Consider the following 144,179-nt stretch of genomic DNA (forward strand, 5'->3'; position numbering starts at 1 on the left):
GAGCCTCAGGCAATGCCCGGGAAGTTCTGTTTCACAGATGTGAGATTTTGGTACTGTCTGGAGTCCGGGGACCACAACATGATCTGTCCCAGAGACAAGCAGCTGCTTGCTCATCCTCAGCATTTCCCCTCATGGTCCCAGAAGGTCCCTCTCTGCCAGTGGTGCAGATGATCTCAGTGACCACTCTTCACATGGGATGTGTCTGGCCCTGGCCATGGCCCCAGCCCTGGGTCTGGTCATCCTAGCTCAGAGCAGGGATCACACAACCCCACAGATCCTTCAGAAACAGGTCTGGGTGCACACCTCACCAAGATGGGTTTGATTCTAGAGGTGCTGATGACCATGAGTTGGTCCTTGATGGTTATGACCATCAAACTTTACTACCTCTCTGAAGGAGAAGTAGTGTTGGTTTGTGCTCAGAGACAAGCACAGTAGGAAGAGCCCCCCTAAACCACCAGTTTCTTGTCATGAGTGCCTGGAGATGTGGAGAAACTCCAGCCTGTGCCAGGCATCTCCAGCAAACCCCTTCAATCCCTTCCTAGATTTTACAGTCTCTTGGCCTTTGGTCTTACTAGAATTAACTAAACTTAGCTGGGCTTTTATTTCTCGTTTTGTTTTCCACATGACAGCTTACCACACTAAAAGTGATTTGTTTGTTGCTTTCTTTTTTTCCTGTTGGCCTTGGCAATAACACCTGGTTGGTTTCTTTTCAGGTTCAGCCCTCATGAAGGAAAACATAGGCTTTCATCTACAGAAGAATAACTCAGACCAGTGCTGGCACTTTCCTATGGCTGCTACTTCTCAGCAGCCCTAGCAGGCAGGGAAAGCTGGTGGCAATGGCCAGGAGGACTCCCAGTGATGCTTTTCCTAGTGAACACCACCCAGGCCCCCACCTCTGAAGAACCAGGTGATGGGGCAGACAGTCATGATGAAGCTGGAGCTCCTGGAGGTAGAGAATTTTCTCAGCCATGCTCAGGAGAAGTCATACACTTGCATGATTTGTGGGGACAGTTTTAAGCACAAGGGCATCCTGGTGACCCACCAGAAATCCCATAAGGAGGAGACAGAGGCTGAAGGCTGTGAGGAGGGTGATGCTGACCAGGCTGGAAAGCTACATGACCAAGAAGCCACCCAAGCTGGAGGGGAGGTCAAGGAGGAAGGCTGTAGCAAGCACAGCACAAAGAGTGATCCTGAGAGAAGGAAGGAGCCCCATGCCTGCACCACGCATGGGAAGAGCTTCAAGATGAAGATGGACGTCACCAAGCACCTCTGGACTCACATGGGTGAGAGACCATTCCCCTGCCCTGACTGCAGCAAGAGGTTCATCACCAAATCACAACTCAAGGAGCACCAGAAGATCCACACAGGTGAGCAGCTGTACAAGTGCCTGGACCATGGGAAGAACTTCACCTAGAAGTTGCAGCTCATTGTGCACCGCCAGATCCACAAAGGTGACAAGCCTGTTTATCTGCTCCAACTGTGGGTGAAGTTACACCACCATTGGTCATTTGAAGAGGCACCAGAGGAACCGCCTCAAGAAGCAAAACCCTCCTGGTGAAGGAGAGGAGCCCTCTGAAGACCTGGTGACTGGTTGTGTGCCACCAGAGCCAGTGGGTGGCCACAGCAGCTCCATCATCGTGGTGAAGACAGAGGATGATGATGATGACTGTGAGGTCCTACGATCCATGATGGCAAGGATCAAGCACTCAGGGAGGAAAGGGCTGATGCCTGCTCACTTTGGGATGGCGATGCTGTGTCCATCACCAAGGTCCACAGTCCCGTGGGAACTGGCCCTCTGGGAACATCTCACAGTATTTGGTGGGGGCTGGCCAGGAGTGGGAAACCTGGGAGGAACTGGACTTCAGTGCACAGCAATCCCTGAGTCAAACCTCAGTCAGAACTGGCTGACACAATGTGAAATCTGGGGGCGAGGGAGGGATATAAATACTTTTTTTTTTTTGCTTATTTTTTTATATCTTATATAAGAGTCCTCATTTCAAAAGCGTTGGGTTTGGGGTTGTTGGTTTTTTTAATTTTTTTTTTTTTTGCTAACAGGAGGGCTAACAACCTTGGTTTTTTTAAAGCAAGTAAATGAAATCTGTGATTTTGGATATATTCACACGACTCCAAGAGCTGGAGCTTTAAGGACCAAAAATCTCACCAAACATTCTGAGGCTTGCCATCACCAAATTCCTGGCAGGAGTCAGAGCAGACCACTGTTGGTCACTAGCCTTCCAGCAGCTGACACCAACACCAGCCGTCCCTGCAGACACGTGGAGCAGCGTGGGGTCTGCTACTGTGCAAAAACTGCAGCCAGAAATAAGGGAGGATGTCATGGCCAAAGGACTTGGGGACGGGCACCTGGGGAGGGGCCACCAAGGTCAGCAATGCTCCTCGTGGAGGGCAAACACCCACCCACACATCACAGGGTTGCAAAGCCAGAGTAAGAGCCCTGGCTGGGAGCTAACACGGGGTTTACATGAAGATATCATTTCTCCTAGTTTAAAATACCATCATGCATGGGTTGATTGTGCAGGATAATCCCTGGGCAACGTTATTACGGAGCTGAGGGTTGCACAGCCACAGTTTCAGAGCAGCATTTCGGAGGCTGCCAGACCTGTCTCTTGCACCACATGCTCAGTTGCAATGTCAAGATGCGGCTCCCAAACCTGAAGCCCATCGGTCTGTGCCACGCTGAGGTACAGAGACTACAACTGTCCTCTGTGTCACACATCTGCAGTCATGACCACAATGTGGCACCAGGAAAAGGTGCGTTTAATTGCTTTGCCAAGAAAAGGAGGTGTTAGGTTGTTCCCAGCACCCCACCAACCTGGGCGGAGTGGAGGGTCAGCAGAGGCTGTTCCCACCACAGGTGGGGATGAGCATCCCCACATCTGGTATGGAGACTGTGGCTCTGTGAGCTGTGCTATCCCATAGGACCCCTCTGACACAGCTTAGTGACGTGGAGGCCACCTCCAAGGCCACCTGGCCAAGGCAACTTGCTGTTCAGAGTGGTTTTGGGGGAGAAGAAGGAAAGGCTTTGCTGGGCAATCACTTAAAGTGCCACTTCTGACTTGACCAGGGGGTTCAGTTGCTTTTGCATCCCTCACTTCAGCGACAGGAAGAAGGGGGTTCACCACCCACTCCCCAGGGCCAGGTTCTCCCCATGCCCAGAGCAGCACCCTCCACCCTCCTGCTCCCTCTTTAGCCACCATATTTTGCCTTCAAGGTTGCACAAAGGTGGCAAGGCACAACACCATGTCCATACACTGCCAGCTTCCAGTACCTGCACATGCCTTTGGAGCTCAAGCAGCCCCTCCACCATTAAAATTGCCTGGGATGAAGTGATCCCCTCTGTGCTCCCAGCAGCACTCCCCGTCGCTGGATTTGGTGTGCGCCCTGCGCTCCATCCCCCGGTGCAGCCCTGCTGCTCCACGTCCTCTGCATTAAATTAACATCCTGCCATTAACTACAGCAAAGAGCTGCGATGCTACAAAGCAATGGCAGGAGCCGAAGGAAGGATTGATACACCACTATCAGCTTGCAAAAGCTGGGCCAGCTTATCTTCAAACCCCGCATTGTCACCAGCCAAGCCAAATGGATAGTTACACAAAATTAAGGACTGTTTTCATTTTATTCTTTTTTTCCCCCCAGTAGATCTGTTTGATTTTGAAGATTCCCTCCAGTGTTTCTGTTCTTTTAATCGTGGGTTTTTTTTTTCCTTTATTTGTTTTGCTGGCAGTAAATTCATCAGCCCTAAATAGGTAGACTGCTAACAGACTGTGACTATAGCACACTAAACTATTACATGAAAAGCAGGGAATTAAATCATTCTGTGGAAAACAGGCCATGGTGGAAGACTGCTGCTTCCTGAAAGCTTTGTATTCTTTTTAGTTTGCTTTTTTGTGCAAGATGTTCTTGCTCCTGTAATCTTTGCACAGCTCTGCCCTATTTCTGCAAGCTAAAGACACAGCAAGCTGACGTGCAGGCTCAGCCCTTGCTGACTTGTTGCCCCCTTCTTGTCCCTTGTTTGGGCATCTTCTCTCAGGAATTAAATGACAGCAAGGAATAAATTATCCAGTCAGCCTTTTCTAACTCATCCTGATTTCTTTAACTCACATTATGTCTGGGTAATAATCCTGCTGCACAAACAAACTGGAGCTGGGGATGATCGGAAAGTGGCCACACACAGCTTCTGCCCTGATGAGGTGACTGCTTTCCCAGCCAGGGGGATTACGAGTGCTGAGTAACAAATCACATCGCTGGAGCATGGATACACGAAGAAAAAGCTTTGCCTAAGCATCTTGCAAACAAGACCCATGAGGACAGATAGCAGAGCACAAGCATGGCCCAGTTGGACCCTCCTTTGGGGAAGAGGAGCAGCTCTGTGTTTATGAGTTGTGGTTGGGCAGTTTTCCATCAGCTTTCTAGAAAAGTTTGACTACCATGGGGTGAATGAGGATGAATTTTCAGTCTAACAAAGTCTGCCACCTGCAGATCTTCCCAATGTCAAGTAGGAAAATAAAACTAATTAGGAATATATGTAGTTTTCCCTATCTCAGTGGTTGTGGGTCCACCATGCTTTCTGGGGCTGGCTTTATCTTACCTGAATCCATGTCTCTACAACACAGATGTAAACATCTGAGCTGGTCATCCCCTGTTTAAAAGCAAAGGAAAGAGGAAGATGGAGAAAGTGATCTTTCTGCCCTGTTTAGATGTCCACCCTGGGGTGAGACGCTGGGACTTCTACTGGCTACATCTCCACAGGCTGCAATGGGGAGCTGGGCTCAGGGCAAGACATCCCCATCAGTTCATGGTGGTTTTAGCCCACAGCAGCCAGTCTATTTGGGAAAAGAGCAGAGGCCATAGGGACACAGGCTGCAATGGCCAGGAGTTACTAGACATAACTCCGTGTAGCACATGGAGTCAGCACTACAGATGCCTCTGATGCGAAAGCATCCCAGCCCTTAACGATGCGCTGTGCTGGTGGAGCTCCGCCTGCAAACGGTCCCGGCTGCGTGTGGCTTCCCGAGGGAGCGAGCTGGTACAAAGGGTGTGGAAAGGTTGGTATAATCCACACAGAGGGAGATAATTATTTCCCAGGTATCTTTTTTCATAGAATCATTTAGGTTGGAGAAGACCTGTAAGATCATCGAGTCCAACCGTTAACCCAGCACTGCCATTTTTTATGACTTTCTTTTTATTTACTGGCTGTGCAGGCGGTGGAGGAACTAGCAGGAGTTGTGAACACCCACTGAAATATTAACATACAAGCCAATGCTATGTGCTTGTCTTCCCTATGTTTCTTTTTACAAAGAAAAAAGTAATTACATTTTGCAATTGTCCTTCTTTCTAATAGTATCACATCTGAGCACACTTTTACTGGATAGGAACCTCCAGCTATGAGATTCACCTCTTTCCCCTAGATTTTGTCTGTATTTCCTGATTTGCAGATAGTTTGCCTCTATTTTTCTAATAAAAAGCTGCAAAAAAAAAAAAAAAAAAAGTTTGCTTCAGTGCTGTTGGCTTCAAGTCATCCAAAGTGGGATGGAGGTGGTGGGGGAATGGAGAGCTTGGGATGGAAGCATCCACCTGGCACCAGGACACCAGCACCCTCATCTCGATTCAAGCCTTCATCCCATGGCAGGTCTGAAGGGGATTGTGTGAGACTGAGGTTTTGCTATCGGAACCACTGAGAAGGAACTTATCTTTCCAAGTGTCTCTATAAACAGTTGGAAAATCACATGCACAGTCCTTACTCATTTTTGGTGTAAATCATTCCTCAAAAATCAGTCCTAAACACAGCAAAATACAGATGAAGACAGTGACAGATGAGACATTTTGTCTCCAAGGGTCTGCTGCGTCCTGGCTGTCTCCTGCTCACGTCATTGCCTTTTGCTGGTGATCACAGCTTTGCAAACGGGAGCTCCTCAGGGGGAACGAGCAGCAGGGCAGGACATGAGAACGAAACCTCTCTTGTTCGCGTTCACACCTGGCATCACAAGCACCCTAAAACCCCTTCTCATGCCAGCCCAGTGCCGTGCTTCCTGGGACAAGAGAAAACCCATTTTTAAGAAGCGGGAGGTAGACAAGATACAAACCACCGTCATGTAACAAACCCCTGGCTGGGGTGCCCAGCTAAGGTGCTGCTCTGCAGGCACCCCCCTTCCCGGGTTTGCCCCAGACCCGAACTTTGCTTTGGGATTTGTGATGGCACCTGGGGACCTCTCTGAACCAAAAGTGTCACAGGCCATTCAGTGACATAATGGGATATTTCTTTCCAGCGTCCCTTAGCTATTTTCCCGGTAACCAACTGGGTGAATTGCTGCATCCTCCAGCCTCCATCAATCCCCATTTCTGTTTGTGCCAAACAGCCGATTGACAGAGCAGACTTGCTCCTTCCCTCCCACAGAGGGACATTTGTTATTCAGAACAAAATATTATGTTGCCATGTTATTTAATCAAGTCAAAATTCATAGGCAGCATCTGTGCAGAAGATAAAATGTTTCGGGACAGTTTAGTCCTTTTCTTATCTGAGTGATTACGGTTATGTAAAGACTTTTCTTTCAAACACAGAGATGGAGTTTCATAAGCAAGGGACCAAAATAGTGCCAAGTAGCCAACCACCTCCCCTTGATCACACCAGATTAGTACAATTAATCTGTAGGTATTAGTGACCAGCAGGGTTTTGCCTGGAGGATATAATATATATTTATTATTTCATATCTGATTTCCCCCAAGAGGCAGAAAATTCAATCGTGGGCTTTTCTTTTCATCATTATATTTTTGCAAATGGCGTTATGGGATTTGGAAAATTACTGAAGGGCCCCTAATCAGAGAGGGAACAGTTAGCAAAGGGAGGAATGAGACCTCTGCTCATCTTTTATGTCTTCTGAGAACAATGCAATTGGGAACTGCCTGCTGGATGGGCACAGACTGGCATGGGATCTCAGCCAGGACGTGCTGGGGTTAGTGGGAGGGTGTCAAATACCCACCAGCATAACCAGCCCTAAAGGCGATTATAAAGGTGAGATTTCCACCACCTAACACTGGTGGAAACCAAAGCTCAGAAACATGGAATCATTTACCTGGGAGAGGATTAGGAATTCTGATTCTCGGGCTCCTGTTCAGTTGCTGTAACAACACATCTCATATACATGCCCCTTCCACTAACGTGAAGCCTTTGAAGAAAGAGCAGAGCTTTGCTCTGACCGCAATGTGAAAACTGGAAAGGACAGTCGCTGACAAGCTTTCTTTCCTTTGGCTTTTTGGGAATAGGTGCGGTCTCTCACTTTTCTTGCTGCAAAGCAGCTGCATTTCACATCAATTTTTAAAGGAAGAGGCCGTGTCCTGCTCTCAAGCAGTGCCTGATTAACCCAATTACAGATCAATCGGCCCTTAGCACCGTACCAGCTAAGGGCTGGCAGAGATGGATTTAGCCTGTGGGGGCTGATTTGTGTGCTGCCCCTTGGGAAAACAACTGATTCCAACTCTGGTTCTGCCCACACCTCCGAGCCTTCACAGACCAGCCAGCAGCCACCAGGCGATGTAAACCAAGGAGAGGAAGAACAGCACAAATACACGGTGACCTTTCCTCCAAGGACCTATTTCAAATTTTTGCTAATTTGCTAATTTTATTGCTTATTCACCACTTCTTGTATTAGAAGAGAAATGAACCTTTCTTCTTATACTTCCTAAAAGTGGGGGTGACCCTAAATACTGTCCGAATCCACAGCTAGAGCCCCGATGATGTGAGCTGAGGTATTACTTAGGAAAGACCGATGGGCTTTGCCAGTCCTTTTCATTTTTCGTAGCTTTATGAAATGAAGGAGCAATGTTCTCCCATCCTCTTGCAGGGGAGATAGCTGCATATTACAGCAGAAAGCGGAGTGTTACGTGATACGAACTCAGATAGGAACATGGAAATGAGTGTGGCAGAGTGATGCAGAGTTAGATTGAGGTTCAGCAGCTCCCACTTATAAATACTAAACTCTGCCTATCCAGCACAGGAGGTGAATTGCAGGTCACGGCAAAGATAGGAATCAAGGTTTAAGCTGAATTTCCAAAGTACGTCTGTTGGAGCCATCTTTGTTAGGACAAGCCTGTCACCTTCAGCATTATTTTTTTTTTTAGCAGGGGGATTTTTGCAACACGTGGGCTAGGTGAGGGCCATACCACTGGCTGTGCTCCCCTCCCCCGTGTCCCCCTCCATCCCTGGAGCAAAACCAGCAGTTTCACAATGCTTCTTCCCAATGCCCACTTAAGACTGAAAAAAATCAGGCCCCAGATTCTGCTGACAGCTGAGGCTGCCCCAGAGGTACAGCCACCCACACAGTAAATAATTGCATTTAATCAGATGGATCCCCCCACCACCCCCTCCCGCCCCAGCTCCATAAGCTCTTGGCAGGGGGATCCAAACAGCACTTAAGCTATGTGCTCCCCTGAAGAGGAACTACTATGAGCTACGCTTATAAGACTTTCTACTGATTGTTGTCTCGCTTGCATTAAAATCCAGGCTGCAACAACATTTTCAGCCATTGAAGTAACAAAGAGCATCAGAGCAACACAGACCTGGAGGTCCAGGGCTGCAGCACAACCGACACACGAGGAAGAGTTAAAAATAAAACCTACGGCGTCAACGTCTAAATTCCTTCCTTGCTATTCTCTGCCTGACAGCACCCTCTTCTGGGAAGCAGGAGCCGGTCGCTGAAGGGCGCATCCTGCTCAGCTCCTCGGTGCCTGAGCACCAGCAGCAAAGGGCAGAGTCCTCCTGGCGGCCAATTTAAGCAGAGTGGCATGAAACAGCCTCTTCTGAGCTACTTTTTGCAGCTCCCTTTGAAGGATTTTGAAGATCGCTACCCGATCGAGTGCCAGTCAAAGTCACAGCACCCAGTTTTTCAGTACCCACCAGCTGATGGGTGCAGCACCCAGGAGCCAGCGATCAGCACACCACTAAAGCCTGGCAAATTGCTGTTTTACGCTGCTGGAGCAGCAGGTAACACCTGCACTGTCCTGCTGAGGACTGCCCTAAAATTGTTAATTATGTCCTCAGCCATGTCCCCACCTTTTTATTTGTTTGCTAAATACACAGGTGAGCACGCACCTTTTTGCAGACCATGTGCATATTGGTCAGGACAAGAACACACGTGTTCAGCCAGCCACGTTTCCCAGTGACACAGGCTGGGAGCTAAGAAGAGGATGAGCAGCTCAGCTTGCCCAGGCAGGGCTGGGCAGCCACCATCAGCACCCAGCTGGCAGGGCTCCAGATTCCACCTCCTCCAAAATCATCCCCATCCCTTGCCCTCTGCAATGGCAGGAGCACCTCGCTTGTGGCTAGCGTTGGTCGGTCTCTGCTTGAAGGGCTTTAACGCAGGGCAGCTGGTTCCGGGGCTTGTTTGTATTCTAAAATAACAAGGTTTTTAACTACAAACCACACGTGGGGCTTACCTGCATCCTGGGCTAACACTCCTCCTTGAAGGCCAAGCAGTGATGCCAAGACACAATTTGCTGTCTAATTAGTTCCCTGGTGGCTTGTCCACTCATAGCTGCAAACTTGTACCTGTTCTTAAATTAAGGATATAGTGCTGCTGCATTTGTTGGCAGCCTGGCGGTGCTTAATTACCTTTTTCAAGCACACCCAGCAGCAGGGGCTGGAGGAGATGGATGAAGAGATGACCTGACTTTCCAGCCACTACTCAGAGGGCAACAATGGGCAGCGGGAGCAGCTGGAGTGACCGGGTCCGACGGGTCCGACACCTGCTGGGCTGCAGGAAGGTCCTTCGAGCCAGCTCAAAACCCAAGTCATTGCAAGGTCCACTCAGATCCTTGGAAGTGGGGACACCCCAAAGCACCGATGGCTTTGGAAAGCCCCGCCTACTCATCTGTACTCCTCTCCCTGCCTGTGGGCCACTGGCTGGGCTTGCGGAGCACCCGGCATGCAGGCATCTCGACTTTAGGCCGTGTTTCAAATTAATAACCAGGCTTAATTTATTATATTAGCTCTGTGCATCTTGAAGCATTTGCCAAAGGTGATGACCCTCCCTCACCCCAGCACAGGGGAAACTGAGGCTAGGAAAGCCTCCTAGCAGGGTCCCACAGGCACACAGCTCACCCGTTGCAGGTACTTGGAGCAGCCCCATGCTAAAGAAACACCCCGGTGCATTTGCCTTACTCCAGGTCTTGTTCCTCTTTCAAGTGCAAGACAGATCCATAAAACCGCAGTTTCACTCAAGGATGCAGTCTGAAGAGGAAAAACACGATCAAAAGTGGTGACTACAGTCTGCTGTCACCACCAGGACAAATTCATGCAGCCAAGCCCAGCAAAACAAAATGAAATCAGCAGCACAATGATTTATGGGCATGGTGAAACCCTCACCCTCCGCGCCTGCATCTCCAATGCCCCTGGGTCCATCTGCTTCTGCAGAAGTTAAGCTAAAACTAAAGGAAATTACTCAAAGTATTCACTAATTAGTTTGTCAGTCTGGAGAAACTATCAGCTGCTAGCACAGAGAAAGGAGCTTGCAGTCACACAAATCTATTGACATTTTCAAGCATCCTCTTCTGCATCCCTGTTTTTTAAAGCCTTTTCTTGCTGAGCATCAGACCTGCTTATGCCAGGCTCTAACACAGCTAAAGCCTCCTGGAGCAGGTTTATGCACCTGCGGTGGACGGAGCCAGCGGCAGCAGATGCCTCATTTCCACCAGGGCTGAAGAAAGGTTGTGTCCACCCTCAGATTTAGTTATCAGGGACAGATGGGTAAGGGCAGGCAGGTAAATCGCACCTCCAGCTGCACTGCTCAGGGTCTTCCCATTGAAACACCAGCTTTGCTTCTCCCCACTGGGAATTCGAGGAATTTTTTAGGGCATCAGATCAGAGCCTCCCTAGAACTTCCGATGTATTTCGTATCTAAGGCTCTGTGATTCAGAGGAATTTAGTATTAACTATAACTTTGGCTAAAGCTCTCGTGTTATCATTTGATTTCACTGCACAGCATTGTCTGCGGTCACATTTAAAGAGAGCTCTTGCAAACCTGCAAAAGACCCAGCCACTGCAACAATTTCCAGCCTGGCTTCCCCTGCAGCCATGTGACAATGGCAGGAACAATAACACAGCCCTGGAAGAGTCACACCGGGAAACCAGCCACAGGCACACGGCAGGGAGAGCCCACAGCCCAAAGCCTTAACTGCTGCCAGGGCTCCTGGAAGCTGCCCAGCGCCTGCCCTCCCAGCCCAACACACCGCCTCTCCTCACAGATCTCCAGCCAGCTACACCCAGTAGTGCCAGGGATCACGTTTTCTAACCTGTCTTTAAATGAGTGTTTTCAACCCCAAATAAAAGCTTGGAGAACGCTTCCCTACCCTCTGAAGGAGAGGTTTCTAGCCCAGGGATAGAAATCCCTGTGACGGTGGTACCAGAGCCCCCTCCAAGGGCTGGAGGACAGCTGAGAAATGCCATGGGAGGAGACAAGACAATTGCACCTCTGCTTCCCAGTGGGACAACAGCCTGAAACACAAGGAGAGGTGAGGCCCCTCCAAACTGGTCCGGGTCAGACTGGGCCAAGGTGCCATTCCCACCTCCAGCTGCAGCAAGGCACTGACAGCGCATGGGCTTGGATTTCTCCAGCACCTGGGGAAGTCAGAGGGTGCCTGGCTCTTTTCCCACCTGTTTAGGGCAGCCTGTGGTTGCTGTCCTTGCTGCCAGAAGACATTTAATGAAAGAGCATCCCTGCCAGTGCTCCTACTCTCCACGCTCCTAGCTGCTCGCTCCCTCAGCCACACAAACCAGCCATGCCCCACAAGAGCAGGAACTGGAACAGGATTTTCCATGCCCCCACTCTGTTCCCCTGCATTCAAATGGTCCCAGTTCCGCAGAAACTGGTATTAAACACCTGCAGCCAAACAAAATCACTGCACCCATCTCTTAAGGCAGCTGCTCACAGCGCTGCAATGGTGAAAGGAAGACCGACACCTTGATCGTCCCTCCATAAACACGAGGCCAAGCCACTCGTACTGTCTTTGTACAAGAGTCCAAGGTGACCTGAATTCAGATGAAAGGGTGTATGGTCCCTGCCCTCTTTAGGGGCTGAAATAAACCTGTAAGCAGGAGTGGAAAAAAAGAGAGAGACACATTTCTGAAGAAAGTACAAGGCTGCATGAACACAGAGCAGCAGGCATACATAATAGCGTTTTTATTCGTAACACCTTTAACTTTGACTGCAATTATTTCATTTTTGAAGTTAAATTCAGGCAGCAATTGAGGAAAAAACCCAAAAACAAATAGTCCCTGTGTGCACAAACAATGCAGCTTTGAATAATACATGATAAGTTTATTTCATATTAACATGAACAGTAAAAAGTGGACATTTGACATATTTTACTTCAGGTCCTTTTCTTTATTCCTCTATTGTGTCCTTTTTGCCAGTCTCTTGTCCCTCAAATTGTGGATACTTAGCCTCAACATCGGCCCAGGTTAGATAACCATTTGCCAGGTCACGAAGGATAGCAGGAAGTTCAGAGATCTGCAGGCAAAGTCACAAAGACATATGAGAGACAAAGTCATCAGAACCAAGCTGCTCTGTTGGATACTTGGTCAAAAGGGGTAATTTTTAGATCAACAACAGAACAGATGCAAGATGCCTTCCTGCAAAATCATTTTTTGGGAGAAAAAACATTAACTAGGAGGATATCTTAAAACACAGTCTGTGGCATCTCAGCAAAGACTGCTCAGTTATTCAGGGTGACCCATGAGGGGAATGCAATTGTCACTGTGGTGGACCACAGCAAGGTTCATCCCTGGTAGTGTTACGCTACAGTTTTAGAAGGGAAACAAAACAACACACACATCCAAAAGATGCTGTAAGCCAGGCTTTAGCCAGGCCCGATTTACTGTAAGACCAGCCCAAAAGAAGCCGCCGGTTGCCTTTTCTTTGCTTCCCATAGCACACTGTTATGGTACAAAGGATCAGCCAGAGAAACCAGCAAATCTGCAGAAATTTAAGGATAACAAAGTCTCATCTCTGCTGCTCGGCAGCGAGAGGTCATCCAGGTGATACAGAGACAGACGGGTGCTCTGAGGAACTGGCACTACTTGTTACACTGCACCAAACCCACAGCCAGCTTGGCAGCCCCAAGCAGTACAGGTGCTTTTGTGCAGCGCAGAGCAGAGCTGTAACAGCTCAGCCTTGCAGGTGAGCCCTAAGCCGCCCTCCTGCAGGAGCCAAACTGAGTTCCTGGTGGGGGCCAGGGAGGGAAGAGCATGACAGAGGCGCCGAGACTGCACGTCCACAGCTCTGAGCAGGTTTTGCTCGCAGGCAATGAGACCACCATAGGGAGGTTTGCTATTCCAGACTCTATCGTGGCCATACTAGCAGAGCATGCTTAGGGCAGGTGTGGCTTTTGGGCAACACTTCACCAGCTTCTCCAGTGCTGTGTAAGCAACAGCGGCAGGAAGCAAGCTTTAAGGCGTTATGCCTGAGCTGTGCTCCATCAGCCAGTCTGTATCAGGCAAAGATCTTCCGCCTTTTGGTGCCTCTGGATTCAGAGAAGCCCTGCTTTTGAAAGCCAGACAACCCAGCAAATGCATTTACTCAGCAGCCTTCACTTGGAAAGAGGCACTCTAAAGAACAGTGCAATCAGTGCAAGGCATGGCTTTCAAGTAAGATCAACACCCTCTGCATCTAAGAAAAAAAACCAAAACGTCTCATTTTAGCAGCAGGGCCAGCATCATCTGTTTAACCAGTATCTCTTCCCTAGGGATTTCTCAGAATAGCTGAATTGCCTACAAGAGCCGGAGGCAGCTCCCGCACAGACCAGAGTCAGCAGCTAACACTCTCCCCCAGCCCCTAAGTCAGCAGCCAAATGCGTCTGCCTGCCCTTTACCTCGGCTCGGATCTGGCGCATCGAGTCACGGTCTCTTAGGGTGGCGGTGTGAGGTGTCCGGTTAACAGTGTCAAAGTCGATCGTGATCCCAAAGGCCACGCCAATCTCATCAGTCCTGGCATAGCGCCGGCCGATGGATCCAGAGGAATCGTCCACCTTGTGAGAGATGCCGTTCCTGGTGAGTGCTTCAGCTGCAAGAAGCAGAGAAGGGGGGATCACCAGGACTAGTTACATACTCAGCAGGCACCGTGATCCTAGCAAAGGCCTCCCATATCCTCAGGCACCATGTGTCCTGCATCCTGGTTTCAAGCAGCATCACAGGCTGTCATTTTTATTTTGACAGAAGTTCCAATGTTTCAGTCCCTGCCAAGACTACAAGCTCAAACCCAAACCACAGGTACACTGCTACTCTCACAAGCCTCCACATCGCATCACTCAGCTCTCACCCACAAATCAAAGTCACCAACTTCTTCAACCTGTTATGACAGTCCCACAACTCTGCTTTAACTCAAAACCACACCAGCCTTACATGTGTGCAGGGGCATGTCCAGCACGGGGACCAAGGTCCTGAGCAGAACTGATGCTGACAGCAAAAGGCACTGTCTGACATGCAGCCTACATTCCTATCCTTCACGTATTCACTTTTAGATGGCACCAGTGCACATTTTGACAGAATGCCTGGAAGCTCAGCAGCTCTGGGACCGATTCAATAAATTAGCTGGCCAACAAGAGCGAAGAAAGAACATCATTCAGAAAAAAAAATATCAAAAAATGAAACAAAAAAAACCCATACAAATAAAACCCAAAACCAAAACCCCACTGCTCCTGACAGCTTCTCTAAACAGTGGGAAAGACATTTTTTTGACACATAAAAAATAAAAAAAATGTTTTTTTACACAGGAAACCAACACAAGGAAGGGCAGGGAGGTGGTTTTTTGAGGTTAGACTAAAGACTTTGGTGGATACCCAACACAGACTGATACCAGCCAACTCAGCTGTTTTAGTTCAATGGCTCTCCCTTTGCACACGCAAGCACCACACAATCCCAATGCTATTTTCTCCCTATAGCACGGAGGAAGAAACCTCTCTTCCCAGTGGACATCCCCATTGGACCCACAGTGTTCAATACACTTACATAATTCCTTGACAAAAGGCATGAATTCCTGATTCTGGCTTAGAGGAAGAACAGAGCACTTGAATGGTGCTACCACAGCTGGGAAGCTGAAGAACTAAGGAAAAAAGAAAAAACACAAATAAACACAAGCTTAATGGTTATGCCAGATTTTTAGGAGGTGAGAATAAGTTCTGACTGAGGCTGGAGGCAGTGGAGTCACTGGCCTTCTGTAAGACATTAGCATTCAGGGCCCCAGCAGTAACATCTCACACCACTGAAGCAAAATTTTCTCCAGCTGTTGTCCGCTCCCCCTTCCCTCCCCACAGCTAAACATTACTTCCCACCAAAAGAGATCTACCAGAGCCCTCCCTTTAGAAAGTGAACCTCATTGGAATGACAGAAAAACGAAGGTTAGAGGGGACTTTCCAGGAGATTTAGTCTTATGCACAGTCTAAACCAAACTCCATTTGCTTCCCACAGAGACTGCACAGGCACGGAGCATATGCAGCTCAAAGGTTTTCAGAACCCTCCACAGACCCTCAGCAAAATGTGCCAAAAGCGGGGGGGAGAAAAACCCAACACCTTCTTTCCTGGCAATCAGCAAAGCCTGCAGGGGTACAGAAGTAATGTAGGTGAGATGTACCACAATACAGAGCAGCCCAGGCCACAGAGAAAGTGAGTGGGTATGAGGAAGGTAAGTCCAATGTTTTAGACTTCACGAGCAGTTTGTGACTGAAAGTTGTGTCGTAACTCTGGGTTCCTGAACCCTGTCCCCCCACCCCCTCCCCATAACCGTACCATGTCCTGTGGCAACCAGAGACGCTAAGGAGTGCTGCTGTTTTACTTTTCTACAACCGCAGTCTAGCAGTCAGACACAACGAACAGGAACCAGCATCAAGTTTACAGCCAGCTTCCCATGGGCTACCAGCAATTGTGCAGAGCATCACGGTTTGGGCACTGGCTGGAACAGGCTGGTGCTCTGCATGTTACGTGCACTTCCCTCAGAAACAGTAAAGTTTCAAGCCAAGATTTTAGGGGTGCCCAAAATCAGAGAAGGTTGAATTTCCTGAGAGACTGAGGAAACAGTCTATTGTCCGTCTTGCTGCACAGACGTATGATTCCAGGAAAAGCAGCAGAGAGAAAGGAAATCATCACTGAAGAGATGCCATTCTCTGAGCAATGGGACATTGCCAAGCGTGAATCCAGAAGGAGGAATTTCTCACCCCCTTGCCAGGAATACAGTGAGCGCCTCACACACACACAGAGCCCAGAATGCTCTGTCTGCATGGATAAATGACACGTGCGCTGGCAAAACCAGCAATTCAACAGTCCACCGGGGTTTTCCCATCTCTACTCTGTATTGTGTAGTCGTCTTATTTTAGCCCTTCCCCTGGATGTCAGGGAAAGGCAAATGCTTGCAGCTGGTTTAAGCTGAGGCCCAGCCACAGGAAAGCTCACCGTTCTCTGCTCGTCTCCTTCCCGGATGTGGAATGTGTGTTCAAACACTGTGTACATGATCCTCCCAATACCAAATGAGGGTTCAATTACATTTGGAATGATTTCTTCCACTGGAACACAAAAGAACCCACATCACCATTAAAAAAGAACCTATACACAACATGTGTTTACTGAAGCTACATTTCTGCTCAGAAGTTCTGATTACTTGTAGCTGAGCACATGGAAATACAAGGTTAAACACTTCTGCTCTAAATACAAATACCTGAAGTAGAGATTTGGACTTAGTCCAGGTATAGGAAGTATTTAAGTTATAAAAAACAAGTCGGGGCCCCTGCTCTGGCCCTGAGAGCCAACAGCACTGCACAGCTTGCATCCATGCAGATAAACCCTCTTCCATTTAACAACAGCAAAGCCTCACCTGAACTGTTCACCAGGAACAGTACCAGTTCCACATCAAGCCACAAGCTATGTCCAGGCATTGTCTGGGAGAGTGCTATTTGGCACAGACCAAAACCATGCCAGGAAATATGCTAGCAATTAAAACAGCCCGAATGATGGCAGGGTAATGATCAGTCCCTGTCCCACACTGGTTTAATCTACAGACCCAGCTTCAGTATCTAGCAGCCTGAGCAGAGAGCTTCAGATCCAACTCAAATTCAGCAAAGACTCCCCATGTATTCTTGAGTCATTCAGCTGCTTCAATGCCGCTACCCTCCCTATTCTCCATCCCACTGCAACATATTATGACAGTAGGAAAGAATAAGGATCAACTAGCTAGTGTTCACAAAAATTCTCAGAGGACATGATGTGCTATGTTATTATATACTCGTCATTCTCTTCAATCCTTGCCACATGTCTGTCAAAGAGGCTTTTTCCTCCTTCCCCCCTCTGTGTATGAAAGGAGCTCAGTGGACAGCTGCCCTGCTCAGACAGTACAGCTTTTTAGAAAAAGCTCAGATTATCTACTGGAGAAGAAACACCACCAAACAGGCATCAGCTGCTTTTGAAAATCAAGGGTAGCATCCTGACTTGCCTCCTGCTCTATGTGCCTAGAGAGCCAATCCTCCTCAATTAAGCACCTAACCCAAGGTGGGACTTTACCTTCCAAAAGAATAATCACAGTATCATAAAATGGTTTGGGTTGGAAGGGACCTTAAAAATCATCTAGTTTCTACCCCCCTGCCACAGGCAGGGTCCCCTTCCCCCAGCCCCATCCAGCCTGGCCTTGGGCACTGCCAGGGCTGGGGCACCCACAGCTGCTCCGGGCAGCCTGTGCTGGTGCCTCGCTGCCCTCACAGGGAAGGATTTCTTCCTAATATCTCATCTAAATCTCCCCTCTTTCAGTTTAAAGCCATTCCCCCTTGTCCTGTTGCTACATGCCCTTGTAAAAAGCCCCTCTCCAGCTTTCCTGTCGGCCCCTTTAGGTACTGGGAGGCTGCACTAAGGTCTCCCCAGAGCCTTCCCTTCTCCGGGCTGAACAGCCCCAGCTCTCCCAGCCTGTCTGCACAGCAGAGGGGCTCCAGCCCTCTGAGCATCTTCGTGGCCTCCTCTGGACTCGCTCCAACATGTCCATGTCCTCCTTATATTGGTGGCCCCAAAGTTGAGCACTGTAAGAGGATGGTCTTGTTTTACTTGTGCATTGACAAACCAGTTTTCAAGACAATACAGAGGGAAACCATGAACTTTGCCATCTGCTTGCAGACAGTAGCCAAACTGCCAAACATAGAAGTTTAAAGGAAAATCAGCAACTGGGGTTCTGCTTGCTGGCCCCCAGCAATAGTACAGTCTCTAACAGTTAACAACTCTGATTCGTTCTTTGAAGTTGTACCAAAGTAAAGCCTGGCACAGCAGCAGCATGTGCTGGCTGAAAAGACACCTGGACATCTCAAAGGCTCAGCAGCTGCAAGAACCAGTATATTCTGCACCCGCTACAAGTTGCTCTACCCCTTCCCAGGAGCATTTATCACATCCTCAACCTAGGACAGGATGATCCACTAGCTACAGTATGAATTGGGGAAAAATCTGCCCCAGTCTCCAGCTCTGTCAAAGACTTCCCAAACGAAATTGGGTGAGGCACTTACAGAGCTGGCTGGAAAGACAAGACTTTGAGGAATTAATTCCATGCATTTTGGAAAGTTATCTTCTAGCCCCATCTTGCACATCAGGACAAAAGCTCTGTGGAGATGCAGTCCCTGATCAAAGCTGATGTGATTATCAACTACCAGAGGAACTGACTGGACTTGTCAGCTTACCGAGTCTGGTCAGGACAGCAGGCTGGCAAGCTGGCAGATGCTGGAAAACTTGGCTCCAGGCAGCGGAGTGACAACAGCAGCTCTGAGCACAGAGATCTGCCCATAGCCTTCTGAACACACTGCTGCAACCCACCTGCTGCACTGCAACGGACTTACAGATGAAAGCTCCCAAAGCTGGTGCACCTTCCCCAGCTCCTCTATCACTGAAGCAGATGGTTCTTAGCACCACATAGAACCTTACAAATCCTTGAATATGCAACTGAAGCAGCATGAACATAATATGCCAGCCAAAGTCTGTTAAACGGGTCACTGAATAGACCAGGCGAGAAGCAGGCAGACAGGCCTGCATCAATGGTCACTGAAATCCCACTGCTGTGTGAACACTTTCTCTTAAATTGTTGAATTTCAAGGAAATTAAATTTGGTATTTTTCCTGTGCTGTGGCACAATACTAACAGGACAATGCAATAAATAAAAGTTAATATTCAAAGTGTATCCTCATCTGCCTCTTAATTTTGAAGATCAAACAAGATACAAATTTACCATGTAATGTTTTCTGAAATCTCTTCACAGTAACCATGTCCTTTGTTAATTTAAAAGTTTTCCCTTCAGTTTCAACAGTAAATTCCCTGCAAAGGAAAAAGAAGTCACTTAAAAGCTCCAGCAATAAATAAACAAGTTATACTTGACTTTAAGAGTAGAATGATAGAAGCCAGTGCAAACCCCAGAGATCAAAGAAACATGTGGCATTCCCATTAAAAGGAATTTACATTAATAATAAAATTACTACATGTACATTAAAAACAACCCTTTTCATAATCACAGTGAACTTAGTTGTGGTTAACAGCCTGAAGCAAACTCAATTAGGAAATGGAAGAATCTCAGGATGAAGCATATACATCAAGAGAAAAAAAAAAAAAGGGAGGCACACAAAACAGGCACTTGCTGCAGACCGTACATCTCGTCAAGTACATGGACTTCTCATGGACACAGAGCTGTGTCAGAAGGTACCTTCATTTTCACAAATGCCAAAGGCAAGGACACAGCACAGTTATTTTTTTAGTTATTTCTAAAGCTTTTGATATTATGGCCTTCTAAATACTTTCTCTTGCTCCTTGCTAGCTTGCAACCAGCACACGCTCCTTGCTAACGAGAATTTAGGCTGTATTGACCCATCCCACTTACAGGAAGCAAACATCTGTTATTATGCATCCTAACAGAAAATTGCTGCTGCAAACCTGAGGGCTTCACACCATGGATTTATACAAACACAGTCACACAAAAGGTAGGTCTAGCACACCAATACTGTCAACACATGCAGTCAGCAATGGTACCCTTCTCACTGAAGCGTTCACATTAGTGTAACAAAAAACTAAAAAAAGTCTGTGCTAATCACCTGCATTTTGACACAGTATCAAATGGGATGAAGTTTATAAAGATTCTGCTCTGAATGCAGCTAAAACTGGATGCTGAACTGAAACAACAGTCATGATTTTCAGTCCACTATGTAATTCAAGCCTGGGATGTTTATAACTCATCTATTCAATCATTTCAGCGGCATTATGGATGAACTAACTTCACTCCCTTCTGGCTTTGACATGTGTACACATCACCATATTCTGCAATAGCGTCTCTTCCCATTTTGAGTCCTACTGTTTTTTTCTACACTTGCACATTCATAGAAATATAAATGAAATAAATTATAGCTCAGGGGAGAAAAAAAAAAACGCTACCGTTCTGGAATGTGTTCACTGACTTTACAACTTGCACCATTTCAAGCAGGAAATTAAGTTTATTTTTTATTATTGCACCATTAGCCTTCTCATAATGCATACAGCTGTTGGCTTGGCCTACTTCAGCCAAATTTGACAGCTGTAGAGACCTCCTACATTTTCACTTCCTGCATGTTAGGAACACAAGCCGACAGGTCGAGGAAAAACATACAGATTGCTGCCCCAATAAATCCAAGGCTGTAACAGGTCCTAAAGTACATCACTAGGCATCGGAGGATACTCACACAAGTTTTGGTTCTCATTAACTACTCTGTTCCATCACTCACGGAATTATTTGATTAATTTTAAAATTAAGTTCAAAACCATTTGCCAGTCCTGGCCAACTCTCAAAGCAGAGCAGGAAGCCAGTAAACACTGCCCATTTCACTGAAGTGTCTCTCTTACAGGATGATCCTACCAAAGCCAGAACCTCATTCCCACAAACATAAACACTTGAATACCGTGGTTACACATTTATGTGCATGCATCAAAAGATATGTTGATGGATGACCACAATGACTTGGTGGGAGAGCCCTAAAACATTTCAGATTATCTACTCAATCTACTCTCTCACAAGGAAGCTGGTTTCAGGTGGCTCAAATTAATCCAGCAGCACTTTGGGAACCTTCATCAGAGGTGTCAGAGAAGGCTACGATGCGCACACAGCCAGCTCACCCTTTTTCGTTGAGTAGCTGCTCCATCTCAGTGATGTAACACTCATCACACATGGAAAGGTATTCCATCACCACCTTTGCGTCCTTCTTATAAGCTTTGCCAATGGCTCCCTTATTTGCCTCAAACTGAACAATGTTAACTGTTCTGTACAAGGCAGTTAAGGAGTTTGAGACGACAGAAAGCAGGGCCTGGTTCTTTTGCTATGTCAAAGCTAACTGCTACTCAACACAAAGAAATCTCCTCCACTACTGGATTAAGGAATTCCTCTCCAAGAGAAGAAAGGAACAATAGAAAAATACTGAAAGGCAGAACATCACAAATTTTGAAAGAATACAAGAATACATTTTTTTAAAGTACAGCTAGCAGCAGAACCATGGAATGTCATTGAGTAACCTGGGATAGTAACCCCACATTCATATTTAAACCATGCTTCACAGCCAAAACAGAGCCTAGCATTAAGTTAGAAAAAACCCAAGCAAAATAGTAAAGCCCCTTTGCCAACCAGGGTAAAGTCACCTACGTGCTCAGTTCTTTGCAGGTTACTTCCCAAAGTCATGCTGGTCTGTAGCTCCAGGTTTCCCTGTTAACTTTACAGATGTAACTTAAAATAGAGCTGCACAGCTCTCAAAGACATCTCACTGTCAGATCACTTTTCACTTCAAGAGAATCTGGTTTATTCTGAAAGGATATAGGTTCTTTGAGAGGCTTCTCAGCTATAAGAGGAACTTTGGTGGCACGGGCATGGCAGGAGAGGTCATAGCAGGAACGATCAGCACAGCCAACAATCTCAATCCAACCCTGAAAAAACAAAAGCAGAAGCTTTCACCAACTCACTTTTTTTGTCCACTTAAGCATCAAATATGTTTACTCACCCTTAAGCCCTCCCTGCTCCCATGACTGTTTTTTCTACATAATTAGCTCTGTTACAATAAGCAGCCCTCACTCACTAGTTGCTCCGTCATTTGAATGATTCCATTTGTTTTCAGAGGAAATGATCAGTTATCTAACCAGTGCCTGTGTTCAGGGCCAGGTTTTCCACATGGCTTGGCAGAACACAGCCCTGTGACAATAGCTTAGGGTTGGGGCCAGAGCACACAGTCCTATCACCCACATGCTACAGGCACATGAGACATCATGCCTTCAGGGCTTCACTGCTCCGCAAGTATGGAACAGACAGCAGGCAACCAGCCCCATTAGAACAGTTGAAAGCCTGGCTTATGAGCTACCAAGACAGATCTCATGCAAGGAAAGCACTTCTTTCAACATTTCATTATGTACAGCAAGGAGGAATCTCAAAACATCATTCACGCACACGGAATAGATGAAGCCTCCTTACACTTGCAGCAAATACAACCACCATCTGGGTTTTCTAAAAGACAATCCTGTATAACAAAAGGCACATCAGCTGCTTTCCATTCACTGTCACATCAGCATGGACATATAAGCAGCCAGATGCTGCGTGGTTTTCCGGTTTGCAGTGATATAGCAGGGTGTCAGGAAAGGTATGTGAACAGAAGAAATCCCAGTGCTTGAAGAATCATGGTGTTCCAAAACATCTTGGGGAATTTTTCACAAATTAAACCATTAGGGTACTACAGCTACTTCTCAGAAAACACAAAATACAGGTTTATGTAATGATTTCATAGGATGGATTTTAAGCTATTCAGAGCAGTTAACTGCTTACTACAGAGTGCTGCAAGTTGGTATAAACAGTTTTGGTCAGAGTTAAGTGACAAACCAAAGTGTAAGCCTAGCTCACACGGTGGTTTTGTCATGCCCCTGGGATTGCTGTCCTCACTTCTGGGTTAGGCTGTTGGGACATACTGCTCTGAGTGTTGTCCCTATCCATGACAAGGCTTGCAAAGTTTATTAATCTTATTTACGTGGTATGACACACACATGTCCAGCCTGTTTTGGGCTGGCTGCAAAGAGAGGCTCTGAACTTAGGGAAGTCAGCTGTCTATATTCAAAGGAAGCCATTGGTTCAATCATTTCTACAGGTCTGTTCTATATGAAGACAAATCACACACCCAAGATGCAAGGAATTTTTTTGCTTAAGTTTGGCAGAACTTTACTGGCTTCTATTCCTCTAACTAGCTGTAATGGAACATCGCTCATGGTAAGTCTATCTCAGCTCCTTAAAATCAGACAGAGAGAGAAACCCCAAGCAAGCAAACAAAAAAGCCAAAAAAAACCACACAGAGAAAAACCACCAACCACACACAACCTCCTCACTCCTAGGTTGTACGAGGTTCTTCCTGCCCGTAAGTAAGGCTGTCCGCACCATCTGAAGCCTTGAACCATTCCATGAGTGGACACCTTTGGGCTGAGCATGCTACCAGTTTGGCTCTCAGCCCAGTCAGGTCTGCAGATGGGGTCATCCATCAGATAAGGGTCACTGCAATGTCACAGGCTAGCCCACAGACCTCAGCAAAATCCCGTCACATCTTTTGATCCCTTATAGGAACTAGAATACACAGAGTTGTCTAGGTATTTTCAGAAATCTGCATATATCCTAGAATCCTTGGAAAGGCTAACCAGGCAGAAGAACATATGCTTCACTACATGAAGGAAAAATAATGAAATAACTTTTTTTCTTTTTTACTCAGATTCAACCCCCAAAAGTAGATTCTACACCCTTGAAGAGGGGAATGACTTCATAATCAATACAGTCTAGTTACTACGCCTTCTACGACATTTCTTTTGAAACTATAATTCCAGCTGATATACTTGGCTGAGACTTACTGAAGAGGCTGAAAGCTCTCCAAGAAAATCTAAAATGAGTCTAAGAGCTTTGCCCCTATTACTGCTGGTTTACCTGAAAGAAAAAAGCAACACATTTTTCAAAATCCAACCAACAATGCAAAAGAAAGACAAAGCACTCAACAAGGCCTGAACTGAAAAGCTCTTAATGGCTCAGCAGGAAGACAAAAAATCCTTGGGAAATTTTTCTCACAGCACCAGGTGTCTGAACTGGCAGGAATTAACTCATTTCTCACAGCTTGGAAGTGGGAAAGGAAAAGCAAATATTCAAGCAGGATGGAATATGCCCTGGAATAATGCCTCCAGCAAAACAAATCATTCCCCACTGCTGTTACAGGGGTTATAGCCTTTGGAAAGCACCAGGACTTGGTTCCCTTTAATTCTATATGAAATTCAACCAGAGAAAAGTCCCCAGGCAACTTCAGGCTCCAGCAAAGAAGAGCCTGAAGCATGGACCTACAAGGAAACATCAACATTCATAAACTCTGTGCAAGCTCACTGCAGGGAGCTGACCTGTTCCCTTAATCCTGGATTCAGAATATTTTCACTGCAGTAAGTATGTTCATACCAACGTGGGACTGGACAGAAACATCAGACTCATAGCCCTTGTTTTAAAAAGCAAGAAATAAAAAAGAACCCCTTCGTGCACTACCAACAGATCTGACAGGGAGTGCCACTTGCTGTTTCACTTTGTCACTTACATACGATGTTTTGGACTCTGCATCCCAGCAGTCACAGGCATAATGAGCCATCTCATTCTCCATATGCTGTCGGAAGCGCAGCTTCTCTGGGGATACACCGACCTTTGTAAGGAAGAGGTAGATTCTGCCAATGAAGTAACCGAGAACGGAGTTATTGATCACACCCTGGAAAGGGAAAAAGCAGGAAGAAAAAAAAACAAACCACAGACATTAATTCCTAAGGAAGCAAAGTAACGATTTGCTGTACTTCTGCAGACAACCTGACATGTTAGAGATAGAAATTCTTGCAGCTGCCCATGATAAAGTACTGTTTCTCCTGAAACTATTAAATCTTTTCAAATTTACCCAGTGCCACCGGCAGTATCTCCATCTGAACAAAATAGTAAGTTATTATTACTCTAGAACTCATCACTGTCTCTGAAGATCACCTAGTTGAAAATACCTCGCAGTATTTTCTGCAACAGTACAGGCACAGGTATGACGACTGCACGGGAACTGCAGTTACGGCTCCAGACCCTGCAACAGCTGTACCTACAGTTCACAGTTGCAGTACAATGGCAGGGGGGCGTTCTTTTGTTGTTGGTGGTTTGGTTTTGGGGTTTTTCCGTTTAGGTTGGGGGGGGGGGGGCAGTGTTTTGGTGGGTGGGCTGAAGGAGGCTGGTCAATCTACTCATTCATAATTTGCATGGATGGAGAATCAGGTAGTGAAACCCCAATGTGCCAGCCACGTACTGATGGGGGTCAGCAGCCAAGTATTAGATTCCTAGTCACTGCCGAGCTTTTGGCAGATCCTAGTATTCCTTACTGCTGCTCTCCCACCAGCCAAGTGTGAAGCTTAGCCTCTAACCACTATCCCAACACAACCTGCAGCCTTTCATTACTGATAACAAGGGCCAGGCTTGGATTTCAGCCACACTGATTCACTGAAGAGAACCGACTCTTAAATCTGGGAGCAAACCCCAGCTGGCATCAAAATAACAGTTTGTAATTTAGCCTTGAAGGAAATATTCAAAAGAGCAAGCTCCATGTGCCTGCTAGAGGAACATTACCTGTTGGACAGCATCTCCCAGCCGCATTACATGGGCGGACTGCCCACTGACCTGGGCCTTGGCAGAGTACAGGAGAATGTTGAGATCTGCCACATTCTGAAACTTGGGGTGATTTTTCTCACTGGGATCCACAAAGTGCTCAATTTCTGCCATGGTGAATTCCCTAACAGAAACACAACCAACCACGTGTATTAAATATTTCATCTGTTAGACACAGCCCCTCTAATAAAAGTTTATGCTTTAGCCTCTCACAAGCAAGTCAGCAATTTAAAAACACATGTAAACCAAGAGCCGAGCCAATGTATAGACTGGAATATAAACCAGCCTCGACACTGGATTTAGTTTTATCTTTGAATTCCTAATAAAACTTTCCACAAATTCATCTATAGATCTCCAGGACATGGTTATCACCACTGTGATTCACAGCAGAGATTAGCACCTTTAGAAATACTTTCAGAAGTTCTCTGGAGTTTTTCCAGACTGCTGCCCATATTAGAATTATACATTTCCTACAGGGTCAATGAAGAATAAGCCACTGATTAATTCAGTAGCTTTAACTCATATGAGAGATACCTAAAATAACCAGGTGAGGTGACAATTTCTTGAAGATAACGATACTGCTACATTCAGCAACGGTGTACATTCTGTTTTAAGAGCTTGTCTTTAACACATCTATACTCAGACTGATTCTTAGCCTTCCTGCTTGAAACTGGTTTATATTGAATTAGCTTGTTATCAAGAACCTTTAAAAAGCTCTAGGTAATCATTAACTTTAAATCACAGGCATCAGGATATAATTTGCTATGATAGCATAACAGTCTCCAATAAATGTGTCACAAGCATATAATTTATATTTGACTGAAAATGCATTTCAATGAGAAAAGTTCGCATTCCCAGATGTGCAAGAGAGCATATGAGGACTAAGAAAATTCCAGAGTTCCCTTAGTGCTAACGATGCCACTGCCTCTCAGTGGCACCATTTACAGCACCATATTAATCAGTTCCCAAGTTTACGACACATTCTGCCTGTGTGCATGGCAGAACTACACTGACTGCGCATGGGAGCTCTTGTTCCAAATTAGACAGAAGAGACTTCTGTTCAAAATAGTTCGGTTAAAACACAGAGAGTATCCTTAAGGAAATACAATAATCACTTTCAACCTGAGACTCAGTAACTCTGAGCTTTCCTGATTGACTGCTCTTGGGACACAAACACATCTCCTGAGTCAGGTTATCTCACAACTTCCTTTCTGTATTAAGCTGCAGAACTGCAAAACCAAGGCAATGAAATACCGCTACAAGGTCAATCACGTTTCGATTCCAGATTTCAGTTTTAAAGTAAATCACATGAACATATATAAACAAGCAAAGCTGCATGTTCTGTAGAGAACACAGCTACTTTACGATTTGTTTAGATTATGATGGAAGCAAATTTTATTAGTAAAACTGAGTTTAAAGTAGGTGTTTCTATTACAGCAGCTATTTCAGAGCTCCTACTTCTAACCAGCCAGGCTTAGATAGAACTCTGTAGTTAAAATCTTAATATAAGAGTTTGTCCGTGAACACAGAGACTCACTAGGCACATAATCTGGAGGCCTCTGGAAGCAAGCATGAAAGTGACATAATCATGTACGAACACTGGAACAAAAATGGAGGCGCTACCTGCTCCCAGGTACCCTCCTGCTAAAAGAGGAAATTTGCAGTACCTCACTCTGATGAGGCCGGAGCGGGGTGAGATTTCATTTCTGAAGGAATTTCCAATCTGAGCAGCAGCAAAAGGTAGTTTGCCTTGGTTAAACTCCAGAAGACGTTTGAAGTTGAGGAATATTCCCTGGGCAGTTTCTGGCCTCAGATAGCTGAAAGGAGATGGGGGGAGAGGAAAAAATCAGGAAGATAAAATGGTGGGGAAATCAGTGAGAAAAGAAAAACACAGTTACTACAAAAATTAAAAAGGTGGTACTTTTTCTCCTGAGTCTTTTGAACTCTAGACACAAAATAATGAAGCAACAGACTGAGGGGAAAAGACTGAACAAACACCAGCCGCAGCCCAAACACAGCACTCCACAGTTACTCTCAAAAGCAAACTGGATGATTTGGCTGCTTTTGAAATGCAAGCACAGAATGGAAAAAGGTGTTTGAATGAAGTACAGTGGCCAGTGACATCAAGGAGGTCACAGGGAATGCACCCCCCTTGCCTTTCCTATGTAGTCCTGAGCTGTTCCAGCCTGCTTACAAAGGTGAGTTTTGCAGGTGATACGTAACTGCAGCTCTGCTGTCACACAAACTTTGAAGTGGCTTTAGTGTAACGTCCCTACAACCCCTACAGTGATCTGAGATTTCCACAGAGAATACCACCTACATAGATTATTTCATGTACTATACTGGAGAAGACATATGACGCGTACCTCTGATCCCATCCCAGAGCATATGCAAGAATTATATCCTCCACTCGTCAACAGAAGTTTCTGTTTTAGTTTTGGAGACCCCAACTCAAGACAAGAAAGCTTCTACATTGTCACATACTAACTACAAACACCTAGCAACTGATGCTACGATCACCCTGCTAAATAACTTCATCCTGAAACAGGTTCTCTATAGCCAAGCAGTTGCTGACAATCGCGGATTCAGCATTAACTGGCTTTATGGAAACTACTCCAACAAGCAAGGGCATAGCTGTGATCCACATAGTCTATCTGCTTCAAGTATTTTCACGACTCTGCAACAGCTCCTTGATTATCCTGCCCTTCACCAAGATACAAGGAATGCTGACCTGCCAGAGCAGGCTGGGACTGAAAGGCAAGGGAAGGTTACTCAAGAAAAAATTGTGTATTTCAATCCTGTTGAGACTGCATTTTTACTCCAAGTGATCTATGAAGAAGGGACAGTGTGAGCAGAATGAGATTAGTACCTACCCAGGCATGTTTCCTCCAGGCCCAATGGAGGTCTTGAACATCAGATTGAAAGAAACAGGAGGGGACAGGTCATTCCCAGTGATTGGTGATTTCACATTGTAGTTCACAAAGAGATCTGCAAGTTCTTGCTGGCCATAATTGTCCAACTAATATCAAAACACAGGAGAATTATTTTAATTACTAGACAAGATAACAGGAATTAATTATGTCCGCTTCATCTTTTGCTGAGCATGATCTACAGCTCTGAAATCTTGACATTTTCACACAAGCTAGGTTTGAACCAGTAACAGAAGAATACACTGCACATCTGCAAACCCATTTTAGTAACATAAGTCCACGACTCAGTCATATCACAGAAAGTCTGAAGTCTAGATAGAAATGCAAGCACTGAGCATAACAGTGGGTGTAAAGCAGAAGAAAAGTCATTGGGACTGCATCTCCACCCACCAGCAGCTTCTTTTGAACAGTTTCAGCTAAGGCATGGGAAGCACTGAGTTGGGAACAAAAAAAAATAATAAAGCAATGAGAGAGAAGAAAGCTAAAATTTCTGCAGGGCTTTGTCAGCATTCATTTCTTTTTCTTCTGGTGCATGAAACACAGCAGTCAAGCTATGCATTAGCTGCTCTCTTTTAGAGCTGTTCTGCATTTTAGTTAAATAGAACAGATCTGCAGCACAGGGTTTCCTGGTGAAAGATTCTCCATTTGCTCTGAAAACAATCTGGCAATGACTGGACACTTCCACAAGTAAGATAATCTCAGCCCCTTCCAGGACCCTACCTTCCCCTTTCTCTGGAAGATGGGAATCAAGCAGCAGCAGAACTATAGATCTAACTGCAATCTAACTGCACAAGACCCACAATTTCTGCAATTGTCTTGTGCATTAATGTACTAGCTTTCTGCATATGTACATTTAAATGTAGTTACTAGACCTAAGTACCATAAAGGGTCTATACTGAACAGTACAGCAATGATTTAACACTCAGTTTAAAATCTAATGAGCTGCCTCTAGCACTAATTGTCATGATTCTTCATGTATAAGAGAAAGGACAGGAGATAAGAGTTCATTAACAGATAAATTCCCCTAAAGAAGGGTCAAAGTTCAGCGTGGTAGTATGAAAAACCTAATGAGAGCTTCCCAGTGGTGCAATACACAGGATTAAAAAAAGTTGCTCTTTCTGGAAGGAAACATTCATTCTATGCATGGCTCTGGAAGTATTTATCCTAGAAGTCATAAGAACAAACATTAAAAACAAGGTAAGAAAAACAAATGAAAAAAAGGCAAACATCTGCACAGCTGCTCAGGAATGTCAGCCTGGAGCACCAGCTATTCTCATGGGAAACAGGAAAAATGTGCGCGGGGTGCTAGAGACAGAGGAATTAATCTCAAGTACTTCAAAGCCAAGACAACTTTAGAACATACCAATTCAGTGCTAAGCTGATTCAGAAAACTTCTCATCCGTCTCTGTTCCTTTGTATCACAATCCCAGTCAGGAATTTACAAAGGTACAGGGGGAGGACTCAGAAGAGACAGGCTTTTTGCCAGGGTGTGAAGCGGAACAGAGCACACCAGCTCCAAGAACAGAGCTTCAGCCCCACCAATCCAACATTCAAGGGACAAATATAACAGCAGTTACTCTCCAAAACAGCAGAAGGAAGGAGATGCGATTAACCAGCAAGTTTACAGTATTTGTTAACAACTAAGTTTTCAGTATTTAGGAGCATGTACAGCCGGACATATATCTCTGATGCAAAGACTTCTGAGCATCTTCAGAGACACAGAAGGGGCACTGCCTCTGGACTCGGTGTATCGCACTTCCTCAGTTACACCCATATCCCTGCAGCATCCACCTCCCCAGGCAGGCACCCACCTGCGTTAGAACATTTTCCATTTCTGCCTTTTTCTCTGCTGTGCACTTCTTGTCAGACATAAGCTTTTGCAGGTGAGCTGTAAGCAAAAGAAGTACTTAGTGAGTTTGTACTGCAACACCATCACAGACCCCAACCTAACGCTTGAAAAAATCAGGAGGATCCTCCAGTATGACTGTTAGTGTATACCCACCCATTGTCTTGCTAGTGTCTATCAGGGTAATTCCACTCCTGTCATCAGGGCAATGCTGATCTAGTTTGTTGATGTGGTGCACCACAGGGGAAACAACAGGTCCTTATCTAGTTTCTTTCCAATACTCGTTCCTCTAAACCCAAGCAATGGCTTTGTAGTCCCTTTCTCCTTATTTTCTTTCTATACAGACTGGAAATTAAAAGCAACATCTGATCCCAAGCCAGTATGGCTAATTTTATCCAAATGCACTCAGAGGCATGCACTGAGTTGGTACAGTAGGGTTAGACTGCATTCCACTTTAAAGCACAATATTCTCCATGAGATACAAAGGCAGACAGCGACGCCAACATTTCCCACTCATCTGAAAAAAGCAATCCAACTTTTTAGTGTCAGTAACAGCAGGTGGCTGTTAACCAGTGATAGGCTGCAGAAGAGACAGGGACACTCTTGTTTAAGATGCTGTTCAGTGTGCCAAGTAGGCAGAGCTCAGACGGGCTTCTTTTGTTTGTCTTTTTAATAAAACAAAAATTCTAACAGAATAGTATGAAAGCAGCTTTGATGCCAGTGCACATTGTTCTATATACTTAACTTCCAAGGAAAACGCTAGAAAACTAGAGAGCACAAGCAACTTAAACCTAGAGCAGAACAGTCCTTCCTTTCATAATGGAGCTGTACATAAAAAAGTTTTCCATTTTTTTTGGTTTTTTAAACAAATTTTAATCAGTAACCAGAAAGAAGAGTGAAGACTTTGCAAACCTAAGAAATGCATTAAGTCTATTTAGCATTCCCAAAAGTCAGCTGAGTTCTAAGGTATACGAAAGTCAGCAGCCACCACGTAATTGAACTTTGCATAGGGAAAGCATGCTCTGTCCCCTTGTATCATCATTAAGTCATTTCTCAGTTCCAAACAAAAAGCAACTGAAACTCAAGAAAACAAAAACCAGAACATGGTAGAGAACAGGAATGTTGTTATATAGGGATTCCTCAGCTTAGACAACACAGTGATCTTTTATGGCCTGATGACCCAGGATTTCATAAAAATGACCCAACCATGTAACACAGGACACTAACACAACATTTGGCTGAAACTGAGAACTTCAGGGATCTTTGGTATGGTAGGATTAACGAACGACAAACACAAGTACAAAAGACTGGCTACACCAATTGCCCTCCCCTGAGAAAGATAGTCTTTTCCCACATTTGTACCACTGCAAGAAATCCCCAAGGCCGCCTAGCCTTGGAATAAAAGCAAACCTTTTAAAAGATGATCAGCACGAAAACATTCCCCATTTTTCACATCTTTCACCATAAAGTCAGCAAACTTGTCTACGTGACCAGAAGTCCTAGAAAAGATGATAGAAAAAAGAACATGAAAACTACCACCAGACAGCCCTGGGTACTGTCGCAGTGGACAGACCATAATCAAAAAGAAACGCTTTAAACTATGCACCCAAACTGTAGGCTCACTCTTGCTTCAGGTTATAGATTGACATTAAGCAGTACCATCCCACAGAAAATCTGATCTGTGAGAAGTATCAATACAACTACATCTTAAAACGTGTCCCTTAAGATGACACTTAGTGCCTTTAGGAACTGCATCGTGATCAAAGCAAGACATAGACGCAGTTGTGAAGAGTAACCAGTAATTCAGGTGGACAGATTTCCACTATTTTGTACCAGTGATCCATGAAAGCTTCTGCCCGTTGTGCCATGACCCATACAAAGTAATGCAGTTCACTCCACTCAGGCTCCCAGTCCAAAAGCTCCTGACATATTTAGCAAACCTGTGGGTAGTCTTAGTGGAGACATGTGGAGGTGAAGTGTCCAGAGTCTGAACTATGCCCTCACCCTGGAAGATGGTCCTTCTACCTGGTGTGTGGATAAAAAGAGGGTTTCAATCCCCAGGGCTACAGAGGCACCATTTGCTTTCAGAGCTCAATTAACACACTGCAGATTGCCACCCCTCCACAGAGAAGGAAAGGATGGTCAAGCAACCTGGCCACTGTCCTAAACTATGACTCAGGTGTTCCAGGTTTAGGCAAGTCACCTAATTCTTTTTCTTCTCTTCTTGATCTTTTAGAAAAAAAGGGATAATGGAAATTTCTTTCTTAATGGGACTGCAAGGAGACATTAAGACATCAGACTCTCAGACATAAGTCCCACTGCTCTCCCTGATTTATGGAACAGCTTCTCACGTTGACCTGTGCACTGCCATCTAATTATTTTGCACTGCAACAAGGTATGAAATTGGGTGACCCAGTCTCAAGATTCCTGTGGGTAATTTTACAGAAGACTGTAAAATGCAACTACAACCAGAAATTATATGCTGCAGGAAAGAAAAAAGACCTATATTTACTTCAGAACCGGCTCTGGCGTAAGCATGGTACAGTCAATCTCCAGAATCTGCTCTTCCTGAATAAAGTGCTGTCTCCATGCTTGGATGATGTTGTTCTTCAAAGCACAGCCAACAGGCCCAAAGTCATACAGACCACTGACACCTGCAAAGAGAATAAGGTAAAAAAAAAATAAAATGCAGTAGGTCCTACATTGTATGAACCTGCATGGTTATGAAGAAACATCCTCCCTTCCCAGTGTTTCCATCAGTTGGCTTGAAGTCATTTTCCGAGCATGAAGCATCAGCTTCCCTGGGCTAAACAGAATACGGAATGTGGCTCACCATAGAGAGGCTTTTTACATAAAGACCCATAACATAAAGGCTGAAAGTAAACTCTATGAAGGACCTAGACAGACACTGCCCTACACACTAACCAATACAGTTCTGTTGCAGAGCCCACTGGGCCCTCAGATAGCGGTAGAAGCTGAAACTGATAAATACCAACAACTGTGAAAGTCACACTTCCTCCACCGACGGATTATAGTTTGTGGAGAGTTTTGTGCAAGCAATTTAGCTGAAGGAAGAATCTGAATACAGAAGAAGTGATAATGTACGGGCCAAAGCAGTACATTATTGTCAGTAATAACACGTATCTGCTGATCACTAGGTTAGGCACAACAATGAAAAAAAAGAAAAATCCAATAAAACAACCTAGAGTATTTATTTTAGTGTCTTAGGTGATAGAGCAGGAACAATACAGGCATCGTGCTGCCCTGCCCCCCCCCCCCCCCCCCCCCAATGCTCAAATCAGCTCTCTGAAGAGGTTTAACAGCCACATTTGTTCACCTGCACCTGTTCATTGACAAAGTTCACTAAAGTAACAGGTTCTAAGGTTCATGTTAATTTTGCGCACTATCTAGCCAAGAAAAGCTCTGATAGAGACAAACAGTCACAAGGAAATAAGCTGATCACCCCCTCAAACACCAAAACACCCTACCCCTCTGCAAAGAAATAATCTTCTACAATGAACTGCTCAGAACACGCAGCCTAAGGTCCACTCATTTACATTCAGAAAGCAAAAGACAAAATTTGAGCCCCCTCCCCACCCACAGACTTTAGGAAGGGGGAACTTTTGAAAGGCTTACAGACTCAAGAAGTAAAGTTTAAAGCCAACTTTAAAAATAATGCCTTTGTGTTGCATTAATGTAACGTTGCACGATGTCATTTCACACACCTAGAAAAACCACAACATTAGCCTAAATGGATTAAAATGTACATCTCTTCATATCCGTACCTCCATAAATAGAAAAGGCTTGATCGTAGAAAAACCTCCTTTTCAAAGTATCTTCCATTTTAACTCTGTCCACAACATCATCTTTGGGCTGTAAGGCCAGCTCCTGTTAATTCAAGCAAACCAAAACCAGTTAATTGCTCCCATTTCTGGCAGGAGGAGAAATCCTCTCCATTCACCACTATGAGTCAAAAGTCTGTAAACCCCATTTTGAAGCAAAGGTATCCTGCCAACATACTCATTTTCCAAAGAGCAATGGTCACACTGAAATTCAAGTGCTCAATTACAAGCATGATTGTCTGAATGCAGCATTTTAGACACTTGAGGCAGACTCATCTGTCCCGACTTTCAGACAACAAAGTCTAAGCTAGTCATCCTCAGCTTTCTTTACAATCACTGGAAAATGTCAATTTCCAAAGCAATTCTGCTGACCTATTTCCCTCTCCTGACTATAAAAAGAGCTTGGAGTGACTAGCTTGAACTACAAATATCTAACTCTTGGCATAGATGAAGCTTTCAATAAAGTGTACCTCACATGAAAGAATTCTGACTATGACAATTACAAACATCATCATCATCCCTGTGCTCTGCCAAAGGTGTATGTCTGCTACTTGCACAAAGATCTACTTGCAAAATGTAGGCTTTCACAAATACGGCCTGCTGCACTCAGAAAATTTATTTAAGAGTGCCTAAATGCCCTGCCTAGATTCTGTGAAAATGTTTTACAGCAGGCTCACCATTTTACCTGAAAACCTACGATTTTTTGCAATCAACTCCCATTAGTGAAGTCAACAGACCTGAAAGATTTTCTTCAAGCATGATGTTTTGATAATTAAAGCAGAGTGAAGCCAAGAAGCTCAATAAATTAATTCAGATCCTCCTCAGTGGCTAATGCTACCATTTTGAACAGCTTTTTGGTAACAGAAAGTACTGTACAACCAATAGTTTCAAACTTTTCTTCTTTTAGCATCTATAAAGACAAATAAACGTGGCCTAATTTTAAAAGCACTGTACATCTGTGGCTCCCATGAATTAGCATAAGCCAAGGAGTAATTGCATGAGAGATGGAAAGAGTCAAAGACAGAGAGAGCACACACATGACAGGAAGCACCAGAAAAGTACTTTTAAAGCATGGAAAGGGAATCCATTTGGCACTTTCTGCCTAAAACCATAGAATCACATTTCACAATGACCAGGGTTTCTTAAGAGAAAGGATGGCTTTTGCCCAGAGCTGGCAGAAGAAGAGCAAGTGACACAGCCCAATTCTGAGCTGGCAGGGAGAAATGGCTAGCAGAGGAACAACTGGAGTGGGCACAGAAAACTGTAGAGCCCTCTTCTATTACCTAAAGAGAATAGTTCATGAATTGCCGCAGAAGTCAAAGAAACAGTCTCTTCTATCTGGCATTCATAAACATAAATATATTCATAAATAGAAGGCAGAAAAGTACCTGTGTTAGTATTCAAGGGCAAGAAAGACTCCGTAGAGAAACAGAATCATCTCTGACTTATGATATAGTTTGAGGACATAAAGCCAAGGAATTTTAAACACTCAACTTCTCTGTCCTGTTCAAAGCCTCAAATTCAGAGCCACTCTGCTATCTTTAAGTAGGAGTCACAGGGCTTGAAAACTGTACCAGCACAAAACTTACCAGCTGCTAAAGCTAACAAGCACTCACACTGCTGCCTTCTGCAAAAGGTGCAAGTGACTGATGCATTGCTGGAAACACCACCAAGAAGGACCGTATTGGAGTGCTGCACTCACAAGGGCAGATGCTGCATTTGCAAGGTCATTCTTGCACTGACAGGGATACCACCCACACAAATTGTGTAACTGGTAAGCACGCCTCTACACTGCATCCTACAGGCACTCTTCCAACGGAAGGTGGGGCTCAAATGCATACCATGACCCCTAACTTGCCTTGCTGTGTCACTCTACGCCAAGCTTCCGAGGGCTGGGAAACAGAATTGGGAAGATATTTAGAAACTATTTACTCCAGGACAACACAGCTATCCATACGGGTTTCATGCTATGGTTTCAAGGCACAGTTCTATGCCAAATACTAAGTAAAAATGACATCTTTTTACTTGGGTTAAACGTATGCAAACAGGTAACCATCATGCCAGAGCTGGCAGGGAGTACTAACTGTTCACCTCATGTGACTATGCAGGATAAACAGAGTCGACTGGTTTAATTCCGCTATACTCACCTTCTCACAGTAAGTTAGTTGCAAGCAGTGGTGTATTTATTTATTCATTTATTTTTAAGACTACCACCAAAGCACAAAATCATTTTTATATGAAATACAAATCAGAAAGAACCTCACAGTTTTCCTGGCTGAATCTGCCTACCTGACTGTTTTTCCGTTCAGGAGTTTCTATTTATTGTTTCAGTTTGAGAAGGGGAGGGGAGCTTGCAGGATAAGGAAGCCTGTTTTTTCTTGTTTATGAATCTAGAGACAAAACTTGAGTTTCCATCATTTCCATTTGCAGAAAGACTTTCCAGAGCACATTCGCATTTTCAAAAAGGGGGCGCAACTTCAACATATCCCTCTCTATAAGGCTGAGGGAAATCATAGGCTACTTGAAGCGTCTCCAAAAACTTTGTTTAAACAGTAGCAAAGAAAATGGTTTCTAAAGAAACACCTTCTATGCCAGTCTGGGAATTTAAATCCGCACAAAGAAGCCGAAAATGAAACTTACTAGAGCAAGCAGCACATCCTCTCACTGCACACAAAAAAGATCTATACAGTCAACAAAGATTAGCAACATACACACTGAATTTCAGCTTTGACTTACAAACAACCTGAACACATATTTGTTTGCACACTGTTATTTAATGCTAACAAATATCGGCGTAACAGATAAAGAATGAAACTACCACTAGTTGGAAACTTGCAAACTATTTCAGAAGTCATTCAAACAGTCTAGCCCAAATCAATACTATAAAAAAGCATTAAGTAGAGATTTCAAGGCTTTTCAGACAAAACTGCGGAACTCAAATTTAATTTCCAGACTTACCTTTGCTTCTAGGACCCTCTTCCGAGCTTTGAGTTCTGCTACAGCTTTGTCTATATCCACCTGAGGAGCTTTCTCTTCCTTCAGTTTCCTTACCAGTTCTCCCTAGAAGAAGGAGACAAAACACAACACCGATTCTTTGAATGCCATAGAGAAGAGCTCTCCTCCTTTGAGCTCCCCTGTCACTCCAGAAGGAGGGCTTCATCCTGGCTCCCAGCTCTCCTCCACGCAGGTCTCAAGAGGCTGCTTAAATTGGTACAAGTGAGAAGGCATTTGAGAAGTGAGAAGGCATTTGAGAATTAGCAGAACTAGGCGTTATTAGAAAAATTCAATGCCCCCCCCGCTGTTAAATCCCAGACCTGTTATTAAACCTCAGTGTGCAACTATCTTCCTGTATGTACCTCTTCACAGCAGATTTCCACAAATCCTAGTTTTCTGTCTTTGAGGATGCACCAAGTGGATTCTCAGATGGTTAATAAAGGCTTTTGCCCTCCTCCTCAGTAATAAGGCTTCTCTTCCTTCTACCCTTTCCCTTTTCTTCAAAATTTATGACCATTTCAGACCTCTTTTCCTCTGTCACATCTATTCAAAACTGGCCAGTAAGTACACAAAATTTTAGAAGGTGGTCTCACAGAAGACAGGCATTGTTAGCCTAATGTCTAAGCAAACAAGGTACTGCATTATCTCTAAAAACTGTGACTGTTTTTAAAATTTATCCAGTAACTTCGGGAAGGAATGGAGTTAAAAAAATGAAATAAACTAAACCTCGAAGTATAAACATTTCAGAGCACCAAAACCATGCAGTGGGCTTACACTGAGGTCTTGACCCGAGTCAAACGACCATCACTTTGTTATGATTCCACAAAGGCCTCTTTGCCCTGTGGGGAAAATTCTTCCCTTTAACCCTAGGTAAGCATTCAATCCCTAAGTATCCAACAGCATGCTTTTCTGAACATGATCCTCAGCAGTCACGCCCAGCTTGCTCTTGGAGATAAATTAATTAGAAGTCTTCCTTTGAGTCCACCATTCTTCAGCCAAAACCAAGGTCAATCTTGAATTACTGAGAAGGACAAAGGAGCTGACCCAGAAGGAAAAAGCACAGAGATGTCAATGCCTTCTCAAGTGGAATGTTCTAAGAATGGGATGCTCCAAGTTCAGCATTTTTCTTGCACCTTGCACTTCCCCATTAAACAAAAAGAAGGGGGAAAAAAGGAAAAAAAAACTACTGCAAACAGAATACAACATTTCCATCACAACAGCTTTTTCATCAATTCTGAGCTTTTCTGACATTAATATTACAGGCGACTGAGAAACCAAAAAGAAGACAATACACAGATTGCCACTCAGTAATCACATTAGAAAAGCTAAAAGTGCTTCAGAGACTAAGGAGTTCAAAAGGCTAATTTTATTAATAAAGGAGGAAGCCTCAAAAGACTGCACTAAACCAAACACACAAAAAGAAAAGAGAAAAATAAGAATCCTGTCACGCTCCCTAACCCCGATGGCTACAAGAACAGAACAAATCTGCACTTTCCTTCCTGTTAACTAGTTATACCAAAACATGAAAGTTTCACTCTAGGGCTGAGGACTTCAACTGCCATTCCTGGGTAACGTGGCAGAGGGAGGGATCTGATCTCTTGTATTTTTTTTCTTTTAAAGTAGTAAGTCCAAATTGCCTTTGTTGAGCTAGGGGGTCGGCAGTGGAAAAGCATCAAGGAAGCTGCAAAGCTGCTACTGCTGACTCAACAGAGCTACCACCCTGCTCATTGCTGAGCATCTAAAAGCAGCATACAGCAACTCTTTGTCCTGATCTATAAGAGTACTCAGACATACGCAAGGAGGAGAAAAAAAACCAACAACACACAACTGAAGCAAATAATTATGTTTGCTGACAGGACTCAACCTAATTAAAGCTACGATCTTGAGCCCAACCCAGAGGAGGAGTACACAGCAGCACTCGATGTGGCAAATTTTGCTGCAGCTTTGTCCCACAGACCAGTAAAGCAGAGAGGGATCCACCCCTGGATCACGGCAGCTTATTGCATCAGGCACTGCTGCAGGAAGATAGGCTGCTCACTTTCCTCTCCATAGGTTAAGAGTCCCTTAGGTTTAATTAAACTGCTTCACCACAAGCTGATAGACAGGGTCCTCTGCATCATAAGGTACCAACCCCAGTCATCGTTACTCCCTCCCTTTCCTCTTGTGCAATCATCTCAGGGAATTACTACTGTCAGCTGTACAACACAATACCTGTGATCCCAGCTACACAAATTTACCCACGAACCTTTCCCTGGCACCCCACACTCCTGTTTCAATCCCACAGGCGGCCAGAAAGAAGGGGTGCATTGATACTTTAAAGGCAAATGTCAGCACCCAAGACGCAGGATTTTAAAGTAAATAAATTGGCTAGCTCTAGAGATCATCGTTTTATTTACAAGAAGCTCTCCTGCCAAGGCATTATGCCGTACAATGATTCATAATAAAAACTCATTGAAGCACTGGTATAATTAGAGGGTCATAAATCCAATTATTTAATGGGAAAACACATGCACAAATCTATGTGTAGATCTACACACACGTAGCTATGTGTGCAGCTAAGCAGAAGACTATGGATTCTGCCACTTAAAGGAGGCATATGGGGAACCCACACACATAGGTCTTGCTGCTGAAGGAAGGGGAACTCCCATGTGCTATAAACAAGCTCCACTGCCATTAACGTACACAGCAAGAGCACCAAGATCAAGATTCACTTAGGAAATAAGAAGACAAATAAATCACTCTCAGGTAAGAAGGAAGATAAAGATAACAGCTCCACCTGTGAGGGAGATGAAAGAGAACATGATGCAGTCCCAGCTAATAGAAGACATCTATGTATCTAGACAACTAAGAATGATGAAATGGAAAATGTGCAAAGGAGTTAATATCCCTTAGCACATCAGGCAAATATGCAATTCTAAAGAATATCGTTTACCTCCAAACCCCAGCACGAACTCTGCTCTTAAAGGGAAATCATCGTGTGACCCTATGGGATCAGGGAACCTATGCAGGCTGTTTCGGAAAGAAAACGCGAAGAGCCAGCTACGGGGCCCTAGCAGCATGACAAAGTCAGCCCCAGCTGGGGCAGAGGAGGCACGGAGCCCAGGAGAGGGACGCCAGGCAGCCTGACGCACTGATCCAGTTCTGCCAGACCCCAACGCACAGTACCGCTGCGGGGAGGGGAGCGGGCAGCCCCTGTCACCCACCCCCTGCCGGCCCCTGCTCCGGGGCAGCGCAACACCCACCCCAGGGGAGGCACCTGCAGCCCCCGCTCCCCCGGGGACCAAGGCCGGCTCCCGGACCCCCGCCTGCGGGCTGCCCGGCCGGAGCCCGCCGGGGCTGCGCGGCGCCCCCGAGCAGGGAGCGGGGAGGTGGCGAGCAGGCCCTGCGGGGCTGTGGGGAGACACTGCGTTCACTCCGCGAGGGGGGAACCCACCCGGAGCACGGCCCGCGCCAGCCGGCAGGGCTCAGGGGGGACACACGGGGGGACACCTCCCCACAGACCCGAGCCGAGGCACCCGCCGGCCGCCGCGGGCCCGGAGCTCCGAGCGGGTCTGTCACGCACCCGTCCCCCTCAGAGAGATCCGCGCCCCGCAGGCGGGAGACCCCTCTTCAGGCGGGTCCTCCCCGGCGGGTGTCCCCCCTCAGCCGCCACCCGCCTCAGCGGGGACGCCCCTCAGCCGGGCCGAGGCGGGTTACCTGGTGCCGCACCGCCTGCCTGAGGGGCGCAAGCAGCGCCTCGGCTTGCGGACCGTCCATGGGGGTCGCGGCCGGGGGGGGCCGGGAGCGGAGCGGGGCGGCGGGCGGGCGGACGAGGCGGCGCAGGCGGTGCAGGAGGGCGGGCAGGGCGCTACGGGGCGGCAGCGGCATGGAGAGGCGCGGCGCGCCGCCCTACCCCCCCCCGCATGATGAAATCCCGCCTGGCGTAAAGCCGGCCCGCGCCCCGCCGCCGCACTTTCCGCACGGGCAGCGCCCGCCGCAGCGCCGCCGGCGCCCGCCCCGCCGCAGATTCGGCACGGCGCGGGGCGGGGCGGCACGGGGCGGCGGGCCGGCAGGGGGCGCGCGGGAACGCCCCCGTCGCGCGCACATGGCCCCCGCTCCCACCCGGCCGCCGCGGGGCGAGGGGGGCGCTGCGCATGCGCGAGGTTAGGGCCCCGCCCCGCCCGTGGGGCGCGTGCGCGGGGTGGGGCACGGTGTTGCGCACACCCACGCGCGCGCACGCGCACACGTACAGAGGCACCCGGGGTGTCCGTGGGCCGCGCGTGTGTGTGTACGTGCGTGTGCGTGTGTCCCGGCTGTGCGTGGGCACTGGCTGTCCCACCGCACACGTCGGTAATACCTGCCGCCCCCCGGCTATGCGTGGGCAATTCCTGTGTCCCGGGCCGGCTGTGCGTGGGCAATTCCTGCAGCCCCCCCCTCCCCCCCCCCCCCCGGCTGTGCGTGGGCAATTCCTGTGTGTGTCCCCCGGCTGTGCGTGGGCAGTGCCTGCCTACGTGGGTGTGTCCCCGGGTGTGCGTGGGCAGTGCCTGGCCCACGGTGCCACCTGCCTCCGCAGTGCAGCCGCCACCCCCGCCCGCTGTGCCCCGCCCCCGGGCCGTTCCCCTCCCCCACCCCACCCCCGCACCGGGGACCGGCGGTGTTTTCGCACACCCCCCCCCCCCCGGCGGGGCACAGGGGGACTGGGGGAGTGGGGCATCTGCTCGTCCTGAATGCTCTTGTTTGTTCCCAATGCTTCACTGTTATGTTTATTTGGCTGCAAATTGCTCTTTTTATTTCGCTGCCGTACCTTACCGGAAAGGGCTCTAGTGTGCGGTAATGCTGAGCTTTTCTCTGTTCCAGATTATTTCTTTTTTCATTCATCCAGTGCTGGTAAGAGCGTAAGGACTCTGCAGCCCTCCTGTAGCTCGTCATGGTGATCGAAGGTGTGAGGATAGATCGATCAAAGGTGTGAGGATAGCGGAACCATCCCCAAGAGCAAATTTGCAAGGGAATGGGGAGCAGGCACACCGCGACGGTGGTGGGAAGGTGGCAGGACCCAGTGAAACAGGAAACCCCAGTGACCAGGAGAAGCTCGGTTTGCCAGTGCTGAACCGGGAGGACCAGGTAGCAGCACTTTTCCAAAATGCCTTTTTTTTTTTTTCCCCCTCTTCCCAGAAGATTTCCTCCCATCCTCAGCAGCCAAGCATGCTTGGTCCCCTGCAGCCCTCCATCAGGAGGATGGAGACGGGCGGGGATGGTGCCTCCAGCCTTTTTCCCTGGATGAAATCCCACCTCGTGCACGCTGCTGGCCCCAGCAATGTCTCTCCTTGCAAAGGAAACATGCCCAGCACCCGTTCCCAGCACTATGGCCTGCTGGTACAGGACAACCTCAACACAAGGACCCAAAAGACCATCTCCGTGCCCATTCCCATCAGGCTGGGGGTGCAGCTCTCCCCCCAAAGGGCTTTGAAAAGCACCTGGCTGAGAGCACAAGGCCGAGCCATAAGACCTGTCCTTGCGAGTAAATCCATCGTGACACGTTAGATTGCCCGTGTTCCGGGCTTGCACGAGGATTGGACTGTACAGTCAACTTGAACTTTGAAAGTCATGTCGTTTTTTTAGGTAAGCAACAAAGCACTAAAAGAAGAAAAAAGGGCAGAAAAAGGAGGGTGGACATGTTTCCTGAGCAAGGCTGGGGGGGGGCGCGGATAGGGAGTGCACAAGGAAACCCTGACTGCCCCTTTTGCCATGGTACCGCTGAAGGCTGGCAGTGTGATTTAGGGGCCACTGACCCCAGGCCTGCTGCTGGGTCCTTGCTGGGTTGGGGCAGGAAGGGAGAAACATCAGGCAGCATTTTACACCAAACCATAGCTGCGAATGGGGGACTGCGGGCAAACTGGCCTCCCAGAACTGGGTCACACCCGGGGCTGGCTGGACCCCGTCTGCAAGCCGATGTCATTGGGAAGAGCTGAATATGTCTGGGAATCAACATGAAGCTAATACTGGAGCTAAAAATAAACCTTTATATCAGCATGGAGCTGCATGGAAAGGCTTCGGGCATCCACTGCTGATGGAGGGTCTGTGGGCTGGGGCACAGACACATAATGGGGTTCCCCATAATTTGGGGACAGACTTTTTAGCAGGGCCTGTAGCGATCGCACAAGGGGGAATGGCTTTACACTGAAAGAGGGGAGATTTAGGTTAGATATAAGGAAGGAATCCTTCCCTGTGAGGGCAGCGAGGCACCAGCACAGGCTGCCCAGAGCAGCTGTGGGTGCCCCAGCCCTGGCAGTGCCCAAGGCCAGGCTGGACAGGGCTGGGAGCAGCCTGGGCTAGTGGAAGGTGCCCCTGCCTGTGGAAGGTGTCCCTGCCCATGGCAGGGAGGGTGGAACTAGATGTTTAAGCTTGTTAAGGTCCCTTCCAACTCAAACTATTCTATGATAACGTGCCCGTACCATCTCCGCTGTTCCCTTGGGTCCTGGGGTGCTGCAGAAGTGCTCAGCCCTCTACCAGCACAGAGGATTGCTGCTGAACCCCGCACCTCGTGCCGGTTTGCAAGGAGAGCTCAGCGGTGGCTTTCCTTTTGGCATCCACGTGGGTGGGTGAACCACCAGGCACCCCGGGCACACCATCACTGCTGGCTGACATCCCAGGGCTGTCCAGAGCCCAGCTTTTCCCCTCCTTGTACATCTGATTCTAGCTCTGTGCCTCTTTGCATTTGCTAAGCACCTTGAGGGGGCTGTTTGAGGATGCCCATGTTGGGTCTCTTCTCTGCAGCCCCCCTAAAAGCACCCCACGGGGCTGTGGGGCAAGACAGGATCATAGGGAGCACGTTACTCCATCTCTTCTGGGGTGGCCTTTGAAGAGCCTTTCCTTCCCTGGGCATGAGGTTATGCCGTGGGGATGAAATGGGACATGTCACCCCTGTGGCACAGGACAGCCCCAGCACAATGTATGTGTGTGTGTGTGGAGATCTATTGCCTGAAGGAATTTGCAGGAAGAGGCAGAGGAAGAGAGGGTTCAGGCACAGCCCCTCTTCAGCTTGCAGACCTTCGGGTGCAGAAACAGAGGGGTGTCAGCACCCCTGAAAGGTCCGAGGGGTGTTAAGGAGATACGAGGTCACCGAAGGAGAACATAAACGTGGCGTTGCCCCCCCTGCTCCCCTGCTCTGAGTCCCCATCGGGGCCGCAGCAGGGTGGGAGCTGTGAGGCCACAAAATGGGAGGCAGGGGGAAGGTTGGAGAAGATGGGAAGGGATGGAGAGAAGGGGAAAGCCCGGCTGTGGCCACAGGGGGTTTCTTTGGAGGGAGGGAAAGGAGGAAAAAATCCTCCACGGAGGTGTAAGGAGGGGGAAAGGAGGTGTAAGGATGGGGGGGGTTGAGGGGAGAAGGCATAAAAGTAGTGGAAAGGGGGTATAAATGGAGGGGGGAAAGGGGTATAAGAGAAGGGGGAAAGGTGTAAGGGGGGGGGGGGGGGGAGAGGAGGCATAAAAGGAGGGGGAAAGGAGGTGTAAGGAGGGGGCGTGAAGGAAATTACACACAGGCAGGAGTACATGGCTCCTTGCTTCAGCCTGGCTCGTCAGCTCGCAAATACATTTCTGCTCCACCGCACTTACGTCTCGGTGCATTTTCCTGGCAGAGGCACAAGACCCCGCTGGCAGAAACCCCTCCGACACCCCCCCCCCCCCCCCTCCAGAACAGAAACCGATCCCCCTGCGTGCACAGGGATGGAGGCGGGGGCGGGGGGTGTCGGCAGGGCCCGGGCTTTGCTTTGGGGTGTTTTTCCGCGCCGGGGCTGCGTGGGTGGCAGGCGGCGCGGCCGGTGCCGCTAGATGGCAGGCGGGCCCACGCCCCGCCGCGCCGCCCGCCCCGCCGCGGGCCCCGCTCCCCCCGGCCGGCCCGCTGCCTCCCCCCGGCCGGCCCGCTGCGCGGGGGGCTGCGCCGATGGCCGCGCCGGGGCGCCGTGCGCAGCCGAGGGGCGCCCAGCCCCAGCGAGAGGGGCATTCGCCATGCGGCGCCACGGCGGGGACGGGCCTGACGCCTCTGGGCTGCCTTTCCTCGGGACAAAATCCTCCCTTTTCCTTCCCGCCCGCCCCCGCTTTTGGTTTCTTTCTGTTTTTTGGGTTTTTTTCCTTTCTTTCTTCCCCTCTCCAAAAGGCCGCCTGCTTTTCCCCAGCTCATTTCAAACATCCAGTTAGCAAAATCAGACGGATGCATCCCTCCCAACACAAGCTGAGCCGCAGCGATGTGCATACGCGGTTCAAGATGATTTCCCAGCACCCGGGGATTTTTCGGCTGGCAGTAAACTAAGCAGGGCCTAAGGCAGGCATGTAAATGACTTGACCTGGCTTTCCTCTATAGGGCTGTGGGTTTTTAGCCTTTAAAACGGGGTGGCTGCATCCAGCCTGCTTCTAGGGTAGCAGCCCCCAGCTTCTGGTTACCCCCGAGCTGTGTTTGGGGGCTGTCTAGGGAGAGAAATAGCTGGCCGCATGCAAACCCATGGCACAGAGCATGCAAACAGCCATGGGATAAATCTGTCCCCAGGCCCTCTTTTCATCTCTGGGCATAAAGTTAGCTGCAACAACCATCTCTGCCCCTTTTAGTGCATCCCTCCACCTACGAACTAAAGTGTGATGCTGCTGCTCTGCGCCTGGACCCCAGGGTGCTGGCTGCAGGGAAGGATGCTCTGGGGGTGCATCTGCGTTGTGGAGCTTCCATGTGCTTTACCTTCATCACCCCTATCCTGGATACAAAGAACTGGACTGACTGGGGGGGGGGGGGGGGGGGGGGGGCAGATACACTGGATGTTACTGAAACTCACCCCCTCCTGGGACAGAGCTTTTTTTAGACTGAAATAGGAAGCACAAACCTCACCCTGAACTTCCTCTAGGGTTTGGTTCTTCCTAGAGGTTTCTCCTTGCTGGAAATTTCTTTACTGTACCTCTGGCCCTGGTCCAGCCACATGCTTAAGCACAGGCTTCACTTCAAACCACCTAGCCCCCTGCACACTCCTACAAGTGTCTTCTCGGACAGGTCCCCTTGTCCCACCTTGCCTTGGGAAAGCTCGTGCCTCTCCGTGCTCCTGCTGTGGGGTGATGGCTCTCCTCCTCTTGCTGCCGGCAGCAGGAGACAGGAGCACCAGCTTGCTTTGCTGTGCACTGGCCACAAAACTAGCCCCATACTGATGCAGGGAGAGAGTTATCGAATCTATGGTGTATGCCATGAGGGCATGTGAATGCTGCACACGAAGATCTGGGGTCCCCAAGCATGAGCACCTGCAGCCCCAACGCTGGAGATGCACCCCCAGAGCATCATCCTTCCCTGCAGCCAGCACCCTGGGGTCCAGGCGCAGAGCAGCAGCATCACACTTTGGTTCGTAGGTGGAGGGATGCACTAAAAGGGGCAGAGATGGTTGTTGCAGCTAACTTTATGCCCAGAGATGAAAAGAGGGCCTGGGGACAGATTTATCCCATGGCTGTTTGCATGTAGCTAACGTCTACAGCTCAGTCCATCCTTATCCCCTCCGCTCTTCACACCAGGGGATGGTCAGTTAATGCTTAAATTGCCAAGAATGCCTGTGAATATTTGGTACTGGTAGAGATGGCCAAGCAAAAATCTTGGTTGCTGCCACCAACAGGGACTCCAAAACTTGCCCCCATGTCAATGATGTGCCCCAACACCCATTCTCCGGGGACTGGGACCACCAGTTAATTGTGGCACAGGCCACCTAAAAGGTCTGATCCATTTGGTGATACCCACCTGATGACTTGGATCCAGCCTGTCTCCCAGGTTTGGCTGTGCAAGACCTCTTGATAGAAATTCAGGTTGGTTTCCCGACCCTTCCACGGTTGTGAATTTAAATTCTGCAAACCCTAATGCAAGGAATTGAAATGCATATTGATTAAGGGCCTTTTATAGATGCTTTACAGAGCATATTAAAAATTATTTAAAACTTGCATTCCAGTATTAATGACTTTTGTCTCTGGCACTTCGCAGTGATTCAGTTTTGACTTCTCCTTAATCATAGAATATCTCAAATTGGAAAGGACCCATAAGGATCATCAAGTGAAACGCTTTAGTTAGGACAAATTCCTTCAGGCAGAGAAGACGAAGTGCCCCTTCAGGTGTGTGCCATGGAGGGCCTTTTGACCTCTCCCCAAATTGCAAAGTAGCTGTGACACTCATGGAGAGAACTCTCTGCCCCTCAATTAGGTGCATGTGGGTTGTCCTCCAAGGAGCCATTTCTTTGGACTTACCCCTGGGTGCTGCTGATTTCAGTGGAGGGGGCTGCAGAACAAGGGGTTTGCTGCTCCAGCACTCAAGGCAATCACATGGGAAAGATTGATACCCTCCCTCAGCAAGGCAGTAACTGCACCTGTGTGTAGCACTCAGAAAGCAGTGACACCTCAGAGCTGGTGATGCCCCTATATCCCGCTTCTGACAGCACCTGTGCGTATACATGAGCCGAACAAATCTGAGCCAGTTATTACTGTCGCCAGGTTGAACACCTCATGCCTCAGTCATTTTCTCTTCTGCCTCTGATCCCAGGTGGCTTGTTCCTACCCTTGAAGCTCAGGTCTGAAAGGGCACCTTGACTTGAAAACATCCCCTGGAGAGGATGTGGCATTTTGTAGAAGGAGCAGCAAGAAATGGCACCTTGGGGCTGCCAGGATGAATATGGCTCAGCTCGGTGGAGACAGCAGCTTATTTAATTTTAGCTGGCTCCATGGTGGCTGACATAGGACACAGGGGTCTGCATTGTGGTTTGGTGTAGAAGACCAAGATTTTGCATGTTACAGATAATTATTTCAGTGTTCTTGTCCTGTGGCTGGAACCTTCACCGTGGCATGGCAGAGGGGTTGTCTTTGTATTCCCTTTGCCTCCAAGGAGAGACAAACCCACAGTAAACGCATGGGTGGTGCGATGTCGGATCCAGAGCTCAGCCCACCTGGGGCTGATGCCTACATGGAAAGCTTGTCCTCGCTCCCACTGTTCTGTGAACAGAGAGACAACAGCATCTGTGAATCAGCCTCCTCTCCTGAGCTCTTAAAGGAAATCAATATTTTTCAGCCAGTCTCTGGTGGGACAGGCAATCAGTGCCTTCACCCCATACATGGGCCTGGAGCTGGGGGGATTTCAAGTCCACAGGGATTTCCAGGCCATATGGTGTCAGAGCAGTATAGGAGAGTCACAGGGGACCTCTGACCAAGAGAGCTAAAGATCAGTAACTGACACAACCCGTTATGGTTCCGGTTTGAAAAACCCTTACTCCATCTGCTGATTGCATGCTAAATGATAATTTGATTTTTTATATGTAAAACATGAACCAGCTGGGATCCAAAGTGCTTCTCTCCACCACAAGTGGCTTTCCTATAGGACTCATTAAAGCCACCAGTCACCAGACACTTCCCCAGGGACTGAGTTCTTCATCAGGCCATCACATGTGCAATACAGCACTGCTTCATGTGTACGCCCTGAGAGGAGCCACAACCACCAGCACAATTCGAGTGGTGAATGACCATTACACCATAGAAGGATATAAAGAGAAAATATATTGCCAGATGCTTCTATTTTTTTTTTTTTTTTCTTAAATACTCATTTTGATCCTTCTCTGTTTTTAGCTTCTTGGTGACTTCTTTTCCTCACCCATCACAAAGAAAGCCCCTCATCTTGTCAACTAAAAATCAATTTCTTGACAATAGCTGGGATGAGCACCCACCTTAACTGTCTTGCTCCTTACAGGCACACTCCTGGGATGATGCAAACCCATTGCTCCCTAAATGGACCCAGCCTGATCTAACAGAGAAGCTCCTCACAGGGTAGCATGGAACCCCTGAATGTGAAGATAAGCTCTTTAGATTCTGCCAGAAATAAGCAGTGTTTTAGTTTCACATCCAAAGAAGGTCCATGCCTCTGTTCCTTCCAAGTGGTAAAAAGACTGCTCCATATCTGATTGTGCCATTGTGGCATTTTACAGGGCAATTGAATCAGGCTGTGTTTCCAGTGCTTTTTGTTGTTGTTGATGATTTTACCTTGTGAGGTACACAGGAATGGGCTTGACTCTCTAGGTCAAATGCTTGGCTGGAAACTGTGGGGTTCATCAGACCGCAAAGCAAGTGTTTGCCCCTGCGATGTCAAGGAGTTAAAAATCTTAAGCTAAAGCTCCAAAACTCAAGCTGAGGCATCCTCCAGACACAATGTCCACATATTGGCCAAATTCTCTCAGATTTTTAACCAACAGCAAGACCTATAAACTTCAAGGGTAGGCAAGAGTGCATTCACATATGTCTTGACTACTATGTTAAGGAGCAATGTGTGGTGATGTAGTTGGAGTGTATGAAAAGGACCTTGCCAAAGACTGCCCAGACTTTCCAAATTGCACTGCTTTGTGCACATGGGTAGATCTGAACACAGCCCTCATGAAAGAGCCCATCAAATAACTAAACACATCCTACGCTTTTCTCTCCCCAGGCTCCAGTGCTTACAGATGACAATGGCATTACTGCGGGGCTTCCAGCGGGTAGTAAGTTATGATTAAAAATTATGGTTATTTATAACAAATGGAGCATTCAAATGGAAAAGTCTGAGTTACTCCTCGAATTGTGCCCTAGGGTGGCTGTGTGCTTGGGGACACCCTCCCCTCGCTGTTGTACCACAACACTGCACATCTTCTTCCAAAGGGACTTCAAAATGCAGTGACTTCAGTTTGCTTTTGCTTGGAGTCAAAGAGTTTTGTTGTTCAAGGAGAAAGCAAGACTCTAGCCTCTTTCTTCCCACCCCTTTTTGTTTTTATGAAGTTAGTGTTCCGAGTTGCTTTTCTACACACAAAATGAGGATGCTCTGCAGAGATGGTAGATGTTATGTCCTGGCAGTCAGTGCCCTCATGCCTCTCCCATCTCAGAAACACATACCCACAGGCCAGGATGCTGCTTTCCTTATCCCTCAGGTGCTTGGCAGCAGAAGGCGGTAGGCAGGATGGAAATGACCTGCAGGTGAAGGACCAGCTGGAGAATGCCATGCCTAAAGGTGAAGAATGGCCACACAACATGTGATGGCTTCAGCCTAGTCATTCTGAGACACTTCTTTTCAAAGTCTGCTGAAAGTTTCCCGAGTGGAGATACAGCAGCATTGCTATACTACTAGGCTTCTTCAGAACTGAGACCTATGTGCAGATCCATGTTTGCTGAAGGATCTCACCTTCCCAACAACCCACATGAAAGTACTCAACCCAGACACTCCTCAGCACTTAGGGCAATTCAGAAGCCAGAAGTGAAATGTTGTAGCTTGAACTCATCTTTAATTATCTGGAATTTGTTCACACTAAAATCAGAGTGAAATGTCCTACCAGCACAGCCCATAATTCACGACTGTTGATTTCTCTCCTAGGCTACAGTGACATCAGTAAATAACAAAAGACTGGATCCTGTCAAAGAAATCAAGGAGGAGATATCAGAGGTATTGAGCAAATGCTCTCCAAGGGGCATGAAAACTATTCCAGCCTGCCATCACCCTGCAAGAAGAGTGAAAGCACATGAGATTTAACTCATCAAAAATGTGAGTTTAATGCAGATTTGTGTTCATATATTGTAGCATCTGCAGTTTCCAACGAGTGTGACCACATCCTCCATGAATTCAGCAAGCCCTTAAAAGTGAACCACAGAGGAAACACAGAAATTATTGATTTAGGCAGAAAGAAAAGCTTTTGTTTTCTGTTATTTTACAGAATGCCATTCTGACACAACCCTGCTTCTTCTGGGACCTGTGCTATGTAAGCAGATCCTTGTTGTCCCAAAGGATATATCCCATTCTCCCATCTTTAAGACATGTTCCACTCTCCTGCCTTTAAGACAAGGTAACAATACTTTCCTGACCCACCAGAACAGAGAGGGAAAATTAATAAATGTCTGTGTTATTGCACTGCTAGAGCATCTGAATATTGTGGCAGAATAAGGAAACTGGATCTCACCTGTTTTTTTCTCTTCAAGCTAGTGACAGACCATGTCAGGGCATTTTCTTTGATTTTCCATCTCTCAGCCTCCAACAGCACCTGTCAGCAGCCCATCTGTTGGAGAGAAAACCCATTTGGCTCCACTCGGGAGTTATTTAAGGAAAGGGGCCATATATGCTTGCATCATTCAGGAGTCTGAGCCCCATGGGAAACCCTCCAGTTTTGATTCTTAGCTCCCACCATAGAGAGGTAAATCACTGAGACCAAACTGGAGCATTACCTGGTGGTACAGAGCTGGTGGGATATAGATCTGTTCCCGTGATCCCATGGCCATGCTTTTTCTGCCAAATTCAGAGCATGTCCTGCAGTGTTCCTGGCCACCGGCAGCCTGTCCCTTCCATCAGCCATGGCAGCCAGCAGGGCCACGTTCCCTGGCACACCAGGATATGCTGGAGAGGTTTGTGGAGGGCATAGCTTTGCATATAGGCTGATGTTCCTGAGTCACTACCTTAGCAAAAACCTACCTACCACAGAAAAAGCAACGAGACAGGATGCCATTGCATTGCCAGGGCATGGCACAGCGCCGTTTCCACAGCTCCACTTCCCAGATGCCATCTTCAGCAGTGCCATATGGGAACAGTGACCCCAGAAGTGACCTTTCCCCATGAGGCAGCGTGGTGGAGATAAACACCGCGTCTTTGTGCTGGGGCTGGCTATCATGAATGGCAGATGGTGCAAGAGGAAGCATAGCCGGCAGGATCAGCCAGCATTTTTCCTAGATGATGATGAATCAAAGCCAGCAAGCTGCTGGCTCCTGCCTTGCATGGTGTCCAGTCCAGGAGAATTGAGAGGACTGGTGGCAGAGGGTTGGGCCACGAATGTGGGAAGATCTCTGGAGGAGGGAGGGCGTTGAAAGCAGTAAAGTGAAGCCTGGGGAGACATGCTGAACTCACTCTGGACTGGGTGGGACAGAAAAGCAAAACATGAATCAGCTACTGAGCACTGAAACGAGGCGAATTTTGGTCGTTTGGAGTGGGTTGCCACTGGCTCGCCTTGTTGCCAGTCAGTTCAACACAAGCTGGACAGGATATGCCTGGCAAAGAGCCTGCTGAAGTGGATTAAATCACCATGCTGTTGCTGCCTGAAATCCTTTCTATACCCTTTTCTGAAGTAGCTTGTGCAGCGGTACAGTAGCACCCCTGAGCATCTCCCAGACATCTTCTCATTCCCTCGGGTAGCTGCAGGACAGCCATGGAGTATGCGCTTGGTTAGCGTAAAGGGAGATGGCCCATTTGAGTTGCTCCTGTAGTGGGATCTTTTCTGTTTTGCCCTGCAGGATGTAGGAGCAAGAAGGACTGGAGGAATGAGCCATAGCCAAGGAGAACCAAAACCACTAAGGGCTTCTGTGGCTCTCACTGCTCCATGGGAACCAGGAAGGATAAATCATGAGGCGTGACAATCTACTTGCTCATGGAACTGTGGGATACATGATGCCCCTGAATAAAGCGCTGTTCCAGGGAATTCCTGGCCATACTCTGGAGAAACATACCTAGCTTAAGACAGTGCTCAAGAGACCTCTCTGTGGCAGGACAGGGCACCCAACTGGTGCCAGCACTCCCAGTGTCCTTGGCCTTCAGAGAGATCAACCATGACGTTGCTTCTCCAAGCCTCTAGGTCTACCCTGGAGGACATGGGTAGAGGTGGAGCAGCAGCCCCATGTTCCTAGCCTCTACCAGTGACCAGTGGAGAGGTGGCCAGGAGGGACATCTAGCTGAATCCACACAAGCCAGGTAGCTCTGCCTGTCTCCTAATGGGAACCTGGAGAACACCAAGGAACAGGATCTCCCAGCACATCCTGTCCTATTGCTCCACAGGGGCTGGCCTGTACCTCACTCAGACTTACCAGCTCTGCCTCATTTTTCTTTGTGTGGGTGAGTTGACTTGCTCAAGAGTCCAAGTGTGTGTGGGGTGTTCTTCCAGTGAGTTGCATAGGAAGGATTACAGGCAAGGGCAGTCCCATCCTGAACACGAGCAGAGAGCTTTACCGTGGCTGGTGGTTACAAAAAATGGGGGAAATATGGCAGTAGCTCAGGAAAGGTTGGGTGAGTATCCAGCAGAAAAGGGCAAAGCCAAGGCAGTTTGCAAAGAATGACGGAGTCATCCAGAGATTTGGAGTACAGAGAGCAGAAAGATAGGTGGAGGGCTTGGGGGAGATGAGTCTGGGCTATCTGCAGGGTGTCCCAGCAGGGAGATCTTATGGCAGAAAATCTTTCAAACAATACAAAATTTTTAGAAACCGTAAAACAGAGTCGCTTTATACTGGGTTAAAGATCCATTTCTTGTGGCCCTAGTGTTTAGATCGGGCCCTAAAACTCAAACCACTGCACTGTTTGATGAAGATGTCTTTGAGAATATCATGTATATTCTACTGCATAATTGTTCTAAAATATGTTTTCCTCGTCCTTCTGGTGCCAGCACCAGAGTCAGACCTCCTAGGTTTTGTAACTTGCTTGTTTACACTGCTCCAAGTGAGATCAGAGTCAGGCCCCTGGATATGGTGGTGCCTTTCACCACATTCTTCCTTTAGTCTTTTTTTCTGCCTTTTCCGTGCCATCCCTGACAGGGGAACCACTGTTCTTTCCGTGCTCCTTGTTTCTGTTTGAAGCAGTCATAGAAAAAGTGACAATTAGGAAATAAAGAACCTACAGTATCTGCTTTGGCAGGGACAGCACATCCCACTGCTGAGCAGTGCCGAGTCAAACCAGCAACTGCCTGCCTGGGTCAGATGGAAATATTACTGCCTGATATTCATGGATCTGCCCGAGAGAGCATGGTGCACGGCCACACTGCAGAACGAGGGATATCACCGCGTTAAAGTCAAGCAATATGCATTTACAGTAGTCCTGTGAGGAGCAGGGAGTTGAACTCAGTGACCCTTATGTGTCCCTTCCAACTTGAGATACTCTATGATTCTGTGATTTCAGGACGCTCAATTGCAATTCGGAAAATAATGCTGATTAGAAGCAAATGGCAAGGCCAGATAACTTATTACGTGGGAGATCAAGTAACCATTTGGGGCAGGGTAACAGATACAAACCCGCCTTCCCAGAGTTTTGTTCTCTGTCAAAATGATTAAAGGTTGCTAAGCAGTGTCAGTGTATTTCCTCCAAATTGAAGGAGCGTAACAAAAGCGAATGAGTTCACTGCAGTTGAACCGAACTTACATCAAGCCTACATATTTATAATCATCGCTAATGGTGATTTCTGTTCCATCAAGCATGCCAAACACCTGAAAGATACTAATGAAAGCCAAGATCCTTTCTTCGTGTCATTCATAGTGCAGAAGTCTTCTGGATCAGGCAAGATGGAACTGCAACCCCTTCTCCAGGTCATGTCTGGTCCTGGTTCAGTGTCCAGGGCTGTTGCTAAATGCTGCCTCAAGCCCTCTTTTCCTTCTCTTCCAAGTCCAGGGAAGATGAAACCCAGTCTCAAACTGGGTGATAGAAACCCCCCAGTGATAGAAAACTTAATCAAAGCACAACTTTATTAAGGGGAAGGCAGACAAAGAGAGCAGGGAGAAAGAGAAGATACCATCCCAAACCATGAAACAAGCCTTATTTTCCCAAGGAATCCATGCAATAGCATTTCCCTCCTCATTATTACGAGGAAGCAACCAGCCCCTTCCTTTCAACACATCACCTTCACATTTTGTGGGACCTCCACCCTCTTGGCCAGGGCAGGGTGCTGGGTCTGAAGGTCCCCCCAGAGCTGCTGCTCTGTCCTCCTGTCCCTGCTGGTCATGTCTCTCACCTCCACAGGACACTCTCTGATGCCTCTGTAGGACCACAAGCCTAGAGAGGACCCCAAAACCAGAATTTGCCACAAAAGCGGAAATTTCCCAAAGAGGCTTTTGGGACTATGGCAAAGTGACCGGTGAAGTCTGGAACTGCACATGGAGGTGACATGACAAACAGGGGTAGTACGTGATGGAGGATAAGAGATGAGAATCTGAAATTGTCCCCTGTCATGCCTCAGAGGGACACAAAAAGAAGTCTGCAGTGCACAGCAGAAGCCTACCAGAAGCACAGGGATCACCAACACCTGCTGGAGGCTCACCAGTCCCCTCCAGGTGAGGACTAGCTGGCAGCGGAGATGCTGAGTAGCGTGGGGCTGGTGCGCGCTCCTCTGCTGCAGCCAGCTCCATGCAGTTCATCTCTCCAGATTTCCTAGTATTTGTTCTCATGTTCTGGGAAGAGGAGAGAGCTGCAAGAGGCCCATCTCACAGGGATGTTTAGAGAAAGGAAAGTCCATTGTGTGAAAGAATTTGGTATTTCAGGGTTTGTTTTCCTTCTGACAGAACAAAACACCACCATGTCAAAACCCTCCATAAGGCCAAACAGAACAAAAAAAAAACCCACCCCAAAATGACAAACAGTGGCGTTCAGTTTGGACACGGTCTGCAGAAGTGTTTCTCTTTGCTTTTTGGCTTTTCGAGCTCAGGATACCTACTACTGCAACGAGTACAGGAAAAGAAAGAAAAAAAAAAAAAAAAAAAGAAAGAAAGAAAAAAGGAAAACAAAATCCATGCCAGAGCAGAGCCTTTCCCTGCGCCAGGATCTGACACTGCCTCGGTGGGTTTTCTGTGCCATGGCACCAGGATCAAAGCGGCTCCCCTTTTTCTGCCCTAGGTGGGAAGCAGAGCTGCAAAGGAGTCTTAAGTGGGAAAACCAGGGAGCAAGCACTGCAGCAGCCCTGCAAGACATCAGGAGAGTTCTTTTGCACCAGCTTCCCTCAAGCAGAAGGCCTCCTGCAAAGCAGTCAAGGAATTTTGGAAAGGTTGGACATAGGGGTTGGCTCCCAGCAACAAAACTGGGGGGAAGTCACTGATCCAAGAAGTGTTTTGGGTCAGACCCTGCAAATCTTCCATGTCAAGAGCCCCTAGCCCAGCTTTCCCAGCCTCCCTGATGGCCCTGGATGGGCTCGTGCCTCTCCTCACGCTTCCAGCCCCTGGGACAGTGACATTTTGTGGGTACGGGTGCTCAGATGAGTTTCTCCCGTGGGGCAATCCAGGGTGTCGATGCCTTCAGCGGCGGCAGAGAGCAGCTCACCACCACCTCTCTCCGCCAGCGTTTTCCGAGTGCTTGGCACGGCGCCCAGCCGCCTTTCACTGCTGCCTTTTCATTCGCGTTAATTCACTGCATTTCCTTTCTTACTCCTTGCGAGGAACAGAGGGAGAGCTTGTTCCAGCAGACGGGCCCCATCCGCTCCACCCGGCTCTGCTGGAGCAAGGGCTGGAAAAGAGGGATGGAGGCGAAGGGGTATCTCCCACCCCTCCAGGGCCCCGCGTGCCGCCTGCATGCTGCTTCCCAGCAAATACGGTAAGCGTTCAGCCTAAAAATGTAAGTCTGATCTCATGACACAGGGTGGCCCTGCATTCCTCACCTCTGACATAACCCGCTGGGAGTGTGCTCCGCAGAAAAACACAAACAAGATGTACTCGGGGGCTGGCGGCGGGGGCCAGGCGGCTGGCAGATGTGCTGCAGAGCCCCTGCGCAGCCCCCCGGGTGCCACAGCCCTGCTCCAGCACAGCCTGTCCCCTCCCAGGGAGGGCAAAACCACAGCCCTTGCTGCGAGTACAGAGCCGCCCGTTGCCTCTCTCAGCAGATGATGCTCGCTGTGCGCCCCAGCCTCCCCCAGCCCCACACCCCAGGGAAGAGGGCGGTGGGAAGGTAACTTGCTGTGGTTCGGTATCATCCAGGGAGGCAGCTGAGCTCCCCTGGGATTTTGCTGGGCGAATGCCTGAGGGCGTTTTTAAGGACTTTGCTTGTGCAGTTGATCGGTGGTTGTTATTTTTTGCCCTGTTTTTGTTTCTTTCTGCATCTGAGTCTCTGTGGGACAGGCTTTGCTCTGAGTCTGCCATGGCTGTGGCTGGTGCAACTGCTCCAGTACCAACCTTCCATCCCCATTAGCCTCCCACTCTTACCAGCAGCTCCACAGCAGTGCCAGTGGCCGCATTTGCTCTGGGTATATCATGCCCAGGTGCAAGCTGCTACCCACTGAGCTTGGCACCCAAAGCCCTGGGCGTCACGGGGCGGTGATTCCTCCCTGTACCCAGACAGGGCAATGGGATTAAATGGTTTGCCAGGGATGGGATCACATGGAGAATCAGGGCAGGGTAGTGATCTGAGTCCTGCTGCCATAAACATGGAGCTGACTTTCCTCCCAGCCAAACCTTCCTGTAAGTACAGCCTTGTTTTGAGCAGGGGGCAGATCCAGCTCAGCATGGCGCTGACCTCCCATCTCACCCAGCCAGGCAGCACCACTTGTTTACTTTCTTTCGCAAATGCCCTAAACCTTGACAGCGACCTATTTTCCCTTCTGTTGTGCAAAGCCTCTTTCCTAGAAAGAGGCTTTGTAACGGTCAGCCCAACCAGCCCAGTTCTTCTCAGTGTATGTAAAAGCAAACTTTAAATGGCCAGCAGGTTCAGCTTAGCTTAAACACACCCAAAACCCACATGCAGATGGGTTGGGAGACTCGGTCAGACGCCACCTGAAACCATCCTGCGAGACTGCCAGCATGGTTTGCGGAGGAATCAGATAAGCAGTAAGTCAGCTTCCAAGTCCACCTCTCAACCTTTTTCTTATTAATGTTTTTCATCCATCTATTCCTGCTCCAGCATTAAACAAAGCTAGGAGAAAGATTTTCTTGCCTCCAGACGTTTCTCCTCTGTTTCTGTCCTTACTTTTCCCTAGTGGTGAAAACATCTGAGTGTTTTTTTTTAATTATTATTATTTCACATTCTAAAAAAAGGGAATAAAAAAAATGTATTAATTCTCCTCCTTCCTCCACAATGCTTCCAAGTTTTCAGGATAACCACTTCTCTGGCAGAGGATGGTTTGCAAGAGAAAACAAGACAAACAATGGTAACAAGAAACAATAGTAATAAGAGAAGAAATGGTTGAAATTTGCTTCTTCAGAGCACACAACATTTGATCCCAGAGCAGAAGTGCACCTTTCTCCATGGGTCCAAGCCTCTTTTCAGCCACCGCTTCACCTTGGGGTACTCCATCCTTTCCTTCTTCTCGGGGAGGTGCCCTAGCCATGCTTAGGCTGTTGTTGGCATGGGGTTGTCTCCTTCTCCCCACATTGGTAATCGTATACAGCTCCTTCTATGATTTCTTCTCCATCTCTCATCTACAGTCCAGCTTTTTAAGTTAACCCAAAGTCACTGCTGGTTTATTTTAATGTGCCAGGCTGTAACCTGAAGCTAGAGACGTAAATTCAGCCTAACAAGTTTCCCTTGGCCAGCTGAGACCACAGGTTAGAGATTAGTCCAACAGCAGATGGTCTGGGTTGAACGCCTGCTGCTTGTTCATGGCTGGTCTTTCCCATCCCCTCGGTACCTGCAGTAGGGCTTGACATCTAACCGTGCTCTCGCCTGGACAGATGAGCTGCTCTACATGAAAAAAAAATGCACAACTTTGAAGCCTGATATGCTGGGGACAGGGCCAGGTTGTGAAGCAGCTTGTGAGCCCACCACCACCTACACGTGCACACACACATATTTTCCAGCAGTTGGAGTCATCAGACTTCCAGTCACTGCCAGTGGCTCCTGATGTCTCGGTCATCTTGTCCATGCAGGACGAGGATGCTGGTGAGGACTTGGTTTAGCTAGAGAAGCTCTTCTCCAGGTCTTATCCCCAGTTCAAACCAGCCTGAAATGATACAGTGAGTGGAGATACTGGGATAGGTAACAGACCCCCTTGCTCCTTGTGAAGCCACATGGCTGGTGTTTAGAGCAACAAGTAATCCCTAAGTGACCTGGTCTTCCCCAGATGTAAGAATTCAAGTTAAACACCTAGATAGGTTCCTGTGCCCCCAAAATAATAAATCTCCCTTTCTCTCTCCCTCCCCTCTCTACCTGGCTGCCTGTTTGCACAAACCTTGTAGGCTTCAACTCTCCAGGACTGCAAAGGTATCATCAAACAATCACCTGGTGAACAAGCGGTGAACATGAACCAGACAGAGAAATAGCCTGACCACATCTGCCTGATATCCTGCCAAATATGCCAGGGATTACTGGGATGGATATTAAAAAGCCAGCACCCTCCCAAGGTGCTGATGAATACTTGGGGTATCTTACCTGTAGCAGTCCATGGAAAACTCCCAGTTTTCCATGGTTCTACACCAACATGGGCAATGTGGAGGCAGCTAAAAACTCAACATGAAGCATAAATGACATTATTTTAATTTACCTAGAGAGGTATAAATTGGGTGAGGAGATGGTGGACGTTGCTTCCTGCTGTGGACCTGAAAGGCCAGTCTATGGGTCATATGGGAGCTATGAGGAAGGCTTTCCCTGGCACGAGGGCTGGGAATGAAACAGGGACATAATGAGGGGGATGCTGAGCTACAAGAACAACAGAGATCAGAGAAGGTCCCAGGCACTCTTATTGGTCTTCCTATCCTGGCTTCTGGATCCATGTAAGAGAGATGCAAAGCTGGGCTGTGGCACCTTCCCCCAACATCAGCTGGAGACACTCAAGAGTAGCAGCCTGGAGGGCAGCCAGATGCCTGTCACGGAGGCCACTAAAAAGGCCACATGCAAGAAAGCTGGAAGTATTGCACTTAAACATATGTGTAAGTGCACTGAGGGGCTGTACAGGTCCCCTCTTCCATCTCTGCTGGAATTAAGGGGAGCAATAATTTCACTAGTAGTCCTGAAAAGCATCACCAGGGTTTTTTCCATTACTAAGGGCAAAATTTGGGGAGGGTCACCAAGGCATGATGACTCCTCCGATGCCTCCTGCGTGGCCGAGCAGTCTTGCTCCTCTCCTCCGATCTTCATCCTCCAGCCCCTGACCAAGGCAGGGGGTCTCACATGAGACCGGAGATTTAATGTGCTCAGAGGAGAGTGCAGCCTGCAAGATGGGTTTGTAAGAATTTTTTTACCTATTCCGGATGATTCCTTTGGGGTGAAATGAGCTGTGCCCTAAAAGGGCCATACCTGGCTGTAAGGGGAGCCCAGGGAGGCTAATCCAGGGACGGCAGCTGTGACCTGGTGGAGCATCAGCCAGCCCATGGCAGCACCCCTCAGCATCAGGCCACTTCTGCAGGCTCCTGAGAGCTGAGGGAGTCAGCTCCTGACTGTCCTTGTAATCAGATAAAATGCAACAGACTCCTGGTATTTTTGCATAGGGACCCAGATGTCCCACCCTGGTGCTACTGACAGGACACAGAAGTGCTTTTAGTATCTACTAGTTTTCTTCCCTGAAACTCTTTCCTGAAAAATAACATGATCCCTATGTCAACTACATAAACCTTGCCTGGAAAAGCCAAGGAATAAAGGGCCCTTGACTGGAGCTATTCTTTGAGCTTCAGCAGCCCTGCAAATAATTTTCCCAGGTTTCCAGGCAAGTTTTCAATGTGGCACTAGGCTGAGGTGATATGAAATACAAGTGGTCTTCAGGAGAGTGTTATCCACTCATTTTATTTTTGCCTGCTTCTAAACGCACATCGAATGCAAACAAGTAAGGAGCTGGCTGGATGGCTGACATCTGTGCTGGCTCATACGGGGATTATTGGACACCTGGAATTTTCAGTGGCATGACACCATTGGGAATAACAGACACCGAGCATCTTTGGGGAACTTGGCTGTGAGCAGGATCAAGCGCCTGTGCCCCTGGCAGTGGACAGGGTCCTCATCGCATGCTGAAATAAACCATCTTGACAGCCAGCCAGCTGTACTGCAGCAGTATCTGTGCGTTTATAGCTGATGTGCTGTGTATGGTGGTGCTTTTGCCCATAATGATGAACAGTCAGTGCCAGCAGCCTGTCTGCAGAGACAGAATCTACAAGTTGGGTGCTATGAACAGAGCAGGGCTGAGATGTTGGCCGTGGAGATAGCACTAATGTATTTCCAGTTTCAATAGCTTTCTCCATTTTAAAGCTGAAACCCTGGGCATCACCAAGTAGGGGAATGCTAATGTTAGAATTAAAAAAAAAAATAAAAAAAGAAAAGAAAAGGAAAGAAAAGGAAAGAAAAGAAAGAAAAGGAAAGAAAAGAAAAAAGAAAAAAAAGAAAAGAAAAGAAAAGAAAAGAAAAGAAAAGAAAAGAAAAGAAAAGAAAAGAAAAGAAGAAAAGAAAAGAAAAGAAAAGAAAAGAAAAGAAAAGAAAAGAAAAGAAAAGAAAAGAAAAGAAAAGAAAAGAAGAAAAGAAAAGAAAAAGCCTTCATTTGAGCACCCAAAAAGCACAGCAACCAGAGGGAAATAAACCACATCCCTGGGTCATTATCTTACTGTAACTCCGTGCACAGCTACAGGGTAAATAGCCTATTCCTGGAAGTGCTCTTTCAGTGGTTGCGTCTATGGGCTTAGATTTAAGGTCAGATTACCTGATTTAACAAATTGAGGATATCAGCTGATCCACAGTAACTAACCAGTTCATGCAGGACTAATGCCGTGCCTCCTGACCTTCTACCCTCCATTTCCAAAATCATCTCCCCTGAACCCGTAATTCTTACACCCCAGTGCCTGGCCCAAGATTCAGCAGTACAGGGAGCATCCTAAAAGACAGCATCTAAAATATTCAGGCAAAAGCTAAAAGCTATCCTTGGTTTCCTTACAAAGCTTGAAATTTCCTTTCGCGTTCCCCTCTAACTGAGTGTTGTGAGGGAGAAAACATAGCCTTGCCTACAGTCAGAAAAGTCTGAATTTTCAGGCAGGAAGGGCCTTCAGACTGATGCTGCAAGGTCACACATTTCATTGCTATCTTGTTTTCCATGAAACTGCAGCCTGCTGCTTCCCAAGGCTGAGGACTCAGCCCCTCTGGGCTCACTTAGGAGATGTCATGGACTTGTTGCCATCCACAGGTTTCTCTGATGAGGAGAAGTCAGCTGGCAAGCTGCTGGTTCTTGTACCACTTGTGCATTTGGAAATCTGTTCAGCTTGAGTAGAGGGCAGGAAACCAGCACAGCATCGCGAGCCCAGGAGGAAAACAGTGGCACTACAGATGTCTGCCATTTTAAAATTTTCGCTCTGATTTCCTCTTTCTAAACCCAAATGTGATGATTGAGGTTTTTTCTCCATGAGTTTTTCAGAGCCATAGGCATGCAGCAGTACATACGGGAATCAATGAGGTTTGTGCTGTTAGTTGATGGAGGAAAGGACTGATGTGGACACCAAGGCAATTTTCAAGATCTGCAAGGAAAATTGCATGTCCAGTATCATTGTAATCAAATAGTAATCTGGTTTCTAAGCCTTTTACAGAGTACTAAAAACTACCCTGGCCATTAGAAGACCTGGGCTGTATGACATGGAGGAGGAACCCTGGAGCCAGCAACCCTGACACCCTCAGCTTGGCTGTGCCAGATATGATGTAGGAGGCTGGAAAGCCTCAGGTAATTGCCTGGACCACATTCAAACCACTTCCTATGGAGTCTGATAAAGACTTACACATCAGCGGGGCTGGGGGGACGGGCCTGCAGTATCATCCAGAACAGCGACCTGCGTGCCCTGCAGCTGGCGGGGAGCTGCAGAAGTCTGGCCAAACAACCCTTACGTGGTGCTTTTATTTCTTCCCACTGATGGTGTACAGAACTAGGGGTCTGGCAGCCCTGGAAAGGCAAAGTCCTGAAGTAACTGTGGTTTTCGTGATAACGGTAGGTACCAAAGTCTGTAACAAGCTCCACAGCTGGCAGTCTGCAGAGAGCCCTTGGTTTTACAGCGCTCTGTCTGGTGGGTAGTTTTCTCCCAGCCCTACACAGCGACCAGGTCACCCTGATGTTTGCAGCTGGAGAAGTGCAAAGAAATAAAAGCCTCATAGTGCAATATCCTAAGCCATTTGTTACAAAATAACGCAATTAAGGACCGGAAACACTTCCAAACAAAGTGCTACAGAGACACGATGATGTTGTTCATTTTGTCTGGACCTGAGCCCAGGGCTTGTGACTAGACCTGTCGTATCCCCACACCTTCAAAGCCAAAGCCTGGGCTGTGTTTGTGTTCTCCTATCGCAGGGTGAGAACTTTCCTGAAGCTGCCGAAAGTGCCCGAACACTTTCTTCTGTAATCTGTCCTGACTGTCAGGATGCCAAGAGACATGCCAGACCTAGATCCTGGGCCAAAATAGCTATGTAGACATGCCCAGAAAGGAGAGCTGGCACAAGGTATTGCATAAAGTGAGATATGTGAAACTGCAGGCAAATAGTTTGGTAATCGCAAGGGTAGGTTAGGCTTGGCAGAGGGCAGAGCATGTCTGCTCATCAAGAAAGGAGGAGGCAAAACTTTATCAGCTGTGCAAAGGGTTGGAGCCTGTTTTGGTGGGAGCTTAGGAGAGCCTCAAAGGGTTAAACAAAAATAATTGTCCCAGAAAGATTGAGGTGAAGGGCTCAGTGATGTCCCAGTGAGGCCACAAACACCTTTTCAAAAGAGATTTTCCCCTCCAAAAAATCAGTCCCTATAATGAAACCTGTTTCTCCATAAGGTTCAGGAGTAATTGCAGGCAGCAGTGTGCACCTTGCTCGATGTTTGTGCAGGGGGGATCCTCCATGTGTCTTTGCACCTCACTGTTGACCTAGAAAGTTAAACCTCAAAGGATGGGAGAGTACAATGCAGTCCCCACAGCTGGGGATAACTATGGCACAGTGAGTCAGCAAGGCAGACCACGGCCACACTGCATAAAAGCATTGCACCTAATTAGCTTTGGCAAATTGGGGATATATTCCTGAAGAAGTTGTTACCAGTGCTCACGGCCATCCAGTCCCCTGCTGAATATTTTTGATCAAAGTCTTTCCAAGCTGATCTATTTTCAGCCCAACCCACTCAATACCTTGATTGCTACACAGCTCTTTTAGCTGCTCTTAGGTAAACATGCTGTCGCTCCTTGGCATTTTGCCTCACTAAGCCCAAAAATGCAAGTGGCACAGAAAATAAGAGAAGCTGTTCTCCTTCGCCAGGAAAAATGATGCTATTTCTGAAATAAACTGTATTCAGTACACTTCACCAGCCATGCACATATACATGTATGTATAAATATACTTGATCCGGAGGTTCAGCTGGTGGAATCTTGTATGCCTATATGGAGACAGGAGCAGAGAGAGGATTATGTACATATAAATCCAGACACACCTTCAGTCCAGTCTGCCTCTGGATGCAGAGTCTTGGTTATGTGGAGGGGGTCTGGCTCCCAATAAAACAGGCTCACATGTCTTGGTCCAAGCTCAAACCAGTGGGTTATGGTCTGTTTTGGAGAGCTATTCCCACTGTGGCTGTCCTTAGCAAGGGCAACCACCATGATGCCGATACTGGGAACTGCTCTGTACCCCATGGTGGAGCAGGGAATAAAGAACAGATACTCCAGGGACCCCTCTGAGCTAAAGAACTTCACTGCTGGTGGTTGTGCCCACCACATCGGTGTGGTCCATTCCTCATCCATGTCTGCGGCTCACATCCTTGGTTCTCCACAGGCTGAGGTGGCCCCACATGAGATGAAGCACTGCACAGAAAGCATTTAATGGGTCATTCCTGAGTCAGAATCCCTGGGGCTGAACCAGAGCAGGTTTGAGCAGATCAAATCAGAGTTCAATCCACGGCAGAATTTAATTTTGAGGAATGACAGTGACACTGGCCAGATCTTGAAGTTACATTTTCAGTTTTCCCTTCATAAGTAAACACATAGAAGTCAACAACAGATGGAAGATCACATGGAGTTACACAGGTCAGCGCAGACTTCAGAGAACCCATGAGTCTGAAGAAGAAATAATTTGGAGGGGGAGCAGCTGGGAGATGATTCTGAAAGATTGAGAAAGCAAGCAAAAAATGCTGGTGTGAGCTGCCTCCTCTGCGATATGCAGCTGAAAGTTTTGGTTTTGTGGAAGAAGACAAAGATGGGCAGATAGCAAAGCAAGCCGACAGCTCCCAGGTGGGAAATTTTTTTGATTTTTTCTTTAGCTGAAGTGTAGAGAATGCAAGCAAAAAGGTGTCAAACTGATAATGAAATGGGCAGGGGTAAAGCAGGCAAATACAAAACAAAACCAGATTCTGAGTAACAAGAGCAAATTGAAGCGATGTGACAGAGAAGCAGAGTTTTTTCAGTGGTTTATATAGTATTGCAGGGAGTCTGGGGTGACAAATGAGGGATTCAGGTGAGTGGAGTGGTGCAGTAATGGGCTGTTATATGTGGAGGAAGATGGAAGGGACAAAAGGGAGCAGAGGACACATTAATAAACCCCCGACATTCCATTTAAGATTTATTGATAGCTCAGAGCCAGGGAGTTTTTCATGCCTTTGCATCTTTGAGCTAACGTTACCCAAGAGTGAGTAGTGGTGGGGATCCGTTATGAGCCATTGAATGCAAGTGGAGAAGAGCTCCGGTCTTTGATATACAGAAATGAAAAGACTTCAGTTAATAGAGAATTCAGTCTGAGAAACCTGCGCTGTAATAGCAGAATAGCATTAGTCTTTCTAAAAACACAGCTGGTCATTTCACAAGCATGCAATATCATGTACTGAAAGTGCAATCACTCGGTTGAGGACCTCAGTATAGTGGCTATGGATTCATTTGATGCTGGACAAAAAATTAATGGTTGCCTTGGGACCAGTGTTTACTAGCAAGTGGCATTCAAAGAAAGAACAGTCCCATCTGGTCATGGGGAGAGCAGTGAGGATGCAAAAAGATAAAGTGGTCACAGGGGAGAAAGAGCAGGCCATGAACTCACCCCAAAGCAGGGCCAGAGGGGACTGGTTTTGTCTTGGAGATGGAGGGCTGAGTCAGTGTGAGAGGGATGCAGAAGTAAGGTTGCTTCCACACAGGGTGTTAATGAAGCAGCCACTGCGAAACAATGCTGGGAAGTTGGGGATGTTGAGTCACCAAAATAATCTGAGAGCTGGAGGTAATTATCGCAGGGAGAGGGTTAACAAACACAAGCTAAAATTGGGACTGGACTTCATTACGGGTGAGGATTGCCTTCGGGGGGAGAGGATACAGGGCTGCCTAAACTAGCTGAGAAAAATGTGACAATTGCAGAGAGCTGGAAAACTGAGGACCAGGTGAATTTGCATTAGAAAGGAGGCAGGGTTTTTTAACAGTGATGCTGACAGATGATTAGGACACGCTCAAAGGGCAGCAGTGTACATTCCCCCCACCCCCCCAAATCTTGTGTGCAGCTAGCAGGCACCCTGGCAGGCCATGGAGGGAAAGAGGCACCTTGGAGGCACTGTAACTCATCTGGTCTAGTTTGGATTTCTGCTGGAAGCTGGGATGAGTGTCGTCCTGGCCTGCATCAACTGCTCCATCAGGATTTCAACAGATTTAGGTAGATCAATCCAACACCTGATACTTTCAAATCAATGCTGCTCACATGGCAAATTGAGCTTTAAGCCAGAAGATGGGCTCCCCAGGGGGTAACTGGTATCTTTAAGAGCCTCTGAATGGTCAGAGGTTGGGATTTTCCCATCTCCAGTCCATGCATTCCCACTCACCCTGTGCGGGACATGCTGGGAGTAATGCCAGGCAACTTACCTATCCACAGCTTTTCATGCTGAGCAAATATTTGCCTTATCATGGTTTTAATGTGCCCATCTCAGTGATAGCTAAATGTCAACCACAAAATCAAGCAGTGCCACCTGGGAGGGACCCCGCAGTCTGCCACGCGTTGCCTGTGTTGGTCGAGGTTTTATCAGTGTGTCGGGTGCAAAGTCCAATAGTGAAGCAACATGAAGAAACCCTCTATTTCCAAAGATGGTGTTTGAGGGGAATTTGGGGCATTTTGGCCCACTGAGGCTGCTGTTGCAGTCCACAAAGTTTTAGTATTGTGTGTGCTGGTTGATAATGATCGCTAAGACCAAGCCCGCAGCTTTGCACCCCCTCTGCCTCCTGTTCCCGGTGGTTCTGTTGTTTCTGACACCGATTTGCCCTCTGGTGTTTGAAGCCAAGATTCTCGTCAAGTGAGTATGTGTCCGGGGGTGTCCGGAAGGGGCTGCCGCAGGGAGCCGTGGCTCCGCAGGCTGCCTGACATTTGGAGTGACCGGGAGGTCACTCCAGCGGAAGAAAACAAAGGCAGAGACCGTCCTGCAGTGCACGGCAGCCGCAGAGCTGCCCCTGCAGAGGGGCAAGCATGAGCAGCACTTTTAAGACCTGCATTTTGCTTCATGCCACATTCCTTCTACTTTTTATAAAATATTTTAAATTACTGGCAAATCTTTAGTTTTCTCTTCTCTCTTCTCTTCTCTTCTCTTCTCTTCTCTTCTCTTCTCTTCTCTTCTCTTCTCTTCTCTTCTCTTCTCTTCTCTTCTCTTCTCTTCTCTTCTCTTCTCTTCTCTTCTCTTCTCTTCTCTTCTCTCTCCTTCTCCTTCTCCTTCTCCTCCTCCTTCTCCTTCTCCTTCTCCTTCTCCTTCTCCTTCCCTTACCCTTACCCTTTCTCCTCTCCTCTCCTCTCCTCTCCTCTCCTCTCCTCTCCTCTCCTCTCCTCTCCTCTCCTCTCCTCTCCTCTCCTCTCCTCTCCTCTCCTCTCCTCTCCTCTCCTCTCCTCTCCTCTCCTCTCCTCTCCTCTCCTCCGTCCCTTTTGTTCTCTCTTCTTTCCTTCTCCCCAGTTCCCTCCTTTCCCCTCTCTCTCTCCTAGGTGGACCGAAGGGCCATGAGGACGTGGTGGGCCTGGCTGTGTGCAGCAGACGGCGGATGACGGATGGCGGAGCGGGGCAGCAGCGGGGCGTGCTGGCCTTGCAGCGCAGGGGAAATGGCTGCCAGCTCTGGTCTGATGGCACTCGGAGTTTGTGTTACAGCAGGGAGGCAGAGAGGCTGTTCTGGGAAAGGGCTGGGGATGGTGGCCAGTGGAGGAATACAAAATGGCAGAGCTTGAGAGGGATGCGGCAGGGCTGAGATCTCTTGTGCACCTGCCTCTTTCTCAGCTGGGTGTAAAGTCCCCGTTTGTCAAGCAATGGTAACTCTCTGGGGAGAGGAGGGAAGGAGAATCTATGGAGATGATCCGAGACATCCCCAAACTGAAGCCAGATTCTGCTGGAAAAATCTGTAAAACCCCAGTACTGTGAGGGGGACCAAGACCTGCTGTAGGGATCCTTGGGGTTATGTGTATCTTGTACTGGAGTATGTCTGAAGGAGAGCAACAACGCTGGTGGAAAGTCCAGAGCACAAGTCCTGCGAGGAGCGGCTGAGGGCATGGGGGGTGGGTGGAGGTCAGCCTGGAGAGAAGGGGGCTTAGAGGAGACCCTGTTGCTCTCTGTGGCTGCCTGACAGGGGGGTGTAGGCAGGTGGGGGTCAGTCTCTTCTCCCAAGTAACAAGCAATAGGATGAGAGTAAATGGCCTCAAGTTGCCCCAGGGGAGTTTTAGACTGGATATTAGGAAAAATTTCTTCACAAAAAGAGTTGTCAAGCACTGGAACGGGCTGCCCAGGGAGGTGGTTGAGTCACCATCCCTGGAGGTGTTTAGTGTAGATGTGGCACTTAGGAACATTGTTTAGTGGTGGACTTGGCAGTGTTAGGTTTATGGTTGGACTCAATTATTTTATGGGTCTTTTCCAGCCTAGATGGTTCCATGATTCCGTGATTCTATGATACTCCAAGTCTGCATAAAGATATTCACTGTGGACGGAATTCATTCTGATCTTCACTTGCTACACCCTCTTCATCATCCTTTACACAATATATATGAGGACCCTGGTGAGCACATTGACTTGTGCTCGTAGGATCAGAGAATAAATCAGTTGGAAGGGACCTGAGGAGGTCACTCAGCCAAATCTTCTGCGCAGAGCAGGAGAGCACTTGGGACTTGTTGTTGGGTAGGTTTCCCCCTCTCAGTAGGCAAGAGCTGCTGTATGAACATTGTTTTTGTTAAGAGTTTCTGTCTGCTATTTCAGGCCATACCTAGAGCTGTACAGACAGCTGGCCCTGGCACCTTGCAAGCTGCTGTTTGCATTCTGCACATTTGGGTGACTTCAAGACAGGACTATATCACGACCTATTCTTGCATTAGCGACCTGCCGTGTCCCACACCAACCTGCTTAGTTTGGCGGCTTCCCCAGACTCACCGCCTCGGCTCCTGCCCCTTTCCATGCTGCCCTGAAGCTCCCTCTCAGGGCTGATGATCCTTCACTCTGCCTGGATTCCTAACTCAAACTCCATGTCATTCTCCTCCTGCCCTGGGCTACCTTCTCCTCAAGTTCTGCTTTGGTTTAAAACGGGTTTAAAAATATTTCCAAATATACTCAATGTGTTTGCAACATTATTTGAGTCAGAACATTGTTGTTGCAGCCTCTGTCCACATGTTAACTTCCTTTGCCTCCTCTTCTGCTCTCTCCCTGTGACATACTTTACCATGGAAAGGGCTGCTCTTTGCAACTACCCAAAATACAGACAGGGGAAAAAGCTTTGGTAGCTTTTACTGTTGCTTTTTTCTCCAAATTATTTGGAAAGGTTTGTGGTGGTTGTTGCCTTTTAAAACTTTAATGGCAGATTTCAATACTGAAGCTTTCCGTCCCAGTAATGGGGCTTTTACCAGAAAAAGAAGGGGAAGGGAAGCCTGAAGGAGCAGTTAAATTTTCTTTTCCAACTTCATTGCATAAAGAAACCCTGACAGCTTTTACCGTTTTCACTTGCAGAAAGGCAATTTGTTAGTGATTTGTGGGGTCTGGTTTTACTTTAGATGAAGACAAATAAAAGCAGTCTTTGCTACAACACAGTGTACTTATCCTTTCTACTCCGGCCCAGGGGCCACGTGCAGGCCTGCTCCTTAGCCATGGAGCCAGGCGTTGCTCTAGCACCAGCAGCACTCTGAATTCAGGTGCAATACCCCACACCTTCCTTTGCTAAGTCTATCAAAAACTGCAGGCTGCCGGAAGGAAGCAGACCTGCAACAGCTGGGAGAGTAAACAGAGTTCAGGGCTTCCAGCTCCAAACTCATCAACCCAGGACCTTGCCCCTGGTTCCTGGGCTTGGGGGAAGATGCTCTTCACAATGTCTGATCCATCCATGCTGTACGTCAAAAGACTTCCACCACTTTCAGCAGACTCTGCTTTAGCTCCATAGCACACCACAAGAAATACCCAGGAGAGGTGTGCTGCAGCCAGCCCTGAAACCCTGCCAGGAGCAGCCAGATGATTATGGACATTGCCCTGAGGAACATGAAGTTCACCAGGGCTCCAGCTTTTGAAATCCTAACTGTACTCCTGCTGGGAGGTTCCCGAGGCTGTGGTTTCACAGGAATCTCAAGGAATCACAGAAAACAGGGTGCCTAAAGGGATACCAGATGTCTAAGAGATGTATCTGAACCCCACCTCTGGCTCAGGGTTGGTGAGGCGCTGGAGTCACCACAGGGAAGATCATGGATCTCCATCACTGGCGGTTTCTAAGGATAAGGAGAAGAAACATCCATCAGGATTGGCACAGGGTGAGTCAGTCCTGCCTGAGAACAGGAACACAGAGTCCTTCCCAGTCCTGCCCCTGCAGAGTCCAAGGGCTGTACATGAGCTCAGGGTCTGCCTTCCCATGGTGGTCACTGGGCACCTTGGCAGGGTTCAGGGGCCCATGCATGGGCATTGAGGTCTGTTAGAGGTGACATCAGGTAACCTGCCATGACTCTAAACAGTACCCCTCTGTCCTCAGGGGACACTTCTCTCCAGCCTGACAGGGTGACTGTACCAGTCAGTACTTGTCTCTCGGGAGCTGTGGAGGAGTTTCCTGACCTGTGGGTCTTAGAGAGATAATCTGGCCCAGATAACGCACACCAACAGCAACCCAACTGCTCCTGTCCAGGGGGAGGTGGGAAACAGGAGGTGGCATAGCCAGAACCCAGGAGAAAAGCCCACCCAAGAACCACAGGTGAGGGCACCCCTAATAAACAGGGGGGTAGCTGGAGAAGCAGCACCCTTGGCTATGTCAGTGCAGCTGTGTATAATCTCCAACAGCATTTTACAAGCCATGCATGGCCTGACCCAAAGCCCTTTGGAGCAAACAAGGCAGAGCCTTGCTTCCAGGAACAACCTGGGACGGGGTGCAATCAGGGACAAGGGCAAGAAGAGTTGTGCAACCATCTGCCAAGCATTTGTCTGGGAGAAAATAAATGCCAAATGGTGCTTGTTCCCTCCCCTGTTCCCATCCCCAAGAGATCTGCCCCAAAGGGAAAATCTGATAGTTTTGTACTGGGTCTTTTGGATGGAGACTGGACCTGGTGACAAGGCATCCAGACCTCTGAGTGATGCCCACGCTGGGGCTTGCAGCACGGGGCTAGGTGCAATTAAAATGTTTCACAGCAATGAGACTGACGGGAATCACAGGCAGAAGAAGCAGGCTGACCTATTCGCAGACAAATTAGTCATATAAATAAAATGAATGTGTCCAGGACAAACAGTGAGCCTGTCAACCGAGCAAGCCACGCTGGAGCGCTGGGAAATATGTTATTAGGAAATAAAGTCTTAAATGCCATTCTCCATGCATGGACGGGGGCTGTGTGGCTTTTCATCAGCGAGCCCCACTGCCCGCTCCTGCATATTGATTCATGGCTGAACAGGAACCTTCAATTCCCTTTGGTGGCTTTGGAGAGTATGATTGACACCCTGTGGGACAGACTCTGATTTCAGCTCCTCCGGTGCCCCGAAATGCAGAAAGCAGAGCTCAGGGACATAGGGACATCACCAACAGGAGTCATGTCCTCACCAGGCCAGCATGCAAGAGCCCCGGTACTTCCTGCACCTCCTTCACACCATGTCCTCTCCACTGTTGCCATTAGCATGGAGTCAGAGGGGACAAACCCTTCCCAGACACATTTTTCCCAGCTCCCTCCTTGGCCAGAATCAGAATGAAAAATTTTATAAAAAGCAGAATTCCCATCTTTTTCCCATCAAGTGGATTCATCCTGCAAAGGGCTCAGCCCCTCTCACCCTTCCTGAGGATGAGAGGACTGGAGGTGTTCAGCAGGGTCAGCCCCAACCTCTTGAACCCCAACAAAGACCAAGTGGGTGTAAAAGAAGCTCTGGTGATGCCTCCAACACCAGCAGACATTTAATGGCACTTGTACCAGTGCTAATTACATCTTAACATTTTCCCTCTGTATTTTGGTATTTATTTTGGAAAAGTTCCTCCCTGGAGTCATTTTCTTCCTCAGCTTTAAAACAACAACAATAACACCACCGCGCTTGCTTCTCCCTTGGCTCTTTCCCTCATTATTATAACTCTGCCATTCTGCTCCTGTACAGTCAGCAGAGGAGTTCAATCAGGCTGATGAGTAAAAGTGCATAATTTTATGGCTGCATATCAACTGCCTGTTATTAAACTAATCAATCAGCTTCAGTGCAGCTACCAGTACAGCACAGGAGAGGACAAGGCAGAGGAAATGCTATGCTGTTATTTTTCCAAAAGAAAAAAAAAAAAATCCAATCTGGCCAAACAAAATCTTCAGCTTGCCCTTCTTTGCAGAGAGAAATTATTTCAGTGAGTTATGAAGTAGGTGACCTGCAGCAAGGTGGTGAGGAGTCTGCAGCGGAGCCGACACTGTCCTCCTGCTCACCCACAGCGCTAAGCTGTGACGCTCGGCAATTGCCATGCCCCAAAGCCCAGGAAAGTCCCCAAGTGCTCCCTTACCACATCTTGCAGTGAGCCACTACAGATGCCTCTGACCTCCTCCAGCAAAGCGTTTAGGCTTACGTTAAGTTAGTCCCACTGAAGCCAGTAAGACCATCACCTGCACCCGTTTGTGCTGCACAGAGCCCAGTTTTGGCCTCAGGGTCAGCAGTCATGGAAGAAGTGAGGGAGCTGATTTCCAGTGACTTTACTCCCAGTAGTCATCTCCCCTGATGGCCCCAGTGAGACTCATGGAAGGAAGGAAGACTTACAGAAGGAAAAGATGCATGAACCTCCTTTCCAGAAAGAAACTAGACTCCTTCACGTATTCACTACCTGGAAATGCAGAACAGGCCATGGTCTGCTTCTGAAAGGCTGCTGAGGGCACTAAGGGACAGTCTGTTCTCGATGTCCCTGAGGGACAGGACAAGCAGGGGACATTGCTACATTGCACCAAGGGAAATCTAGGCTTCATCACGCAAAGCTTCCTGCTGGAGAGGGGTGACCAGTCACCAGGACCCATTGCTAGGAGGTTGTGGAAGTCTCTCAGAGCAAGCACTAGATGTTGCTTCTTCTATAGCAACATCTGTTGGGGCTGGACCTGGTGTGGTTCTGCTTGAAGCCACATGTGGGCGTGATGGCCTTGGAGGTCCCTGCAGCTCTGAGACCATGGGAAAGAACAACCCATCTTTCCTTGCCTTCCAAAAGGAGGAGGAGACATGTAACAGGGTTTGGACCTCAGAGCGAGTCAGTGGGATCTTCTGTGATAATAAACATGAGCAGTGGTAGGGAAGGAAGGGAGGAAGGGAGGAAGGGAGGAAGGGAGGGAGGGAGGAAGGGAGGGAGGGAGGGAGGGAGGGAGGGAGGGAGGAAGGAAGGAAGGAAGGGAGGAAGGAAGGAAGGAAGGAAGGAAGGAAAGAAGGAAGGAAGGAAGGAAGGAAGGAAGGGAGGGAGGGAGGGAGGAAGGGAAGGAGGGAGGAAGGAAGGAAGGAAGGAGGGAAGGAAGGAAGCATACAAACAAGGTCAAGGACAAGCAGATCACTTGTCACTCTGCCCCTCTCCCGCTGCAGCTGGCACTCTTCCCTCTCCCAGCCACGTTCCCTTCACCTCCTACAGATTAAAAAGTCAAGTGGAGCAAAACTGAGCAGGCAAGGCTCTCTGTGCTGTATGCTCTAAATGTTGCAAGGCTTTAGCCTGGACGTGCCATCTCAGGCCCACAGAGGAAAGGAAGGACGTCCTCAGCCAGCCTGAGCATCCTTCTCCAGTTAACTGTATTCACTTACACAGATTAAATTGCACTGGCTCCTTGGCTTATTATTAATCACTCGTTTTACTGTCGCATCCACAGGTGCAGACTGTTCTGTGCTATGCACTGTGAAAGCATACAAATAAATATGATCCCTGCTCTGGAGCTCGCCGCACCAGTTGACCGAGAGTAACTCAAGTATGGACCCAGCCCAAAGCCCTTCCCGGGCAGGGAAGGCAGCCCTGCAAGCCCCCACGCCGTCCCGCCGGCCGGGGCTTGGCGAGCGGGGGCTGCGGGCTGACAGCTGACGTCCTCCCCAGCCCATTTCCTCCGGCTGCTGCCAAGCCATTCGCAGAGCACTTCTCAAAAATGAATTTTCTGGAAAACAAATTAAAGGAGGGGTTACATCACGCAGCAGACAGCCCAACCGCCGCTCGGCTGCACTGACAAATCCTGCCTGTGTTTTGGACTGTGCCACACGCACCACATTGCTCGCAGCTGCTGCTGCTGCGCTGGAATTTGCAGCTCGCCATCTAAATATACTGTAACAATAAACTGATCAAAGCAGCTAAATATTATTGTCTGCTCTCTGATGGGCGGCGCAGAGTATGGTCTCCCAGAAACCTCCGGTTACTTTGTTTTTTCCCTGTGCAAAACCACAGACAAACAAAATTGGGGGGGCAGGGAGGGGGAAGCAAAGGAGGCTTCAGTGGGTGTTGAGGCAGGACAGTTTAGGTCTTGGGAGTCAGGAAATTCCAGTCCCTGCAGCCTGCTGGTCGGAAGACAGCGGTGAGCAGGAGGGGACAGGACAGGCTGCCTGCTGGGAAAGGGTCCTGAGATAGGCTGGGACCTCCATGACCCGGGCTCCCTCCCCAGCACTGCCACGTTCTCCTTGAGCAGCCTTGGGCATATGTCTTCAGGTGTTTTTTATAGGAATCATCACCCCCCATCAGGTGTGCCCATCCATCAACAGCTTCCTTTGGAAACCCAGTTTGCCCACAAACCCTTCCCCTCTGTGGATACTAGTGGAAAGAACAACCCAGGGAGGAGTTCCCTGTGCCAGCCGGCACAGTGCAGCCAGGGCAGGGGCAGGACCGGCTCTGGGAGGGGGATGTGGTCCCAGGTCTAGTGGGGTGCAAGTGGCCAGTGCAAAGGGACCATGCTGGCCCACGCCTTTGCTTGTGCAAAACCTTCAGCCATCAGTTCTCCCCCATAAATTTTTATTCAGGTGAGCTCATCAGCGCTGTCACGGCAAACAAGCACTGCTGCAAATGAGTAGTCATGAATAATCATGCTGGCTATTTTGAAAAGCTTTTTATCCTTTACATAAGAGGTCCAAAGAAGTGCTGGTTTGAAACAGAAACGTTAGGTTCTCTCTCCAACCGAGAGGTCATCTATTGCGTCTCACCCTGGTGACAGCCGAGTCCCCTGTCATGCCCTGCTGCAGGGTCGGGCAGGGAAAGCGGGAGGGTGGTGTGGCACTTCCAGCACCAGCTTCTTCTGATCACCCATCCCTCGCTCCCGACAGCTGTCTGCGTGGTGCTGGGCTTGACTTGCCCTGCCTCAGCTCTCCGAATGCAAAATGGGAAAAGGAGCAATGGGCACAGGCATTATGATTTTACTACGATTAAAAGATGATGAACTTCCCTGGCACCGTGGGGAAGAAGCTCTATAAATGGCTGAAGTGGAGGAACACAAATAGCTTTGTTAGAGGAAAACCCTAAACCCCAACCTCTGCCTGTGCATTTAACAAGGCTCTGGCATGAGGCTTCTTGTTGCCTGTTTCCATTCAAGCTGGGTACATACTGCCTGCTAGTTATAAAAAGAATTTCTGATTTCTTTCCCCCTAGTTGCTCCTTTCACTGGCAAATACACCCCAACCAGGAATTAAAGATACAATTGCAAAATCTTCACTTGTTCTTTAATTTCTTTCCTATGAGCACTCAGTCCAGCTCTCCAGCTTGCCCTGTCCCACCCAGGGAACCCCCCAAAAAAAGTCCTGCTAGCTGAGAAAAGGAGGAAAACGAGAATGGAGAAAGTGTTTGCCTTGCTGTAGTTAAGCTTGTAGCAAAATATTTCCTTTGCTACCTGTTTATTCTTTATTCTGGTACACCAGGGAAAGGGTTATCAAAACAGTTACCGGACCATGAGAAAACTATTTTTTGCTAAAAAGGGATTTTTGGAGAGCCACCTCCGGTAGCTTTAAGCACTTCTGTTTTGTGGAATATTTTCATACTCTCATTTTAACGCAGGATGAGCATCACATTGGGCCACACGGTGCATGTCTGGTCTACGCAGAGCAGAGACGTGCGGGGCATGTTCTCAGTGTGATCCTCTTTCATTACACCTCTCCCCAAACCCAAACATTTGCCATCAGGTCCAGTGATTTGAGCCAAAAGAGCCACCTTTAGAAAATAAAAACAGACCCGACATGTTAGCGAAAAGGAGTAAAAGCACGGGCAGTGAAATGTAAGCTGAGAGAAAGTGGGAGGAAGAAAAATGCGAAGAGCAAATAGCTGTAGAGTGATCCAATAACCACAAAGCAGCAGCCCCTTATTTGCAAATGGCAAAAAAAAAAAAAAAAAAAAAAGCAACCAAAAAACAGAGAGCTGGTAAAATTTGCAGACAGTATGAAAATGGGACTGGTGGTAAGTAGCAATGGGTGCGGGATGGTTGTGTGGGCAGGTGCTGATGGGTGAAGAGGGAATCACTGAACAACTTACTTCAGTGTGGCCACGGGAAAAGTCAGGTATTTTGGAGCAAAGGACGTGGGTCACACCTAGGAGATGAGGGGATACATCCTGGAAAGCGGTGACTCAGAACCAAATCAAACGGTGCTGGTAGACAGTTGCTTGTGTATGAGCTCCAAGCAATGCCTTAGCCAAGAAGGTTGGAGTAATCCTTGGCTGCACAGCCAGCAAATATGAAGTGGGAGTGGTGAAGTGATATTATCTCTGTAAACAGCATTAGTGAGACCATTTCTGAAAAGTTATGTCTAGTCCTGATCACATGTCCAAAAAAAGATCTTAAGGAAACAGCAGAGATTTTGAGAAGTCCTGCCAGAGTGATTTTAGGCATTGAAAACCTGTTCTAGAATGAAAAAAAACCCACATATCCAAGAAAAAATGAAGAAGTGACTTTACTCCAGGTTACCAACATCTGCACAGGTGTAAATGCTGGAAATGACATTAGGAAAAGTTGTAACGAGATGGAGTCTGAGAAACTCAGATTAAATCCAGGTGAGAGATGTGACCAGTCATGTTGAGGTCAAGTTTCCCCCACCAAGACCAGATGACCACCCATCATCCAAGATGGCTGAAGGTTGGCAGGTTGGTGCTGCCAACTGCTCATCAAGGTGGCTAAGGTCATGTTTGATTGCCTCTGACTTGGGAGTTTGCTGATCTCATGTTTACAGGCACAAATAGGACTGGCAGCTGGTGCAAAAGCTTGAGGCTACGCTATCGGTGTGATCCAGAGATGTGGATGACCTACTGCTGATGCTGTAGGTCATTGGTTTTGGGAGATGTGGTGGGACCGAGTAAATCACAGCACAGAAGGTCACTTTGTGTGTTGAACAGAAGGCTGACTGAGGGAGGCTTTTCTTAGATTACTCAGCCAAAAAGGTAGCGACCAAGGTAATTGGGCACGAAAGCTCTTTTTTTGCTAACTGTTAAAAAACATGGAGTAAAACAGATGGATCAAAAGCTTGTTGACATTGATGGGGATCTTTCCAAGCAACTTCAGTGGGGTTTTGGCTTAGGTACATATGCTCTTGGATATCAGTAGGCTGATCTCAACAGCAAATGAAATGGCCCCTGGATGTCACTGCTGTGCTACAGTAGAGCAGCAGAAGAGTCTTATTCTATGGGATGTAAAGAAGATGGAGTTAAGACCCAGAGAAAAGGCTCGGATAATTCGAAGTGTTGGCTCAGGCCTTTGGTCTGCCTCCAGCACAGATTGCAAATGACTGCAAGTTATCATCTGACAGATGCTCCGTCATGGCTCCAGTCCATTTCCTACTGCACAAGTCTATACATCACAACCCGCACTGCCGTCAAACCTGCATGGTCAAACTGGCCTTGGCTGCTGATTTTTTTGCAGTTTCTCCTCTTTCCTTTTTCAAACCTCTCACTTCTCTAGGAAAAAAACCAGCAATCCACCATGCACCATAAATTTAATTGATTTCAGTATAAACTCTCAGCCTTATGGTCGCATAGAAGATGTAGGAAACCATTGATGTCTCCATCAGTTTGCAAATTTCAGTGTGCATGATTGTTGCTATTCTTAGCAGGCTGATAACAGTGAAACCTAATGATGACATTTAAACATATTATTTCTATCAACAGTTTGCCTGGGGTTCAATTTGATGACATTTAAACATATCATTTCATCAACAATTTGCCTGGGGTTCAATTTGATGGAAAACCTTCAGATGAGATACTTGCTCCTGGGAAGGCACAGAACTTGATTGTTTGGGGTGGAGGAGAGATAAGAACCCAAATTCCTCCCATTACCCCCACAATAATTCTCATAAGGGAAATATGTGTAGTCAGCACAAGAACTTGTGGGAAGCGCAAACTGTTAGGGCGGAATACAATAGTTTGAATTTAATCTCAGAATAAGCAAGATGAAGAAGAGTGGGCCGATTGCATCACTCATTTTCCTGTTGGCTGCACTAAACCCCTTTAAATTAGCTCCAAAATTTCTGCGGAATGCTTGTCCACTGCACTAAAGTAAAACAGCCTTGCTTCAAAATTGACTTTGGCTTCGCAAACAAGTCTGCAGGAATTTCTACCCAGCTGACCGCTGTCATTTATTTAAGCAGCTCAGTACAGGATTAAGTAGCCCTGGAGCCTGGGACAGCCTTTTATCTTGAAAAGTGACTGTTCCAGGTAAGAAACAGAGATGAAGCAGTGGGAGATGTGGGATTTCTCTCACCTGACTTCATATATCCACAATGCAGACATTTCCAGCAGAGCCGGTCACTCCAGGCTCCCTTTGTAGTCAGCAGAAACAGGCACTTTTAGGGCATGATTCATCTGCCCTATTTTTAACATCTGTGCCGGGTTGTGATAAATTGCAACGAGGACTCCAGAGCCTACATAATTAAAGGCCTAATCCAACTGTTCCCAGATATACTGCATTTTGAGATGGCCCCCCATCCTTCAGCTTCTGCTCCCATATGGCTCTTCCCCAGACCCACCGTCGTACCTGCTGGGGGGACATCTCTGTCCTTGAGTGGTCCAAGAAGGCACAAGATGCCGACGAGCCTGCATGGCTTCTCATTTTTGCCTTATTAAAGTTTTGACCCCTAAAATCTCTGAGCTTTATCACCTAGTACTGGTTATGAATTCTCCAAGGTAGTCAAGATTCAGCTCAGGACTGATAAAGGGACGTCGCTGGCGGCTTGTCCCCACTGTGTCTTAACCCTCTTTAGGTCAAGGGGAGCACCAAAGTGCCTTGGTGCTTTATTCTGTATTGAGACCCCTGGAAAAGTTTAGGAATATGTAGGACACTTTCAGGCTGGCACTCAAATCAGACGATTTGGCAGAAGGAGAGGAAGATGCATCACTTTGTGGAGAATGTATAACATGATTATTTGGCTCTAAATGGGCCACAGAGCCAAATTCACCTGTGGAAAGCTCTGTGGGAACTAATAATTACAAATCCACCCAGTCTGTTCTGTGGGTTTTGCTCAACCAGCATGTACCACCTTTTTTCAGGCTCAAGTACCTACTCCCTGATGAATCTGAAGGATGCCCTAGCCCATCTCTGATGGGTTTCCGGTCACCTCCACATACATATTCCCTGAGCAACCTGGTCTAGTGGCAGGTGTCCCTGCCCATGGCAGGAGGGTTGGACTAGATGACCTTTAAAGCTCCCTTCCAGCCCAAACCATTCTATGACTCTGATATTACTGCCCTGTTTCTTTGGCTTTCCAGCCACACTGCAACTCAAACAAAAAAGTGAAACCCCACACAACCACACGCACTGTTTCTGAGCCTTTCTGCCCTAAATGTGGACTGCCTGCCTCATGGCATTCCCTGGACCTTCACCACTGGCAGGAGCAGTTGGCATGTGGTCTGCCCTACACCGGGGCACCTTCATCTACTCCTTTTTCCCCCAGGAGAGGACCTTCCATGACTCAAGTCTTCTTCTCCAGCAGTGGGTTCATGGGTACTGCCACTGTCCTCTTGCACTGGTGAAGGCTTCTCGTACAGCTCAGGTGCTTCTGAAGCATCATGCATCCTACACCCTGAGGTGGATTTGTCTGTTTGCTGCTGCCATGTTTCACTTTCCCCTGCTCCGCCGTCTGGGGATGGAGCATGCATGCTAGAGAAGACACAGAGGTAGGACAGGAGCTTTCTAAATGGCCAGCTTCATCAGTGACAGAGCTGTAATTAGAGTGTAGTTATATTGCAGTTGCTATGCAAACAGCAGCTTGTTTTGCTTTTCAATATGTAATTATCACTAAATCATCGAGGTGGAGGTTTAACTACCTAATTCATTTACTTTCTTTGCCCCTTGGCGCTCTCGCTACATCAGCTGTTGGGACCCGACCATCCGGAGGAGGCTGTATGCATGGTGCAACCGTCTGAGGAGTGCCCCAGGTCTGCAAATAACCAGGTGTCAAAGGAGATAACCACAGTCAAATGCCATTAATTGCACTAACTTAAAACTGCCCTGGCTGAATTAAAAATGCTCTTGCTCAAAACCCCTAGCCTATTGCTTCCTTTTATAAAAGCAACCGGTAACAGAGCTGGTGCACACCCCGGCCCTCAGTCCTCCTGCTAACAAAGCATGAAGCAGCATTTCATCTTAAGAGGAGGCTAAGCAGCGGTCAATGATCCACAGCAGTCGTTGGACGGGCAATGGAAGGTCGGGTTCCCCCAGGGCTGCATCAGCTGTAAGAAAATGTTTCTCCAGAGAAGACAGGCTCATCCATCACCTGCACATAGCTGCGCCCATCTGGGCTCTCCGTGGGGTCTGGACCTGCACACACACACACACACACACACCACCTCTGCTGTGCACATTAATTGCAATGTCCCCTAGCCTGGGGGTGAGAGAGAGGAGCTAAATAATTAACTTTTGCAGTCAGCTGGATGGTGGACAACAACAAAGATCACCTTAACCACGGCCTTTTAGCCTGCATCTTCTCACTCCAGGAAGGCTCCAGGTTTGCCTGCCTATAAACCATGAACAAGGGCGCTCAAGCAGCCGCAGCAGCGTTCCTCAGCTACACGGGGCTGAGAAACCACCACCTCGTGCCCTGCACGTGTCCTCTGGCAGTGCTTTAGCGTGGCATCTACCACGGTAATTATTTTTGTGACACAGACACATGTTGAGCTGGCACCAAACCACCAAGCCATTAACAACCTCTGGAGTCACGCAGCCTCCCTGCTGACTGCCTTTTATGATCCCTTAAATCACCAGCTAACAAGATGGTGGGGACAACGTGGGTTTAACGATGCTCTCATCATTAGCAAGACCCAATTAGCAGGGAAGCCTAATGAATCCTCAAATGTAAGCTCGCTAATTTAAATACAGATAATTCACTGCACCGGTTGAGTGCTTAAACAAAGATTTCAAAGGCCTTTCTCTGTGTCAATAGCATGGATGCAAGCCTGATCAATCTTTGTGGATGACAACGGATTGGACTCTTTGGCGTGTTTGTGAGGAATTCAACACAAATTTGTCTGCAGCGGCAAATCCTTCAGGAAAGCTCTAGCTAAGAAACAGTCAAACTTTCACAGCCATTTATCAGATTATCATGCAAAAGGAAGGTGAAAAAAAACAGAGAGGGGGAGGGACCTCAGCACAGCTGTAAAATTTATTCTCTTTTACCCTGAAACAGTATTTCTTCTTCCTATCATGCATGTGACTAAGTTATTTTACCAAGTAATTGCTGTATCTCGGAGGCACTCGGTATCACAAGGCGATGAGACTCGGAGTCCAGGCTGTCAGCTGAACTGGGGAAGTTAATGGGCCAGGCAGCTTCCATGGACAGGAAACATTCCTGGAGAAAACATCTTGATAAAAGAAAAAAAAATCCAAAAAGTGACAAATGGCCATATGAGGCCGGAGAGGGAGTGAAAACAAGACGGTGGAAAGAAAATAGCACTGGGAGGAAAAGAAAGGCACATAAAAAATATATATTTATGTATACATATATATTTCTAATAGAAAGCCCTCAATAAAAACAGGCACTCAGGCATGAAGGATGCAGAAGCAGCTGTGGTTTTAGATTTATTGCAGAGTGGGGTTAGGCAGTCTGAAACTTGCAGGAGAAAAAAAGAGAGAAGAAGAAGTTGATTTGATGAAATAATTATGAGCGGGAAAATGTGATGAAGGGAAGAGGTGGCTTTACAGCTGGCAGACAAATGAAAAGGCTGAGTAGATACTCTTGAAAAGGATGAGGATTTTAGCTCCTTTTTTTCAGCTCTTCACATCTTTCTTATGGCCTGAGTGCTGCAAGGGGCTTTGCCCCCACGGCTCTTTTTGCTCAGCTTGGCAGGCATGGCCAACGTTCTCCAAACCTAGGGAGGTCAGCAGCTGTATCAGGCATGCATGTTGCAGATCCACTGGCTATTTTGGGTAACTCGGAGCTCTTTGGTCTCTGTGCTTAGCCCTGTCTGCTTTCCAGCACTGTCCTGGATGCCATGCGCTCCCTCCCCCTCAAGCCACCCTGCTGCCACCTGGATGAAGTTGCACCAAGGACCTTCCCAAGCCCCCCCTGCAGAGCACAGGAGGGTGAGGGTACAGCTCTTGAACTGTGGGATGACAGCACTTGGGATGAAATGCCTGTTGTCCATGGAAGAACAACATCATTTGACTAGTGGAGCCCCAGCAAGGCTGCTGCTGAGCTTTTCATTTCCCTTCTCACATCTGACCATAGAGAAAAACCAGGGATGTCCTTCATTGCTCACACCCAGGGAATTATTGATCAAGAAGGCAAGATCCAGAGATTCTTAGCTGTTCATACTCAGTCTTGAGAGGCTGGATGAGCACAAGGTACAGGATAGAGGATTGCTCCTATTAGCTGCAGGCAGCACATCAAGAACAGGATGACATTGACGTGGGGGTGCAATTCAGTGCCTAAACAGAAGCAGCCAATGTCTTTGAGAAGCTCCAGAGCATTCAAGGCAGGGGGCTGACAAGTCTGGCATAAGACCTGCAGAAGACATATGCCATTCCGGCCCAGCTGGAGGCCAGATGGGACTCCCTGGGCCACCTCAAATGGCACCAGACACACAGCTAGCTGAAGAGTGAACCAGCTGAATGCCACCTCACATCTCCTGACTGCTAGAGCACTCCACAGGGAGGTTAAAAATTAACTCCCCTCAGCAGTTTTGCTGACCTTGAACAGAGAAAAATCAAGAGCCAGTCCTCAGTCCTGCTCCAAGTCATTCTGTAAAAAAGGCTGAGATTTTAAAATTAGTAATTGCGACTTCTTCTTAACTTCTATGCTTGCATATCTGAAAGTCACGTTTAGAGCCTTCTAGCTGATTCTCACCTCCTGATAGGACTCTTATGACTGGAGATTCATAAAAACATAAAAGAAAAAAAGTGTGACCTTCACGAAATGAAAGGTAAATTTCCCATTGCCTTCTAGGGGACTAACGCTGACTTCCCACCACCACGGTAGCCTGAGACTCCAGACAACAGCATGCAAAATGGAAGAGCCAAATTGCAGCGTCTTACCTAGCCTTGCCCCAGAGCTGAGCAAAAAAAAGCTCTCCCTTTAGAAGCTTTAGAGACCAAGAAAATGCCTAATTTTCTCCTTCCAGAGAAAGTCAGTCACCCTTGCTTAATTTTCACTGACTTTGTTGATAATTTCTTGAACCTTTTGGCAGATCAAGCTTAGGGGTCCCTGGCTTGGATTTCTTTTGTGCAGTAGCACAGGTCTGTAAAAAGTGTTTTCAGAGTTTCAGGGGATCAGCTGAGTTGTTCCCAGAAGTGAAGGTCTCTGATTTTCTCTAGAGACGTGTATTCTTGCCCATTTGGAAAGCTTTTAGTTGGTCAGAGGAGCAGTAAATAAGGTTTTACCGACAACACCGGTCTTGTAAGCAATGATGGATTGTCACCACAAGAGCATAACTCCTCAGTGGAGTAAGCTACTATTTAGTCAAGAAACACTTCTAAGAGTGACCATCTGCAGCTGATCCCAAGCCACGGGCAATCGCTTTGAAAAGGCTCGTTAAATGACAGAGCTGAACAGCATATTAATTGCCAATATCTTTATATGTACCTAATTTTAAAAACACTTGATAAGATAATTAAAATTAAGCTTTCTGCTTTGGAGTAGTTGGACAGTCTTGTTGGTCTGGAACCAGAAAGCTGATGCTTAAATTTAGTATCCTGGCATGTGATTTATTGGTAGAGGTGCTCAAATATGGAAACTGGGGCTTTGATCTTTTCATCCAGGGGCATTTCTCTCAGCTACTTTATAACTATGTAATAGCTGTAAAATATGAAATGAGTCTGAATAACTATTAAGGAGGTGGGATTTTCCTCTAATCAATTAACTTTTGAAAGCCCTCATCCTCCAGCAGCTCTTTTAGCACTAGTCCACAAATGGGATTGCTCATGCAAAAAAACGAACACACGTTTTTTTCCACAAGCCTTGATATCATGATGGATCTTCCTTTTCAATTATTTTTTTTTTTAAAACCCATGTATTTATGTGTATGTGTTTGGCATCACCAGGACTAATGACATTCTTTTATTTTTTTCCTCTTGTGAGCTATGTTAATAACATCAAGACAAATCTGCTCTTAGGGAAAATCGCTTGACGCAAGTGAAAGCAAAACCTTTGATCCATGAACCTTCTGCCCCACAAGAATAGCTCCCCAACCTTGCTTAGTGTACTGAAATGGGAGCCGAGATGGGATACAGCTGCCATCTGCACATCCATCTCAGGGGTAAACATAAAAGATCAAGCAGAGCAAAATTAAGGGCAAATGAACTGAAAGTGAGTTAATGAAACCTAGGAGTTATGAGAAGGTTTCTGACTACTGGAGCAGTGATGTTATGGGACAGCCTCTCGGTAAAAGAGAAGGGGCCAAAAATCCTTTGCTGATTTAACACAGAGCCTGGATATCTCTGCAAGTCCCGTCCAGCTCCCCAGCCGTTTGGTTTCCCCTTGCTGGCTCCTCCAGAGGTGGGTGAGTTAAGTGCAGCATCACTGTGGCCCTGACCACCTTGTACCATTGCAGATGAGCCACCTCCTGTGGCTGGCACCTGGGAGCAGGTTCATTTCTGCAGGCGTCTGAGCACCAAGCGGTACGGGGAGCAGGAGCCAGGAGGATTTCTTGCCAACAGCTTATCTTGCCAGTTGGCCCTGTCTTCTCCTCTCCCATCCTGACTGCTTCCTGTACCGAGCCATGGCCTTGGCCACTGAATAATGGAAGAGGGAGGAAACCTCAGGGGATTTGAAGAGAGCAGACTGAGGAGATTAAAAAGGACAGCACAAGTCAGTGAGAGCTTTAGCAGCCCCTGGGGAGGGGGTTTCTGCACGGTGCTGGGGGTTGCAAGGCTGGCTGGCTGGATAGATGGATGGGGAAGGGATTGCTGTCACAGCACAGCTGGACAGGGAAGAAGACAATTGGGTGCAGCACCCCAAAATACCATGACAGTCCCCCAGCATCAACAATGCAACAACTGGCACCCCACAGCTATATGTTTGTCCCCTCCCAACAGCCTCAGCACTTCTTTCCCCGAGTCTGGCACAGCCCCTCCATTCGGAGAGTGGTCCTGCAGCTCTCGGAGCTGAAGCCCCTCACGTCAGCAGCATCGCCTTGAAAGCTGAACGTGCCTGTGAAAGCGATCAGAGATGCTCTTTGAAGAGTCGGCAGAATTTTTCATCACAGATTCCCAGCTGCATTTTCCTGCTAACCTTGCATTCCTGAGGATGCAAAATGAGACGGGTACGTATGTACGGAGAACATGTTACCCATCGCACTGGCTACTCCCACAGCCAGGAAAATATTTCCTGCAAGTTTCCTCCCTTAAGAAGGCCAAAAATCAAACCAGTTTTTCCCCCTGAATTTTCCACGCACTCTCTGGGCTGTTCCTGACTGTAGAAAGCTCATGCTTCATCCCACAGCTTACAAAGGGTCCAGCATGGACATATATCACCATAAGGTTGCCATCATAATCTCTGCTGCAGTTACCATTATTTAATTCTAATTTATAGGACTCAACTCAGACAAAAGCAGCTGGCCTTAAGTATATATATATAAGTATATATAATTAAGCAACTATAAATGACTGGTGATAACCAGCAAGTTAAAAGTCCCTGTCAAGGCCCCCCACCCTGTACCTGGGGGGGAGAAACCAGCACCTTTTCCTATGTCCTTGTAGTGCCTGACACGAGGTGCACAGCAATGGGTAAGGGTGGTTTTCCAGTTTTTGTTGTCAAGTTTCTCTAGACTCTGCTTGAGGGAGTACGGGAGAAAGCGTGTTTGGGCATGGGGAGGGAGGGGGCAAAGGGAGCCATCCCCCAGCAGCATAACAGGAGAAGGTGCAGGAGCTCTGCAAGACACCACCACACTGTTGCTCCTAAGCCATGATACCACCTCCTGCTCCCAACATGTGCTCTGCCTGACCCAGAAGCCCTCATAAGTCCACAGTCCTTGAAGGTGATGCTAAAGTGAGGAAGGCAAAGAAAGGCTGGATGCAGTATCGGGAAGGTTTCCCTGGGAATGTGTGTCAACCCTCCTTGGGGACAGCCAGGACTGACTGGACCCTATGACATCTCATGTCAGCACTATTACTGCCTCTCAACATACAATCGCTATTTAATTTTTGTTCATTAGCAATAATATTATAATGAATACTATTGTATGGACACATCTCATTAGTTATTCACTTTATTAATTAAATGCTTAATGTTATGAATGGTTTAAATCAGGCCATTGATTCACAAGCACTTATAGCTAGTATGAAACTACAGCATGGAAAGCAATCCTCACCCCCACCAAGGCCTGTCCATTTGCTTCTGGCTTTGGTCCTGCTTCTTGACTTGTGCCAATCCAGGCATTTAAGTAGCCACCCCAGGAACAGAATCAGGGAAATTATTTGGGTTAAAACCAATGTGCTCAAGACTCTCCACAATGTCATCTACTGACCGAAGCCTCTGTCTTGGTGTGTGAAGTCATGCAAACTGGGAAAAAAAAAAAAAAAAGAAAAAAGTGAGAATGACAAATGTGTAGTGGAACACATGTTCAGGGTGCACAGCTGGAGCTACTGCAGCATCCCCCCCAGCCTGTGCACATCCGATGAGGAGTGAGCATGCTCAGGCTCCTGCAGACAGTGATGCTTCCACAAGGTTATGGCTGACAGAGGAATTCACTCCATCACCAAACTGACTGAGTGGCCTGTAACATGCACATTTTTGCCTCACACCTGGGTAAGCCAGGACACACCACATTAATGTTAGGCAGCAGATCCAAAACAACCAGCAATCACCAAAGCAGCAAGAAGACCCAAATCCTGCTGACTGCATCTGCTGCTCCTGTGGTAACCCTCTCCCCAGATTTAGGGGCTCGATAGGGGTGCAGTTGAGATGCCAGGAGGGGTCTGCAACATCCATGTCAGTACGATGCAAGCACTACAGGACATCTCCAGCATCCTGGAGTTGTGGTGGGAAGCCAGGGGAGATACTCCAGGGCATCACAGCAATAAGAGATGCAAGTGTGTTTGTGTGTATGAGCGGCTGTGTCCCATGCATGGCATGCAAACCTGGAGCTGAAACCTGACTTGAACATAGTGTAAGTAACATGCAAAAGAGACTAGAAGCAGGTGGGAATGTGTCCAGCCATTTCACCACTGTTTTTTTCCATCTCTCTGCACATTGCACAGGAACCTGGTTCACTCCAAAGTCTATCATCTGGCACCTGCTGAAGAGTGAAAGCTGACCCTGCGACCCATCTTTGTACCTCTTTGGCACTGGATCTCCACGCTGCCAGCATAAATCTGGGGATCACACCGTCTCTACTCCTGAGTGCTTGTGCTGTCTCCTGGGTCCCTGCCTTCCTGAGCCGTTCAGTGTTGGTTTCTGTACCGATTGATTTCTGTAGCAATTTCTGTTCAGTGTTTTACAAAACACCATGCCAAGCCATGGCGGCTGACAGGGCAGACGTGGCTGAAAACTGCAGGCTTTTTAAAGACAGCGGTATGAAAGGGAATGACCTGCTTGCTCCCCTGTGCTGACAGATTTAACTCTCCAGCCTATGCTGACCTCAGTGCAGGGCTGAGGCTCACGCATCTGCACATGCAATAAAATGCCTTAATATCTTTGCACCTGCAACTTGTACTGCCTCTGTCAGATGGCAGCGCTTTTTTATCACGGAGTGAAGGTAAAAAGTTTACATGGGTTGAAAACAATGCTCGGCTGATTCATGGGAGAGAAATTCCTGAAGGGCTATTAAATGCAGGAACAGCACTTTTAAGAGCCGCAAAATAAAAGTAGTGAAACTAGGGACTAGTGTTCAAAATGATGCCACATATGCCTGCCCTAATGTCATACTTTCCTCTGCGCTCCTGATCCTTTGGTCCTGATCCCTTGATCTCTTGACTATTGATCCCTTGGTGGAGACAGAACCTGAGCTCAACGGGCCATGAGACCAACATGTGTGGATGTTCTTCACTCTTCATTGACTTCAGTAGGTGTCCTTTTGTGAAGCATCTCAGCTTGCACCAAACCATCTGATTCCTTTGAAGTCAATGTGACTTCAGGGTGCAAGAAGCAGCCTCAAGGCACGACTGATCTCCTTTTTCATGTATCTGTGCTATCCGGATGGCACAAACCATGGCACGGTGGAGACTGGGAAATGCACCAAGACAGAAAGTACTATTGTGTATGGGTTGGTGTCAATTAACTCTAGGAATGTTCTGAATAAATTAAATTATGCTGCAATCTGAGGCTAAACTGATTCTTAATTAAAAGATAACATATTTTTTAATCCTCAGATGACTTAAACAAAAGAATAATAAAGTATGGGAATCACAGCCACCCTCCTCAGTGGCTGAACAGTTTTGCAGTTAAGGCTGTGAGCAATGCAGTGTAACTTCAAAGTTGTCCACTGCTATAGCCCTGGTTTGGGCAGGGCGTAGGACAAGGTGACCTCCAGAGATCTCCTCTGACCCAAATCATTGCATGAGTTTGTGACACAGCTATATTACTCCTCATATTGCGAACCCAGCTTTTGGATGCTGAAGGATCAGGATCTGGTTTGGAGACCTTGGTGACAAGGTGCAACAATCAAGTGTGAAGAAGCAAGGTGCAATGTATCAACAAAAAACTTTGAATATTTCACGTTTCATTGCTAAGCTTCATTCTGCAAAACAGTAGTTGGCAAATGTTAGTACCTGGAGAGTGACCTCCATGTACAGAGGAGTCCTGGTTCGCAGGACAGGAGTTTCTGCTCCTGTTCCCAGCTGGACGTGAGGGCTTGGAAACCTGCATCTCACCAACCCTCCATAAATTCTGGGAAATAAGAAATCCCTTATTCCAGTCACTACATACAAAAAACGGTTTCTACACCTCTTGAGATCCTGCTTTGTCTCATTGCTTACGAAGGGATGCATTCTGCCTGGAGATCATATAGCACAAGGGTACAACTTACGGCTAAATAATGCACTGCAAGTAAAGATAAATCGCTACGAAAAGCCAGGAAGGAAAGTCTCATACAGGCACAATCTAGCCCATGGGAAGCAGTGGTTTCTGAGACCGCGAGGAATGAAATCTCAGGCCTGATACTTTCTCACCATGATTTAGTCCCACTACCACCTCATTCACTTCACCTGAGCAGCTCCCCTTTTATGCCAGTTATGTGAGTGAAGAGAAAGGCTGAACAGAGTCATTTGCCCCTGACAGTCCAAATGCAGCCTGTCTTTTTGTTGACTCAAACTCAGATCTTTTTTCCCCATTATTAAAATGATATTTTTCAGTCACCGCCTTTTATAGGCTGTTATGCTGCAGTACAATAAAACACATATTTTAAAACATTCCCAAAGAGCCTAAAGCGCCGCCACGGTCTGTGGCTGGGGCTGATCCTTTGCTTCTATGCACTGCGTGGAGGAAACCCAAACGTGCTGGACATCACCAGAGCTGCTCCTGATTTACGCCGGTGCAAACAAGTAAAGAATCATCCCTTCTTGCTTTATGGCTCATCATCTCGAGCGCCTGCAGGTTTTGTTGCTTCAGCAGGAGAATAAAGGCTTCTGTGGGATGTTGACTTGGACTCTTGCCTCAGCTAAGGTCCTAAAAAAGGCTATCTCCATAAATACGCTATAATAAACTGCCCCATCGTGTTTATTCCTCTTTGCTGGAAGTGGCCGCCTCTCCTCCCGCAATACTGTGCTGTATTTCACAGGACTGAGTTACTGGTCTCTGAAAACCTGGGGATAACAATTTTAAGACAAGTGCCCTTGTAAACAGCAAACATTTATGTATTTCATAACAGCTGCCCTATTATATCCTAAACCCATAATTATTTTTCAGGGTTTTTTCCTCTCAAGTCCATAATCTACTGCGATAAACAAAATGCAGTGGTTAAAGAGGCTGTATTCTTTCCTTCACTGGGAATTTTTTCCAGCATTTTTATTTAAAGGTTTCTGTTTCCCCAACTGTAAGGATTTTACGGATGTTCTCAGAGAGACAATCAGGATAGATATTCAAAGTTAAAGCTTTATCAGCTCACGTGGAAGTTTTTATTTTCAAATTTCTACTCTGGAAATTGAGTGTCATACCATCATCTCGCAGATATAGTTTAAAATTTCCTTTTCCTTTCAGTGTGTCAGAAATTCCAAAAAGGAAAATTACAAAGCTGGCCCCAAAAGTCATAAGGAACCTATTTTATATACAGCTCTCTTCCTGAGAATGCTGTAGATTTAGGGTAATTACTTGTTCTCACAGTTCTGTGGGTTAAAAAAAGCGATCACAGTAGTTTGTTTGCCTTATGGCCCAACGTTAAGGTCTTTGCATATTTGATTTTAACTGGAGTTTAGCCTGAGAAAAGGCTGAAAGATTAAGAGTTTAACATTGTTTAATCTCTTAAAATTATTTTAACAGGAGACTGTGTGGCTTGCAGATGCTTTGCTTTTTTTTTTTATTTTCCCTCGTTTCATGGTTTAAGCCTGGGGCTGGAAGCTGGAAGCTGAGAGCCCAAATCCTGATCTTGTATCACCACTTTTTTCCTGGGTGGTCTTGGAGAAAACCATCTTGAATCTCTTGTCTCGACAATTGGGTGGTGATGCTCCCCTCCCTTCGTGGACCTTCCCACCCCATGGGCACTGAGCAGAGCAGCTAGCATTGGTGCTGGGCACGAGCAGCCTGTGGGGCTCGGGAGGCTCCGTCAGGAGGCTCTGGCTCTCATGGCTTGGCCAGGGCTGGAGCCACTATGGAATGACTCAGATGCATGGCATGGGTTGATGGGGAGGGTAAAGCTGGCCCCTCCAGCTCAGGAGGAGTTTATTACCAACTAACAATAGGTTGGAGGTTGCGAACAAAGACACCCTTTGAAGAAGTGGCAGGGTGGTTTCTTCATCACAGTTGTCTTTGGTGAGGCAGACCACACTGCACAGGGGGCTGGAGCTACAGTACATAGGAGCCTTGCAATGCACCTTAGCTGGCAAAGGCTTCAGGTTGGTCACCAAAAGGTGCTAACGGCAGGGTTCATTTCACCTCTTTTTAGCTGCCTAAAAACATCCTAGCAGGTCATTTAGGACACACTATATGAGTACTACATATGCTAAGTGCTATTTTCTGACCTTTTTTTTTTAGCTCTATGCCCAGAAATGGCTCTTGCCCTTACACCCAACCCAGCGGTTACTGACAGTCACCCATGTTGGGGATGTTCCTGGTCTGTGCTGGCCCCTAACCCATGCCCAGGGGCTGTTTGGGAGATGCCAGCGATGTAGACCAGAGGCACACCAGGACCATGACTATGGCTGATTGAATGTAACTCCCAGGAACATTTCCTGGCACTGCTCAATTACGAGTATGTCCATTGCCTCAGCATCTGCTTCGTGGAGGATGACTGACCTTAGAAGAGGTATTTAAAAGGCCACATGCATGATGAGGCTTTCCTCCTGCCTGGAAGAGTCAGCAAAGATCCTAAGGTAGGGGCACGCTGAGCTTTGTGCCACCCAGAGCCTCCCATCCAGGTGCTGCCTGGAGAAATGGCCTCACCCTAGTGCAATTACAACAAAATCAGTATTTTTCCTCTCTGGGAAAGCTTTAATGGACTGTGGAAAAGCTGAATGAGGAGATGGTCCCTGCCACAGGGTAGAAGACGACTTGTATGACAATAGGCAGGTAGGACTAAACTTGACCTTAAACAGAGAAATGGAGGTAGGTTCCCCATTGCTGGACATCAAGGCAGCCTCATGAGAAGGCCAGGGGGCCAGCAGCACAGCTGCCACGTGCGTGGCCTGGCTGACACAGGAGGACAGCAGCTGCCAAACCCGTCCTCCCCATCGCGTGGCAGCTGCGTCCTCCCTCCTCTGCTCGCAGCCACATGGCTGGCACTCATGCTTATTAATGCACCCTCATAATGAGCGATTCAGAAGTGTATGTGCGTCTACAAAGCCCACCAAGCTGCCAAAGTGCTGACTTACTGCCATTCACTTTGACAGTGGGCAACGTCTGCCCTTTGCTAGCTGTGGTGCAGCTGAAATGATGTCCATTTCTGACCAGCTGCCATTGCTTTTGAGGTGCAAAACCCCCTTTAAGCACAGTACACCCCACTTGGGTACACCCCCAGGGTGACCTTGCAGGTTGTTTGTAGCCATCCCACGTTAGGGAGGATGGTGTCCCCGGCAGTGACATCACTGTCCCTGGGGAACGCTGGGGCTATGGCTGCAGGAGGCAGGGGATCGGGGCAGCCTGGGAGAGCCTTGCAAGCTAATCATGATGCCTTCCCTTCCCCCTCGCCTCCCCAAGTATTTTATATCCCTCAAGCCCTTCCTTCTCAAACATAATTAAGGGCACAGGAGAAATTAAGCTAATTCTGTTGGGGCTGTTGCATCTCTTATCATCAGTTCTTGCTCCCCTCCTTACTACACACGTGTAATTAAAGCATGCCTGCCTGCTGTAAGATGAAATGCCTTGCTCTTCACCACCAGTTTCGGTTACAGCGGTGCTTGGCCTGAGCTTTCAGTGCCTTCCACTTAGGGAAACGTCTCCGAACCGCAGCCAAAATGTTCGACTCCCTGCGGATGCAGGCAGATGTGAATCCCCCTCCCTGGTCACCCCCCATGATGTTCCTGCTGTAAAGGGCTGCCAACCCCTAAGGGGTCACGCCAGGTCACCGACCGACCTGCCCTGCAATCCCTACCCAGCTGGCATTAAATAACGGCCTGTGCCATTTTTAAATGCTGCCATCTCAGTCACCGCGGCAACCTTAAAACAGAGCCTGGGTGCCAAGTCCCATAGCTGCTACAGCCACACCAAGCCCTGGGGACAGATTTAGCAGAGGCATAAAGCAAAACAGCACCAAGGGGCACAAGGACAGCACAAGGCCTTTCCTTCCTCTGCAGGAGAGGGATGAGCTTCGTGAGACCCCCAGCATCTTTGTGCGAGAGCCTGATATTATAGGGAAAGGGGTGAGCGGGGAGGCTCTGTGCCTCCTCTGCCTGCAGGTAGCCTGAAAACAAGAGGCAGGTCTGGCAGGTGGCAGGGAAACGTGCTGGCTGCCACCGAACAGGTGATACTGCCAGTGCTCTGGGGAGCCAGAACATGGGGTCACCAGCTCGAAGACCAGGAGGGACCTCATCTGGGTGAAGGCTTGCTGCAGGTCTTAGAATCGCGCTTGCAAACTCCGCCGCCGGACCCTGCCGTCTGGAAGGGCATGGAGCATTGACGTACACCCCACAGGTGGCAGCAATCCATCCCAGAGCTGTGATTACCTGCTCCACACCTCCTTGCTTTTAAGACTCTGCTTTCTTGCTGGATTTACGAGACTCCAAACAGGCAGTGCTTTATCAAACCTGGGCTTGGATCAGTGCCACTCTCCCGTTTCACCCTGCTGTGTCAAGTTCAAGGATACAAGCAGTGCAGTGTAAAGAGTTATGGAGCGCTAGCTGAGCCATGGCAATTCTCTATTTTAGTGCCAGGTGTTCCTCACAAACGCAAGGTAATGTAGTCACTTATTATTTTTTTTCCAAACAGCTACGGTTGCCCATGCTTTATGTCATTAAGGACCATATAAACCCGAGGATGAAGACCAAGGTTAAAGGCCACGTGAAAAGGGATCCTTCAGCATAAGGTGCCGTCAGGAGCGCCTGTAGAAATACAGGCTGCAGTGATGACATTGACACTGAAGCCCAAACCTGTGCTAAAACCAGGATCATCTGAGTGCCCCATAAGTCAGCAATTTGAGGAGGGAAAAAAAAAAATGTTCTCCTAAGTGTTTTTTTTTTTATTACTTGAAAGTTCAGGTTCAGCAGGATTGTGTGCCTCTCCCAAAGAGACTGTGTCAGGTTAGGCCAGGTCTGAATTTGCTCCTGCAGCTGGCTTTTGTGACCGCACACCCATAAATATGAGATGAGCAACAATTGAAGGGAATATTGTGGTTGCCTCTGCCAGCACCTTGGGGTTTTACTACAAGGTGGTTATTGATCTCAGTAGATAACAGCCTTACAAACATCCTTCAGAAACCAATAGTATCTCCCACAGCTGATAAGGCTGTAAGTGAATGGTGATTATTTTCATAACTTCGGAGTTGTTTCTAGTTTACTGGGGTTTTTTTTTGTTGTTTTTGGGTTTTTAAGGGAGAGAAATAATCATGGCTTACTTCTATAAGATTTTTCTTAAGGCTTAGTGATGGGTGTGAATTTCAGGGCTCATTTAAATGAAACACGTCCTCGGTCTTTGCTGAATCAAAGCTTAGAGCTCTCCCAGCACACTGTGCTGGGCATTTTTTTGCCTTTTTTTTTTTTTTTTTTCCTTCATTCAGCTTTTAGTTACAGGATCCTCAGGGCAGAGATTGCTCTATAGAGGAGTTTCAGCTGTGAGGCTGGGGGTGTTGTGATGCCAACAGGATACAGCCTTGTGATAAGGCACAGCTCTATGTGATGTGATATGTGCTACTGGTGTTTGATGCATTTGATCCTGAACCACGCAAAACAAGAAGAACATCACATTCCTTTACCTTTTATTCACGGATTTCACCACAAAGGCTGTTATGTGGCCATTCGGCAGTGGGTGTGAAAGATTAACATCTACAATAGCAGAGCCAAACCCTGACTAGAGATAATTAGTTAGAAGATATCTCATCCTCCCTGGGGTCACTCTTCTACCAAGTGCTTTTACTCAACCTGCCAGTTTTGGGGAAGGGGGAAATAAACTCGCTTGAACATGCCTCCTGAGTTGCAAAGCTGTTAATGTTGAATACAGCTGGCTGCTCGTTTCCTCTCCTACCTGCTCTCTTTTGTGCTTTTGACAAAGAGCAGAAATACATGCTTCATGCTTCTAAAACTGGAGCGAGGATGTTCCCATTGACTCATAACCTGAAAGCACCAAGGCAAAGAGAAGCACAGCCATTAAAGCAGTTTGGAAAGCGAAGAGATGCCAAATCCAGTCTCTGCTGTCTCCAGCATTTTTCGGTTGATTAGGAGATCAAGGGTGTAATGATAAAGCCTAATGGCTTCTTTTTTGGCTTGCCCCCTTTACGCAGTCTATGGAAGGACCTAAAGTACATATTCAGACCCCTCCAGTAAAGGGGTGAGATTCATCTCACCTAATATTTTCACAGCAGTTACCTACAGCCATGGCCCAGGTTCCCTTCAGAGTCAGCGGTGAGAAAATGGCAGTCCCCAAGGGGGAATCATCTGACCCATTTTAAATGTCAGTTTTAGGATGAAATGAATCATGTTGCAGCAGTTCCTATTGCTCCCCACTGTTATAAGCAGAGTCTTCAGCATCCCAGAGACTGAAGCCCACCACCAGTGCCTGCTCTGGGTGGTGTGGTCCCCTCCCTCAGCGAGATGTAGGCTGTGTTGGGGTGTAGACTTCTGGCATGTGAGTGGCAAGAGGTGATGGAATCAGGTTGGGCAAAAGTAAGGCTACTTTCTTTAACCCCTCACTGTTACAGGAGAGCAAGGAAAGCAGGTAAAGATCATCTGTTCCCCTGAGAATCCTTGGCTTTGTTTTCTTTTAACTGCTTTGTTTATTAATTGATCAAATAGAGCAGAAAAGGTCTTGGGCTGGGTGGCTTTACTATCGCAGCTGGTGAGCTGGGCAGACCCAAAGCAGAGAACACATCCTTCTCCTGCAAAGGACCCCCTCAGACTGCCTAAAGCTGCATGGACCAACTGTTTTGTATGAAGGTGATCAGGCACAGTTTGCTCTGTAGCCTCTTTTACAGAGAAGAGCAGCCTTCCTCCAGAGTGTAGGCTGAAAAACATCTATATTTTCTAGAAGTGGGCAATAAAAAGAACATGGATATAGAAACCCAATCATTTTACTGTTTGTTTTTTTTTTAAAAAAAAAAACAGATAAAAGACACATCATGCAACTTTTGGGCAGCTCACCCAAACCCTGACATGCTCTAGTCACCAGAGGTGAAAACAGAAATGTAGAAACCGTGGCGTGAAATTGTAGGACCCTGTTTGCTCTGCAGCCCACGCCTGTAGTGTTTTGGGGTATATCTGAAGTGCCAACTTGGCATAGCATCCTAGGAGAGCACATTTCAGTGACTGCATTTCATTCATTTTTATGCCTTTCTAATGCAGATGCAGCTGAACTATACCATTGATTCATGTACACACCTCTTTTCCATATAGATTATGACTGCATCAAAGAAGCCAGCGCTCTGAAATAGCACACAGTGAAATACCACAGCAATTCTCATTTAAAGCCTATAGTGGGAGAGCAATTTCCAAAAATGAAGGGCAGAGTTCCTAATCCATAGCAGCTTTTTGCCAGAAAGATGTGGGAGAGAAGAAACAGGATGCATCCTGCATGAATCATCACAGTAACTACCCTGGATTTATTAACTGAAATTATGAGGAACACCAAAAATGATTAAAACCTCAAAATGTCTGGTGGAAGGCATCGCCTCAAGGACTGGCTATTGTGAGATAGTGCCACAACCTTCCTGTTGATTTTAAATAATTGGAGCCTAAAAGGGTCAAACTTTCAAAACAAAATGATTAATTTAAAAAACTTATGGGACAGCCATCATCACCACCCATCACAGAGAGAGGCAAAGACATCCTCAGGGCCTAGGAACCTCATCCCTGTCCAAAACAGAATGACTACAACTCCTCTTCCTTAACACTCATCCAGCTCATTAGTATATCTATGTGACCAATGCCTCCTAGTCCTATGTCAGAGTCCCCAAATCCACCCCTCATTACCATTACCACTAATCCCTGTAGATTTGCCCTTTACCAAGGCGTTCAGCTACATCTTTTGTGTAACACAGATCATCCAGGCTGGGGGGCCAGCTTTTGGCCACAGCACTGACAATGTCTCTTGAGGTTCTTCTAAAATCAGGGTTCTTCCTCCACATGTTGCTTTATGACTCCATTCCCCACCTGCCTGGCCAGAGGGAGAGGGGCACAAGTATGGATGTATAGCCCTCACCTCTGCTTGTGCTCACTTAACAGCTGGGTCTTTCCCCACACCATTTCTTGCCAGCTGTCCTCACTGACGGGCAAGCAAGGAGAGAAGCAGAAATGAAAGTGCTCCTCCCAGGGGGGGCTCTTTCTCCTTAGGCAACAGTTGGTATCTGGAGATAAGTTTCCTCTGCATTTTAGAGAGGCCAAGAGAGGCTCAGGCAGAGAAGTTCAGACTTAAGTTACCAGCCAGGCCATTTCCACTCCACACCACCGAGCTCAAGCAGAGGGAGGAGAAGGACCATTTGTTGGCTTTCTCTTCCCAGCTCAACAGGTACACCGATGTCACAGCACTAACAGAACTACCAGGCTACAACAAGGCTTTTACCACCCCATACCAGCCCCCTCATGCCTTAGCACCACCATCAGTCTCACACAAGGTTTCAAATGTTCATCTACTGTCCATGCTGTTTCTTCATCCTCTTCAGGCCAGTCCACACTGCTGCTTGCCTCTACTGCATCTGGGTTCTTCCTTCTCTAGGCTCCTTTTCCAGCTAGCCTCCTCCTCCTCTCCCCTACATCCAGGACTCTCTGCTTCCTTCACCCCTTCTAGATCCCTCTCTCTTATCCTCCTTAGTGCTATTTAACTACTCAGCAGGAACCAGCCACAGCTGCACCTTATCCACATCAGCCAACCCACAGCCCCTGAAGCCAGCCCACAGCTGTGTATTACCAATGTTAATTAACCTGCCTTCATTCTTCTACAATTCCTCTACACACCGACACTGTAGCAGTCTGGAAAACATGTCAGATGGAGGTTGCTTTATCATGAAGCAGAACAGCCTCAGTTGTAGCACCATTTAAAGATAAAGACCTCCTCTTGACACAGCAGTTTCTGTATAAGCCAGCCGAGGGTTGCAAAGTCTGGAAGTGATGGGCATGAACTTAACAGGGAGGAGGAAAAAGGGTGTGGAGGTCCTAGACACAAAGACTGGAGAGGATGTTGGGAGACCAGGATGTCTTTCCACCATTTGCGTGGTTTGATTCTGGGCTCTGCTCTGCTGCAGGCTCTCCCCACGTTCGGGGGAGTGCATCTGGGGAGCCTGGATACCCACTCCTCGCTATTTTTAAAGATGCATGTTAATGTGTTTAATTGCCAGTGCTCTAGGAAGGGAGCCAAGGCTAAAAAGTATCTACTAAGAAACTGCCAAGAAACGCTGTTAAACAAGATCTAGGAAAAAAGCCAGACACAAAAATTTATGAACTTTATCTCTGCAATAATAATTTCACATTGGTCAACTGAGGAGCAGAACAAAGGTCATTGGGTTTGTATCAGCTGGAGTTTGTGAAATCCTTTGTTTCCTTTAGCATGAGCTTGCCCTGCAGAGGTCTCAGGCAGAAGACCCTACAAACGAATGCAAAACCCAGACTGACCCACTTGCCCCCATTCTTTCCTCAAGACCAAAGAACTGTGCAATTCCAAACCAGAAACCTCCCTGGCACTGGTTGAAGCCCAACCCAGATCCTCAGCCAGGAGAGAAGCATGTTTCACCTTGTTTATTAAACAAGTTATCCATAGGAATGGTCCAGTGACCTTCTGTGGTACTAAACCCACTTTGATTAACATCAACAGTCAGGACAGCTTATCTAGGAATTTTGCATTTGGAAAAGTGCAAGAGCCAACTTCATCTTAGGTTTCCTTCCTTCCAGCAGGACTGGGGACAAGCAAGACATCCATGAAGACCTCTGAAAATAAATTAAAGGAGAAGAGGCTCTTTTTCTATTATTTCCTGGTCGTATAGTAGAAACAATTCTAAGCAAAATAAACACAGTTTGCTTCTTGACGCTACTGCCAAGATTCCCAACTTTACAGTGAGGATTAGATTTCAGAATACTTCCAAACCAGCCCCCACAAAATTAATTGACTATCCAAGAATCTTGGCTTTGGATGTTATTTATTTTTAAGGTAAAGTTCTGGTCCCAGTGACTGCAGAGAAAAATCTTGCAAACATGATCTCTGCGAGCTTTAATGACTCAGAGGGTGGGATTCAGTTGCCTACACACAGGAGCCTGGTGCCATCTGAGATGCCCCTGTACATCTGAGCCATCCCACAGTGTTGGCAGTGACACGGAGCTGAGGGAAGACGAGCAGTCCTCAGAAGCAAGAGATGGAGTCTGGGGCTGGCTACCCTATAGCATCTGACTTGGCTCTAGGAAACTATGTTTAGACAGCTGAATCAAGCCCTAACTCACACATGTAAAATATATATAATCAAATCAATCAGTCACCCAATCAATCACGGGAGATATTTCCAAATCTTCAGATTTCATGTCAGTTCTGGAGGCAATTTAAGCAGTATTTCAGCGCCCAGGACCGTGTTAGAAACACACTATTTGCTTCACTGACACTTCCAAGCACATTGAAGCATTCATCTGGCCCAGGTTCTCCGCTCCCCACCCTTTCTGCTGACGTCCTCTTCATCCTCTGTCCCTTCTGCAGCTCTACCACAGCCATGGGAGACGTAGTTCCTTGCCTGATCTCCAGGCTGCAAGTGAAACAGCGGTGGGTTGGGTTTTTTTTTCCCCAAAGGAGAGGTGTGTAAAATGCAGGAGGCAAAGACTTTCCACCGGTGAAGGGGCAAGAGCTGTGACATGGTTTATGGAGCCCTGAGGGGTAGTAGAAAGGGCTGGCACATGAACCATCAGCAGCTCTGGGGCAGCATTACCTCAGAAAGTCAGCGCCTTCATGGAAAAGCAGGATATTTTTAGTTTACCCAGTGTATTTAAATCATCCTGGAGTACATTAAAATTATAGTAATTATCCCACCTTCTCATGTGGGATTCTGGGAGGTGATGGATTGGTGGATCGTGTGCTGGTGGAGTCATCTTCGGCGGGGTCCTTCTGCAAAACAGAATTATTTTGTTTCCACATTTTACAGCTGCAGCGTTCCTGGCCCGTTAATACTTGACATGTGAACACCGGGATCTGTTCACATCACACCCTTCCCTCTCCAGCCGCTGCCTCCCCCAGCACCCCAGAGCTGAGGCAACCACGGTGACACAACCTCCTTCAAAACAAAAACGCATTTGCACACTCCTGGCATTGTGAGCTTACACACGCAGACCAGGCTGATGTTTTAACCTCTGAATCATTTCTGCTTCCCCCTGCACGGCTGTGCTGTGGGGCAATGCAGGGAAACACGGTGTCTCCCAGCCCCTGCTCTCGTCTCGCCGTCCCACCGCTGCAGGCATGGGAAAGGGATTTATTTCACTGCAGCAGCACCATTGAAAAAGAGCTGTTAAAAACCAACTTTTTCCACACAAAGAAAGGCACATTCTTTTACAGATCAGAAGCTTCATGTTTCTAATAGGAAAAAATAATATATATATATGGGGGGGCTGGAAAGAACAATCTTTATTCTTGATGAAGAAACCATTTGCCTTACAAATTAAGTCATCATCAGATTCTGGGTTATCTCTGGTTTTAATGTTACTTTTGAAAGACGGTGCTTCTGATCTCAAGATAAGGTCTCTTCCCCTCTCTTTGTTTCTTTTCATCAAAATAAGAATTTTATCAACATCTGAAAAAATGGTTCCTGGTTCTTGTTGATGCATCAAAGGCAGGGAGAAGTCCCCAGCATCCCTGCTGGTGGAGTAACACTTATTTCTGCCAAGCCTTGAACTGTCCCCCACCCCAGAGTGACCTTGGAGGTCCCCCCATCCCTAGCCCAGCATGACCGTGGAGCTCCCCCCAGCCCAGTGTCACCTTGGATGTCCCAGACAGTGACAACAACAGGCTCTCTGAATCTCTGTGGGGTGTGATCCCTCCACAGGAAGCCCAGGCAAGCCAAATGCTTGCAAGGAGAAGTTAACAGGGATGCTCTGATGGAGGCAAGAGATTCCCATCCTGGCTGCTCACACTGGGAGCATCATAGCAAACCGCTGGGAGGGGATCTGGTCTATCGCCTTGTCCCAAGACGGGATCCACGTGCCGCCAGGCTGCAAATCCACCCCCTCCTCTCCTCCAGCTCAGATGCAGAAGTCCCCATCAAACTCCCCTGCATGTGGGAAACCTTGCCAGCGCCTGGCCATTCCCCTGCCTCACACCCATGTTCTCTGGCCCCTTCCCAGCTCTTCCAGCAGCATGTTCCTGATTATTTACTCTCTTTAAATGCTGCAGAATGCTGCAGCAGAAAGCTGCTTTTCCTGAATACTAAGTAAGGAAGAAAATAAAAAAAGCACATTCCCTTCCTGGACTGTGTTTGATCTCTTAAGATCGCTGTTATCACTGAAAGCTTTTTTGACCCTAGGAGATATTTGATCCAAGTGACCTCTGATGTTTGGGACATTGATACAATCCCACACCAAGTTTTTTCTTGCATAGACCTTACATATCTATCCATCCATCTATCCATACATATAACTCTCTTCCTCTTCCTCTCTCTCATTCCAGTGCTATCTGATCAGTTCTTGGCTTTCCTTACACTTCTTTCATCAAATTAATAACTTTCCCTCGAGGATGTTCTCTCCCTCTCCCAGATTTTCTCTTTTTACATCCTGCCATTTCCCCCTCCATCTTACCTTCTCCAGACCCGCTCCCCTTCTCTCCGTGCTGCCAATTCACAGTTGCGTTATGTATTCAGCATAACATATATATTTAAATGGGATGGTTTCCACTAACGTAAACAGTCTGGCCCATTAATTTCAATAGTGGAGCTGACAGCTCGGGCCTGGAGTCTCATTGCCTGGTGACACATGAGTACAGCTGCTTGAACTTGACGGGTAACTGTTTCCAGCGCCTAGCTGCACATCTGCAGGAGGAAGGAAATACTTTCTGTAATGCTGGAAAAAATAAAGCCGCCTTGATTTCCCTCCCCCCCACCCCCAGATGATGATATTCATCATCCAAACGTTTCAGCTGAGTGGGTGTTTAATTCAGAGTTTGGAAGGGGACATTTATGGTGTGTTACTAGCTTTGCTGCTGATCCTTTGTTCCAGCTGCTGCGATGTTGCTTTTACCAAGGGCTTCTCTAAGCCACCCAGAGCACTGCCACATACCCAGCAACACTGGGTACCCTGGCATCTTCACAACCAGGTGATGAATTTGAAACTGAGAATGATGCCTCTCCTCAATGAGGTTGCTACATTGATAAATTACAGCGGAGGGGAATGAGCAGCGAGATTTCTTTGAGGTGGGTCTAACACAACCTTGGGCAGACCACGCTGCGTATGGGCCAGGTCCTGACCCGAGACACCAGGTCTCTGCTGACACCATCAACTTTGCTGATGGGACCCAGAAGACAAAGTTTGCAAAGCTTCATGAATTGGCTCAAACCTTTCAGGGTTTCACTTCCAAGTCGCTCCAGGAAAATGTGTGATTAACACCATAAACCCCTCCAGCTTTTCTTCCTCAAAGTAACTCAAGTTTTCTCACCCACCACATCATCAGCTACCCGGAAAGACTGAGATCCTGCAGGAAACCCTTTGTGCTGCGGTCTGTTGGCGAGCTGTGCTCCTGCGTGTCACCCTGCATGAGATCTTCGCTTGGTGGTGGGACAGAAGGAGGACATGGCCCTTAATTGTCACTTGTGGGACACAGCCATGGGGGATAACCGCTAGGTCAAATCTGAGTGAGGGTGGAAGAAAAGGAAGTGTCACGGAATCAGGGCTGTTACTTTCAGTGGGGCAGCAAGAGAAACCAAGTCTGCTGGACTACATGCTGCTGTCCCACTGAGTATAAGCCACAATTCGCTATCTCTATTGGGTTTTTTCTATTTCTGGGGATATCGACCTGTTGCTACTCACACAATTCTTGTCACAGCATGCACCAGCTTTGCCTGGAAATGGAGAAAAAATACAGGCCTAAACATGTTGAAAAATATCAGAAAGTGTCCTCCTGCCTCCATGACAATGTCCCAGCAGCTCTGTCCTTTCAGCGTTGGAATATGTTCTTTGAAAACTTTTTCATCATCTTCGTGTAACACACTGGGTAGTGTGGTTGGTTTTTGTGTATTGACCCCTAGCCACTTAAGGAGAGATGCTGAAAGCTTTGGGCTTGTTTTGGAGAGTAACCAGCTACTTTACCATGAAGATATAGCTCCCACTGAAGTCTAAGTCATGGGACTGGACTGCAGACGATGCCTAGGGCACCAGTAAAGGAATCTGTAGGGAAAAGTCACCCAGTCTACTGTACTGCCAAGATCTCCCTAGCAAAGGTCTTGGAAAGCACCGCTTTTACACAGTTCCTGCTAAAGGAGAGCAGACTCACCCACAGACTTTATTTCTGAACACAGGCTGAAGAAGTGTAAAGATATGAGCAACTGTTGAAGTTGGCCCTGCTTTGAGCAGGGGAGTGGATTGGATTATCTCCAGAGGTCCCTTCCAACCAATTTTTCTCTATGATTCTGTAGTTCTGTGATATCATTTGCTGTATCTAGGTGGAAGCTGAATTCTAGAGCTGCTAAAATGCCGTAGGCTACAGAGTTTTGACCTTTAGGTCAGAGTGAAATACCTCATCAATCCACTGTCCTGCCAAGCTCTAGTCCCCTCTCCCTGAAGGGCCTGATGAAGACAGGAATCCATACAAAATAGGTTTGGCAGTGCCATGTACCATAGATGCTATGGGCTTTCTTTCATAAAAAGAGACAAATCTGGTCTGGATTAAAAAAAAAAAAAGACCTTTCTGAAGTCTGTTGAAAAGTCAACACCATTCTGTAACTGATTAACCAAACTCAAAGAGTCATTCAGCTGATCCAGAGTACATATTTGCATTCAATAATATGGTCATTTATTGCACCTTGTGACCTACTGAAACATGAACACGGCTTTTCCCTTCCCAGTATTTCACTGAGTTTCCTTTCAACACAATAGTTGTCTCCAGGCCCAGAAGTTTGTCCTGACGAGCCTGGATTTTCCAGAGGAAACTCCTACCTATTTCATGGCTTTCATTTTGTATCTTTTCTAAAGCACCAAATTTTCTAGTCCAGGTGGTACGTCAGAGGTGGGAGGGAAGGGGCGTTGTTTTCCTGGATGTAGTTAAGGAAAGCTTAGATTTTGGGAACTCTGATGCTGGGGTGGTGGTGGACACCCAGGGGAGGTGGTGGGCAATTTTACGTGAATGTCAAGGCTGAGCCAAACTCTGCATAACAGCTTTAAGGGTGTATGTCCAAGCATCCCTTCCTTCTTGATTTGGTTCAGAGTAGGAAATTAGGCGTTTCTTGTATGTGATTGTGTCTCACAACTGGTTTGGGGCTGAAGCAATGCAACACCAGCTTGTAGTGGTGATGAGCTGAAGCCACATTGGGAACTCTGCTGACTGATGTAGATGGAGATCACAGCATGCAGCTGACTGAATCCCAGGTCTAGTCCCAGGAGGAGGAGACCAAGAGATCTAACAGAAGTTTGCTCAGCCATGTTTTCAGGTTTTGTATCCATTCCCACAATATTTAAAAACTTCTTTAAAGATTCTGTTTTTCCTGGTTGGCTTCTTGCACAAATCTAGCACCACCTGTGTGTGCTGAAATATAATGCCCTTAAATTTGCAGTCCTCAGGGGTCAAATTCAGTGATTTTGGAGCCACCCAATAACAAGCAGAAGCCTGTCCTCTCCTCTGAGCCTCTTGGTCTCAGCCCACAAGTGCTGCCAGTCCATCTCCCTGCTGCAGGCTTCTCCCAGAAAACAGAGGATGATCCTTATCTAACTCGTCTACAATAGTTCAGACAAGATCAGATGACTCATGCTGTAGAAATGACCCATCCTCTCCATAAAGGGAGCTTTCCTATGATCAGTCCTTTAGGAGACATCCATGATGCGGACATCTAAAGGCTGGTGAGATGAACCCAAGAAATGCAGACACTACTCCCAGGACCTAGGCAATGAGAATGGTCGCATTCTTTCCTATCCTCATTTCCAACTAATTTGACCTTGTTTTCTTTCTGTAAAGCAATAAAATAAATGTATAGCCTCTCCCTTGCCTGTCTCTGACTTCGAATAGGGCTCTGCAGACACAGCAGGAAAGGACTTGGGCTGCCTTAAAGCATGGACCACATGGTAAATTATTTATTTGCCTGTTTATATCCCATAATAAAAAATACACAAACAAAACCTTCCTTCTTCCCCTCTTAAAACTCTCAGTTTATGTGCATAGATAGTTTACAATCCCCAGTTCAGTTTGTAAGACCATACACAGTGTCTGAACAGTTTGCAAGCGCTGGGAAAGCTTCAGTGGCATGGACAAGTACTGGTGCCCCTGTTACTGTGGAGGGGAAACTGAGGCACATTTGGACCCAACCACTTACCAAGGTCCCAGCCAGAGCAACATTTCAGGTTCAGAGGAACAAAGTTCAGAAGATCTTCAGAGGATTTGAACTTTGGAGAACCAAAGTCCAGGGGAACGAAAGTCCTGCCTTCCATGTTGCTTGTTCCTCTGTCTCATATACCCTCCTTTTGTCCAGGCAGAGAGTTCCCTGGGTCAGGAGAAGTTTCTCCTTACAAATGTGCACCCAGCACAGGTTAATGGGCTCTTTGTCTTGAGTAACAGTCATCTTTACAACTCCCTTCCTGACCTAAATGCCATATCTGAGGGGACAAAATGTAGCCATGTTTCCTGCACTTTGGCACTGATTGTGAATTGAGATGCCCCAGAATGCAACCAGTAAGTGACTCCAATTTTACAGTGCTGGGTAGGGTGAGATAAACTCCACCAGGCCAGAGAGGGTATTGAAAATGGGAATTACCCATAAGTCTCCCAGGGTAGAGTTTGTCCCAGAATGAATATAGCTTGCAGACACCACCTCGATCAAGAAAAGCAGGCTGGAAGATTTACTGGCCATCCTGGTCCTCCTGGCCAGCTGGCAGGTGGATCTGTGCACCAGGTGTTTCTGTGCCATGAAGAAATGTTGCAGCATAACTTCTCTCTTGGTCACCTAATATGAGCTATCGAGACATCCAGCTGTGACTGATAGCTGAGCTTCACGTGAGGAAGGGCTGGAATCAGCTTTCCAATCTGAAAGGGTAAAACAGTGTTTTGGTGAGAGACCATATCAGAAAGCAGCTCAAAGAGGACAGTCAGCCTGTTGACAGTCAACCTACTCATCTTGCTCGGAGTGCTTTCCAGAGCACCTGACAGTATGTGATGTGTTTGCCCTCACAACTCATTATGGGGGTGTCACAGGCAAGGAGCCAAGGCACAGTGACTGTCTTCCTCAAGTCTGCCTTCACCCGTGTTTCCCCAGCTCAAACTTGACCTTTTCTTCCCCTTAATTCATCTGTCTCTATAGACCTGCTGAGTGATGTGGGGACAGGACACTGACCGGGGCAGTGCTGGTCCAGAATTACTCACTCCACCATTTAATATGATGATTCAAATCCCACGCACCCTCAAGAAAGCCAGGTGTTTACATTGACAAAACCTGATCTTTCTAAATCTTCAGTGTTGGCCCTTTTCTTCATCATAATAGAAGCCTGAAACATACTTTCCCCCCAAAAAAATGAAAACTGAAAGGGCCTGATAATTGCCTGACTCCAGGTGAATGGAAGAAAAGCAACAAACCTCATGGCTCTACCAAGGAGAGCTGGGAGGTGTGTTTTCTTTCATCTCCTGTCAATGGTACCTAAAATGCCACCAGAGACATGCAACTCTTGATGAAATCTGAAGAAATGACCTGAAGATTGAATGTGCTGACCTTTACTTATTCTGTTTAACTGTACTTCTTCCCGAGTAAAAAGAACTTTCTGATGATTTTCAGCAATGCATTTCTTCTGCTTCCCATTTTCTTCTCATATAAAGGCTATTGTATGTTGACTTTAATCACTACAGATACAAGAAAATGAATACTAACTTGATATATCTGTACTGATGCTTTACAGCATTTCCAGGCAAGCCTCTGGAGAAACTGGAAAGGATTCCTCAAGCTTGTTTAAAAACCTTACTGAATATGGAAAGTACTCTTCGTTTCCAGTAAGACCAGAAAGCAAATAGTGTAGCCTCTGTTTACATATGACCCTCCAGTGCTGTTTTTGATAAACCAGCTAGCTGAAAAGAGCTAAGTGCTCTCCTCAAAAGGATGAGCTCTGGTTGACTGGAAGCTAAGGACCTCAAACTTCTACCAGCACCATCCTCAGAGTGAGTAACTTATTTCAATGAATGCCTATGAAGTTCAATCTGAACTTTAGGAGTCACTTCACTAAAGACTCAGACTTAAAAGTTACCCGGAAAGCTTCAGTCAGTATCTGTCTCCTCCATGCTGCAAAACTGTGCAACCACTGTTTCCAATTATTCAGGCTGTTTGTGTCCTTGCTCTGCACTGAGCAGCACAAGAGCATACAGCTCTTAGACAATGAGTCCTTTAAAATTACATTAACATTAAAAGTCATAGTAGTGCTAACATCTGCTGTTAGAACTCTGCCAAGCTACAAAGCCAAGCATGACAACAGTTTCAGGTCTGATGTGATTGAAAATTTCTCCAAGGCCACCACATCCCTGTCAGACGTTGCCACTTCTGTGGTTTGTTCCTCGACTGCCGTTCATCCGACATGTCGTGCCAGCAGGGAGATGTTAGTGGACAGACTAACAGGAAAGCACGAGTAACCAGCACAGCAGCACCAGGAGCAGAGTGCACGCCTTTGCCATGGGACAGCGCAGTCCTTGCAAAACACCGTCATCGGGCTGAGAGGAGCAACCCAGAGCAAGGCGGCGCTTTCCTTCTGAGGAGTGCGGGGGCTTTGCCTAAATGCTCACTGTAGTGATGATCCAGGCTGGAATTCAGCCTGTGGACTCACAGTGTCACAGGGGAGCAATTTGGTTGCCTAAATATAGATGGCTCATGCCATTTGAGATGTCCAGAGTATCCAAGTCATCCACATGCAGCTGGCAAACACCAGACCCAAGTGACACTGGGTTTACAGGTGACCCATGCCTTTCTGGTTCTGTAGCAAGATGCCAAATGCGACATTATATGACATCAAAAATACCGTTGTCTTTTATGTTGGGCAACTGAATCATACTTCAATGGCCGGTCATCTGCATCACACCTAACTACTGCAAGCTATCAACTTCATCTCGATTGACTTTCATAGCTGCTGGGACATCTTGTTCATGGGGAGAAACCCACCCACAAGGACCTAAATTCAGGTGATTAATTTGGTCACTGCATTGCAGTCATGGGGCTCCACGTGCAATTATTTCTCAATCTGCAGAGGAGATGACTGTACTCAGGGAAGTGTGGGGCTTGTTATTAGTATTATTTGCGTGAATCTCTGCTGAGAAGAATAAAGTCCTCTGGTCCAAAGTAGATTTTGCCAGTCTCCAGTTACAGGAAACACTTTCATATACCTGTGCTAGGAAGCATCTTATTTAATTTATGTCCCTTGTAGATGTCTACCTGGACACGTCCTGTCAGCCTGGACTTTTTTTTTTTTTTTTACAATTCATATCTGTCTAAACAGTCTTGGCAATGGAAACTAGCACACAATTCACCCTGGAGTTGGCACCTCCAACAAAACAGATTAATCATGTCTTAAAAGTGCCTGTTTCAGTCCACTGACTGAAGGAGGAACTTGCAGCAACGAGTTCAGAGACAAACATTTGTGCTGGAGCCACCTAAAGCAAGGTAAGTGGGATGCCATCTCTGATTTTTGAACCATCCCCACCCTTACGCGTGCAAATGAATAAGGCAGCGCTGCAAGCACAGATCAGGAGGGATCTTCACGCTCACGCTGACGGGCACCAAGAGCCCAGAGGAGTGCCGTGGGTGGGAGCCAGCCCATCTGAACAGCTTGCTGCCACCTGGAAGCCAGGCTGAGAATAAGAACCAGATGGTAAGATGTGAGACCCTGATTAATAATAATATGAATTCCTACTCTGTACAGAAGGCTTCTCATCAGCAGATCTCGGCATGCCTTGTGGTCATCTGTGTCTGAGAATTTACCTGTGATCACTTTGCAGCTGAACAAGTCTCCAGAGTCCCAAACCCAAATTGGCACCACATGCATCTCCTGAGTAGCCCTGCCTCCAACCAGCCTTCAGACGCATCGTTCTGGAGTCGGATCTGGAGGTTATCTGGGTGCAAATTCAAAGTCAGGTCTGGGATCAGACTGGGACATGACTGTTCACATAGGGATAGCCTGAAGTGCAAGAGGCACACCAAGGACAGCTTCACGAAGGGTTTCTCTCTCATGCCAAACTCCTGGCTGTTGCCCTGCCTCCAGCGGCAGGACCCGTCCTGCCATTTCTCTGCCTGTTCTCCACCCTCCTTTCACTGCAATGCTCATCGCATGACGGGGGACTCGGGCTGAACAGAACAGGCTCTTCTTGGGTTGGTTGGCTGTTTCTTCACCTTCTCACAGTGAGAGACATAAAATTTGAGCATATCAGATGAAAAGATACACTTCAAATCATTACAACCTGGGGTCCTCCACACATCCCGAAGCAGCTGTAGCCTGGGCTGCTTTGCCACACGTGTGTTTCCTCTGTAGCCCAGTATTTCAGACATGTTTCCCACAAGCATGCAGCCGTGACTGCAGCACAGATCTGAAGCACTTTGCACAATCGCTGCAGCTGCACAGGCTTTCCCGGCCAAGCATGTGTGCAAAGGTCCTGTTGCACACCCAGCGTGCAGCCAGGGAAGGCACCCAGCGGCTCAGCTATGCATCCAAGCGAGCTGTCCAACCCTGCTGAAAACCTGGCACAGTGGATACAATACGGCAAAATGCTTTTCTTCAGCTGCTTCTTCGTGCTTATCGATTGGAATATTAATAAAAACTTGTTCAAAGCTTCCTCGGCTTCCGAGATTACTTGGGAATAGTCCAATGCTTCAGCCCCAGCCATGCTTGTAATGAGGGGACTCGGGGATCAAAAGCACTTTAAAATGGCCTTGCTAATCAATCATCAATAATTGGGTAAATTAAGCCCTGCAGTCTTTCCTTTTGCAAGCAAGGGATCTGCTGGATGTGTCTTTAATGAGCAGATTCCTATCCCTTTAATATTCCTTAATACCTTTCTACAGGAAATGAACCACGGGGAGACTTTGCTGGTGGAATGAGAGGAATGCAGATAACTGCTGGCCTCTGCTTTCTCACGTGTATGGCTGAGAAGCCCCAGCTGGACAAGTGACGCTGGGCACGTCAGGACGGTTTCCTTCCAAAGAGCCTGAGAACACTCCTGATAACTCCTTTGGCCAGTGCCATTGCCAAAAGCAGGTGTTTGTTCTTCTCTGCATTGATAAGCTGAGCCTTGTCCTTACTCAGCTCCTCCAAGGGTGATGTCCATCCGTGCCTTTGAGGATCATGTCCATCTATGGTGAAGTCTTGTTTCCTAAAGCCCATCAGAGAAAAGCTGCTCCCAAGATAATGGCACCAGAAGCAGATTCCTACTAATGACTGACATGCAAGAGGCAATGCAAATATCACAGGAAGGCAAAGAAGCTTGGCTTATCCTGGGACTTTATGGGCACTGCTGGCTTTTGTTACCTTTTTCGATGGCTCATTTTCTAGGCCCCTTTAGGAAGCCTTTAATGAATCCCCTTGGGACCTGGAACACAGGAGATGCCTTCTGTGTGTCTTCATCTCTTCCTGTGGCATACCGTGCTTGTGGTCTTTCAGTGCAGGTCTTAAGTGTGTTAGGTCTTAGGAAGGGGTCTGGGGCCCATAGTAAGTCTTGGCTATGGGTTAAGGGGTTCTGCAGACCTTCTGTGCCCAGAGGCATCTGTCATATGACTGTATCCCACACTAAAAATCAACACCAGCACTTCTCGGCAGGTTTCAGGATATGGAGAACTTTTAAGCAAGGAAATTGTACCAGCCTACAAATGGCACCAATCCACAAAGGGACAGGGCTCACGAGGAAATGTGCACTGCAGCTCTGCTAAGTTCAGGTGGCTGCAGAAGTAAAAAATTTGGATGCTTTGGGCACTCACTAGAAGATTGCTAAATTATGTGAAAGAAAATTATGTTGTTCCTACATATTAGGATTACGCTGGTCTAAACACAGCGAGAAGAGGATCAGACCCAACGATACATTATAGAGATGTTGTCCAGGTGGATGGTGCACACAGTGTAGGCAGGGGATTTCAAGGAGATTTAATTTCTCCAAAGGGAGCCCAGCTTGACAGTGTTTTACCTCTTAAGTGCGATGGCACAGCAATTAGCACATCCAGCATTTAGCACCCTGCTTTCCCCTTGGGAGCGGGGGCGGGAAGGAGGAGCAAATCCAAGTTGAAGAGCACGGGCAGTGCCAGGATCACAACTGCACGGGGACCCGCTCCCCTCGCCTTTCCTGAATCCTCCATGGCACACATTCCTTCTGCACAGACACCTAAAATAAAAGGGAATTTATGAGATTTTGTCCACCAGCAGCAAAAGCCGCTATCGATTACTGCAAGGCTCTTAAATGAGAGTAATTCACAACCCTCTTCAGTTTTGAAGGCAAGCTCTAATTTAATATCATTATGTCTTCATGCCCCCACACATTCTACTGTCTCATTCACTGAGCTTTTATTGGGCTCTGGATAATTTATGGCTAGATATACTGCCTTTTATCTGACCTATTTTTAGCTATTCTTGCTTTTTACCTATTTTTTTTCCTGCCATCACAACTGGCAATTAAAGTAAAAAGGTTTAAAAAAAAAAGAAGGAAAAAAAAAGATAAAGTCCCACCCAGCTTTAACCTTTATTTCTTCTCTTTTCTGTGCTGGAGGATGCATTTGTTATTGCCACAGCATTTTGAGGGCAGGAGCTAATGATAAAAACACTGCCCTCAGATTGTATTCCTTTCCTTTTTTCTTCATTTCAGCAGAGTCCAAAGTGTATGATTTTGCCCCAAAATCTCCACCGATGACCCTGACTGGGTTGCAGAGCTGCTGAGTGCTCCCAGGTTGATCCAGTTTCCCCTCTGTAACTGGGGTCCAGAAACTTTTGGGTATTTTTCCTATAGGGATTCAAGTGTCCTCAGTCCTCAGCAGCTTCAAACAGGTTGTTGATAGACACCCTCAGGTTTGGACCCCAAAGTTTTCACAGCTTTCTGGTGCAGACAGAAAAACAGGCACAGCTTGTACCTGTCAGATATTTAATTATTTATTTTTTTAAAAAATAAAGAATGTTTGTTTTCTAATACTATAAAAATAAATAATATTTTGTTTTTATAATTTGATTATATAGTAATAGAATATATACCATACATAATTTTATTTATAACTGAAGTGTTAATGTTTAAATTTTGGATATTTTAATGTTTCAAACATTTGTATTATTTATCTGAAACAAATGGAAAAATTAAAAAAGGTTTCAGACCTGGAAGAGTGAAATGTCCTTGTGTCCCTGAACCTTTGTTCACTTTTTCCAGTAATAACAGTTGATCTGCCTTTAAAAAAAAAGAAATAAAACCACTCTAGATAGCTATTTTTCATGTTGTTTGGGTTAGAAGTAAAGCCATATAATGGTGTAGATCAGTTCCACTGACTTCAAAGCTATTATTCCCTAATTTTTTTCCACTAAACAATTTTCTCCATGAAATCTCTGGCAGGGGAAGGGTTTGGCCCTTTGCTCCCAGACTGTGGGGGTCCGGTGCTGCATCTCTACGGGTTCACCTCTGCTCTCCAGACACAAGCCAGGGTTTTCTTGGGCTGGGATGTCCAGCCGAAAGCTAGCAGGGGTGGTAAATGGAGGGGAACGTGGTGACATTGCTGTAGGATGCGGGGACAAGCCCCACTGCTGCCCTGGGGAGCTCAAGAGGATCACCCAAGGATGGGCATGCAGAGGACAGCAGTTTGCATCAGATAACGGTACCATCATCGCAGCAAGAGACTTACACACTGCGGCTAGAGATGGATGTTGTCCATGTTGTCTGGAAACACAAATTTTACCATCGGACTGGGAGATTTTGCTGGGATCCAAGTCATCTGCAAGGACTTGGCAAGTTTAGCAGAACTCATCCACGAGAAACTTTCCAGCATCTTGCCTGATTTCATTTGGTTCAGCAGTTTTAGATCGGTTTCTCACTGCTCCCTGCTTCAGCTTTTCTGTTCAATCCCCACCTCTGAAAACTGGGGCAAACCCCCAAATTCTGGAACGTCTCACTTCAGGCCTCCCATGTTAACTTGCAAAAAGTTTTGCTATTTTTAAGTCAGATGTCATTATGTTGATATTTCCTCCACACAACAATTCCAGTTTCTGGACATGTTTTTAGACATATTTTGTTCACAACTATTAGATCACTGTCATATTTTTTCCCGCCTTCTGCATTTCTGGTTAATATAAATTACCTTGGTTCTATTTATAAATGCATACATAGCATGCTGTAGCACTAAATATTAGTTGTAATTAACTGTGATATTGATATAAATATCATAGGTGAATAGAAGAGTGTTAATTAGATGTACGGAACACATGCAACTTCCAAAGTGTCAAAAACCCATTGTTCGACTGGCCCCAAAGTTTCAGTGACCATAGCTTGAGCCTGCGGGGCTGCCCTGTGCCATGGCTTGATCCCCCTGGATGTGCCAAGTGTCCCGCGGGGATTCCTCACCCATCGCAGCCCTGCGGAGGGAGGCGATGGATGCTGCATTGGCAGTTTGTATTAAAGCTGCCCAGATTCACCAGCCACGTTCCCACACGCAACAATCCCGGTGGTGCCACTAACAAGAATCAACGGTCACAAGGCAGCTTTCCCCTCTCCTCAGCCAACACGAAAAATCATGAGACTGGATCTGGAAAAAACCACAGGGTTTTAAAAATCATGCATGTTAGTTGTTTTCGCAGATGAGTTTCATTCAAGCAGCTTTCTCCAGTCACGAGGGAGAGAAACTTTTTTTTTTTTTTAATTATTTTAAGAAGGAAAAAAATTCTTAAACTGCTGAATAATCACCAGGCTCCAGGAGCTGGGGTTTTTGAGTAGATGCTACAAGAGGGCATGGGTAGAAGGTAAGTTATATAGGACGTATCATGGGATTAAGCAACACTGCAGGTCTCTAACCACTCTATACGTAGAAAGTAATAAAAAAAAAATCTCTAACGTAAGCACTCTAATCCCACAACACTAAAATATGAAGAGGAAAATATGTTGCAAGAGTTTACTCTTGTGTCTGCCTGCTTTTTCTGTCTGCCTGGTTGCGAGACACACTGCACAGGCTATTGTATTAGGCCTGCGCGCTTGACCCTCAGGCAAAATCTTGCCTAGCAAAACCACCGTAAATAAATAATGTGCTTAAAAAAAAAAAAAAACAACAACCAAAACAAAAAACTTAAACCATCTGATGCCATCTGATTAGAACAGCCAAATGCTGTATTTAAAGCAAAAGAATTTTTTTTTTTTTTTTAAAAAAAAGGCATTTTATTGCTGGAGGTATTGCTTTAGAGATCTTGTTAGGAGAGAGTTGCTTCCCAGCAGCGGTGGTGATCACCGCAGTCTGCACTCTGCAGAGAACCTGGAGATGTATAAAAGGGAATGAAAAGGTGGGGGGCACCTCTTGTCGTCAGAAGGTCTCTCTTAGGTTATATGGTACTTGCCCACTAGACTATACAGGGTTTTTTAGGCTACAGGGGGCTTCCCTGCTAGGTTATACAGGCTCCTTTAGGCTAGACGGTGCTTGCCCACTGGGTTATATTGGAGATGCTGGGGTGAGCAGAGCAGCTGCACTCCAGCGTCACCCGGTGATGGCAGTACCCAGGGTAGATGGCACACCAGGTCCATGCTTGTCACCTGCCCCAAAAGCATGGTTTTGGGTGCTGCAGTGAGCAGGGCAGGTGCTGGGGTGGGGAAAACAGGGTGGGTTAGGTGCACACCACGTGCCAGGGGCAGGCTCCCCCCTCGTGAGCCCATTTTTCCAGGTGATGTCAGCTAATGCCAGGGGCAGGAGGAAGGTTAGACCCTGCTCCCCGCTGTGATAACTCCCTCGCTGTAGGGAGAGGAGAGCTCCCCCCTTGCACCCTGTGCCAGCCCCTCTCAGTGAGGTTCACTGCACCCATAAATTAACCGGATATTTTATCACTTTTTAATTAACAATGCACTTGTATACAATGTACTGGGATACCTATGAAACAGTATAAATAATAAATGCACACAGCTGCAATTTGTCAGTGCAGCAGGGTTTAACTGGATCAGTATTGATCCCTCTGTATACCTACATATACAAACATACAGGCAAAAGATAATATATTTCTTTCTCAGAGAGTGGTTAATTACTGCTTAAAATCAATCGATACTAACTGGCCAAGCAATGCAATCCATTAGTTGTGTTTAAAATAAATTAGTCGATGTGATTTTCTCAGAACTGATTTTAGGGGGTTATTTACATTTCTAGGTGTTAGTAATTTGCATCAAAGAAATCTTGGCACTGATAACGAGTACTTCATTAACTAATTAAGCTTATAAAGCAGCTCAGTGACCGGTATAGTTCATTGAAAGTTCAGATTTAAGCTGACCAGAAATGCAATTCTTTTGAAATTCGAAGTGAACTAATCAATTAATGAGGAAAAAAACTTGCTGAAGAAAACATTTGTTTTAACTGGGAAACAAGGGTTGTTTGTTTTTTTTTTACTGTGAGAGATTTTAAACACTTGTAAAAGATAAAATATAGGCAATGTTAAAAACAAGAAACTACTTGTAAGTGAACTATTTTTTCTTGATTTTATAATCCTGAAATGAAAACCTCAGGCTTTATGGAACATAATTCCTGCAGGCTTTTTTTTTTTTATATATTATTTTTTGGGCAATTCAACAAAAGCTGACCCAAATCTGCACAGAGTTTCTGGATAGCTGAATTCCCTTCCCCGCCCCCTGCCCCCCCCCCCCCCCCCCTTTAAAAAAAGGTTTGGCTAAAAAAACTAGCACTGCAATTTAGATCTGTTTGAATGAGAGAGAGGAGAACCTCATGTTCCTTCCTCCTAAAGCCTCCCCATGCTTTGTGCTGAGGATATTATTAGGACATTGCTGTCGTACAGGAAAAATCCCAAACGGAGCTCAGGGCCTTTCTGAGCCCTTTGCAAAGGATGACTTTCTTCAAAGCACCCGTAAAGCTCAGAAAAAGGAGTGAATTGAGGGGGAGGAGAGGACGAGACCCATGAGACCCAGCAGAGCCATGTGCCCCTGGCACAGCTGGGGTGCACCTCACCAACACCAGGTACCCACAAGCCGCTGTGTGTCTCTGACCTGTTTGCCCCAGGCTCCCTTTTCATCAGTGAAGAAAAATAGACACTTTCAGGATCATATTTTTCTGCCCTAAATTGGGTTATAGATTTTGGAGAAGAAACTCACCCTGGGATCATTGGCTGTGGGGGCAACGCAGGGTGGCCAGTTTTGGTGGAGACATCAGCCCTTGGCTGGGTGACCCCTGCTCATAATAACACTACTTTCTCTGGCCCTGTCCAAGTTTGCTCCTGAATGGAAACGCTCGTGGTTAGCTTTACCGGTGTGACCACTTGAGCTGGGTTCAGTGGGGATTGCAACTGGGAATAACTCATCCAACTTGAGCTCTCCATGGAAGCGAGATATGGTGCTCATCACCTCCAGTGCCACCGTTTCTGCGGGTCAGGTGGTGCAGGCAGGCAGCACTCTGCTTGATCTTGCCAAGTTTCCTGGAAATTTATGTTCCTGCAATGTAGTAAGAGCCTGTTTCTGCTGTCCCCTGAGGCACAAGGGATGACTCCATCAAGAAACCACAAACCGGGCCCTGCTTTTCCAGAAATATTGGGTTATGTCACGCCAGGTGACACAAGGAGCCCTGGGTAGGAGGAAAGGGATGGTTGTGCAGCATCTCATGGCAGCACCAGGGAAGAGTTTAGGGATGGAAGAAGAAACCCATAGCCAAACAGCAGGTGAGGTTGTGGTGGCTGGGCTGCTCTTCTCCGTGTTTGGGACCAGGAGCTGCTGTTTGCAGCCCACCTCTTCTGCCTGCTCAGGCCTTTTATCCGGGAATGCCTTCAGCAAGCTCGTAACCTCTGGATGAGTTACAGTCTATGGGTTAGAAAAACATCCAGGCGTGATTTAAGGGCTTCACGCACAGGTTGTAAGGAAGCACTTTCATCAGTTAATCACTCGTGCTGTTAAAAATTGTGCCTTCCAATTTTTCTGGCACTAGCTCTCACCCTCAGGTCACTGCCCCAGCAAGGTTACCAAGCTACCTGTTCTCAAAAACCTGTTCCTTACACAGATACCGGCAGACACTAAATATTAAGATATGAAATGCCTTTTCATTTTCTGTTGGATAAGCCAAGTGGACCAAACAACTTAATTCTTCACTCTTATTATGGAGCAGACAGCTACTCACAAACAGTCTCAGAGGCTTTTCTTGGTCCTCTTCCATGGGCTAGAGGCACATCTAGCACTCCTACGGGCTGCCCAAATGGCTGGAACCCTTGGGTCTTCTACATCAATAAAAATCTTGGAACCCAAATAGGATGAAGGACATAATGCCTTTGTTTTCACAGCCAAGGAGAAACTTCAGGTTTTGCATTTATAAGATTGGCAAAAGAAGCAGAAGATCCCAGGTTAGGAGCCATTTTCCAGCTTGTCCATCTCAACTGGAAGATCACAAGTACAGCAACCTTTGAGACCCACTGTGATTTATGTTGTTCCTCAGGTTTCACTGTGCAACCTCAGAACTAGACCATCCAGAAACATCTTCTGTGGCACCATGACAACCTGTTGCTCCAGCATTGCCTTGGTGGTGTGTGCTAGGAACCCCCAAAACGAGGCAGCCCTTTCCATGTGGTTGTGAAAAGGAAATGTAAGATGGGTGTTTTTCAACCACAAATGATGCTCATGATGTGATGTGAAATCAAGAACTGACTTGTAAAAGCAGGCATGGAGTGAAACAGGTTGAAACCCCTGGCTTAGTCTAACTCACCATGGAGGCAGCTGCGTTTCTGTGCTACACCGCACCAAATTCTGCAGCAGATGGTCCAGAAGGTGCTGTCTGGCTGCCCTTAGTTTGAGCAACATCCCAAAGTGCTTTTCTCTGTAATTCCCTGAACGGCTGCACAATCAGTGCTGCCCTAGCAGGTGGTGGGCTGGTAAACAGAGCACTTGGACATTGCCTAGTGAGGCCCCAACACGTGCTCCAGTCCTGCTTTTTGTACAAATACCTTGTTTTTCTCAAGTTGCTACAAAGAAAAGATATATTTCAGCTTCTCTTTTGCAACAGTGGCCAAAGGGACACTCAAACCCTTCAGTCCATAGTTGCTTCTCTAGGTTTTGTGCCCCTGCACAGCCCCTGGTAGTGTCTAGACAAGAAATTGCAGTGCTTTAGTAAATTAATTCTTGAAGTACATGAGATAATGAGTGTCTTTGTGAATACAAATCCCAGACATTCCTCAAACATTTGTTCCAGGACACAAAGGTTGTGCTGCTTGGGGAAGGTTGAACTATCAGAGAAAATGCAAGTGGCCGTGTCTCTTGTGTGCCTGCGCTAGGTGGGAACTACATCATGTCCTTCGGGAGCCCCCGAGGCCAATGTGGGAGCCCAGGTGGGAGGGAGTGTCCCCACTGCGCCAGAGCCAGAGGAGGGAAACCAAGGGTCAAGGAAAGGGACATGATCGAAGCAGTGGCGAGGGTCCACCTGAGCATCCTCTCCTGCAGAGATGGTCCTAAGGAGCTGACCCCACATGGGGCAAAACAGCCTGGCTGCATTTGAGAAGCAACATCTCCGACCTGGAAAAAGGAACAAATGCATGAATAAAACACTAGCCCAGTTTGCATAGTCCTGGGACAGGCTCACATCCAAAGCTCGTTTCTTCCCAGACTGGGGTGCGGACTGAGATACAGCGTTCTGGTTTGAGCTGCTCTCGAGCAGAGACGTCAGGCATGCTGGCTAAAGGCTTTCATTTTTTACTGCAATGCCGCTGCCTGCCAAATCAGCTGAGCTGGGAAAACAATCTATAATTGACTACAGAGGCATGAGGTTATAATGACTTACCCTTTTTCTGAAGCATGCACGTAACCTCTGCCAATTAGCTGAAAGTTAGAAATATTTTTAATGACAATACAACCAGAGGGAGGAGGCACTTGGGTGGGGTGGGGGGGAGTTGTGACTGCAAATAACCACAGTCCGAGTTGCAAGCCATAGGAGCTCAAGGTCTAATGATGCAAAGAGAAGGGACAGTGAATAGATTCGCTCGCAGATGAACATGAAGCACGCAGCTTCCCAGCTGGAAATGGGAGGCAGCCTGGCACAGACTGGAGCTGGTAAGTGGGGTTTCGCTGCTTGGGTTGTAGGCATGGCGCTTGTGCCGTCTTTCTTACTGTCACACAGCACCTGCACAGGACGCTGCGGTTCATGGCAAGCAGAAGCAGAGATAGTGATGGGCATCTGTCCTCTTCCCCAGGAAAGTCTGGGGCTGCTGGCTGAGGCTTGGGCCAGTGTCATGGCGAGCTCTGAGCTGGAGTGAGACCAGCTGGCCCCAGGGAGCAGCTCTGTCACGGCAGCAGCCAAATGGAGCTTCTTCTGCAAGGGAGCAGTGAATAACTCTTCTCCACCCAACCTGAAGACGTGAAGTAGCCAGGAGTGAGTATTCCTATGTTGAACACAGATGCAGGCCCAAGGAAATTAACATTTTCAAGTGCTAACCCACACGCTCCTCCTCCCATCCCTCCCGCTTCCCTGCCTCACTCCCAGCTCTGCTGTCCTACCTCCTCCCTCGTGGCTGTTGAACCCCACTGTGAGCGGCTTCAGAGAGAAAATGAACTTTGCCAGGAAAATACACAAGAATAATTTTTTTCCAACATCATGAGTTGAACTGGCTCAGCCAAACCTTGAGGAGTGACCGTGCCATAGAGGAAGGATCTGGGCTGCCTGGTGTGAACAGTGGCAGACGATCAGGTGCCCACAAAACCTCACGGAGGTTTGCTGCTAGCCTGATTTCAGGGCAGGGAGGGAAGGAGCCAGGTGTATGCCAGAGAGCACGTGTGTTCAGCTTCTCAGAGTCCTGCTTATAGTTCTTCCTCGGATGCTGTTCCTGAAGAAGGCTGCAAAAAAGCAGTTGGGGACCTCTGTTACGAAGATCTGAACAGATCTCCAAGTCACTTCGTGTAGTAAGTGTGAGAGAGAACCTGTCTACTCCAATGCCTTTCAGATCCCACAATGCTGAACAGCCATTTAAATCAATGGTCTTAGCTGGGTATTGATTTGGCCCAGTGGGTGTAAGTCTGACCTTGACCCTCTTTAATCCTGATGCATTAGCTACGACTTCATCAGCACAGGGCAAAGACTCAGAGGGTGGACTCTGGGAGCCTGGGATTGACAGCCTGTGTAGCATTCTCCACTTTTCAGATCCAGCTGTACTGTAAACACAAATCACAGTTTTGCATTTGAGATGTTCACAGTCTGCACCTCTATATACGTCATAAGCAAACTATGTAACAAATATTGCAATATATTCAGACTGGGGTGCATAGAAAGGGAGTGATTCCAGCTTCTGGCCCTTCCTGACCACCACATTCAAAAAGCTGCAGAAGAAGGATAGGTTACACACAAATGCAGGATGCTGACAGCATGCAAAGCTGTGAGAGGAGTTTTGTGTGTTTGCTGGGTGCACCACACTCCCCAGTTGGCCACGGCAGAGTTGACACAGTCTTACAGAGCAGATGACACACCGTGCGGACAAGGAAGGGGAAAACATCTGATGCCTTATTCCACTCATGAAGTCAGTCCAAGCTTAAAAAAAAAGAAACTGAGCCAGATACTCAGCTCAGGATAGGAAGCCACTCTTTCAGCTCACTTGGCTCTGCATGTCTTTTTACTCCATCTTTCATGTTTACTATCATGTTGGGCACAAACATACTTGTTGCTAGGAGGAGTCCCAGGCAAGATTATCTATCTAGGGAGCCAGAGCAGAGCAGTCTGGATGCAGAGATCACTTTGACTAGAAATTTAGGGCTGATGGGAGTGAGGACTCAGTGCCAGATCCCCGTGGAGGAGTCAGGCTCTAAGCAGCAACACCAAAACCGCGGTGTCAGTGAAGTCTGCAGCCCACGTTCCTGCAGTTCCCCTGCAACCCACGGCGAGACTTTGTCCCCTGACGCTAAGCCTTGCAGAAGTCAGGTAGGCAGCGAGAAGCCCTCTAAGTTAGCTATGAGGGAACGGCCGCACAACAGCCTGGGGAAACTTTCCGAGGTCTATATCTACAGAGCAAGCACAGGAATGTCTAGTCTGTGTTGAACAACCTTGCTCTGTGGATGGCATCAGCAGCAGAGGAGTAAACTGCCTTGCCGCAGCTGGTATCCCTTGGGTCTCCATGCATCGAGCTAATTTCTGTCTGTTGGTTTTGCCCTCCGGGTTTGCTCAGGAATCATTGTATGGTGTGATGCCGTCAGTCCCGCCATGTGTCAGGCACATCTGGCAGCTCAGGCAGCCTGCCAGGGAATTAGGACTGCACAGCACTAGCTTTCATATGAACACACAAGGTTGTGAATGCCCTGTTTCACGCAAACCTAGATGTGGCCTCTTTGACCACTGGGCAAATGCTTTGGAGGTGATGCTCTGTGTGATGATGGCCAGATCCTATCCGTGCTGATGTAGGATTTAGGACTCAGCTGGACAGAAATAATTCCCTTGACAGTAGGTTCAAGGAGAAAGCACTCTGAAGGGAAAGCAGGTAGCATGTTGCCTCTTCATCATCTTGTGAAATGAAATTTGTATCATGCCCCAGGGGTGGCTAAAGCCCTTCTGGAATGCATTTTCACAAGTCTGCATGGGCTTCTGGCTACCTATGGAGCAATCTGGGCTCATGGGGAATGTACCTCTGCTCTGCCACAGCAGCTTGGTCTTGGCTTTTATGTGTGCCCAGTGTAAGATGGTCCTCGCCTAGTGCTGTGCTCCCCAGCTGCAAAAACCTCCTCTGGATTCCACAGGCTACAGAAATTCCATTCTCTGTTCCAACTGTGTTTGTTTTCTTTGGGTCGCTTTCCCTAACTAATTAGCTGTTGTGCTTATTGGAAATAAGAGACACATTCCTGACGAACGTGGAAGCGCTGTGTTTAATGGAGCCCTTCGAAGAGGTTAGAGTGGGAGCGTTCCTTGAACAAACAAGTCTCATACTGCACCATAATCTTCAAACTGAAATGAACCGCTGGCTCCTGATAGCGGCAGGGATTGTGACATGTGTAATTTGCATAAGACCTTCACTAAATAATCATTAGGAGGCCAATGAATATAAAAGAGGCTTGGCTTGTATCAGATTCGATCTCAGAAGTGCTCACAGGAAAAAAATTGTTAAGCATCTACATGAGCAAAACTCTTTGTCTTCTTCAGTTCAATTGCTACTTTCATTTGTCTTTAATAACATGGTATTTGCTCACCCTTAGACAGCCGTTCGCAGGGCTGCTCAGATCCAAGGCTAATTTGCTCAGACACTTGGCTCTCCCAAAGTGATCACTAAAACTCCTGGTACACAGAGTACTTTTCTTGAATGTTAAAGCATTTAAAGCTTTATGGTTTGTTTTTTTTGTTTTTTTTTTCTGGTCCATGCCTTGAGTAAGTATTTACACCTAGTCAGAGGCAGCGTAAAAACAAACTAATGTTTCAACTGGGGAATGTTTTACACCTTGTTACACAGGTGGAAATGGCACATGGGTAGAGCAGGGCCAGGCTATTTCCAGAAAGTCATTTTCTTGTTCCGGTCAGCCCTTAATTCAGGCCAGCCCTGCCCCGCAGAGGTATGTGCAACCACACCGCTGGTTCTCACCCATTTCTGGGGGCTGCTTCTGAGTCTGCATCATACGAAACCTGGAGATATTTTCAGTCCAGTTTTGGCCACAAAGCAAAGGCAAGGGCTTCCCATGCATGACCTCTTATGGGGGCACCGGCTTGGAAGTCCCACCAGAGGAAGGTCTCACAGGTGGGTCAAGGGCCTGTCTGAACTAAGACTGCCCATGATATGACCAAGGCTCACTTGATACTCGCTGTCTCTCAGCACACAAAGGAGAAAACCACCCAGTGTCACATCCCCCCACACCTGACTCCCTGGGCACCAATCCTTTGAACATCAGGGGATGGTCCACAGCCGCACCTTAGCCCTTAGGGTCTTTTGGCCAGAGAACATGAGGCTGCTTCTGAGTGGTAAATCTGTGTTTTGGGTTGTGGCTACCTAACAGCAGGTCTCTTTCATCCTGCCTTGCTGTGAATTATGAGAAAGCCTCAAGCCAGAAGGGATGGTTGCATTTTCTCCTTCAAGCTCCAGGATACAGTACACCACACTGGTTTGAGGTCCAGCACCCAGGAACTGATGGCATGATCAGAAAATAACCTGCCTGTATGTGGGGAGGTGGTGCGTGGTCCCCTCCTCAGAGCAGTTTATTATCTTCACAGTTGGGGGAAAACACAAATCCTTTTTCCTGGCTAAAGTTTGCCTGCCTTTGCCCTCCTGCACCAGTTCTCGCTGTGCCTTGCTCTGATAAAGACCTTTTAGTACCTGGTTTGTTCGGTGGTTGTTCTTTTTTTTTTTTTTTTTTTTGAGAGAGAAGGTTCTTATGTGCTATAATGTCCTCTCAATCTTCTTTCCAATAAGCTAAACAGCACAAGCTCTGTAAGTCTCCTGCAAGCCATTTCTTCCAGCCCTTGTATCATTTTTGTGGCTGTTTTTGGCATCTGCCTCAATTTTTCAACTTCCTTCTGAAAACGTGGGCATCAGAACAGTACTCGGTGTTCCAGCATCGGGCTCGTCGGCTCAGACGCTGTCTAATCAGCAGGACCATTTCCAGTGTCAGTGTCTCAGAGGAGGGAGAGGGGGAGGGAGGAGGAATCCCTGGCAGCAAGCTGTGCTTCATCGAGGGCCCTCTGCTTTGGGATTCACACTCTTTTCGCAGCTACAGAAACCAGCCTGTCAGAGCACATCTGTTTTCACAAGCTGTCTCCCAGAAGTGCAAGAAGACCTCGTCTTGTACCCCCCAGGACTCCTGTTTGGGCTGCCCTGGGCTTCAGTTGGTTTTATGTTTGCTCCTGCATCATGCAAATATGTATACAAGAAGGCCTGACAGCCACATTTCACAAGCCTTAAAAAATCAACGGCCTGACCTAATCCAGCTCTCCTCTCCCTCCTGACTCTGTTGAGAGGTAAGCCTGAAAAACCGTGAGTCTCAGGATGCTGGCCCGAGGCAAATTTCTGCCCATCTGCGCGGGGGCTGCACAGCTTACAGCCGAACAAGGAGTTATTTATAGCAATTCCCATGTCCTCAGTAGCTCTTTCTTTCGAGGATGGTGTCACCATTGCTTTACTGCCCCTGTAACCACGCCAGGGCTGAGCTCCTACACCGGTTTGCAAGCCATCCAGGTGCAATCCAGGCAGCATGGGAACAGACGGCTCTTTGGTTGGTGGCATTCCCGTACCCAGCGGGGAGGCAGGGCATGCAAAGGTGCCATTGCAAGCCATCTGCGGCAATAGCCTCACCATTTCTTACTGCTCAGGCAGGACTTTTCGTTGCAGGTGGGCAAAATCGCAAGGTCCTGTGCATTGCTTTTGGCCCTGCTGCACTTCTTCCAAACTCACACATTCACACTCAGGAGCTAACCCCTCCTACAGGACTCCTGATAAAATAGATGCCATCGGTAAAGGCTCTTTTTATTCCCTGGACCTAAGACTTCCAGGCTACCATGCAGACAATCAGGCTGTCCGCAGTGCTGCACGTTTAATCAATGTGTGAAAAGACAAGTCCTCCAGAAGGGCAACCAGAGAGGTCCTCCCAACACCATGCTAGTGGTTGCATGCACAGGCAAAACAGTATGGCTTTGCAAAGCAATAGATTACACGAGCAAAGCAAGTGAAGTCATGCCTTATTACAAGAGCCAGGCTTTTCCAGTCCTTTCCTAGAATGGAAACCACTTTCACATTTAGTTTAATGAGCACCACCCTATTCCTTAGTAAAGTCATGGATCACCTTCTACTGCCCACCATCAGACAGACATGTTTCTGTAAAAGCTTCTTTTTTCACAATGGTCTTATTTTCTCAATGAAGAAATAAGGCCCAAAATAGCATGTTTTGGAACAAATCCTATTCCCAGTTACATGAATGTAAACTTCAGTTTCTCCCCGTTGACACCTTCGCTATTGAGTCTGTGTTTCCAATGGAGCGACCCACCCAAGGGGGGGACTCTCAGCCCCAGGGCTATGCGAAATGAAAGCTGTTGCTGAGATCTGTCAAGAGAGTCACACACTTCAGTGATTGCTAATCATGGAACAAATGAGTCAATACTCCAGATCCAGCCATCTACTAGCATGGTCACCAAAGGAAACATCGAAGGAATAGAGCAAAAGTGGAAAAATCTTAGGGAATGAATCCAGATTTTAGTGCAGGTTTGATATACATAGTTTTGAGTGAAGGCTCTACCCATCAGAGCAAGATGAGATTTTTTTTTCCCTCCCATTTTCTCCACCTTTATGGAGCTGAGAAAAGTGTCCCCGAGGCTTAGTACCTACAGGTGCTCTGGGAACAGGAGCCTGGGCTGAATTTGAGATATGCCCAGAAAAAACATTATTCATTGCTGCTAGATGTTTTTATGGACCTTCTCAACGTATCCCTCAAGTGGCTTACAAATATTAGCATAGGAATCCTCACGCTTCCTTCCTCTAAGAGCCTGTTATTGCCTAGACTTTAAAAGCAAGGAAGCTAAGGCCGAGAGGTGAATAGACTGGCCAAGATCACATAGGAAATGTGTGATCCTTGTGGTCTGGACACTCCTGACCAACAACACCTTAACCTGGCTTCTTGCCTACGGTGGATAAGAAAGCGGAAATGTTTGAGTCACGTTTTTAAGGGAGAGTTTCCACCATGTCATGAACAAGCAGCTTTACTGGCCCATGCAGAGGGCAGCCCGGGGCTGGTGTGTCACCATCCCTCTAGAGGACACGGACACCATCCAGTGGGACATGGACCCCACGGGCACACAGCAGGATGACAGCTCTGCTTGTGCGGGCATCCCAAAGCAATTATCTTAGGAGTCCAGTGGAGACTTCTGCACGTTTATTTTATTTTTAAAAGGACTATTATAAAGGCAGGTGCTTTTGTCCCTTCCTGTCCAGCTGGATAAAATTCAAGGGCAACCTAATAAACCCCTCTGCATACTGTACAAAGGTTTTGCTTTGTTTAAAACTGGCAAGGGTTTAAAGTTCACTATCTCCAGCTTCTTCCCTGAGATGACAGTGAAAATGGCAGCACTTGGAGGAATTACTGGCTGGAGCACAAACTCGGACTGTATGATTTTCATTAGCACTAATAAGCGTCAAGCAGCTGACGTCCTGCTTAGGAAAATGACTGTATCTGTAAGTATTCATCCCAAAGCGATGTACTGGCAGAACCACGGGCTCTGCAGCCCCGGCTTTCAGCTCTGCAAAGGGATTTAACTCTCCTGGGGTTTTCCTTCTTTTGATGTGTTTTAGTGATGGTGACATTTGATAACAAGCGTGTGTACAATTTGGAGTCTGTTTTCCCAGCTCCCCCAGTCACATCAGAAATCCATTCGGGTTTTTATTTAAATAAGCCCATGGCTCCTGGAGCTGTAAACTGTATGCAAAATCTCTGTTTGGTTTTTGAGATGATTTTATGAGTCTCTCATCACTGCAAAGAACACTGAAAAAGTGAAAAGCACTACACAGTCCAACCCTACATAGTGCAACCAGCCAGGAAAAGTACCCTGCATGTGTTGGTTTTTTTTAAAAAAAACCTTGATAGAGAAGTTTTCTCCCCCAATCTCCAGATCCTGTGGGGCTTAAGTTACAATTTTTGGCTGGTTCAAAGCGTCTGGGAGAAGGAAGCCAGCAAGAAACCTGTGAATTGGCTTCTAGTGAAGCTGGGGAGATGACAGCAGGATGCTTAAACACCAAGCAGCTCGGACAGGTCCCTGGTGCAGCAGCAGGAGCTGTTGCTCTGCCCTCCAGCCATGCCCATGCCTGCTCCTTCTGCCTGCAGAGGAAGAGCTGGGTGCCTGCCCTCACCCCACAGCTGAGACAAGGATGCTCTGCTCAGCCTGCAGCTCCCAGCCATCTGTCATCCTCCTCCCGCACTGAAAAGCCCGTCCCACCGGGGTGCCCCATGGAGCAAAGTCCTCAGGGTAGTCACTGCCTGCCCTGTTTCCCTTGTTGTAGGTGGAGGTACCAAGGAGCCAGCTGGAACAATTGGGAGAGAAAAGGAGGTGGGCTCCTCTTCCCCTGTGGCCTCACTCTGACCACCATGCTTGGTCCACTCTGCTGCACACGTTCAGGGGTCCCAAAAGTTTGTTAATTGAACTGAATTGGGACAATTTATTACAGCACATGACTGAAAATCAAAGACATGCTTAACAGAGAGCTGTGAGCTCTCACCCTCACTTCGTGGTCAGCAGCTGTGGCAGAAGTTCCCTCTGGTGCTGCTGCCCACCCCATCATCACTGTCAGCCCTTGCCTCACCCTCAGGGTGATGATTCATGGTCTCCACCACGCTCCATCACTGCTAGATCTCCAGGGAAAACCTGCTGAGCTTTGCAGGTCTGGCGTGGTTCGTGTTCACCGTCGGCCGCCGACGTTAGTTTTCACTGGCAGACCTAGCTCACGCTGGAGACCGGATAAATGAGGCCATTGCACCTTTCAGAGAAGTGTGGTAACTGCGGGGAGGGTTTTATTCTCTCTGTAGCCAAGCAAGAAAGAGGCAATAAATAACGTCTCCATCCAGGGAAAAGGCAGACGTTATATGTAACAGGGGAATCCAGCCACGGTGGTGAGTAGAAGGGCTGGCTTCTGAGGAGAGACTGGAGAGATGAATAATAACACATATATCTTAGCTATAAATGGCAGCCGTGAGAGGCAGAACTTGAATCTCTATGTTTTTCAAGAGCGTATCCTGAGATGAAGAATATTTAGTGACAGGCCAAGGGGACAGCAGTCAAGAAACTGATGTTTTTTCAGTCTGTCTTAGTAAGAAAAATAAAGCCCATGTAGATATACTGGAAGTGATAAATGCCAAGAAAGGAAATGCCTGAAGAGTCTGAATGCAGACAGAGCAGCCAGGGTGGAAACAGTAAGTTTGCCTTTGTGGTGAGGGGCAGGGGATGGCTTATCACAGGCCTTTAATTGTTAGTGTTAAAATAATACCCAAGAAACAATCACAGACCAGAGTACCAGGCTTCATACATCCTGCAGGATATTCCCTGCACTACACATTGGTAGCTTCAGGTATCGAATGAAAGGTGAGGGATGGAGACAGGCAGAGAGAAGGGTCTGACGAAGGAGGACCAGGCAGGTCCTGCACTGCAGCAGGCAGTGGGCTTTGCTGTCGAGCCCTGGGCAAGGAACTTACAGAGAGCAAAAATGATTTTGTTTGGGCAGATTTCCTTCCTCCTGATAGTGAGGGGGAGCGGGGAAGATATTTGTGTGATGATCTGAGAAGGGAGGGCCAGCATTGCCGCCATGGCATACCTGTATCATACCATCCCCTTCCAGTGCCCTGCTTCTCTTGCAGAGCTTGGTGAACGACATGGGGTGAGCTGGAATCCATCCAGGTTGGAGGAGGGAGACCTACAGCCCTGGTCCTGAGGGGATCCAGGTGTAGCCCACTTCTCTGGACCCCTTCTTCCAGATTCAGAACAATCTTGGCAGCTTAGGATAGGTTGAGAAGCCACATTTGCAAGCAAGGAGTTGTTTTAAGCAAGAGTGAGGCAACCCAACCACATCGGATCAAAGTGCTGGTAGGAAACACACAGGGGAGAAGCCACTCAGGAGTTTGCAGCTCTCTTAAAGAGAGAGGAGGAGAAAAGCAAAGAGAGTATGGCACCAGCCATGAATGCGCAAGAGGCAGAGGCCTGAAGAAAGAGATGGCATCTCCTGCATTTGCAACGAGCAGCACACAGAGCAGGTGTCCTGGACGGGATGCAGAGCTAACATTTTTCCACAGCTCCTTTGCTCCCTCCTTGTCTCTTTCATTCACCCACGATCTGCTTCACCACAGGGCTGGGAAAAAGCTTAGCACAGAGTTGTGCTCTCTCCTGTCTGCTGGCAGGACCCATGATGCTGGACGACACAACCAGCACACCCTGCTGCCCCCCAAAACGTTCTCCCCAGGGAGCTCCTCCTGAGCTGCTGTTCCCTTGGAGATGTCTGCGACCAACCTCAGCACCAGTAAATTGATCCTGCATGGATCTGCAGGTGACACAGACAAGGCAAAACATCCCCGGGGTTAAAACCCCAGGCGGTGTGAGGATGCTGACCTGCTCTGGGAAGCTGGTTGTGTCACCCCTTTGCATTATCTACCCTCTCCAGGAGAAGGAGAGGACATAGTCCTGCTGGGATGTTTCCAGAATGATCCCCTGACTCTGCCACCAGCTGCTCTCCACATCCCACAGGCTCTCCCAGGCTCTTTCTGAACCACACACTCATTTGACAAAAATCAAGTCAGACACTGCCATTTTAGTTAACACACTAAGAGAATGGTTATATCCTTAGAAATAAATACCTGCATCCCAAGTTCAGTTGGTATTAGAGGGCACAGTCCAAGAAGCCAAAGTGAAAGCATCCCAGTTTCCGTCCCTGCTGCCAACTTATTACATGCCCTTGGTCTATTCACTCAAATTCTCCACCTCGTTTCCCCCATGTGTAATGGGGGTAAGGATGCCACCTCCCTTGAAGCTCTGCAGAAACAGGGTCTGTGCTGCGTAAAACACACACTACATGGAGCAGCGCAAGCAGAAATGCTCCTCTGTCCTCCATACACACTGAGGGCTCACTTGGAGAAGGCAAAATCATGAAGCAGCAAGTATGGAATAGAAAGAAATCTAACACAACACATTTTTTAAAGACAAGTATTTGAGTTCTAGAAGCTGTCGGAGGATGTTTAATGACAGACTGAACATGTCATCTGTCCCATGCTGATCAAAAACCTGAAACAGCTCTAATCAAATGCTCATGAGCTTTTTTTTTTTTTTTTCCTACTGTAAAAATGGAATTTAATTAAAAATGGAGAGACAGAGACTCAGCTGACTCAGTGGGACTTTGGCCCCTGCCTTGCAGAGCACTTGAGGACGTGTTTTCAGTCCCAGCTGACGGCTCTGGAGTATCAGCTACCGGCTGGCTCCAGGGTGGATTCCCCACCGTGTTTAAGAGCTGTGCTGTTGGGGGATGGATTTAAGCACATGCTTAATACTAAGTATGTGCCAAACTTCTCGCTAATTCAGGGCTTTTCTGAGAAGGTGCTGGTGTCATTGTTTCTCCTTGGAGCCTGTCCCTCTGCACATGTGAGCAGACCCATCACAACAGTCTGGAAGAGCAAAGCATTTTGCAATTTATTAGGTTTGAGATTCATTGGTTTGAATATTTTGGCACTTGCAAATGTAAAATTCTTCTGTTTCCATTTTCCTCTGCTTTCCACTTAGAACAATATCATTATCAAACTGTGCATAGACTGAGCTTTCCAATTTTTGGGAAAAGTAAATCTGCAAGTGGGCAAAGGTATTTATTTACAATAGCCCAGGGCAGAGCTGGTCCAGCACGTCTTGACCCATCTGTAGTTGCAATGCTTCTGAAGCCAGGATGGGTCTAAATTGTTCCCAAGTATCCCAGTGCACCAGCCCTGGGGTAAGAGGGGCTGAAGGTAGAGGGTCCTGTGCTCATTCTGCTGCTGGAATACCTCTTCCCAGAGCTTTAATGCCTCATACCTGTCCGAGAGAACCTCCAAGTGCCAAGGAGGTGATAAATAGGATTATAATCTGGACTCAGCCTCACGGGCAAAGAACCAGCTGTGTGGTCATGCCAGAGAAGGCCACTGGGAGCCTTCAGCAGGACAGACTGAACCCATGGGACAGATGGCAAAAGCTGCAAACTGCCTGCAGAGATCACCCCAGGGTGATGGCACTGATGCCCAGAAGGATGTTTTAGTCCCCCCTCCTGTCCTGGGGTGATTTCAAGCCAGCCTTTGTCTGTGGGCAAATGTGCTTAAATCCCAGTCGAAGGAGCTAGAATAGCAGGTAGCCAGTGGCTCTGGGACCCAGGCTGGGATACCAGCCTGCATTTAAGGGGTCTAACTAGCAAATCAGACCACCTCTCCCATGCTTTCTGCCTACCCTGCCTGATACTGTTCCACTCATGGCGTGTGCTGCTCCTGAGCACAGTGCTCAGACCCAAAACCTGTCACCATGGCCTGTTCCTTGAGGGACACTGGAACAACCTGCCTGATGGGGAATGTCATAATTAACACTGCCTGTACACTGCTGAAATGTTAACTCTTCTATTAACACACTTTATTGACTTGCTTTTAACACCACAGGTGGCTTTTCAAGAACTCAGGCTTGATTTAAATCACATCCACCGCTTATTGCTTTAATTATGGAAATAGCCAGAGCAAGGGAGCACATTTCTGGAGGCAGACTCTCATGAAAAGCAGGAGGGAGGCAAAGCTCTGTGCTTTTATTTTCTGAGTGGGTATATGAAGACCAGGAACAGGAATGGGTGTGGATTGCCCCAACCTGGCTCAGACCTTCCGCAAAGATTTAACATGAGCATGAAGGGAATCCCCAGCTCAGCGCTTTTTAGTGGTGTTAAATTGTGTCTCTGGTGAAGCTGGGGTGAGAAACACAGGGACTCTAGCCTCATCCTTCAGCACAGAGTCAAGGGCTGTGACCCAGCTCTGGCCCCACTATTGCTGACAAAACCTGGATCCCATCAGGCTGGAAAGGTGATGAGGTGTAGGACCGCAGCTCCAGCCTCTGGACACGAGCAGGAGCCTCCTCCAGGTCCGTCTGCAGGGAGATAACCGGTCCCAAGGCTTCACTGCTCTGCTCCCAACTTAAAACCCAGCCAGGAGGAAACAAGTCCTCTGCCATGTCAACCCTCCCTGATGTTGCCTCTCCTCTAAATATAGTGCTGGATCCTGCAGGGAAGGCAGCTCAGTGCAGAGGAGCAGGCAGGAGTTCCTCCTCCCTGCTCCCCCCCCCCCCTCCCTCCACTAAAGGGCACGGGAAAGGGGCACATCTTCACTCGACACCTCAAAAATTGCTGTGATGAAGGAAGCTGTAGGGGTGCCCCCTTGCCTTTCTGTGCACAGCATTCAGCTTCCCTGCAGGGTCTCTTCGCTTCCCAGGGTCTGAGGCTGGAGCACGTAAGGCCAGTGCAAGCCCAAAGCAAAACCCTCACTGCGCAGGAAGGGAGCAGGACGCATGTGCACACTCACAAGATGTCCCAAGGTTCAGTCTCAGCAGCCAGGGTCTGCACAGAGAGGGCAGATGGGATACCCCTGGGTGACCATCACTGCCTCTGACCCCATCACCCTAGTGCAAAAGGTTGTGATTTTCCCACCCGTCAGTACCTGTGGGGTTACATCCAGCCCTTGATTTCCATCAGGCGGCCTCCGACATCACTTCTTCTGTGTATCTCCCACTGTCTGCTCCAAAGGCATTTCACAGCTTCTCCCGAGCCTCCCCCAAGCACATTCCCCCCCATCCCTCCTCCCCTTCGCTCTTCCACCAGCACTTGGCCTTTGAGAGAAAGCCTCTCTCCCCTGTTTTTATCTGCATACCGTTCATCGCACTCAGCCCTTGTGCTGTCATGCAAAACTGTGAGGAATGAACCGAGTGATAAAGCAGCCGGAGCGAAAGCATGGAGGCTGCAAACCCCCTGGTTATATTTCAAAGGAATAAATTACACCCTTCAGCAATGGGTTAAGTAGATCATTAAAAAGTGAAAACACTGGAAAAATGTTCAAAAAGCAGCATCCCTTCCTCTCCCTCCTCCCTCGCTGCAAGGGACCTGAACCACAGCCACGTTACCTGGGTGCTGAGATGCGGTCATTTATGCCAAGTATTTTTGGCATTGCCTTGGCTATGGCTGTGAATCTTTATTCCTCTGGCTGAGCTGACACCCTGTCAGAGAAGTTTGTCATGGGATAAACAGAGTTACCCTGTTGTGGGGATGTGGCGGGGGTGGGGGGTGGCTGGTGCATAGCAGGGGGGATGGATGGCAGGTCCTCAGAGTTAACACAGGTAAAGACCAGAAAAGATTGGTCCACGGGTACAGCCTGGTACTTTCCAGTAAGTTAGAGTTTATAAATCATTTTGACAAAATAATTAAAGCATGTACGTGCTATGATTTATAATACTGCCTCTCGCCTGTGATACACTAGACCATAGTATCTCTGGATACAGCGATGTATAAAACCAAGGGAAAACCAGTGTGGATATAGCTGGAAAGGCTATTCTTGCCCTTGCAATGTGAAACACCAAATCCAGAATGATTCCGGATCAAAGGTGCTACTCTGACTCGACGTTGCTGTAGGTTGGGTGACTCCATAGCAGCTGAGGCCTGCTGAGATCAGAGTCTCCACCACGAGTCAGAAAGTGGGGCCTGGCTGTCTGACTGCATCCTCCATGCTACTTGAGTGGGAATCGTGAGGAAGACAACATAAAAACTGAAGGCACCAATAGCCATCTTCTTAAAACCATACAGTAGCAAACTAGAGAGAAATCCTGTTGCAGAGGCAATGACACAAATGCACATATGGATTGAGGGCTTAGCCTGACCTACAGCTTTCGGTGATGGGCAGATGTTGTTATTAAAGTTCATCAGAGCAGACACAATGCTGTTGAGGCCAGATGAAAACATCAGAAAAAGGTTTACTATTCAGCTTTGCTTGACACAGTCATAAAAGGGAGAAATAAAGTAACTGAGCATCAAACTAGTCCTTTGGGTGGGAGATAAGCATTGGCCCCTGGGGGTAACAAGGTGATCTGGAGAGTTTTAACAGAAGGGAATGTCCCCTTGCTCTGTATGTGTAGTGATGAACCACACAGGTCTTCATGAGGCTCTATGTTTATTGTGGCCCCTCTGAGGGCTAGTCCAAAAATTAATAATCCAAAATAATCATGGGAGACTTTTTTTACTGGGGAAGAAAGAGGTATATGGAATTCAGACATACTGTCAGATCTTGCTTAAGAGAAAAAAGATGCAATTTCTCAACAGCTTCACCTAGGCCACTCTTTGAGGACATACCAGATATACCTTGAGATCCTGGCCCTCTGAACAGCCAAGGCAAAGATGGGAGGATGCACTGGTGGTACCACCTGGGCTGTGCCCATTGTTTTCCTTTCCAAGGAAGGCAGAAGGCAGCAGGAGAAAGGGAGCTCAGCGGGCTGTCAACTCAGGGCATGGCCAGGAGACGACCACCACATACCAAATCAGCAATGCAAGCAGAACAGCTCAATAAATGAGGAACTATATAGGGAGGAAAATGAGACAATTTGTTGCTAAATTATTTGACTGACCCAAATAACAACAGAAAGACTAGGTTGGGAGCTTGCTTTTAAAAGTGTCCCCTTTTTTTGGTCTAGACTTGATCAGTTCTGTAATATACGCATTCATCTCCCTCTCCTCTTCCAAATCTTCTGCCAGTGAGTGACATTTCAGTGGAGTGGCATCCTACTGGTATATAAATGAAGCTTTTATACATTCTTGGAAGAGGTACTCGTCTTCTGAGATTCTTGGAATTCAAGTCAAAGATGAAAAAAAAATATTTTTTTAAACCTGCAAAACTTTTTTTTTTCCCCCTAACAGATGCTCTACGCAAATGCTGCAATAAGTGTATTAATATCAAGCTCAGCCATCTGTTTAAATAATTTCTCAGGGAAAAAAAAATGCAGCAAGGGTAACACGAAAAAATAAAGCTGGGTAGCAGGTTTCAACAAGGTATGTCCCATCAGACTACACGGACTAATGAATGAGGCAGCTAATGCATGGAGCAGCCCCATGTTCAGCAGAACTGGGGTTTTCCAGCAACAGCCCCAAGCACTGCACCTTGCACCACTATTGCTGCAAGATCACCCTCTGTCACATTAATTTTAATTCCTGCAAAGCCAGGATGCTGCTCAGTCTTCTCGGGTGTAAAGGGCCTGACCCAGCATCCAAAGACAGTCAGCTCAGCTCTCCATCCCAGGCTCCCATTGGAGCTGATGGAGAGGTTTAGGCACATACAGGATGTGAATCATCTGCTCTGCTTTGGGATGAGCTGAATCATGCCCTGGGCCCTTGGCGCAGGTGTGTGGGAAGGCTAGAGGGCAAGGCAGGAGCCTCCCAAATGTCCTAACCTTGCTGCTAGGTGGGAGGGAGGACGTCACAGCTGGGTGGGCATCACGCAGTGCCCTGGAAGCCCTGCAGATGTTGCGGAGGTCAAACCTTCTCCAAGAGTGAGGCTGGAGGGTATGCTGCCTTCCCCCGTTTCAGGGCCCTGCATTCCCACAGGGTTCCTCCATCCTCAAGTGGGGCATGGCACTGATCAATCCATAACCTACATATTTGCTCCCCAAACCTGCTGGGTCCCCCCCCCCACCAGCTCCCCATAGGTGCTGAGCACTGCCAGGGAGTGCAGGGTGGGCAAACCTGCCTGGCGGGAGGGTGCTACGGCACTGCCCACGCAATCAGCGTGAAACAAACCTCCAGCAAGGCGAAGGCTCATTAAAAATAATCAGCAGCCCTTTCAAGCTCCAGGAAGCGGTGCTGCTGAATGGAGCCTCGCTGAATGCGCACAGATGAGGGGAGCAGCTGTGCCGAGTCGGCGAGCGTGCAAGCATGCCGGGGCTGCACATCCCTGGTCCCGCAGGGGACCTGCCTCCCATCCCTTGCCTCTCCCACTGGCTGTGCCTGGACCTCCACCTCCCTCTCTGTAAGGCAGAGGTGGACTTGAGCATGCTGATGTCTCCCAGTGGGAAAAGCTGCAGGACAGCGGCCGTTAACGTGGTGTTGCATGCTCCCAGCATGGTTTTCCTGTTCCCAGTGTGCCTCCCTCTGCATCCCAGGGTTTAGCATCAGGCCCAAGCACTCACCTGAACTCTTCCTTGATGGCAGTGAAGTGAGGACGGGGAGAAATATATCAGCCAAGGCAAGACAGGGAGCTGAACTGACTTCCATAAATCCTGTCTCTCCAAACATAGATGGAAGAAACAAACAAGGGGACTCCCCTCCCCCTCCCCCCATCGTTTTAAAAAATTCTCTCTTAGAGAAAATTTTGGGGACTGGGTGGTGACCTGCAGCAGCATGTGGAGTGTCTCACACAGCTTCAGAGACTGGTCTTCACCCATGGGAGGGGATGGTGGGATGCACCCTTCACCCACAGTGCCCCAGCAGAGAGATGGCCACAGTCTGCCCATCACTCCCACCTCATGGCACCAACCAAACCTGGTCCTAATCAGCTTATTCCACTTCTTGATTGGGTTTTTATGACTTCCAAAAAAACCCCTGTCACTCACAAGGCGTGCGAGTGGAGCTCAGCGCCAGTGAGTTAGGATGTGGGTGGTGAAGACAGGTCCCAGTGCAAAGCCAGCCTCGGTGGCCAGGTCCCTGCCAGGAGTTTCATGGATGGTTCTTAGTCCAGAGGAAAAATGTCTGCATGTTTCTGGGCAGCTCGGACAACGCTTGGGAGGCTAATGAGGCATTGAGGAACTCTGCTGGGCTTGGCTCCCAGGCTGTTTTTCTAGCTAATTTTTTGCCTTGGCTCATAGTTCCCAAAACATCCATCTACCCTCAAAGCCCCAGGCAGGTCTGCAGGGGAACGATGCCCTTGGCTCACTTTGGGAAGGGCGTTATTTTCCCACGTAGAGGCGAGCCTGCATCCTACATCTATACTCATAAGACGGGTCAGGGCCGGCTTTCTGCACCACACAGCGCACATCCTCACCTTCTTGCTACCCCAAACAGGGCTGCAGTGTCCTGCCTGCATGTTAGGAAAGATGCTGAATACCATCTGTGGGAGAATTAATTGGTCTGGGAGAGCACACATGCTGTGGACGATCACAGGAGTCCACATGCTGGCCCTGGTCTTGTTTAGGTCAACAGCCCAGGCATAGCTGATGTGCTTTCAAGACAGTGACAAAAGCCCTTAAAAGCCAACATAAAAAAAGCCCTTTCAGGACTCTCCTGCATATTATCATTTAAATTTAAGCCCTTGCTTTAGGCCAGCACAGTCTGCTACAGCACCATCCTCAGCAAAATTAAGCAGTAGCCGTTGACCTGTCCCTGCCCCACACTTCCCAGAGCTGAGGGGCAGAGCAGGGAGACGACCTTGTCGAGGCAAGAAGTGGATTTGCACTCACACAGTCTAACTTCCAAGTGGCCACCATGCAGGAACTTCCGCCTGGTGCTTGTGGCTTGTTGGAGGTACAACAAGCTCTTTCAGGATAGTCTACCTTGATCAAAGGACCAGAGAAGCTGTGTTATTTTTACCTTCTTTCTTCATAAATGCACAGTGAGGTTAAATCTGTAAGGTGCCGATGACCCGTGTTGGGGAAGACACATTTAAAGCCGCATGTGAAGGTAGATAAACACAGTATTTTAGTTTGCAAGAGTGGGAAACTGGCTCTTTTAGTTAACCGTCTTTAATTTACATGCTGGTTTCTCCATTTGGAAAGCTGAAACATCTGCTTCATTTTTTGGACCACTTGCCCTGTGGCACCAACCTGTGGCATCAGATATGAGTAAATGACCTTTGGTTCTGAGGAAACAGCGTCAGTGAGACCTCACATTGTGTCCAGAGCAGTGTGTCAGGAGAAATGAGGCTTGCAGCTGAGGAATTAAACTGACAATGCAAGCACAGGGCCATTTCACCCCGTGCTGTTGGAAGAAACTGGCCAGTGCCACTATTTATGCATCATTCTGTTGTTGCAGATGCCTTGCAGGTGGAAAGGAGTGAGGGTACTTGCCACAGCCACCCCAGAGTTTCTCTTAGTGAATGGCCACCCGGTGCTAGATTCAGCATGATCCATATGTCCCAGCAGCATCTTATAGCTGTCTCTAAATCCAACCTCTAAAGCAGAGGTCCAGGTGGGAACTACCCTCAGGGTACCACCCCATGGTCAATCCAACCAAGACAGCAGCAAAGTCTGCCAGACATGGAGTAACCATGAGTAGAAGCCACTGATAGCCATGAGTGGAAATATTTTAATCTTCTCCACACCCTGCCTAGTTTGGCATGTGAATCTGTCAGCCCTAACCACGCTGCTCGAGCAAGGCCATGGCATCACCACGGAGGTCCCAAAGGAGGGAGGGGGGAGCAATGCAGCAGCATATCAGCCCCATGGGTAGCAGCGCCCCGTGTGATGCCATGTGGGTGGGATTTTCAGAAGAGTCCGAGCACCTTCCCAAGGAGAGATGATTTGCCAAGGGAGAGTTTGACCAAAGCTTTGGGGCCCAGAGGAGCCATGCTCCCCAACCCCACCCCCCACCCCCCAAAAAAAAAGTGTCTTCTGCTCTCTCTCAGGAAATAGCAATTAATTACCAAAATACCAAGCTGCAGTCCTACCCACATCTGGGTGACAGTCACCTCAGGGAGCCCTGATCTCAGAGGGAGGTGCCAGTCCTTCTCTCCCAAAGAGAGAAAAAGCAGAGAGGGATGAGAGCCGTCACCCACGCCTCCGGCTGGGGGGAAGGGAGCCCAGCCCCTGCCATCCCACCCCACCACACCTGCTGTCACCCTGTGTCACACCTGCCCTGCAGAAAGCCCCATCCCATCTTCTTCGCTTTTAGCTGCAGAACACAGCTCAAACCTCTAGCATGAAGCCAGAGCTGAGAAACACCAGAGACCAGAGAGGCGAGAGAAGCAGCAGGGAACAGCTTTTATTTACTGCAAACACTGGGAATGGAAAAAGATGAAGCTTTCCTACCCAAGGAATTATTTTTTTTTCAGATGCAAGATGGACAATTAAAGAATTTCCCACTCCACAAAGGAGATGAGCGTTTATGTCCCACCCTCTGGGCAAATCTCAGTGCAGGTGATTGCAGTTACCATTCAAAACCATTCCTGGGGGTTTCCTTGCACCCAGAGCCCCTCCCCTCATCCCAACCTTTTTCTCATTTACTCCAGCACAGGCAGGAACGATAGCTCATGAGATAACAGCATAACCCGAGAGGCTCAGCGTCTGTCTGCAAACACATGTAAGAAATTTCCCCTGCGCACTACAGCTAAACCAGATCACTGTGGGCTGAGACAGAACCGGCTTTCATCATTAAGTGATCATTTCTCATTAAGTGAGAGAGTATTATCCTTTCCCCCCTCCACCCCCTCATTTGGGGCTTTCTTGATCTCTGGCCATACAGGTCTGTTCCTCTTCCATCAAGATGAGGAAGATCCCTAAAATCTGTGCAAAAAAAGGCTCCATCCAGGGGAGAAGCCCTGGGAAGGATTACTTCAGTGCCAAAGCTGCCACACGGGCTGTCACCCTCATCCCTGCTCATCCCTGAGCTGCTGCGGATCACAGCCCCAGATCCTGACCGTGAAGCCGTGGTGTTGCTCCATGGGTCACCAGAGCCTTTACCTCATCACTCCTGTGAGTCATCTTGACTCCTTTTTTATAAAGCAAAGGCAAGGACTGCCAGGCTGGAAGCAGGAGAGCACACACAGCAGTAACAGGGCCAAACCCCTCCTCTAACATTAACAGCAGGTGATAGGGTTTTGGTCACTGCTTTGTCTTCCCTTTCCCCGTCACCCCGTGCCAGCGTGCCTCCAGTGCCCTGTGCTTTGTGTTTCATTCTGCGTGTATTTTTTTTAAAGGCAAAATAAAAAAGCACATTTTCCACTCTCCGCACATGCAAAAATAGCAAAGGGTGCCTTGAACAGAAGCCACATTATGTTTGGAGCAGGTTCCTCCTGCCAGGCATGATGTGATGCTCCTTTCCAAGTCTTGGCGTGTTTCAGAAGGGGTTCATCCTTCCTGCAGGCTCTCAGGACGGCCAGGGCCAGAAACCTGACAGCTCTGCTCGCGGCTGCGCACAGTCCCGTGCAAACCCTGCGGGCAGCCGGCCACAGCATGAATCACCAGCCCCGTTTGCTTTTGCAGATTCAGGCTTCTGGTGGGACTGAGGTTATTTTCATCCCCTCTTGGCTAATCCAAGAGAGGTGGGTTGTTCTGCAGCCCCTGGTTTAGCCTCTTAAGGATAAATCCCTTTGTCCCAGGCTTCCCAAGCCTTTAGAGATGAAAATGGGTAGTTTTGTTGTCCCAGTAAAGGCTAGATAAAAGCAGGTACATTCAATTCCAGCCTCTCACAAGGAGGCACCCACAGAGACCAGAAGCAGCAGAAGATATTTACTACCTCGGGCTCACTGTCCCTAAAGCCCACAGGTCCTATGGCATGTGACGAGCTGTCTGGGTCTGACAGTGAGTGACACTATTGAGCCACTGGTGCTCAGTGGACAAAACCAGGTGCCTCTGGAGGTGTGATTCATCTGGCACGTTTTGGACACCTACCTCTTGGCATTCACTACATTTCCATGGCCTGCAAAGGGAGATGACATGATGAAAACCAGTGTTGGTGCCTGCCCAGGGCATCCTGCCCTCTGTGCCTGGGAGAAGCAAATGGAGGAGATGAAGAGAGACCCCAACACCAGCTGGGGAGCTTGTTCACATCCCCGTGCAGGAGACCAGACCAACCCAGTGACGGCATCTACACAGAGCCTGGTGCAAGGGGAAAGGAGACCCAGGCAGCAAAGTATCTTGGCAGAGCTCTGGACCTTTGAGCACACTAAGTGTTAGGAAATTCCCAAGCATTTGGGTGCATAAATATTAAATAAGCTGCACTGAGGAGAGAAATGTCTGTGCCATTGACATCCGGGGCAGGGAGCAGGACCCGTGTGGTTGCCTACATCCCGATACAGACTTGTGCCAGGCACAAAACGACCCACAGGCTTGGACAGCAGCACCGAGCATCCCCGGGGTGGGGGGTGGGGGGGGGGGGTGGGGGGGGCTGGGGTGTGTGTGCTGCTTTCATACAGCAGCTCTTCAGCTGAGGCTGGCCCAGAGGTTTCCTGCTTGTTGTCTAGATCAACACACTTAGCGAATCCCATGTAGCTAATTATGCTCCAGTTCAATGCCTCGTAGCCTCTGGTACTGTTTCTTACGTTAATTAGCAGTACCCAGCAGGGGAGGACACATCCCCACTGTGTCTTGCTTTCCCCTTGCCATGAGTGAGAGACCGCTGACGGGAGCTCTCCTCCATCTCACACAGAGATGGGAGAGGGGGACACGCTCCAACACACGGCCAGATTTGCTGCAGTCATTTTTTTGTGGTACCAGAAACAACCAGGTCAGAGGGGTAGAAAATGTCCCTTGTCAGGACCTTGCGCACAGCAGGAAAACTCACGTGACAGGTTATGGTGTGGGCGGCTGGTTGCAGGAGGAACAGACATCCCTTCTCCTTGGGCCAAGTCTTCTGGCTGTGTTCCCCGTGGCATTACCACACTGCAGTGTTTCCCATGGGCTGAGCGGCTCATAGCACCTTTGGGGATCTGTCTGTGCATTAATTTAGTCCAGATCAATCTTCTCCTGGTCCTGTGGGGGCTGGCTCTGCTGGCACCATCTGAAGCCCCTTGATGGCACATGAAATTTAAGCAGCCCTGACGCAGGCACAGGTCAGGGACAAGCAGCCACCGAGTTTGCTGCAAAACCATTACGTCTTGGCTTGGGAGGAGGAGACTGGAGGCAGATGATCTCCAGCTGGCATGATTCCTGTGGTTCCTTGGCACTGAGCCGGTGGCATGGGGCACCAGGAGGGCTTGCATACAACCGCAGCTGTGAAACAGAGGTGCCTGAAACCCTGATGGGCTTAAGAGCCAGTGGAGTGAGTGTGGGCCTGAGCTGCTGCAAGCTCATCTGCAGACATGTCTCCAGGATGGTCCAAAGGAGTTGGACACACCTCATGGGGCATCTGCAGCCAACCACATGAAGGACATGCCTCTTCTTTCAGCCAGGAGATGGTCAGGCACAAGGGCTCAGACCGAGATCATTTGGCTGGTGGTCCCTCGGGCTGGGTCTTCAGTTCCAAAGAGAGGATGCTGGAGGAAGGGTGCGGCAGCACTGCCTAACTCCATAAAGGCACTAGAGGTCTGGGGGAGGCAGAGGGGATCTGCAGAATGGCAGACATGGGTGCAGTGTTTCAATGAAAGCTGGAGAGCAGCAGAGCAGGGAGCACTGGCCTGGACCCCTCCTCTCCTCAGCAGAAGAGCATCCCCAACTCATGACCACTGGTTCTCCAGAAACATCTCCCCTCGGCGAGCACCTGCAGCAATGGTGAGGCAGGGTCTTTCCCTCTAGAACCCTTCTCCCATGGGGGTCTGCAGGGACCTGATTATTTCTATACCAGTTAAAATCCAAACAGCTGTCAAGGTCCTGCATGGTGAAAAATCCCCAAACTCCAGCCCACAGCTAGTTAAAACCCACGAACACCCACAGGCGCCTGGAACATGGGGAAGTCCTGGGACACTCACTCACCAGCCAAGGTGCCGGGATCCTGCCATGGGTCCCTGGCCATCTGGCTCAGAAAGCTGCAGTTGTTGCCTCTCTCCACCCCACCCCAACAATTTTTTTCTTTTCTCCTTGGATTAAACAAACCCTGCGGTGTTTCCAGCGTGACTAATTCCATAACGACAGCAATATCCACTGCCTCCCGTGCAGCCCAGGAAGGTGCCAAGCGCCATTAATGTGCTGGTACACATTGCTATTGCATAATCAGCTGGATCTTCCAGGGGGAAAATGAGCTGAATTAGACAGTCTCCTTCACTGGAATAGCAGGGACCAATGGGGATTTCCACGAGAGAGATTGTTATAAAAGGAAAATCCATATGACGCCGTCAGAAACAGCCTTGAAAAACTGCTGTTGTCTGACAAATGCCAAAAAGGAGTCTGTATCTCTAACACACACATTATGTGGCTGTGAAAGCAAAGGGGCTCTTTTCTTCAGTCCTCCCATGCTTCATACGCTGTTACTCTCACACTCTGTGTGGTTCTGTTCATTTCTTCACTCCAGAACTGAACCTACGGCAAAGGGTGAAGTAGGGTTTATTTAACACCACTTCAACTGAACCGAGTTGAAATGTGCCCCGTGTATCTGTTCCTCGCCCTGGGCTGCTAAAGGAAAGCCTGGACAGCCCTGGGACCACACCTGGAGAGGCTGAGCACAGCCCCCAGATTCCTGGTGAGATCTCAGCACGATGCTTTGCCCCTCAGATACCCCGTCTCTGCAAGGAGGGGTGGTGATGTGATGTGGTGTGTGACATGTGGCAGTCATATACCAAAGAAAAGGACTGGCTTAGTCTCTGTCCCATTATCCAAGCAATTTTGGACAACTAACTAGGTAAAGAACTGAATTAATTATCCTGTTTTGGCAAGGAAGATGCTACGCATAGAGTCTCATTACTGATGCATTACCACGGAAATGTGTGGCAGGAGGGAGAAAATCTCACCTGCAGTACCTCTAACGTAATTCCCTTCCTTGTGCCCGAAACTGAAAGCCAACGACTGGAAACGTAGCTGAGAAAGGCTTTAACTTCCAACCATTAAGTGTTGAAAACTGACACACCTGATGATGGATAGCAAAGCATCTCTTTAATTTCATTACGGTTGCCAGCAATAACAGCCTTTGTTGGCTCTGGTTTCTGGGCTGGCTCTCCTGGAATCAGGGGCAGGCGATTCCCCACCCCCTTCTCCTGGGATTCACAGCTCTGGGTACAGCCTTACGCCGGCGTTCCCGCGTACCCCTGCAGTCCCTCTTTGCTCATCTGCTAAATTTCCCTGACTTGGAAGCACTAAGCCCTATGCGGGATGTATGAATGTTCCAGACGGCTCTGTTTATTATTAATAAGTTTCTATA

General features: G+C 47.7%; 1 protein-coding gene and 1 long non-coding RNA gene across 2 annotated transcripts; one reads left to right on the top strand and one right to left on the bottom strand.

Moving 5' to 3' along the window:
- Window positions 1-12,173: 12,173 nt before the first annotated feature.
- Window positions 12,174-41,313, bottom strand: GARS1 (glycyl-tRNA synthetase 1). Its single transcript, XM_080385265.1, has 17 exons — window positions 41,009-41,313; window positions 37,277-37,378; window positions 34,262-34,364; window positions 32,989-33,130; window positions 31,887-31,975; window positions 30,442-30,518; window positions 28,574-28,719; window positions 27,368-27,517; window positions 25,662-25,824; window positions 24,613-24,777; window positions 21,838-21,946; window positions 21,149-21,293; window positions 19,245-19,330; window positions 16,451-16,560; window positions 15,014-15,107; window positions 13,879-14,069; window positions 12,174-12,518 (listed from the first exon to the last, which is right to left on the bottom strand). Exons 1-17 carry the CDS (start codon window positions 41,177-41,179, stop codon window positions 12,393-12,395), a joined length of 2,169 nt encoding a protein of 722 aa, XP_080241391.1. The 5' UTR covers window positions 41,180-41,313; the 3' UTR covers window positions 12,174-12,392.
- Window positions 41,314-46,779: 5,466 nt separating this feature from the next.
- LOC308062075 lies at window positions 46,780-84,466 on the top strand. The gene is made up of 3 exons (XR_013927461.1): window positions 46,780-65,155; window positions 67,825-70,634; window positions 74,151-84,466. It is a non-coding gene; the product is annotated as an uncharacterized lncRNA (long non-coding RNA).
- Window positions 84,467-144,179: the final 59,713 nt, after the last annotated feature.

This window comes from Falco punctatus (genome assembly GCF_963210335.1).
Source record: "Falco punctatus genome assembly, chromosome: 4".
Taxonomy (NCBI): domain Eukaryota; kingdom Metazoa; phylum Chordata; class Aves; order Falconiformes; family Falconidae; genus Falco; species Falco punctatus.

Bases quoted from the DNA above. Each gene is read 5' to 3' on its own strand.
- GARS1 (XM_080385265.1), bottom strand. From the start codon at position 41,179: ATGCCGCTGCCGCCCCGTAGCGCCCTGCCCGCCCTCCTGCACCGCCTG. The intron at 33,131-34,261 runs GTACGGATATGA...TTCTCTTTGCAG, and splicing joins AGCCTTTTCTATTTATGGAG to GTGTCAGTGGTCTGTATGAC. The intron at 25,825-27,367 runs GTACTGCAAATT...TGTTTCTGTTAG, and splicing joins TCCGGCCTCATCAGAGTGAG to GGAATTCACCATGGCAGAAA.